Source organism: Neomonachus schauinslandi, chromosome X (assembly GCF_002201575.2).
Source record: "Neomonachus schauinslandi chromosome X, ASM220157v2, whole genome shotgun sequence".
Classification (NCBI taxonomy): domain Eukaryota; kingdom Metazoa; phylum Chordata; class Mammalia; order Carnivora; family Phocidae; genus Neomonachus; species Neomonachus schauinslandi.
The window spans coordinates 102,612,260-102,756,438 of NC_058419.1; positions in this window are offsets into that span (position 1 = coordinate 102,612,260).

Here is a 144,179-nt window from a genome sequence, read left to right on the forward strand (position 1 = left end):
TCTTTAAACTCAAATACATTGAAAAATCTCCACCGTTCACATAAATCCACTCTTATATTTTACATAGCAAATGAATAAAAAAGACAATGAAATAAATTCTGTAAGAAATGATCAATACCTAATTTATTTTTAACTTCAGAGAGTGACTTAGACTCATTCGATTATTTAATACTTAATTCATTCATCAATTTTTATGAAGGACAAATACATGACATTATAAGATATAACAGAATCCAGCAACCATCAAATAGAAGGTCATTTATAAATACTTCAGATTTAAAGTCATGCATTAATGCATTTCACTACTGTACCTCAAGCACCTACAACAGTACCAGGCATGTAACAGGCACTCCAAAAACATTTATTGAGCAAATTAAAGCCAGGAATGATTTCTCATTCTCCTTTTTGGCATTTTTGACTGGGTATTCTATTTCTAAAGAAAGAGTACTGTAGCGACTAAATTTATTTAGTGATTTTCTCACACAAAGTTTTTAATATATTTTTAAAGAAATAATGTCCTTAACACTGACTTGTCATATTAGTTAATTAACATTGTCAAAAAACACCAGCATTTCAGGGAGGTCTTTTTGGAAAACGTTGCATGAGATTATTTTACCTCTAAGATGTAATGAAACACAGCTTGAAAATTCTTGAGAGAAAGTACTTTGAAGATCAGTGAGTTCCCAGGTATCACCAAAGAAGTGGAGGGAGAAAATATGTACTTTCTTTTACAGTTCTGGCTGGTTCCTTATCAACTCAGGGAGAAAAAAGCCCTCCACCCACCCACCACCTTCAGTCTTCAATCCTGAGGCTGAGGTATCAAGATTTTGCAAAACTCCATGAATAATTTTACTAAGATCTAATGTTTGCAGCTGGCAAATACATGGTGATAACCATGGGCAGGACAATGAAGATATGAAGCACATTTGCAAAATATCCCCTTCTTTCCTAAAAATCTTTACCACTAATCATTTCTCACAGCTTATTGTACCAGTGTGCATAAGATATTGCTGATTTTCAGTAGGTTTGACTCTCAATATATTAATCCTAATTTTTCTACTTGCAAAATTGTTCATGGCAGGGAAGAGTCTTTCTTTACATAAGGTTATTTCTCAGTAAATTAAACTCCCATCAAAATTCACTATATAGATATTTGCACAGTTTAGTGTGTGTTTGGGCTGCTGTCCTGGCCTGAATATCTGATTTTTAAAAGAAAAATTATAAAGATATGAGTCACTGGTTTCATTCAGATTTAGAGGTATAATTTCCTCTCTTCCTTTCCTCTCCTCCCACCCCCACCTTTTTTTAAATTTTATAAATCTATATTTTGCCCAGATGTCCGCATGTACCTGGGGCACAAAGACATGTGAGACTAAGTCTATTCTTCAGTTTCACAATTAAATAATCAAATGTGGAAGAAAGATAATAGGCAAAATGTTAGGGAGAAGGGAATGGCCCAGCAAGGTGTCTGGGCTAAAAAAAAAAAAAAAAAAAAAAAGAAAAAAAAAAAAAGGCCAAAAAAGAAAAAAAAAAAAAAAAAAAAAAAAAAAAAAAGGAAGATAATGATGCAGGGTCTAAGATGGAAAAAAGAGACAGGTTTTAAGGCAGTTAAGTAGGGACAGAAAGTGAGGACCTCTCAAGCAAAACAAGACTAAGAGAGAATATAAAATCACTGAGAAATTTCAGTACATCTTTAGTGAAGCGTTTGTAAGATAATCATAAAAATATAGCACTAAAGCAATAAAATTATGTATAAATGATAACACTGACCTACTTAAAATGTGTGAGAATACTGTTCAGAGAGCAGTGAAAGCTCTTTGAAATTCACCTTTACAAGATATGTCTATTAAAACAACACTGGTAGGGGCGCCTGGGTGGCTCAGATGGTTAAGCGTCTGCCTTCAGCTCAGATCATGATCTCAGGGTCCTGGGATCGAGTCCCGCATCGGGCTCCCTGCTCCTTGGGAGCCTGCTTCTCCCTCTGCCTCTCTCTCTCTCTCATGAATAAATAAATAAAATCTTTAAAAAAAAAAAAAAAAAACCACTGGTAATTCCTGCTGAGTATGTTACTCAGCTTCTTGGAAGTTGAAATTTTACATCTCAATCAAGGTTCATCTTCTAGTCAACAGAAATTTCTAGGGAACAGTCAGAACTTGACACTCTCACAGACATCTTTTTTTTTTTTTTTTTTAAGAGGAGGGGGTCATATTTAATCTATTATTTGAGGCAGCTGATTGCCTTCCTTCTACTTTTCATTTATATGTGAACTTGTCCTTCAGAGTCTGTGTTTCTTAACTGAAGTATTAGGTATAAATTTGGGAACAGAATGCCTTTGACTCATAACTATCCTCACACACAACTCGTGAAAAAAGGGCTTTTGTTAGAAAATGAAAAATCTGAGGCAAGATAAATTCTAGATCCAATCTTTCTTGCTCTAGGTTGCCATGATTCACAACGCAACATATGTAGCATTTCAGGGCTTTAGGTTATTTTCTCCCACAGGCAAAAGAAATATTAGACACAATATTACATGGCTTTTTCAAAGACATAAAGAGCATGCAGCAAAATATTTCTAAAGCTAAGATACTTTTTTTATAAGGTAAAATCTCTAGATCCTTATTTAAAGGCAATTAAGATTAGATATACATTAAATAGACTATTTTTAAAGGCATTATGAAATAAGCAATTTTTACTATGGATAACAGCCAATAATAGAAAACTATACTCTTACATACACTTTTTAATAATATTTAATTATAAAAATGGATGGAATTACTCAATATGAATATTTTCATGTTACATTGTTAGAAATTATATAAAAGCATTAAGATACTCTTAAAATTCTAACTTATAAATATGCCTTTAAGGGGCGCCTGGGTGGCTCAGTTGGTTAAGCATCTGCCTTCGGCTCAGGTCATGATCCCAGGGCCCCCTGAAGTGTGGAGTCTGCTTGTCCCTCTGCCCCATTCCCCCACCCTGCTGCTTGTGCTTTCTCTCTCAAATAAATAAAATCTTTAAAAAAAATAAAATAAAATAAATATGCCTTTAAAAATAGTCTCAAATAACACACAGCTAATTCTATTATCTAATACTATGAACAAAATTCTTGTAGTTATCATTTGGTTGTGGTTCTTATTATTGTTCCTATTAAGGAACTTCAGACACATGTTGGAGCCACGGCTACTAGGACAATAGACAAAGAGTATGGTTTCAATGGGTAAATCAAATCACTCCACTTCCCAAAAACATCCAATAGTTTTCTAACCTCTATGTAGCATAAAATATATTTCATTATGCTGGCTTTCAAGAACTGCCATGATTACACCACTAATCTCTGTTTGTTTTTGGAAATAAAACACAGCTTAGGGGCACCTGGGTGGCTCAGTCGGTTAAGAGTCTGCCTTCAGCTCAGGTCATGATCTTGGGTCCTGAGATTGAGTCCCACATCGGGTTCCCTGCTTAGCAGAGAGTCCGCTTCTCCCTCTGCCTCTCCAACCCCCTCATTTGTGTGCACACTCACTCTTTCTCTCTCATAAATAAAATATTAAAGATTTTATTTATTTATTTGAGAGAGAGAGAGAGGGATAGAGAGAGAGAGCACAAGCAGGCAGAGGGGCAGAGGGAGAGGGAGAAACAGACTCACTGCTGAGCAGGGAGCCCAATGCAGGGCTAGATCCCAGGACCCTGGGATCATGACCTGAGCCGAAAGCAGACACCCAACCAAATGAATCACCCAGGCACCCCTAAATAAAATCTTTAAAAAACACACAGAACTTACTTCTTGCATGTCCATCACAAGTTGCCATGGGACTCTGCCCTTCGTAGTCACTCAGGATTCCACTCAGGGTGGAATAAATTTTTTTAAAAACCTGCCAACTCAGAATACGTTATCCAGAAAAAATACCCTTTAACAACTTCTGCAATCACTAGGGCAGAGATAAGGGGGTGGTTAGCTTTCTCTGAACTATCCCCAATCTTCCTAGTTGAGAATCTAGTGGGGTTCCTGGAGGAAAAGCCTGAAAACATGTGAGCCTCCTTCCCCAACTATGACTGCAGCCCCAAGGAGCACCACTCACTCATGCTAACCCACACTGAGCCTTCAGCAATTCATGAGAATCGCCTTGCAGGCATGTATGGCCTCTGGAGGCTTCTGCGTCAGACAAGCAACTGCTTCGGTCTGTGTCTCCCTGAAGGCACCTGTCTCTCCACGTTTTAGGAGAGAAGTTTGACCTTCAAACTCGGTTCATGGATGGGTCCCATAAAGTCACTGATACTCAGTTTGTCAAGCTTTTTCTTGTTGTAAGGGCAAAAGTGATGTCTCCTCAGGTTCTTTACATGTCTGATTTGAAACTGAAAGATTCTCTGGACTGCTGGTATATTTTTGGATCAAAAAACTATTAAACCTCTATTATAAAAACAATACAGTTAGGGGCGCCTGGGTGGCTCAGTCGTTAAGCGTCTGCCTTCAGCTCAGGTCATGATCCCAGAGTCCTGGGATCGAGCCCCGCATTGGGCTCCCTGCTCAGCGGGAAGCCTGCTTCTCTCTCTCCCACTCCCCCTGCTTGTGTTCCCTCTCTCGCTGTGTCTCTCTCTCTGTCAAATAAATAAATAAATAAATAATCTTTAAAAACAATACAGTTAGATATTAAAACTCTCCCTTTACCAGGCCCTTGAAATGCCCCCACCTAGTTGTTATCAATATGGTGTAAATCCATCCGAACTGGACTTGGATCTTGTACTACTGGAGAATGTCAAGGCTCAGTCTTCAGACCTCTTCCCTCTCCATCTACCCTCGCTCCCTCAATGATCTCATTCAGGCCTACAGTCTTAAATATTTTTATTTATGCTGACACCTTTCATATTTATATCCCCAGTCTAGACTTCTCTCTCAAATTCAGACTCATATATCCAACTGCCAACTTGCCTCTCCACTTGGGTGTCTAAATAGAATTCTCACACTTTAAGTTTTACCATCCAATCATGCCCTACCTGCAGAATCACCATTTCAAATGAAACTCCCAACTTTCCAGTTACTAAGGATAAATGCCGTGGTATTACCCTTAACAATTCCCTTTGCTTTACATCCTACATTCAATCTGTAAGAAAATCAGGTTGGCTCTACCTTCGAAAGAAATGTAGAATCTGACCCCTCCTCCCAATTTCCACTGCTAACATCCAAGGCTAAGTTACCATCATCTCCTGCCTGGATTGCTCCAACAGCCTCTTTTTTTAAATATTTTATTTATTTATTTGACAGAGAGAGAGCACAAACAGAGAGCGGCAGGCAGAAGGAGAGGGAGAAGCAGGCCCTCCACAGAGCTGGGAGCCCGATGCGGGGCTCGATCCCAGGACCCTGGGATCATGACCTGAGCCGAAGGCAGGTGCTTAACGACTGAGCCACCCAGGCGCCCCCGCAACAGCCTCTTAATTGGTCTCTTTGCTTCTATTCCTGTTTTCTCTCTCCCTCCCCAACTTGAATGTTCCTTAACACACCAATCAGGGTGATACACTTAAAATATAAGATTGATCAAGTTACTCTTCAGCTCAAATTTCTGCAATGACTATTTTACTGCATGTACAAGCCAAATCCTATCTCTCGGCTGTTCAATAAAATGGCCACTAGTTACCTGTGGGCCTAAGACTTAAAATGTGGCTAGTCCAAATTGAGATGTGCTATAGGTAAGAAATATGCATCACACTGCAAAGCTTTAGTACAAAAATATTAAATATCACATTAATATTTTGTAGAGATTACATGTTAAAATATTTTGAAAATACTGTCCTAAATAAAATAAATTGATATCAATATCAATTTCATGTGTTTCTTTTCCTTTTTTTTTTTCAATGTGGCCACTGAAAATTTTAAATTACACACAAGGTTTCCATTGTATTTGTTTTATACAGTCCTACTCTCTATAATCCAGACCGCAAGTTAATTTCCCAACCTCCTTTCATCTATTTTTCCCCTCACTTCCCCCACACTGGCCATACCAGGTTTCTGGGTGTTCTTTGAACACCAGGCATGTTCCCACCTTAAGGCATGTGTTTTAGTTGCTGCTCTTCACTCTACACAGAGCACACATTCCTTTTAGTGTTTTCAGCTTTTCACGTTTGTTCATTTCCCACCTCCTCCATGAGGCTAACCCAGACTATTGCATTCAAAATTGCCTCTACTACCCCCATCAGCACACCCAATCTCATTTATTGCTTTCTTTTTTATCCCCATGTATTTATCACCTCCTAAAATATTAAATGATTTACTTATTCATGATATGTAATTTTTTGTTGTCTGTCTCCCCTCCAAAATGCAAGCCTCACAAGGGCAGGGATCTTTGTTTCCCTGCTGTATCCCTTGTACAGGAACCAGGGCCCAGCCCATAATGAAGGTCCCATAAATGTTTCTTGACTACACATACTTTTTAAATAAAGTCATATTATACATATTATTCACCAAGTCACTTTTCTTTCTACCGCACAAGCTCTCAGTGTCAATAAAAATAGATGAGCCTCAATCTTTTCAAATATTCCAGAGTATGATAAAATACAATTTAACAATTCTTCTGGATGTCTTTAATGTCACTGTCATTTTTTCACTTTTATGAACAATACAGTTTTTTTTTTAAAGATTTTATTTTTTTTATTTATTCATGAGAGACAGAGAGAGAGACAGAGGCAGAGGGAGAAGCAGGCTCTCCGCGGAGCAGGGAGCCCGATGCGGGACTCGATCCCAGGGCCCTGGGATCATGACCTGAGCCGAAGGCAGACGCTTAACCGACTGAGCCACCCAGGCATCCCAACAATACAGTTTAAGTCATTTGTAGAATACATTCCTAGATGTGGAAAGGCTGGATCAAAGATCATGTAGATTTTAAATTTTAAGGTGTTGCAAAACTGCTTGCCTAGAAACTTATACCAATCTCTGTTCCTATATACCATCAAACTAATCTCTTACCCAAAATTGCCTAGATTAGAATTGCTACTCACTCTTCCATCCACGTATACACCTAATATGCCATTTTAATTTCTACCTTCAAGCTGCTGCTTCAAGTATTATCTCTTTTCACCAACTCCCCACAACCCCACCCCCAGATCTACACACTCCCAAGACCCCACCCCATTCTTTTTCATTCATATACATCACATCCCTCATTTAAGACTAGGAAAATTCCATCCTGTTCTGAGAAAACTGGAAAATCTCTTCTTCATCAGTTAGCCAAACTATGGAGTCACATTACCTAGGTTCAAATTCCAGCTCTACTGTTAAACTCAGCGATCTTGTACTTTTTAATCTCTCTATGCCCCCATCTTTCTCATTAGTAAAACAGTAACCAACAGTATTTTCCAGTAAATTTGTAATGATGATTAACTGAATTACCACATATGAAACATTTAGGGCTGTGTATTTACTGTATGTGAATCCTAAATGCACTCATTTTTAATACAACACACTTGACAAATATTATCACTTTCATTTGCACATTTTTAAAGTGCTCAAACAGTAAATTGTCAAGGATAAGCATTATTCCTTTTAATTAAATGCCTCATAGCACCTAACACTGTTCAGTATACAAAGAATGGAATTAATGCATATCTGTTGATCAAGCGACTGACTTATGCTGTCTTTATTTTTGAGTCTTGCCATAGGATATGCTAAGGACAATGCCTTAAGAACATTTGTTAGGTGGGAAATATTGACACCTTTTACACCTGATCAAGTTCCTAAGTAATCAGCAAGGCCTTTTCCTATGGAAATATAGGAATTCTGAGGTTTCACCCAGCAAAAAAGCAACACAATATAAAATTCTTCATTGCTGCGATATCCCTCCCATCATTCTCTTTCACTGTAATTACCCTTGCAGTTGTTTGTCAATGCCCACAACTCCACAGCATCTTGTCTTAGTTCCTCAATATTTGGGGATGATCCCACTCCTAATGAAAATGGTAGGGACCTTGTGTTCCCCTGGGGTCAATGGGCTTTCTGAATACCACTGTTTTGTTTTGTTTTGTTTTTAATTCTAACTCCACTTCAAATATTCACTGAGACTTTAGGCTAAAACTTGATGCTTTGAAAAAAGACACTCTGCCAACTGCACTAACACATTTAGCCACACACATCTCATTAAAGTCAATGAAAAATGTGCTACAAAAATCTCTATTCATGGCACATTCTCCCCTCACTATATGCATGTCATTCCTATTTATACTGAGTCAATGGAGAGAAGGAAAGACCTTTAAATATTTCTCTTTTAGTCATCAACTCAGATTAGTAGTTTTATAAAAAGCCTTCTCTGCGACTTTGGACTAAATATGTGGCAATATACTGCAGTTAACATCATCTGGGTTGAGCTCACACACAGTAATGTCACCATTTCTTCTTGGCAGTATTGCCACCAAAGTGGATTTTCAGCCAACTGCCCTTTGAAATTATAACAGTTGAAAAAGGCTAGTCATTGGTATGGTCTGTTCTATATAATCTGGGAAAGTCTATGTAAGTTTGAAGAGCTCCCCTAAAACTGGTAAAAGATGTTTCTCAAGTATTAACTCATGTAGCAGCCATGTGAGGTGACGCACAGGCTTATTAAGCAACTATATAACGTGTACAATTTGAACGGGGCTGAGACACACAACATCACACAGGCCTTAGATTATGCTGTTTATCATTTAAGTGGGGGACAAAAGGATATACATGTTAGAAAATAAAACACTATGGAAAATTGTCTTAATTGCCAAAAAAAAGCAACATGTGCTTTGAGAGTCCTCAGGAAGAAGCAGCCAATTTGGCCTGAAGTGTTTGGGCAAAGTATCAGAAAGGAAGGGGAAGGTCATCTTGCTGGGCACTGAGGACTGGAGGAGACAAAAATAATTAAGAAGACAAAGGCCACAACTGAAGTAATAGTAGCACATCTATATAAAAGAGATGGTAAAATAAAAATGGAAAAATGACATTTGTTGTTTGGATGTGGAGACAAAATCAATAATTTTGGAAGTGATTAAGAAGAAAACTGATTGTCCAGTTGACCCAGATTAGGAAGCAGGGAGGTGGAGGTACTCTGGAGGGTCAGAAAAGTTTAGTGTGAAATACAATGAACCATAAAACAGATGGAACTTATTTTCATGATGTTCCATTTTTCAATCTACTTCCAATTAAGGACAAATTTGATACTAACCAAAAAGCCCTTCCCTCCCCCCCCCCCCTCTGTTTTTAGCAGAGACTTTGAAGTGAAACCTTTTAAGTGTCTATCCTTTACATGTTCACTGAAATCACCTTAGTTCAGGAGTTCTTAATCAGGGCAATTTTGTTGCCAAAGGGACATTCATCAATGCCTGGTAACATTCTAGGTGGTCACAGCTGGAGAGGGCAATGCTACCTGCATATAGTGTGCAGAGGCCAGGGATACTGTTTAACATCCTACAATGCACAGGACAACCCCCCACAGCAAAGAAATTATCTGGCCCAATATGTTAATAATGCCACCGTTGAGAAATCCTATACGAGTACAAGCTACCATCATCTCTTTCATCAGTGCAACTGATTCCTCCTCCTGGGGTTGCCCTCCTTGTCCCACTAAAATCTTCTCTCCATTAAGACACCCAGAGTAATCTTTTAAAAGGTAAATCTGACTATGTCTCTCCTTTGCTTAATTTTTTTTTTTTTTTTTTTGGTTTGCCACTGGTCTTTGGATAAAGGCCAAGTTTTTCAACATGGTCTACAAGACTGAACCGGACCCGGCCTATATGTACAGCCTCATCTATTGCCACCAGTTTTCTTATACTCTTCAGTGTCACTCCTTTTTCAAAATTGCTGCACTCTTTCCTACTCACAGAGCCTTTACACTGCTATTTCCTTCAGCCTGGTATGTCTTCACCTAGTTAACTCCTTCTCAACCTTCAAATGACACTTTAGAGTAGCCTTCACTAAATCCACTAAACCCACAGACTTGACTTACTGTTACAAATTTTTATAGCAACCTTCACTTTTCCTCCACAGAATTTACCAAAATGTGTTAACATGTGTCTTAGTTTGGATTTCCCAGGACACATGCTGAGACAATTTCAGTTTAAGCATTTGATTTGGGAAGTGATCACAGGAAACACTGTTCGGGACTGAAAGTCAATAAAGCGTATCCTATCAAGTAAGTTACCACCATGGGACAAGTGGAGCCTCATGTCTCTAGAGATTTCTGACAGAAAATGAAGAACACATCTCAAAACTATCCCAAATGAGGGGCAAGGAAGCTAGGGTATTTATCTACCACTCCCCATCCATCACTGCTTGAGGATTGCTCCCACCGGGGTGAATGCCTCAGCATGTAGGGCTTCCCTTGTAAATGGACGAAGTATGCTCTCATTTCCAGAAACAAAAGCCCTCAGGCAGATATATACAGTCATTAAATGCAAACAGCATTTGTTCACAAAGTACCAAGCATGTGGATGGGCACTGAAAGGATCTGCCACACTGTATATTTAGTAATTATTTAATGAATGTCCATCTTACCAACTGGACTTCACAAGATATGTCTGTTTTTGCTAACCAATTATATACATTGAGGCTAGCACAATGCTTTGAACAAAGATAACACTTCATTAATATTTGTAGATGACTACATTATTTTATGAAGGGAATTAACTTTTACTTGTATTATCGATCCTGGCTCAGAACTCAGAATTTGGCTTCCAAAATCTTACAACCACATTTTTTAATATGATGCACTGTTTAAAGCACTTGACACTTTATACACATTATGATGACTATTATCAAAATGAAAGAAAATATCAAGTGCTGGCAAGGATTTAGAAGAACTGGAATCCTTGAGCACTGCTGGTGATAATGTAAAATGGTCCAGCCACTACAAAAAAAAAAAAAAAAACAGCATGGCATGTTGCAGAACCAAATACACTGAAAATGTTTATCATAGAAGCTGTCCTTTTCAAGATCTTTGCTGATTACAAAGAAACCCATGTCTCATGATTTCATTTTTTTTGCAACAACATGGATATCCATTATGAGAGGTAAATAGAAAACTTTAGACTCATCCTTTAAATTAGAAGACACAGATAATGTAAACGTGAACCACCTGCTATGAGAAAATGTACAGTCTACGACTGCCATGGTTATATAGTGAAGTGTTAAAACATTTCTGCCATGTGGTACTTGAATGCACTAAACATAGGCAACCCTGAAATATACCGCAGTTAAAGGACAAAATAAAAATAGGAAATAAACTTGAAAACTAATTGTATAAAAAGAGTACTGAGATTAACAACTCAACAACCCACAGGATTAAATTTACTAATATTTTTTAATTCTATTCAGAAAGCAGGATATCATTTAAATATTTAAGAGAAATGTTGGTCATAGATATATGTTCAGAATTTAAGAATGACTGACATTCAAGCAGTAACAATCTACACTATAATCTGGAATAGGGTTTCCACTTTTTTTAATCTTTTGACCCCTTCACCAATTTTTCCCAACCCCAACCCCTAACTCTAGCAACCACCAATCTGTTTTCTGTAACCATCAGCTTTTTGTGAGGTTTTAGGTGGAATTTTGTGTTTTAGATTCCACACATAAAAGAAATCATACAATATTTGTCTTTCTCTGTATGACACTTAGCACAATGTCCTTGAAGTCCAACCATGTTGCTGGAAATGGTGAGATTTCATTCTTTATAACTGAAAAATATTCCATTGTATACATCAACTGCAATTTCCTCATCCATTAATCCACAGATGGACATTTAGGTTGTTTCCCTATCTTGACTACTGTAAATGATGTTGTAATGAACATGGAGTGCATTTATCTTTTCAACTTAGTGCTTTCATTTTCTCCAAATACCAAGTGGAATTTATGATCATATAGCAGTTCTATTTTTAACCCTCTGAGGAACTTCCACACTGTTTTCCACAGTGGCTGCACCAATTTACATCCCCACTAATGGTACACAATGGTTCCTTCTTCTCCACATCCTAGCCAACACTTATTATTTGTCTTTTTTATAACAGCCATTGTAACAAGTGTGAAGTAAACTCACTGTGGTTTTGATGTTCACTTCCCTGATGATTAATGATGCTGAGCATCTTCTCATGTATCTACTGGCCATCTGTATGTCTTCTTTGGAAAAATATCTATTCTGATCATCTGCTCATTTTTCTAAAAGATTTTATTTTTAAGTAATCTCTACACCCAACAGGGGATTCAAACTCAAAACTCTAAGACCAAGAGTCACATGTTCTACCAACTGAGCCAGTCAGTCACCCCATCCTGCCCATTTTTTATTGGACTGTGGAGTTTTGTATTTTTTTTTTTTTTGCTGAGTCATATGAGTTCCTTATATATTTTGACTATTAGCCCCTTATCAGATTTATTATTTATAAATATTTTTCTCCCATCCAGTAGGTTGCCTTTTCATATTGCTGATGGTTTCCCTTGATGTGTAGAGGCTTTTTAGTATGATGGAGCCTTTAACTAGACTCAACAAGAAGAGAGAGGATTCAAAATCAGAAATGGAAGAGGAGGTGTTAGAACTGATACCACAAAAACACAAAGGATGAAAAGAGACTGCTATGAACAATTATACACCAAAAAATTGGAAAACCTACAAGAAGCAGACACATTCCTAGAAACATATACCTACTAAGACTGAAACATAATGAAATAGAAAATCTAAACACAGCAACTACTAGTAAGGAGATTGAAGCAGTAATCAAAAACTTCCCACTAGGGTGCCTGGGTGGCTCAGTTGTTAAGCATCTGCCTTCGGCTCAGGTCATGATCCCAGGGTCCTGGGATCAAGTCCCACATCGGGCTCCCTCGGGCTCCCTGCTTGGCGGGAAGCCTGCTTCTCCCTCTCCCACTCTCCCTCCTTTGTTCCTGCTCTTGCTATTGCTGTCTCTGTCAAATAAATAAATAAAATCTTAAAAAAAAAAAAAAGTTTCACTGGTGAATTCTACCAAACACCCAAACAAGAACTAATACCTATCATTCTCAAACTCTTCCAAAAACAGAAGAGGAGGGAACTTTTCCAAACTGATTTTATGAGGCCAACATTACCCTGATACCAAAGCCAGACAAGGACGCCACAAGAAAAGAAAATGTCCCAGATGAACACAGATGCAAAAATCCCTAACATATTAGCAAACCCAATTCAACGATGCATTAAAGGATCATATACCATGATCAAGCAGGATTTATTCCGGGGAGCAAGCAAAGTATGATATCCACACATTAGTCAATGTGATACACCACATTAATAAAACAAAGGACAAAAATGATAATGATCATCTCAGTAGATGAGGAAAAACCATTTGACAAAATTTAACATCCACTCATGGTACAAACTCTCAACAAACTGGGTACAAAGGGAGGATACCTCAACATCATAAAGGCAAGGCCATATATATGACAAGTTCACAGCTAACATCATACTCAATGGTGAAAAGTTCAAAGTCTTTCCTCTTCAATCAGGAATAAGACAAGGATGTCCACTCTCAACACTTTCATTCAACATAGTACGGGAAGTCCTAGCCAAGCAAGTAGGCAAGAAAAAAGAAATAAAGGGCATCCAAATTGGAAAGGAAAAAGTAAAACTGTCACTATACGCAGATGACATGATACTATACATAGGAAATCCTCAAAACCCCATCAAAAACTGTTAGAACAAACGAATTCAGTAAAATTGTGGAATACTAAATCAATACGCAAAAATCTGTTGCATTTCTATATGCTAATACTGAAGTAGCAGGAAGAAATGAAGAAAATCCCACTTATAATTGCATCCAAGAAAAATAAAGTACTTAGAAATGAATTTAGTCAAGCGGGTGAAAGACCTATATATCAAAATTTTAATGTAAAACTTTAATGAAAGAAACTGAAGAAGATATAAACTAATGGAAAGATATTCCATGCTCATGGATTAGAAGGATCAATACTGTTAAAATGTCCATACTACCCAAAGCAATCTAGACATTCGATGCAATCCCTATCAAAATGCAAACAGCATTTTTCAAAGTAACAGAACAAATAATCCTAAAATCTGTATGGAACCACATAAAACCTTGAATAGCCAAAGCAATCTTGAGAAAGAAGAACAAAGCTGGAGGTATCACACTCTAAGTTCAAACTATATTGCAATGCTACAGTAATTAAAACAGTATGGTATTTCTGTTACTCAGCCAGAAAGAATAATGAAATCTTGCCATTTGCAACAACATGGATGGACCCAGAGGGTAAAATGCTAAGGGAAATAAGTCAGAGAAAAACACCATATGATTTCCCTCATATGTGGAATTTAAGAAACAAATGAACAAAGAAATAAACAAAAAACCAGACTGGGGCGCCTGGGTGGCTCAGTCATTAAGTGGCTGCCTTCGGCTCAGGTCATGATCCCAGGGTCCTGGGATCAAGCCCTGCATCGGGCTCCCTGCTCAGCGGGAAGCCTGCTTCTCCCTCTCCCACTCCCCCTGCCTGTGTTCCCTCTCTCGCTGTGTCTCTCTGTCAAATAAGTAAATCAGATCTTTAAAAAGAAAGAAAGAAAGAAAGAAAATCAGACCCTTAGAGAACCAACTGGCAGCTACCAGAGGGGAGGTAGACAGGGGTTTAGGTGAAATAGGTGAAGGAGATTAGGAGTATACTTATCGTGATTAACGCTGAGTAATGCATAGAATTGTTGAATAATTATCTACCTGAAAGTAGTATCACACTGAATGTTAATTATACTTGAATTTAAAGAACATATAGTATTGCCATAAAAACAGACACACAGATTAATGCAACAAGATAGAGAGCCCAGAAATAAACCCAGACATACATGGTCAATTAATTTACAACAAAGGAGCCAAGAATATACAAAGGGGGAAAGGACAGTCTCTGAATAAGTAATGACAGGAAAACTGGACAGCCACATGCCAAAGAATAAAATTCAACCACTATCTTACACCATTCACAAAAATTAACTCACAATGTATGAACCTTATCTGGATCCCATTTCAATAAACTATAAATTAAAAAAGAAATTTTAAGACATTTGGGGAAATGTGAACATTGATAGAATACCTAATGATATTAAGGAATTACTAATTTTTAGATATGAGAATATCAGAGTTAATTTTTTTGTATCCTTATCTTTTAGAGGTACATACCAAAATACATATAAAATGATCTGTTAGTAACGATTTGTTAAAAAGTGATCTGTTGATGGGGTAGAGGTTTAATGAAATAAGCCTGGCAGAGAACTGATAAATGCTGAAGCTGGTTACAGTACACAAGAGCTCATTATACTATTCTACTTTTGTATATTTCCATAAAAAAGATTTTGAAAGAGTCAAGAGAAGGGGAGGATGTAACATATTTAACAAACTGCACTGTATGGACCTTATGTGCAACCTGATTCAGCCAAACCATTAGAAAAAGAATGGTATAATGGACTACTACTGAGCCATCAAAAAGAATGAAATCTTGCTATTTGCAATGATGTGGATGGAGCTAGAGTGTATTATGCTAAGTGAAATAAGTCAGAGAAAGGCAAATACCATATGATTTCACTCATGTGGAATTTAAGAAACAGATGAACACATGGTGAGGGAGAGAGAGAGAAATGGGGAAGCAAGCCATAAGAGACTTTTTTTTAAATTTTATTTATTTGACAGAGAGAGACACGGCGAGAGAGGGAAAACAAGCAGGGGTAGTGGGAGAAGGAGAAGCAGGCCCTCCTGCCGAGCAGGGAGCTCGATGCAGGGCTCGGCTCGATCCCATCACCTTGGGATGATGACCTGAGGTGAAGGCAGACGCTTAACAACTGAGCCACCCAGGCGCCCCACCATAAGAGACTCTTAAGGACAGAGAACAAATTGAGGGTTGCTGGAGGGAAATGGGTGGGGGATGGGCTAAATGGGTGATAGGCATTAAGAAGGGAACTTGTTATGATGAGCGCTGAGTGTTGTATGTAAGTGATGAACCACTAAATTCTACTCCTGAAACTAGTATTACACTCTATCTTAACTAACTAGAATTTAAATGAAAACTTGAAAAATCAGTAAAATAAAAAATTTTAAAACTGTAAGAGTTAAAAAAAAACAAAACAGAACAAAATGCATTAGTCTTGAAGGTAATACCTCAAGCCATAAAACTCCTAGAAGAAAACATTGGCAATGATTTTTTCAACCTGACACCAAATACAAAAGCAACAAAAGCAAAAGCAAAAGCAAGTAGGACTACTTCACTCATTTATTTATCAAAATTCTCTGAGTTGTAGCTACTAGATCATTATAATCTGCACAGGCCTCTGTGCAATGGTCCCCACTGGTCTTTTTCTCTGGAATTCCTATGCCCACCAGTATAACTAATAAATTTCTATTTCTAGAAATACATCATTGGCCAGGACCCCTCAGTAATTATCTCTGCCCTCTGAGATACACTGGAATGTCTATACTATTGTTTTATGTTGGCCACCATATTGGAATACAGATCCTTGAGTACAGGGAATGTACATTATTCATATTTATATCAGAGTCTTTTATAGTGCCTAATTCACATGTCTATTATGTTACTTTCTTTATCCATTCTGTAACTAATAGTGTCTTTTTAAAATTATATAAAAAAATAAAAATAATTAAGATTTCTTTTTTTCAAAAATACCAATAATTTGTCTCACAGAAAGCCCTATTTAATCAAAAGATGCTGGTCAGTTTGACAGAAAATCTTGCAGACATTTTAAAGGGGATTCATAATTTCAAATGTTTTGGAGGTTGATTGCACTGTTTCTTTTGTTTTGTTTTTGTATGGTTAAGAATTTCCATCCAATAGTTAGGTTCCATTCCCTGATTCAAATTTGTCATTGGAACTGTGATTAGATCAAATATAATTAGGGTAACTCTACTGGATTATAAACAGAAAACATCATCAGCTAGTCCCATTGGCTCTATCACCAAAATATATCCTAGATATGTCAATTTCTAATTACAATGTCATCTTACACCAACCCAAGGTAATTAAAACTCTCCATCACATCTAACTATACCCACTCTAAATTGCTACAAAATACTTTCAATAAGAAATCAAAGTGACCTTTTAAGTGACAAATCAAATTATGCCACACATGCTACTTATAATCTTCCAATGGACTCCTATTGTAGTTAGAACAAAAAGCTAGCTCATTGCCAATGCCCAAAAGGACCTACCTTACAACTACAGCTGTTGCACTACTGTTATACTCTGAATACCCAGCATTCTTAATCTTACCTTCGATGCTCGAGTCACAGTCTTCTTTCTATTATTCAAACCTGCTAAGCAGCCCCTACCACAAGGCCTTTGCATTTCATTCCCTGTATCTTACCTTGTCTGGCTATTTCTTATTTAAGTCTGGGCTCAAATTTAACCTCCCCAAAGAAAGCCTGCCCATCTAACCACCCTCCATTACACTGCCACATTGAATGTTAGGCTCCTTGTATATCACTATTTTACCTTCGTATGAACCACTTCCCCATTTGAAAGCAAGTTCCATGAAAGAAATGACCTTTTTGTAGGATTTGCCACTGGATCCCCAGGACCTACAACAGTTCCCTAATAAATGAAAAATTAAGAGGCTGCATGTGTGTGAATGAAGGTATAAACCAAAGTGGAAATACTACTACTCTGAGATTTGAAACATAAAGAGGGGTAAGAAAGGGAACTAAAATTGCTTAAGGTTTCATTAACTGGAAGGGGGAAAATGAACAGCAGAAAAAAAGGAGGATGTAAGTAGGCATATAATCCCCTGAAGGAAAAAAATGTAGAGGTAATATTATTTTCCACAGCTTCATAGATTAGAGAAGGCTTAGAGCCATCTCAAGGTGTAAGTATAGGTTAAACAATACTCAAGAATCTTTATGTATAAAATATTTGTGACTAAGTCGCTTTTCACTTGAGTGGTGCCTATTATTTCATGGAAAGAGAGTTAGTTACAACAAGCATTTTAGGATACCCCATTACAGACTCTATTTCCTACTTCTACTATTAGATAAGGCTTTACAACCACCACTACTCACTACTAATAGTCCCTGAAGCAAAATGGAAACTTGAATGGACAGAAAAGCAAGCAAGCTAAGTAGGGAAGATGGGATGTACAGAGGGAGGTTATAAGGAAAATAAAAATTGGAGAAAAGCTAGTGGAAGTGACATGTATGGATAGTAGTAGACAGAAAACTTCAGAAGTCCCCCACCTTTTCTTATGAAAAGAGTAGCTAAGTGGTTTACTTTAGAACAGACAGATAAGGTGATTTTGTTTACTCTAATTCATGGGGAAGCTATGGTTGGCTAATAACAGAAAACAGAGTACTGACAAAGGCATTTTAATTTACCAGCCACAGTTATAACTCATTTTGGAGTATAGCTGCTCTGATAGTTAAACATCATATATTCTTGTGAGGAGTAGGTACTGAGAAAAGAACTGCATATCCCCTATAAAAGCCTCTACTATCAGTCTACTATCCCAGGATCTATATTTGTACAGTGGAACCTTTTCAAGAGAAGTTAACAACAATCCCACAAATATTGCAAAACTAAGATTTTCTCTGAAATTATCATCTTTACCAACAGCAACACCATTATCATTATCATCATCATAGCTAACATTTATTGAACACTTACTATATGTCATTTTCACATAGATTAGCTCCTGAAATATTTATATCAACTTTGCGAGGTAAGTACTATCATTAACCCCTGAGGACGTGTTCTTAAAATGTGTTAACATGCTCAAGGGCATATAGGTAGAAAGTGTGACTCTTTAGGTTGCTTTCCTCATTAGGAAATACCTTGGAAAGTTAACCAGCTAAACTGAACCTAGCTGTGTACAAATACCCAAAGCTCAGTGTATCTGACACATGGGCAAGAGAATTAGGCATAAAGAGGAGACTCCAGGCTGATGAATTAAAATCTGCACTCTTACGGTAAGAATGGAGAAAGTTATTAAGACAATTCAGATCAAATAAATAATAGCTTGGAGTCTTCATTAGGTATAATATTGTTCAGGTCTCAATCCCATTTTACAGAAAAAGAACTGCTTCCTGGGGCCTCTATCAAAGCAAAACCAATGCCTCCTTTACACACAGATTTCATACATTCATATTTCAATCATTTTTATATTGAGTAACAATGTTTCAAGCATATACTATGTTCTATGGATGTCAGTTGAATAGCTAGTCCAACCACTGGAAACAGGTTCTAAATTAGGCAAAATCAATTCACTTTTAAATTAATCATACCCAGTTTAGAGCACAGCTTAGGAGCCAGACTGGAATTAAAACCAGAGCTTTTTAACCTTCAGCAAATTATTCAATTTCTTTGGGCTTCAGTTTCCTTGTTTATAAAATAAGAATAATGAGAGTACCCATTTCATAGTAATAATGAGAGGATAAAACAAGTAACATCCAAAGTGCCTGTTAACTATACTATTACCATTGTTACATTACTTTTTGACAATGTAGGTTAGATATAAGCTTTAAACACCTCTCCTTAAATTAAGTAGCTACTTCTTCACCGTCTCAACTTGCAGAACATTATATTCTTATTAGTAGTAAGTAAAAGGCATCCCACAGAGTCAAACAGTATTTTTTTTTAAATCTTCCCATACTCTTCTCAATTTTAGTGTATGTGCTGCTGAACAAGCACTATACTCTTCCTATTTTTTTCTACCTATGCAACTGAATTCAGAAACCCACCATATTTAAAAAATACTTTTAATTTTTCAAAATAGTTGGGTGTGGAAATTAATTTGTTATTATTAATTGCTTTTTCATTAATGAAATAGAAGAAGCAGGTCTCATGGGATATACAGCCTTCCATGTCAGGTTTCTTAAGATCTCAGGAAGCAGAGTTTCTATTGGCACAGCTGTTTCAGACGCCTAAAATGACTGACAACAGGTGATGGGAGTTAAGGTATGATGACTATGACATAGTTTCAACAATCTATTTTTAACTACCCTTTCTTAAAATCATTTTAAGGTTCTGACTCCCAGTCCAGCAATGAAGGTCTTTTGTTGCCTTCTAAATATTCATCTGTCTGTCACTCTGTTCACCATTTACATATGGTTCATCGACAGTTGATGGCAACTTTACCCATCATTGCATATGGTCCATTAACAGTCGACAGCTGTCAGTAAGACAAGACTACTCAAGCCCTTCTCCAACCATGAAGCTTTGACTAACAGAGAGAAGAAAGAGTCTGAACCAACCACCTACTGAGGCCATCTTAATCTTGCACTAATTAACTTTGTTGGCTGGAGTCCTCCTCTGCTACTAGAGAGAGGATACAGTTGAAAGGAAATGTTTGGATGAAATGTCTGTCGGAGTAAATCTAGTTATGCTTTTAAGAAATATCACCCACATCCATATGTATCAGCTCATTCATTTCAAAATATGTTTTCACCATTCTGTAGACATGCTCTTCTCAGGGTAACAATTTAGAAACAACCTCTCATTTTGGTGAAGCTTAGAAAACCTAATGCCCGAATTTAAAATGGCAGCCAGCACATATACTGAACACCTACTTTGTATGTAACACTCTGCTGAGTGTGTTGAATGTTTATTTTACACAACCAGAAAAACAAAAGGTATACTTTTTAAAAGATTAAATAGAGTACAGAGTATACTACACCAAGTTAGTTTTCAGTTAGCTATGAGATAGGTAATTTCTAATAGAACTCAAGCAGGAACCCCTTCTCTGGCTCAAGGTATTACATGATCTATCTAACATGGACTATCTGTAGCCTGTGTATTTATGAATAAAATCTTAAGACAGGAAAATAACACAATAGATTATACTCAAGAGACATCAGACCATAAAAATGGGAGTGAAACAAAGAATTTGGTCAATGTTTTAAAGCTGGTAAACTCAATACAAAAGGGTGACGATAAAATTTGCATTTTGAGATTCTCAATGACCTGTAATTTTTTTTGTGCTTTAGTTTACTTCTGTACAGTATTCTATGGCTTTGCATGACAGGGAAGCCTTTCCTTTATCTACATGGCTGTTGCTGGTTTTGTAATTCAAATATATGAGATTCCCACACTGTAATTTACACAAACTTGAACTTATTTCTGTGTGTGTGTTTTTTTTTAAAGATTTTATTTATTTATTTGACAGAGAGAGAGATAGCGAGAGCAGGAACACAAGCAAGGGAAGTGGGAGAGGGAGAAGCAGGCTTCCCGCTGAGCAGGGAGCCCGACGCGGGGCTTGATCCCAGGACCCTGGGATCATGACCTGAGCCGAAGGCAGACGCTTAACGACTGAGCCACCCAGGCGCCCTCTGTGTGGTATTTTAATAGTTTCTTTTTCTTTATAGAGCAGTTTGACTCAATTTTCTATTCGTATTTCAATTTTGTCAATAACTCTAAGTCCTCTATGACATTTTCCCCTCCTATACAGGATCCAGTCTACAATCAGATATTGCATTTAATGACAAAATCCTCATCTCGTATTTATCATATTAAAAATAGGTACAGGTAGGGTGCCTGGGTGGCTCAGTCATTAAGCGTCTGCCTTCGGCTCAGGTCATGATCCCAGGGTCCTGGGATCGAGTCCCACATCGGGCTCCCTGCTCTGCGGGAAGCCTGCTTCTCCCTCTCCTACTCCCCCTGCTTGTGTTCCTGCTCTCGCTATGTCTCTGTCAAAAAAATAAATAAAATCTTTAAAAAATAAAATAAAATAAAATAAATAAATAAAAATAGGTACAGGTAGGAATCATGAACAGATCCAGGAGGGAATTTTGACAAGTCACAGGATGTATGCATGTTTTTTTTTTAATATGTTCAGTTAGACACTGTATAGTACATCATTAGTTTTTAATAGTTTTGCATGACAGTTATTTCTTTATCTCAATGGCTAAATCTGCTTCAAATATATGTCTATACCAGACACATGTGCCTATAAAGTATTATACACCTAATTTATGACCTTAAAAGAGGCAGAATATCTTCTAAATTGTTTTCCAAGGGTAAATAATTTTTCATAGGTTTTTTGCATGATGCAAAAAAGCACTAAAATGAATCCTCTAATCATACTGGTTGTGTTTATTAAAATGATTTCATCACAAATAATCTAGCAAATTACTATTACATAAAAATGGTGGTTTTAACACTTAAGCTACATGTGTTGTATTTATTGTGAATAAACCCTGAATACCTCTTGTGAGGTCAACGTAAGAGCTCAGGGGAGATGTTTGTCTACTTGCAAAATGTCACGGTATCCACTTTAAGTAATTTGGTAGGTTTTCAGCTATGAAGTGATTCACCTTTTCCATCAAAATGAGTTTTCCAATCCCTGTCCCACTGCCATAATTCAGAGAAGAAAGATGTTGGTAAGAAGCTCAGAGCAGGGATGCCAATCACAGCAAGAAATACACAACTCAGAGCCTTCAATTAGTGAGAGAGATGAGGATATGATTACCATATTGAGGTTAGCACCAACTCTCCGTTGCCTTTATTCAAAATTGGCTAAATTCAGTCTACACAATTATTCCTACTCATATTCTTTCTCTTTCTCTTTCCCACTCCCTTGCTCCTTCCCTCTCCATAAGCTATGGGCTTTTGTTCTGGCAGAAGCTAACCAAAACAGCTGGACTGTACAAGAAACTGGACAACCTGCTGTCATGTTTAAGAACTAGAAAAGGCTTTGGCAATCACTGGGTTCAACTTTCTTATTCTGTATCAGAGGAAACTAAGCCATAGCACTGTTTAGTTGTTAAGTGCCAGAAACCCATCATACTATTAGTGACAGAGTCATCAGCAGACTTCAGCTTTTGTGCTTTATGGGCCTGTTGCCATCATCACAAATGAATGCTTCATCCCTAAAAAGCAGTGATCATGTCAAAATTATGCTGCTGTCACTATCACTACTGCTGCTCCCACCACCACCCCATACACACACTCCTTTAATAACTCCAAGAAAATAGGAGTGTACTTAATACTTGCTAATATGACAACTTCTCCACATCTTTATATGGAGATAGTTTTATCTATAAACCAAAGACCACCTTTAATAAATACCCTCAGTTTAATTCTGGGTGAAAACAATGAATTATGTTTTAAATTGATCTACCACTGGGGCGCCTGGGTAGCTCAGTTGGTCAAGCATATGACTCTTGATTTCAGCTCAGGTCATGATCTCAGGGTCGTGAGATTGAGCCCCTCATCAGGCTCCATGCTCAGAGTGGAGTCAGCTTGAGATTCTCTCTCTCTCTCTGCCCTTCCCTCCCTTTGCCCCTCTCTAAATAGATAGATAATATAGATAGATAAATCTACCACAACTGTCCCTCCATCTAGAGGAAACCCAAAAGGTACCTCCATTTTAACTCATTTTTTGAAAATCCTAAACTATCCAATACCTATAAATCTTTTTAAATATTAAAAGATATCTCATAAAAACTCTATAAGATATAAAATCTAAGGGACAAAACCTTCTTAAATGAGACTATCGATCTAGAAAACAGATATATTTACTAAACAAAAAAAATTTTAATGTTATTTATTGAGAAAAGATCTAAACAAATTCAAAACAAATGACAGATTTGAAAAATCATTTCAAATGCAGAAGACAAAGCTAAATCTACAGTATATAAAGTGCACTGACAAACTGACAAAACAGGGACAAGAGATTTAAATTGGTAATTTACAAAAGACCGACAAATTTGTAAAAAAGAAGTTCAAATGCCAAGTCATTAGGCCAATTCAAAGTAACAATGACTAATCACTCTATAACTATCTCACTAGCATAAATATAAACAAGTCTCTCACACCTCTTGCTATGGAAATAAAAGCAAATGCTCACTCATACATACTGACAGTAACAGAAAATATACTTTTCTTTTTAAAAGCAATCTGGTTAAACAGGTGATGAGGATTAAGGAGTGTACTTTTGATGAGCACTGGGTGTTATATGTTAAGTGTTGAAGCACTAAATTATACACCTGAAACTAATATTACACTGTATGTTAACTGGAATTTAAATAAAAACTTTTAAAAAATTAAAAAAGCAATCTGTCAACATCTATTTAAAATTTTTAAAGACTTATATCCTTTAACCAATCATTTTCACATTTTGGAATCTACTGCATTCATACAGAATTACTTAAGGACATATATTCAAGGATATTTACTGCAGCAATATTTGTGGTGTCAAAGCCTGGAAATAATGTGCTTAAAATAGGGCACAAACTGTGTTGCTTCACCATGGAATATTATGAGCCTATTAGCAAGACAAAAACATTAGGGTTAAGTCTGTTAACTTAGAGTCCCATGAGTTATTAGTGAGTGAGAAAAACAAGACGAAGAAAAGCCAATATTGTGTAATCCAATTTTTCTAAAAAGCAGTAAAACTGTATTCCTAAATAAAAATATAAGAGCACAGAGGAGAAAAAATAGAGGGATACACACTTGGTTATGAATATGTTCTGACTTTGTTGGGAGTGGGACACTGCAAGGGGTGGCTAATCTGCATGGGAGGGGAAAGGAATGGAGAGGGAGGAGCCCAGGAGGAAACAAGGAAAAGGAAAAAGGATGTAATTAAAGTGCTTCATTTATGGAAAATTATATACCTATAAAGAAATTAAACAAAATATTTAGGTTAAATTTTAAAATACCTTCCAGGGAAAATCATACTATCATTTTTGTCTTAGACACTGTTTTATTTTATTGTTAAACTCGTTAGAATATTTAATCAAATTATTTGTAACACAATCATTTATTGAGGGCCACAGAATGCATTAAACACTATACATATATACTGCTAGTTTTTTTATTTTTTTAATTTAATTTTATAATATTATATTAGTCACCATACATCATCAGTTTTTGATGTAGTGATCCACAATTCAGTGTTTTCCTATAACACCCAATGCTTCAGGCAGTACATGGACTCCTTAATACCCATCACTGGGCTAACCCATCCCCCGACCCCCTCCCTTCTAAAACCCTCAGTTTGTTTCTCAGAGTCCATAGTCTCTCGTGGTTCATCTCCCCCTCCAACATCCCCTGTTCATTTTTCCCTTCCTTCCCCTAATGTCCTCCATGCTATCCCTTATGTTCCACAAATAAGTGAAACCAAAGATAATTCATTTTCTCTGCTTGACTTATTTCACTTAGCATAATCTCCTCCAGTGCCATCCATGTTGATGTAAAAGTTGGGTATTTATCCTTTCTGATGGCTGAGTAATATTCCATTCTTTATATATGGACCACATCTTCTTTATCCATTCATCTGTTGAAGGGCATTTCGGCTCTTTCCACAGTTTGGCTATTGCAGACATTGCTGCTATGAACATTAGGGTGTATATGGCCCTTCTTTTCGCTACATCTATGTCTTTGGGGTAAATACCCAGGAGTGCAATTGCTGGGTCATAGGGTAACTCTATTTTTAATTTTTTGAGGAACCTCCACAGTGTTTTCCAAAGTGGCTGTACCAACTTGCATTCCCACCAACAGTGTAAGAGGGTTCCCCTTTCTCCACAACCTCTCCAACATTTGTTGTTTCTCTCCCTGTCCATTTTTGCCATTCTAACTGGTGTAAGGTGGTATGTCAATGTGGTTTTGATTTGAATTTCCCTGATGAATGATGATGATGAACATTTTTTCATGGGTCTGTTAGCCATTTGTATGTCTTCTTTGGAGAAGTGTCTTTTCATATCTTCTGCCCACTTTTTGACTTGATTATGTCTTTTGGGTGTTGAGTTTGAGAAGTTCTTTATAGATCTTGGAAATCAGTGCTTTGTCTGTAGTGTCATTTGCAAATATCTTCTCCCATTCCGTGGGTTGCCTCTTTGTTTTGTTGACTGTTTCCTTTGCTGTGCAGAAGCTTTTATCTTGAAGTCCCAAAAGTTCATTTCTGCTTTTGCTTCACTAGCCTTTGGAGATGTATCTGGAAAGAAGTTGCTGTGGGCGATGTCTAAGAGGTTACTGCCTATGTTCTCCTCTAGGATTTTGATGGATTCCTGTCTCACATTGAGGTCTTTCATCCATTTTGAGTTTATCTTTGTGTATGGTGTTAGAGAATGGTCGAGTTTCATTCTTCTGTATATAGCGTCCAATTTTCCCAGCACTGTTTATTGAAGAGACTGTCTTTTTTCCATTGCATATTTTTTCCTGTTTTGTCAAAGATTATTTCACCACAGAGTTGAGGGTCCATATCTGGGCTCTCTATTCTGTTCCATTGGTCTCTATGTCTGTTTTTGTGCCAGTACCATGCTGTCTTGGTGATCACAGCTTTGTAATATAGCTTGAAATCAAGCAACATGATGCCCCCGGCTTTGTTTTTCTTTTTCAACATTTCCTTAGCGATTTGGGGTCTTTTCTGATTCCATACAAATTTTAGGACTGTTTGTTCCAGCACCTTGAAAAAGGTCATTGGAATTTTGATCAGGATGACGTTGGAGGTATAGATTGCTCTGGGTAGCATAGACATTTTAAAAATGTTTATTCTCCCGATCCATGAGCATGGAAAGTTTTTCCATCTTTTTGTGTCTTCTTCAATTTCTTTAATGAGTGTCCTGTAGTTCCTAGAGTATAGATCCTTTACGTCTTTGGTTAGGTTTATTCTGAGGTATCTTATGGTTTTTGGTGCTATTATAAATGGAATCGTTTCTCTAATTTCTCTTTCTACAGTTGCGTTGTTAGTGTATAAGAAAGCAACTGATTTCTGTGCATTGATTTTGTATCCTGCCACATTACTGAATTGCTGGATGAGTTTTAGTAATTTGGGGGTGGAGTCTTTTGGGTTTTCCACATAAAGTATCATGTCATCTGCAAAGAGAGAGAGTTTGACAACTTCTTTGCCAATTTGAATACCTTTGATTTCTTTTTGTTGTCTGATTGCTATTGTTAGAACTTCTAGTACTATGTTGAACAATAGTAGCGAGAGTGGGCATCCTTGACGTGTTCTTAATCTTTTTTTTTTTTTTTAAAGATTTTATTTATTTGACAGAGAGAGACACAGCGAGAGAGGGAACACAAGCAGAGGGAGTGGGAAAGAGAGAAGCAGGCTTCCCGCCGAGCAGGGAGCCCGATGCGGGGCTCGATCCCAGGACCCTGGGATCATGACCTGAGCTGAAGGCAGACACTTAATGACTGAGCCACCCAGGCGCCCCACGTGTTCTTAATCTTAAGGGAAAGGCTCTCAGCTTTTCCCCATTGAGAATGATATTTGCTGTGGGTTTTTCATAGATCGATTTTATGAACTTGAGGAATATTCCCTCTATCCCTATACTCTGAAGAGTTTTAATCAGGAAAGGATGCTATATTTTGTCAAATGCTTTTTCTGCATCAATTGAGAGGACTATATGTTCTTCTCTCTCCTCTTATTAATGTGTTCTATCACATTGATTGATTTGCGAATGTTGAACCACCCTTGCATCCCGGGGATAAATCCCACTGGGTCCTGGTGGATGATCCTTTTAATGTATTGCTGGATCCTATTAGCTAGGATTTTGTTGAGGATTTTGGAATCCATCTTCATCAGGGATACCGGTCTGAAATTCTCCTTTTTGATGGGGTCTTTCCCTGGTTTGGGGATTAAGGTAATGCTGGCCTCCTAGAATGAGTCTGGGAGCTTTCCTTCTGTTTCTATTTTTTGAAACAGCTTCAGGAGAATAGGTATTATTTCTTCTTTGAATGTTTGGTAGAATTCCCCAGGGAATCCATGAGGCCCTGGACTCTTGTTTTTTTGGGGAGGTTTTTGATCACTGCTTCAATCTCATTACTGTTATTGGCCTATTCAGGTTGTCAGTTTCTTCCTGATTCAGTCTTGGGAGTTTATAGGTTTCCAGGAAGGCATCCATTTCTTCTAGGTTGCTCAATTTATTGGCATATCGTTGTTGATAATAATTTCTAATAATTGTTTGTATTTCCTTGGTGTTAGTCGTGATCTCTGCCCTTTCATTCATAATTTTATTAATTTGGGTCCTTTCTCTTTTCTTTTGGATAAGTCTGGCCAGTGGTTTATCGATCTTATTAATTCTTTCAAAGAACCAGCTTCTAGTTTCATTGATCTGATCTACTGTGTTTCTGGTTTCTAATTGACTGATTTCTTCTCTAATCTTAATTATTTCTCTTCTAATGCATGGCTTAGGCATCATTTGTCGCTTTTTCTCCAGTTCTTTAAGGTGTAGAGTTAGTTGGTGAATTCGGGATTTTTCTATTTTTTTTGAGTGAGGCTTGGATGGCTATGTAATTCCCCCTTAGGACCGCCTTTGCAGTATCCCCTAGGTTTTGGACCAATGTGTTTTCATTCTCATTGGTTTCCATGAATTGTTTAAGTTCTTCTTTGATTTCCTGGTTGACCCAAACATTCTTGAGCAGAGTGGTCTTTAGCTTCCAAGTGTTTGAATTTCTTCCAAATTTTTTCTTGTGATTGAGTTCCAGTTTTAAAGCATTATGGTCTGAGAATATGCAGGGAATAATCTCAGTCTTTTGGTATCGGTTGAGACCTGATTTGTGACCCAGTATGTGGTCTATTCTGGAGAAAGTTCCATGTACGTTCAAGAAGAATGAGTATTCTGTTGTTTTAGGGTGGAATGTTCTGTATAGATCTATGAGGTCCATCTGGTCCAGTGTGTCATTCAAAGCTCTTGCTTCTTTGTTGATTTTCTGCTTAGATGATCTGTCTATTGCTGAGAGTGGAGTATTGAGGTCTCCTACAATTAACGTATTATCATCAATATGATTCTTTATTTTGGTTAACAGTTGGCTTATGTAGTTGACTGCTCCATGTTGGGGGCATAGATATTTACAATTGTTAGATCATCTTGTTGGAAAGACCCTTTAAGAATGATATAGTGTCCTTCTGTGTCTCTAACTACAGTCTTTAGCTTAAAACCTAATTTGTCTGATACAAGAATTGTTACCCCAGCTTTCTTTTGAGATCCGCTGGCATGGAAGATGGATCTCCATCTCTTCACTTTCAGTCTGGATGTATCTTTAGGTTCAGAATGAGTCTCTTGTAGACAGCATATGGATGGGTCCTGTCTTTTTATCCAATGTGCAACCCTGTGCTGTTTTATGGGAGCGTTTAGGCCATTCATGTTCAGAGTGATTATTGAAAGATATGAATTTATAGTCATCATATTGCCTGTGAAGTTCCTTGTTTCTATAGATTGTCTCTGTAAATTTCTGTTCTATATCACTCTTGGGGTCTTTTTCCTTTTATAGAAACCCCTTAATATTTCTTGCAGGGCTGGCTTAGTGGTCACATATTCTTTCAGTTTCTGCCAGTCTTGGAAGTTCTGCATCTCTCCATCCATTCTAAATGATAGCCTTTCTGGATAAAGTATTCTTGGCTGCATGTTCTTCTCGTTTAGTACCCTGAATATGTCTTGCCAGCCCTTTCTGGCTTGCCACATCTCTGTGGATAGGTCTGACGTTATTCTGATGTTCCTCCATCTGTATGTAAGGAATCTCTTCCCCCTAACTGCCCTTAAGATGGTTTCCTTGGTTCTAAGATTTGCAAGTTTTACTATTACATGTCGGGGCATTGGTCTGTTTTCCTTGATGTTGGGAGGGGTCCTCTCTGCCTCTACGACTCGAATGTTTGTTTCATTCCCCAGATTAGGGAAGTTCTCAGCAACAAGTTGCTCAGATACATCTTCTAGTCCTCTCTCTCTCCACCCCCTCAGGGATCCCAATAATTCTGACAGTGGAACATTTCATGGAGTCACTTATTTCTCTGATTCGGTTTTCATGGATTTTAAGCGGTTCCTTCCAGGCCTCCTCGTGTTCCTTCTTTTCTATCAGTTTGTCTTCTAGATCACTAATTCGTTCTTCTGCCTGGTTTACCCTAGCTGTTAGAGTATCTAGATTAGATTGGATCTCATTGACAGCATTTTAAGTTCTGCCAGTTCAGCTTTCATTTGAGACTCTATGTTGCCATTAATTGATTTCTCCATTCTAGCTATGGTCTTCATAACTGTTACCCTGAAGTCAAATTTCCGACATCTTGGTTATATCTGTATCCATTTGTAAATCTGTGGCAGAAGTTACAGTCTCTGAGTCTTTCCTATTTTGGGGGTTCTTCCTCCTAGTCATTCTGTTGAGCGGTGGTTGAGGGAATGTACAGAGGCCAAATTATTGACCACAACCCAAGCAAGATGCACCTGTTTTATAGGGACCTTAGGGTTGTCGGCCTCTTGTTCTCCCAGCCTGTCTTCTGAGGGAGGGGCCTGCCACGCTGTTACTCAGGCAACCCTGTTTGGGCAGAGTTGCCCTGCCCCCCTGTGTGGGGGATGGGCTCAGTGAAAACTATTTTTGGGGGGCTTCTGTTCTCTGGCGGCTCTCCCTGGCAGCTTTTCGCATCTCTTCGGAGAGTCAGAGCAGAAGAGACCGTTTCCAACCCTCTGCCTCAGAACAGAGAGATCGCAGTCTGTTCTTCAGTGAGCTCTCCAGGCCACACTACCTCTGTTTCTGTCCGTGCTGCTAAAAACTGCAGTGTCCTGGGTTGTGCCCCCCTCAGCAGCAGTCCCAGTCCTCGCCTCCAGGTCAGGGCAGGTCTCTGCCCTTTGTGCTTCTAAAACCAGCCGCCCCCAGTTCACATGCAGGGCCCTGCCGCTCTGGGTTTCAGTCCGGGGGGCTGCCCTAAAGTCCTTTCCCCCCTGCTACCGGTCTGCAAGTCTGTGCCCCGTCCCCAGTGCGGGCGGCTCTCATGCACCAGCAGTGCAGAATCCCGAATGCTCCCTCCCCCTTCCATTTATCTTTTGCTATCTGACCGCGGAATCACAGCTCCCCACTTCATACCTCGAAACCAACCGCCTGCAATATTCTGTTTGTAGAGATCCAGATATATCTTCTTATATCTCAGGTTGATTTCATGACTATTCAGAGTGGTCTGGTAGATATCCAGCTCAATTCAGGGGACCGGTTGGAATAGGGTCCCCTACTCCTCTGCCATCTTTTCCTCACAAATTTTTTTTTTTTATTTGACAGAGAGAGAGAGATAGCAAGAGCAGGAACACAAGCAGGGGGAGTGGGAGAGGGAGAAGCAGGCCTCCTGCCGAGCAGGGAGCCCGATGCGGGGCTCGATCCCAGGACTCTGGGATCATGACCTGAGCCGAAGGCAGACACTTAACGATTGAGCCACCCAGGCACCCCTCAAAGTTATTTTTTTAATTAAAACTCAGTGTTTCTGGAATAGTCTCACAGGGTGGCTGGGCACAGCTCAGGAGAAGTGAAGGACATTTGCAGGTGGTGGCTCCAGAAACTCAGGAACTCAAGCTCAAGCACCCATCTCCTGAGCAGGAGATGTCAGCCGCAGGGTGAGGTGTATACCTCCCCAACCCAGGAAGCTGCTAGTTTGTTTTTAACAATGTTTAATTTGAAGATCACTAAATTCCCTAAGTTATACCTTAGTTAATGGCTGGGTCAATGTCCAACTTATATATGTAAATGCCATCAAAGGAGGGTCCTTTTTGTTCACTCTTGAGTCCTCAGAACCTTCCATCATTGCTTGCACAGAGTAAATAGGAAAGAGTTGCTGTATTTGTAGAATGAATGACTATATGTGATTATTCTTATGTATCAGTAAAATTAGAGTTTTAAGGATGATTAAGTTACATATGGTTTAGTTCAAATTTTCATTATCCTATTTTTTTACACCCCTAAACCAAAAATGACAAGTAGAAACCAAAAACCTAGAGAATTCTAAAAATTTCCAGATTCCAACTTGCAGGGCAAAGTTAACACCCTACAAGTCTAACAGTTTAAGAGTTTTATATATTTAAAAACAGAGCCATGTGGTATACTTAATGTGGACTACTGTCAAGGATAAAAATATGGGTTAGGCTGACTGCCAGGATTCTAATTCTTGTCCCTTCACTTAATAACTATGATGTTGGGGAAGTTCTCTGTGCCTCCTCTGTAAAATACTCTAAGACTCATATGAGGCATTACAGACATACAGAACTCCCAACAAAGGGTCTAGCATGTGGCAAAAGCTTAATAAAGTGTTTCCCAATACTACTAATAGTGAAGCAAAAAGTAAAAGTAGTAACGATAGAGTCCTTACCATCCATTTTCCAATTGACAATGGCTTTTATGTTATGGGAAAGAACATTGTGCTAAGGTCCATATGGAATACCTCAGTTAATCAATACACATTTCAGTAGCAGAGCTGAAGACTGGGGCCAGGACTGAGCCCAAATTAGAACTGGCCGAAGAAGTCAAGAGACACATAATTATAAGTCAAGTTAAAAAACCCTAACAGGAATGGATAGACAAGCAGACACCAAAGGTCAGGATGAAATAGTGGTTTTAAACCAGGCAGATCAAAAGTAGAATCCAGTAAGCAGGACACCCAGAGAACTGAGAACTGAGGAAAAACACAACAGTGCCCTCCAACACCTAGGGGAACTGCCTCTTGATGGAAATTCTGGATTAGTCAGAAAGTTCCTTGCCTTTCACCTTCTAGCCAGCAAGACTGTCTTAATCGGCCAATTAAACCAGGATATGAGTATTCCTGAATTAGGTAAGAAGTATAGGAATGAAATGAAGTGTACTAAATAGTCCCATAATATGAGTAACAACATATTTAGTCATTGCATACCATTTTATGTTAATTTTTTTGTTTTTTGAATTGTCCAAAGGTACACCTGCCCCCTCCATTAATCTTAGATAATAAGCACAATTTTCATCAACTGCAGTGAATTCTTCATACCCCAGTTAATAAGCTAAAAGCTCCCCAGTTCACACTGCCTATTTCACAGGTGAAATCTTCATTTTTTTTTTAATTAGAAGGTGGCTCAGGAAGCAATAACCTCATGCTTGCCTAGTAGATTGGGCCAGAGTGAGTAATACGTTAAGACAATTTTCAGCAGAACAAAACAAGAGTGGTGCTTAATTTATGAAATTAAAATACCTAGTCAATCTCACTGAAAAGGATAGTGATCAAAACTCCTGAGGCTTGGGAAGAAAGGACAAAGACCAATATAAGCATATACTGTAGGACTGAAACAAAGCAGCTGTTTGGTGGTGGCCTATATGAGAAGGCAGGAAAGCAAAGTGCAGCTAGGGAGAATACTCTCTGGTTTCCTGGGTAACAGGAGACAGACTGTAAGGAATGGAGCTGAGGAAGGTGCTTCCAGAAGAAAAGCAAGAAAAATGCCACCACACGAGATTCTCTGCAGGAAGATAACAGGACATGTTCAGTAAGTGTAGCTAGGCAGGTTTTCAACCCGATGTTGGAAAGATGAACTAACCCAAAGTCCTGATGAATTATTTTTGGAAATCCATTTCCTCGGTAGGTACACACAGTTATTTAACCAGCATTCCTTGTCTTACATAATTGAAAACTGATTGAGAAAATGCATTTAGTGCCTTCAAAGAGAAATAGATGGGTGCTATACATAGGAAAGGACTCAACAGTTGAATCACAGAGCAGGACTTCCTGCTGACAAATGAAGGATCTGAAGCATCTCTGGGTCAGTAACACCGACCCTGCTGGTTCTTTCTGTAAGTCATCATTGTTATTCCAGACACAAGCTGCCCTAATAATCCTATCAAATTCACTTGAACTCAATTCAGTAGAAGAAAATTAAAAAGATTCATCCAATTTGATACTTGAAATACCCGCAAATGGGCAAAATGTGTTTTATTGCCATTCTAAAGCAGGGCTTCGTCAAAATGCTAGGATCAGTTTGTGCCTTGAGACGACACTCCCTGCAGTTAATTGCTACATGAAACAGAGACATTTTATAACAAAAGCATAATGAGATAATCACAATAATTTCTAAAATTCGACAATTTAACCCTGGCAATTTGGATGGACAGCACATCTGCAGATGGCTTAAAGAATAGCACATCACTTAAGGCATATATATATATATATTTTTTTTTTCCCCTAAAGTGAAGAGAAAAGGACTGTCCTGTTGATTTCCTGTTGGATGGCAAAGCATAGTTTTGGCAGTGCTGCCTTGTGAAGGGTTGTTTACCACTTGGAAAAGGGTTTCCTATTAGACATGTACTGAATATGTTTCAATGTCACAGAACAGTGTCAGCTGTGTAGCTGCCAAAAATGACATCAATTCTCACCCCCACAAAGACAGACATTGTTAGGGGTACCATTAGTGAGGCACACACTTATTCTTTCCTCTACTTTTCCTCTATGGAGTAAGAGATCAAGGCGTTCTAGTGGAATTATCTTTCCAGAGAATAACAAACACTTAAAAGAACTGAACCACAAAGGTTTTAAATAATATACAAGTTAATGGAAAAAATGACAGCAATGGATGCAATGACAAAATTTTCACATAAGAATAGACATAAGTAGAAATACATGCGGACACATACGTGTGTATATATATACACACACACACACTGTTTTCAGAAAGTATTTACTACATGACCTGTATTTTAATCCTCTCAAACTATATGGTGCATTCATTATCTATTTTTTATGTTACACTGTCTGATTTAAATGTTACATACAAACGATGAAAACTCAGTAAAGGTTTTCCTATCCTCTATGCTGCATAAAAGTAATAAAATCTACAATTACTTAAATTATTTTTGAAGAAATGCTATATGCCTATAATTTTTTAAGTAGCTTCTATCTGCCAGGTTCTTTCATTACATATATAAATTACTATAATGTAATATCTACAAGCTAGTTATGATTATCCTCTTAGGTTACTGAGGAAGAAACTGAGCTCAGAAAGATCACTGGAAGAGACCAGAGTCACCTAACAAGCAAATGGTAAAGCTGGGATTCAAAACCTATTCTTTCTAATTTCAAAACCTGTACTCACTCTCTACTATGAGTGGCTGCCCATTACTACTAATATCCTATCTGAATAATTCCAACACCAAAAAAAAAATACTAAGGAGGCATTAATAATTACACCCTAGGAATTAACTGTTAAATGAGTATCTGACCTGCAATTCCCCAACAGTAGATACACAATGGAAAAGGCTGGAATGAAAGGAGGGAGGGAATAAGAGAAACAAAATGTTTTCACTAATTTATCAAATATTTACTGAGTGACAATGATTTCCCAGACTCTGATAGGAGATACAATGGTTGGGAAAATGATTCAGTCTCTCACCTCACAAAATTTATAGACAAGTGTGGAAAATTTTCATTAATCAAATAATCACACAGCAATATATAAAATTTTCTCTCTGTTAATGCTGCCCGGCAGAGGTACATGGCATTACATAAAGTGTGTAAAAGGGTATGTGATGTAGTCAGGGTGGTCAAGGAAGGCTTGCCTGAGGATGTAACAACAAAGAAAAACCCTTACTTAACAGATGTTAACATGGTAACAGACATAAGTAGAAATACATGCGGACACATACGTGTGTATATATACACACACACACTGTTTTCAGAAAGTATTTACTACATGACCTGTATTTTAATCCTCTCAAACTATATGGTGCATTCATTATCTATTTTTTATGTTATACTGTCTGATTTAAATGTTACACACAAACGATGAAAACTCAGTAAAGTTGTTATCTGGAATGTTACTGGTTTTTAAGACAAAAGGAAGAGCACCTAGAATGTGGTTCACATCCCAGATCATGGGAACTACATGTTCAAAAGCCTGAGGCTGTATTAGGGATTGAGAAGGATTGAAAACAGCTAGTGAAGCTGGAGTGCAGCGAGTGAGATGGAGGATGGGGGGAGATAAAGATGAAGAGGAAGCTGGTGCTAGGTCTTCTAAGATTATGTTAAGGAGTACTGTATTTCCCCTAAGAGCAATTGGAAGCTATTGAAGGTCACTGACTATTTGAAGGTCTTTGAAAATGATTGACTTTAATTGTGAGGCTGTGACACTGAGAGCAAGGTTAGGAGGCTATTGTAATCATCCAATCAAGGGCAGGAGGGAGCTTTGGATTAGGGTGACAGCAGTAGAAACTTAAAGAAGTGAAGAAAATTGAGAGATATTTAGGGCATTGCAGCCATGGTTATTGTTATAGTTATTGGCTGTGGTTATAATTCTGGTTATGGTTACAATTACGGTTATAGTGTGGTTATGCAGGCAGAGGGAGTAAGGATTAAAAAAATGACTCAGGTCTCTTGCTTGACTAACAACACACAAAGCGGTTACTCATTGAAGGAAGCAACAGAAGAGACTTGCTGGAGTTGATCATGTGTTATGGCCTTCACATGTAGAGTTCACTGTACCTTTGAAATATTCAAAAGGAGATATAGGTTAGGTAGCTGTTCAGCTGTAATGGTCTTGGAGCTGGAAGGAGAGGCCTGCCTAGCAAGAGGAAGATAGCAAGTCAAATGTAAATCGGTAGTATGGCAGTCATGAGAGCTATTCACCAAATCTTTCCAGCTCTCTGTCCTCTGGGTACATGGTAGGGTTGAACAACCTAACCCAAATTTATCACTCAGGGGATCATCAAAAAAAGAACCCACTTTAACATTTCAACACAGGGAATTTAATGAAGGGAATTTTTTTTACAAAGGAGTTGAAAGAGTTGAGAGGTCAAATAAAGGATGGAAAGCAACAGAGGACAACTCTACAACATCCTCAGAAGAGAGCCAAAGAAAGTAGTATTATCAGACCCCAGGAGGCACTTGTTGGAGCTGGAACCACATCAGCTCTGTCTGTTAGGAGCTGAAATCATAGAGAGGCTTCTGCTGCTGCAGATGCCCTCCAAAACTGAGAGGAGGACAGGATGAAATCATCTAGTTTCTCCACTCCTCCTGCCTCCCATTCTCCCAACTCTATCTCCCAATGGCCAAAGCACCTGGAAGCCAAATAGCAAGACAACTTGGGAAACAGGTCCCTTAGCAAACCAAAGCAAGGTTGAGAAGGGTTAAGAATGGACTCAGAGCAAACAGGCAAAAGACTGGCACAGTGTGGTCATTCACTAGTTCTGGTCAATGAGTTGAGAGCACAAGTAAGAGGACAGTTTTAGAAAATTCAATTACCTATGGGAGACTCTCTAATGCTCTTCCTTTTGTCTTAAAAACCAGTAACATTCCAGATAACAACTTCTCCATGAACCGGGGTCCAAGAGTTGGAGGAGAGTATGGAGGAGAGGCCCCAGCCAACCCACAAAGGAAGTATAGCATATAACCTGTGTGAAAAACAAATCTTTCTCTAGTAAGCCACTGAAGTTTGGGGACATGAAAATTGTTTGCTACTCACAGTATGAACTAGCCTATACTGGGAGATACAAAAATTACAAGTGAGGTCATGTCTCCTTTAACTTTAAAGAGAAGGTGCACAAGACAAGGAGGGGAGGGGAAGGAGGAGAGTGGGGGGGGAACATGCAGACTTTTGGTGCTAAGTACAGAGCCACAAGCGGGGTTCAATCCCACAACCCTGAGATCATGACCTGAGCTAAAATCAAGAGTCTGATGCTTAACCAACTGAGCCACCCTGGCGCCCCACAGTAAAAATAATTTTAGACAATTTTTAGTGAGGTAAATTAATGGGAGTGGAAAATCCTTTCTCATTCTCCCATTAATATTTATTGTTCTCTATTAAATGCTTTCAAATTTACCATTTGCTGAATCAACTTAAATGTGAGACAATTGGTCTTATGTTTGTATACAGGACATATTCATAATTAAAGGCTATTTTCGTCCCCATCCCAACTAATATAAAATGATAACTTAATTTAAAAGTAGATCACACCTAGAATGTGGTTCACATCCCAGCTTTGTCAATAACTTTCACACCGTGGGCAAGACAATCAAACATTTATAGATGTTATTTTTCTAAAGCCAGCTAGCTTCCTTTGAAATGCCAAAATTTGAAGTGCCTTCAGAATGTCTTTGCAAGGCTACTCTTACATGGATAATATCAATTATCATTCATTCTGCACAGATCATATTTAGTTAAAAGTCACAACTCCAAGCACCAACCAAATAAGCAGCTTAATGCAGCATAAACAGAACTTTTAAAATCAGAAAATGCGGGTTAAAGTACTGATAACGTACAACTACAATTGTTTCTGACAAGCCATGGAGCACCACTAAAGCCCTATTTCCCTATTTTCACAAATTAAAAAAGGATGCCTAATTTAAAGATTCATGATGAGAATAAAACGGAAAAGCACCTTGCAAGCTATAATGTCAACTTCAATAAAGATGTGATGCATTATAACATGATAGATACTGTGTAAATGAAGGGTAGCTCCTACAACAGATAGCTGTTACTGTATTTTGTTGAAGTCGTTGTTTGCTAGCCGAAGAGAACATTAATTTTTTTGTCCATGCTAAAGCTGGTGTCATTCTACCAAATACAAAGAAAAGGTACAATAAAATTTCAACTTTTCAAAGAAAGGGAACTCAAAACAGAAATCCAGAGTTTAAATTTACTTTTGACATATCCTAAATTTGTAATTCAGCAGATACACTTACCTAATAAGACTTTAATACTGTCACTGTGACTGTTTCTCTAAATAAACACTGAATAAGGGTGGTCTTGGAGGATTTGGGGAATGATCCTGGGAAGAAAAATAAAAGGCTGCACGGTATTTGTAGGTACTAGAACAGTAATTATGCTGGAATGTAGAGGCATTAGAGGTTGATTTCACTGAAGGGCATATGTGACCTTACATTCTTTGAAATACATGCCAATAAAACCTAACAAGGAGTATTGATAATTACCAAAAAGCCCATAGGCAAAACTGTTTTCTTACAAAATCTAAAAATTCTTTCGAAGAAAATCATTTTATTATTTGAGAATATGGGATTCCAGCCTATAAATAGCTGTTTTACATTTCTCAGACTTTCCTAAATTATACAAATATAAATGCATGATGTAAATAAAAATAAGCATTATTTACTCTAGTATTGTCCACAATCTCTTTTATTGTCCCCTGGAAGGCCATTCAGATGACAGAGATGCAAAAGGGAGGGGGAATAAACATGCAGAGAAATTCCTCAGAGTCAAAAAACTTCCTTAACATTTAAAATTACTAACTCCATTTTCATTAGATAATTAAGACAACATAATTATATTTTTTAAATGACAAAGTAGTATGTCCAATTTCCCTAAAGCTACTGAGGTGTTTATGAAGAGCTGAAAATAAATTTGATCATCTTGTACTATAATAAACAGCATTGATTTTGATGTTGTCTGGAAAGGTAAAGTATGTGGGTGTCGTCTGGCACAAGAGGAAAGGTTCTGCAGCTAGCCAAATGTCCAGACGCATTTTCTTTTTTTTTTTTAAGGTTTTATTTTATTTATTTATTTGAGAGAGAGAGAGTGAAAGAGAGAGCACAAGAGGGGGTAGGGTCAGAGGGAGAAGCAGACTCCCCGCTGAGCAGGGAGCCCGATGCGGGACTCCGGGATCATGACCTGAGCCAAAGGCAGTAGCTTAACCAACTGAGCCACCCAGGCGCCCAGACGCATTTTCTCTTTCAAGTGTTCTCCTCATACTCTTAGTGTGGCAATCACAAATGACCACCAATATTGTCAGTTTAGCTTGGTTTAGAAATCTCTCTAGAGAGAATTAGAATGGCTTAGAGAAAACAGCTGCCTCTTTGGGGGTCTAGAAGGAAGCTACAACAATAGGACAGAAATCAATTCTAATGATTTTCCTTCACTGTTTATCTTTAATTAAAATAAAAATTATTTATGATTTAAATACGTTCAAAACACACAAAAATGTGTTTTGTTTACTTCAACATGCTATAGACTTATTGAGAATGTATAATCGAGGCAGAGTTGATAGATAGAAACAACAGCCCTGATCCATAGAACTTTCAGGCCATGCAGAGTCTGTTAATTTGGTCAATTCAGTCCGAAAAACCAACTGCTGTAGGATAAGGGAGGTTCACCAAGGAAAATGCAAACTATATAAGAGAAATCCCCATTACTGTTACTGTCAAGATTCCACTGCATCTATTCAACTCTGTCTAATGCATTCTTTGAACTATGTCACATCAGCTGGTTCATTTGCATCTCAGTTTTATTCATAAATTGCCATACTTTAAAAATAAAATTACATCAATGAAGAAAATCTTAAGTAGGAAGAAGTTCTAAATCCCACTTTGTAAACATTCCTTAAAAATTATGGAAATCAGAATGGAAAATGCTTCTGCTTAGAGTCACCTAAATGACCACATTTCATTAAAAATAACTTGCCAATGAATGTAAGACAAACCACCATCTTCTCTGTACCAGTAAGACAAAAAAATGAAAGGCTGCTGATTAAAAGAAGACACACCATAGACTTTTTCCTAGTTTCAGAGATGCTAAATGTATCCTTAGAATCAATGAAATATGGTAGTTTTTTGTTTAGTTACCTTCTTCATATAAAACATCTAAAAGTTGACCCAATGGAAGTTCACAGGTAGGCTCATTCAATATAAACTCAGCCTAGTTTCATAAATCGGGAACTACTTTGTTAAGTATAACCTGCTGGTACACTGTTGGTAAGTATAACTAAAACTCTGTTACAATTTCTAAATTCTAAGTAAATATCAGCCTAAATAACTAAATGCAACATGGGGATTGATGGGATTGACTGGATACTGAGGGTTTTTCACCAACAAAGTAAAGAAGTGTATGTTATAAATTAAAGGGTGGAAGATTGTTGATCCAGTCATAAAAGCTGTTGTGTGTGGTTTTTTTGTTTTTTTGGGTTTTTTTGTCAACTAGTTACAGTACCATAAAAGGCAATACACTGTTTAGTACATGGTTCAGTTGGTAAAGTTAACTAGTTTGATCTTTAAAATAACATTCTTTATTCTCAACAATTCCCCAAATTTCCCAAGGTAAAAAGCACTGCCATTACCTACTATTTTATTTAGTTTAGTTTTGTTCCCCATTTTAGAGAGAAGGGAAGAGCCTTTGGGAACTCATAATACGTCCCATTTAAAAATAACACAGTTGGGGCGCCTGGGTGGCTCAGTGGTTAAGCGTCTGCCTTCGGCTCAGGTCATGATCCCAGAGTCCTGGGATTGAATCCTGCATTGGGCTCCAGCCCCACATCGGGCTCCCTGCTGGGTGGGAAGCCTGCTTCTCCCTCTCCCACTCCCCCTGCTTGTGTTCCCTCTCTGTGTCTCTCTCTGTCAAATAAACAAATAAAGTCTTTAAATAAATAAAAATAACACAGTTAATAACAATGTACTAATCAATGAGATTAATTTATAAGTTAAAACCACAAATTTATTTTTTAAAGATTTTATTTATTTATTTTTTTGAGAGGGAGGGAGGGAGAGAGAGAACAAGCAAGAGTGCAAGAGCAGGGTGAGGGAGAAGCAGACTCCCCACTGAGCAGGGAGCCCAACGCGGGGTGGGGCTCGATCCCAGGATGCTGTGAACAACACCTGAGCCAAAGGCAGATGCCCAACCAACTGAACCACCCAGGCGCCCCTAAAACCACAAATTTAAAACTTTCAGTTCTTTTCAAAGTTTAATATTTGTCCAGTATTCAATAACTAAAATCATCACAAATTTATTAAAACCCTACTAAAATCCGTTAGAGTGTTAGGTACTTAGCTCATAGCTAAGGACCATAAAGTGAATAAAAGATGATTCCTACCATCAAGAATAATCCTAAATTTACTGACTGTTCAACAATCACATATGACATTACATACCATTTACACCAATAATTTGGCTTCTATATGCAGAAAAAGAAATCCATTTCCTTGCTGTCTTCCAAAGTGTTAGAATTCAATTTAGTTTGTATCATAACAGTAAAGGTACAGCTAAAATTCAATGCAATCCCTATCAAAATACCACCAGCATTTTTTCACAGAGCTGGGACAAACAATTCTAAAATCTATATGGAACCAGAAAAGACTCCGAATAGCCAGAGGAATGTTGAAAAAGAAAACCAAAGCCAGTGGCATCACAATGCCGGACTCCAAGCTCTATTACAAAGCTGTCATCATCAAGACAGCATGGTAGTGGCACAAAGACAGACACATAGATCAATGGAACAGAACACAGTCTCCGGAAATGGACCCTGAACTCTATGGTCAACTAATATTTGACAAAGCAGGAAAGAATATCCAGTGGAAAAAAGTCTCTTCAACAAATGGTGTTGAGAAAATTGGACAGCCACATGCAGAAGAATGAAACTGGACCATTCTCTTACACCATACACAAAGATAAACTCAAAATGGATGAAAGACCTAACTGTGTGACAGGAATCCATCAAAATCCTTGAGGAGAACACAGGCAGCAACCTCTTTGACCTTGGCCACAGCACTTCTTGCCAGACACGTCTCTGGAGGCAAGGGAAACAAAAGCAAAAATGAACTATTGGGACTTCATCAGGATAAAAAGCTTTTGCACAGCAAAGGAAACTATCAAAAGAACTAAAAGGCAACCTATGGAATGGGAGAAGATATTCACAAATGACGTATCAGATAAAGGGCTAGCATCCAAAATCAATAAAGAATTTATCAAACAACACCCAAAAGACAAGTAATCCAGTCAAGAAATGGGCAGAAGACATGAACAGACATTTTTCCAAAGAAGACATACGAATGGTCAACAGACACATGAAAAGATGCTCAACATCACTAGCCATCAGGGAAATACAAATCAAAACCACAATGAGATACAACCTCACACACGTCAGATTGACTAAAATGAACAACTCAAGAAACAACAGATGTTGGTGAGGATGTGCAGAAAGGGAACCCTCTTACACTGTTGGTGGGAATGTACCACTCTGGAAACCAGTATGGAGATTCCTCGAAAAGTTAAAAATAGAACAACCCAATAACCCAGCAATTGCACTACTGGGTATTTATCCAAAGGATACAAAAATAGTGATTCAAAGGGGCACAAGCACCCCACTGTTTATAGCAGCAATGTCCATAATAGCCAAAAATATGCAAAGAGCCCAGATATCCATCTACAGATAATCCAGAAGAGACTCAACTCTAGGAAACAAACTGCAGCTTGCTGGAGGGGAAGTGGGTGGGGTATGGGGTAATTAGTGGATGGGCATTAAGGAGGGCACTTAATGTAATGAGTACAGGGTGTTATACGCAACTGATGAATCACTAAATTCTACTCTTGAAACTAACAATACACTATATGTTAATTAAATTGAATTTAAATTTAAAAAATAATAAAGGTCAGTTGTAACACAGTAAAACAGAGTTTTATGGTATTTTTTCACACAAAAGCAGAAGAAGCAGTGCTACTTTTGTGTTTTCTGAAAGGCACTAGGTATGTTTAACATGATGAAAAATGTCCACAATTCAACTATATATGACACCTTATCCTTCCACTTCTTCAGTCTGAAGGAATTAAGAAACCGCTGAAAATTATTTTCATCAAATAGTGGGCAGAATGTTGCAAACACTGAATTTGCACTTAAATATGTGGGATTCATATCCCAGAACTACCACTTATTCTGAAAATTCACTTAATTTTTGGGGTCATATTTATCCCTATGAAAAAGGTGACAATGAAATATTATATGCAAAAGTAGTTTGTAAATATAACAGACTTAAGGTACCATTTTTCATGAGTGAAAATACTTGTTAATAAAGAAATCCACAACCCTCAGGAGAGGAATGTACTCAGCTTTTTTCCCCCTTAATTTAAAGAAGATAATCATGCTGTGGTAGAGAGAACAGTGGCCTCCAAAGATGTTCATGTCCAAATCCCCAGAGCCTGTGAACATGTTACACTGTACATGGCAAAAAAGGACTCTGCAACGTGATTAAGGACCTTGAGATTATCACAGATTTTCTATATGACCCCACAAGGATCCTTGTAAGTAAAAAAGGGAGGTAGGAGAATCAGAGAAGTAGATAGGAAGGTAGAAGCAGAGGTCAAGATGATGTGATTACTGGCTTTGAAGATGAAAGGTAGGCTACAAGCCTAGGAATGTGGGAAGCCTCTAGAAGCTGGAAAAGGAAACAGATTCCTCCCTAGAGCCCTTGGAAAAGAATGCAGCACCACCAACACCTTGATTTCAGCCCAGGCAGACCTGTGTCAGACTTCCGACCTCCAGAAGAGTAAAATAATACATTTGTGTTGTTTTAACTCACTAACCATGTGATCATTTGTTATAGCAGCTTTAGGAAACTAATACAAAGGGCATCAGAGAGCATAAGTTGGATTCTAGTCCACTTGGCTTATTATAAACACAAGCACAGGGCTGTGTGACTTTAAGCTCATCCCTCCTTGTTTCAAGTAGGGAAGCTGAATGAAGGGGATCTCTCAGATCTCCTCCATCTCAAAAATAGAATAATTAAACACTTTAACTTCTCCTTGGTTTCTTTTCCCCCCAGCTTCTGTATCTCTTCCCCTCCATGAATTAAAAGAACTATTTCCTCTCTGTTGTATTTTATGCTTCAGGAAGAAAGTAATTCCCTGTGCTAGCTGGTCTGGTAGAAACTGCTGAGGGATAATGAGGCCCACTTACCCTGATGAGCCATGTCAGCTGCTTTCCTTCACTGACAATAAGTACGGAAGTTCTCTTGCCCACTCCAATTTTCCCTCAGTCTATTTTCCAGGTCTCAAAATACACAGGCAGAAGTTACATAGGAATCCAATATGAACTCAAGGTCTCTAGAGAGTAGTTAGTTTCCTGGGCAATTATATGTAAAAATGTTCTCATCAAGATGATTCCCTTTAAAGACTGTCTTCAGCTCTAAGATTTTAAAAATTCATGATTTGTCATCCCCAATTATATGCAGGGAATTTATAAAAATCTGTGGGGGGGGGAAAAACAATCTGTGGTTTCTCTGGATAAAGCCACTAATAACACAGTCAACCTTGAACCAAAAGAGTACACTAAACCACATACAATAGCCAGCAGCTTTCTTCAATCCTAAATTTTAACAGTTTTAACAGAACTCTTAAATCCAGGAATAAGACGACTGGAGTGTTAAGACTTTAATTCTTTAAACTTCAAACTTTGTCACAATATTGAACTGGATGATTATTCAATATTTAAAAATAAGAACTTGAAGTTTTTATTTTTGAAGAGTAAGGAAACATTCTATTACAAGTACTCATACCCTTATGAAAGAAGGCTGCAAAGTTCTATGGTTAAGATGACCCAGAAACTGCACTCCTAGCTATTTACCCAAAAGATTCAAATACTTGTACATGAATGTTTACAGCATCACTATTCACAATTGCCAAAAAGTGGAAACAACTTAAATGTCCATCAACAGATGAATGGATCAACAAAACGTGGTACACCCAATGAAATATTATTCAGCCATAAAAATTAAGAAGTACTGATAGATGCTACAACATGGATGAACCTCAAAAACATGCTAAGTGAAAGAATCCAGACACCAACGGTCATGTATTGTATGATTCCATTTATACAAAATCCAGAGTAGGTAAATCCAGAGACAGAAAGCAGATTAGTGGTTGCCAGGGACCGGTGGAAAGGAATAGGGAATGACTGAATGCATGCAGGTTTTCATGTTGGGCTGATGAAAATGTTTTGGAACTAGATAACGTAGATGCTTACAGAACATTGTAAAGGTTCTAAATTACACTAAATCGTAAATTTTTAAATGGTTTTATGTTATGTGTATTTCGCTTCAATTTTAAAACAACATTCTATTGTTAGACAGAACTCAATTGCCTTTTGGCCCTGCCACTTATAATGTACCCTTTGGCAAGTTACTTAAACTCTCCATGCAACTTTCAGGGTTAACATGAAGATTAAATGAAATACTCTATTTACAGTAGCTGATGCATTGCAGATTATCAGAAAATTGAAACTTCCCTTCTCTATACATTTTTTTTCCTCTACATACTGGGACTTTAGAATACCAATTTATAAACATAAATCAGCAGTAATCAAAAAAGGAAGAGGAAGGAAGAAAGGGAAGTGCCATTGCTATGCAATTTCCAGAAATTTATCCTGAGGAATTAAACAGATGAAAGGATGATCTTTGAATCTTTAAACGTATGTATCACACATACTCACAGACATTATATACATCCCAGTGTGGTTCGTACTACAGAGAAAATGTGAAAACCAAGTGCGCATCAAGAAGAGATTGGTCAAGTAAATGAAGACTCGTCAGTTCAACAGACTACTACACAGCCATTCTAATCACAATGTAGATACATGTTTAATGACATTGAAAGTTATCCATGCCATATATGGGTTGGGGGTAGAAAACAGGTGCAAAATTGTCTACATCACATGATCCTTTTTATACCACATATAAACACAGAAAAAAGACTATAAGAATATATGCATAAAATGTAAACATCTTTAAACACTGGTATTAAGGATGGCATTTTTAAGTTTCATAATAATAAAGTCATAAAAACATCTATTCTATAAAAAGGATGTAATGAAGACATTTTATTAACATACCTTTCTCATTAATATAATAAAAAATTAGTTGACTTATAAATGTATTCCCCTCTATTTCTGATGTACAAGATTTTATAACTCTCTTTTATAGCAGAATTTTCCTTTGTAAGAAATATACCATTTATTAGCTGTGTGGCTTCTGAAAAAAATCACTTAACCTCTGTTCATCAAAATGTTAAAAAGTTGAGTTATATAATAGGAACATGAGTATCAGTCTTGTCACTATGTGTAAGACAAAAAGAACCAGGGTCAGAATCCAAGTCCTTAGACCTAGAGAATGTGAGTAAAATCCTGTAAAAACAATACTAGCCCCTCAAAAAAAGTCAAAATCTTAAAGTAAGTGTTCTTGATATGCACACAGAAGATAAAAAGATCTTGCAGAGTGCAGCACATCCAATGTGAACTTTTACACCCTCTCCTTCCTGGGGTGTTTAATTTGGTTGGGTATGAAGCTGACATCCTCTACAAAACCAGAAAAGCATACAGGGATAAATGCAGATGCACATTCTTCCTAATGTCAAATCCTGAGTTTTAGATTTTTTTAAAGAATTTAAGGATGGCTTGCAATCATTTTAGCAGCTAAATTTAGAGGATGGAGCAATGAAATGAAAATGTGGTGGATTAAAAAATTAAATGTGGTGTGGCCATTATCACTTAAGGCATTTCAGTCAAAAACTGCATTAACAATCACAGAGGTGAGTTGTAATTGACCCCTTCTATCAAAGTACTGTGTTTAACAGTGATGATTAATAATTCAAAAAGTAGTAGGACATTAAAAGTCAGCTTCACTCACACAATTGATGAATGGACTGTAGTTACCATAATGCACCCCCCCAACCAATTAAATTTCTACAAAGCTTTGGGACTTGGAGGTGTCCATATACATATCCTGCATCATGAAGAGTTTAATCAGAACAACCTAAATACCACTGTCTATCTGTCCTTATAGGATTTCTAGTTATTTTTGTACATGGCTGTTAACCTCAACAACAGGTCCCCCTCCTTATACTTCTCCTTACTACCCTCCTATCTGATGTTGCCTCGCCTATTCCATGCCCATAATTCTCCACAGTACTAAGCAAAACCCTGGACATTTGGTAGATGCTCCAATATATACATACTGCCTCAGTTAAAAGAATGACACAATATAAGCAGCAAATAGGTCTTGTGATGCAGCTTGTTTCTCAGCCCAACAGCAATGTCTATTTACACCAACCCACTGGGGCTTGGCAAACACACGTAGAACTGACATGCTCAAGCAACCATTACATGACACGTTAGAGAAGCAGCGAGGGTTACTAAAGATGCTTTGAGGATGCCCTCAAATATATCTTTGAACACTACTATAGAACTTGGAAAGACAAGCTGCCACAAATATTCAGTGTAGGCTAAAGAAAGGAGAAATAGGGGGAGGACACATTTTCACCACCTGAAGCCCAAAAGTGTAAAAAAGGAAGAAATACCAAGAAAACAACTGTTCATTGCTGCTACTATAGCTCAAGAATTATCTTTCCCAAATGACGGCATATATTATGGTCAGATATCTAGTTATTTCAGCCACACCCCAGGCATACCCACCACACACACGTGCAAAAATATGTCCATCTTCCCATCATTTTCAATCGTTATGAATTTCCCTATATATACCAACCAGGCTATTTTTTAAAAAAATATACGTATTGTGCATTAAAATTAAAAAGAGGATACTATATATGTGTTCCTTAATTTAAACCCATATTGCCAAGCACATTGACCTAGAGATATAAGTGTATAAAATCTGTATAGATGATGCAAAAATAGAGCAGTCTATTTTTTAACTTCAATGAGTTCATTTTGGTCTAAAAATCAAATGCTTAATAAATCATGCATACCCCATAAACTTGTATTCTCCAACTTTAAAAAATATTGAGTTCTGAATTTTTTCTTTTTTAAGCTATCAAAACATAAATTTAGGGGCACCTGGGTGGCTCAGTTGGTTAAGCGACTGCCTTCGGCTCAGGTCATGATCCTGGAGTCCCAGAATCGAGTCCCGCATCGGGCTCCCTGCTCAGCAGGGAGTCTGCTTCTCCCTCTGACCCTCCTCCCTCTCATGCTCTCTCTCTTTCTCTCTCTCTCAAATAAATAAATAAAATCTTTAAAAAAAAAACATAAATTTACTTTGATCCAAGAAAAAAAATAAAATTCTACGGTGGTAATTTTTTTCAAAATAAATATATCTCTCATAGGACCATAGTTTCCCAAGCCAAAATTAGGACACATCACTCAAAATGTAGATAGATAATTCAGACTATCTGAAAATCAGGACAGTTAAAACAAAGCTGGGATAAATGACCATTGTACCTATTTTAATTCAGACAATGAAAACAATTGATGTATAAAATTTTCCTCCCTCAAAATATTTTGTTGGCACAAGTCAATAAAAAAGGAACCATGATAGTCGTTTTCATCACCACAGAGTCTATCTTCATAACTGACAGATAATAAACATTTAATTTATACCCTTTCTTTGAGTGAAAGTGGGGGAAGGGGAGATTGTGTGTGTGTGGAGGGGGAGGGAGAGAGAGAGAGAGAGACTGACTGATTTTGCCACAAAACCAAAAACGTACCTTGGCCAAGAGGAGGCATTAAAATGTCTTTTTTTTTCTTACTGAGCTCCAAACTAATAAAGCAATTACAGTCATTAGAAGAGAAGAATAAATGTGACTAGAACAAAAGGACATTAGTCAACTATTATAAGCTAAATAAGCTTCTATTTAGAGTAAAATATAAATTTTAAGTAATTATTTAAAAAAACTACATTAAGTGATTTCAAAATGAAATTCAAAGGACAATGATTTGGTTCAGTATTAACTTAATACAATGCACCTTCAATACCTTGAAAGAAAACCTGGGCTTCTCTATTATGTCTCCCAGAAAATTCATGATTCTTATCTGATTATACAGGCCCAGCTAAAGGTACAGATTTTTCACAATTTCAAAAATTGTGACCATACCCAGAGCTTTCATAGTTTAAGACTGAAGCTAGCAAGTGAAATAAGTAACATCCATCCTTATAGCCAATGTCAGTCCTAGACAATTTAAGAAATAGATACATTCATTTACTCTTTCATGTATTCAACACTGCAGATCCATAATGTCGGAGACACCTGCAAGTGTGAGGAAGATAATGATCAACATGAGTCATGGATCATGCCCTCAAATACCTCACAATCCAGTTTATCTTGTCCTACCTCACCTCTTCCCCTACTAGCAGGGGCCCAGCGCTCACATGGTGCTCAGCTCTCTCTAGCCCCAGAAGACAGTGATCAGGGAAATGCCCTTTTACACTAAGATTTATGCCATAGAATGTGCTATCCACACAGAGAGTACTAGCCTTTTAAGAGAGGACGCTGGAAATGAGCAAGTAGAAAGCACACAAGCATGAATAATTTTTCAAAGGATTAAAATGAGGTGGTCCCAGAAGGACATTGGAATTAAGGGATTCCTATCAAATGGGATGGCAAAACCGGCAGGTAGCTGTAACTGTTGTACTACCACTAGAAAGTGGGGTATAAATATTAAAAGCATAATCCAGAGTGAGGAAATAAAAGCTAGGGTGCCAAAGCCCAGTTCCAGGATGAAAATTGGACAGAAGTGACGTGAAAGTAGGGGTGAGCATCAGTGGTAGACTCAGCTGTTAAAGACATGGGGAGAAAGAGGAACTGGGGTAGGCCATGCATCACTGCTCCTCATAGGTGCTCATTAAATCTCTGTTAGAGCCAAACGTTTCCTCAAGAGAAAAGACATCAGCCCTCTTCAGCTTTTATCACTCATTCGGCAGCTTTTAACTGAGCAATCAATAATCTCTCTCATGGTAATAGCACTCCCTTCATTTATGATGTTTAGTATTCATATAAAAAATTATAATTTTATTTTTTTTACATTTCTTACTTGCTGCACTACATAAAACTCGTAGGAATGTCTCTGGTTTACAAAGTTCAATTATAAGGTCTGAGGGATAAATTCAGTATCATGAACATTTAAGAGTGTAATTTGTCTTTAGAACTGTTCTTAATACCATCATACCCATACAGCTACAAATGTTGATATTTAAGCCTGTGGAGATTATGCTCTGTGCAGGCACAAAACCACTACTGAATATAAATTATTTTCAGTAAGAAAAAAGGGCTATAATTTTTCTTAGTTATAAGAGAACATGTCAGAAGATGAAAACAGAGAAAAGCTAATCAAATTACTTAACAATTCTCATCCTGAGAAAGGTGAATCAATTTAACACTATGTTCTGAATACTATAAAACTCGTTTAAGAAAGCACTGGAAAATAAATAAATACCAGTGCAGACCTACTGGTTTCAATCATATTTCATATTAAATTGGCTAGGCAGAGCAAACAGTTCAGTAACTCCAATGCTCTTTCTACTGAAAAAGGCCCACATGTAGGATGGCCTCAGATTCTGTCTCAGTCTAGTGCTCTGGCAGAATAAGTTATTGAAAAAATAAGGGTTTTTTTTTAAAGATTTTTTACTTATTCATTTGAGACAGAGAGATACAGAGAGAGAGAGAGCACACACGCATGACCAGGGGGAGGGGCAGAGGGAGAAGCAGGCTCTCTGCTGAGCAGGAAGCCCGATGTGGGACTTGATCCCAGGACCCTGGGATCATGACCTGAGCCGAAGGCAGAGGCTTAACCGTCTGAGCCACCCAGGAGTCCCGGAAAAATAAGTTTTTAATTTCTCTGGCCCAAATAAATTTCTTTGCTGACCAGATGCATTGATTCTATGGTTTATTCTTGCAGATTCCCCTCCTGTTCAATAAATGTAGCCCAGACAGTGGTTTTGAATGATTATTATTCTGCTGCCCGGCTGGACTGGAAACCCAGACTTCTTTGTCATAATTTCTTGGTAGACATCACAGACACTTAGGGAAAACTCTAGTAACTTTAATGTAGCTCGTGAGTAACACATGAGCACTGGGCTACCAATTCAGTCTATGTCCACAATAGAAAGACTGCAAAGTACAAAATTATTACAATCAGTAGTATTTTTTTTACTATTAAATATGCTTATATTCCTTTGGCTAGCAAGTGTGTTAGAACGAATTTTATAATTTTTGTTCAACTTAGACACCAAAGTATAACTTGGATACTCCATTTAGCAACGAGCAAATAGGCAGGGTCCCTGAGATTAAATTGTCATTAAAATTTAAAGGCATACCTTGAAATGACCATGTCCCTTTGTCCTTTTACCTGTTAATGCCTTTTTTGGTTTTCAAAAGAGCCCTTTTGAAGGACTTGAGGGGAAAAAAAAGTAACTGTAATTCAGGAGCAATTAAGCCCCAGTGTGAGCATTTTAGAAGGCCAGAGATTTAAACTTTAGGACAATTACACGATTTTTTAATCAATGCTATTCGTTGGGAATTTTGACCACAGGTGTACTGTTTATATTTATAAATATATATACGACAGGGCCTTTAAGTGTGCCCCTGGAAAAATCTAACTTGTAGTGTATTTCTTCTCAGCATCACACCTTGGTATAATGATTTGAATCATCTCTGTCAGCATATCACGATTATTACTGCATGACCAGTATTTAGATTAGAATTTAACTCATCCTTTAGTGGGTCTTAATCTATTTTATAAGTTATCGTATGAAACTGTTTACTGTAAGGAAGTTATTATTATTACACAAAGATTTGGGTTAAGGGCAATAAAGCTTTGAAAACTTAAGTGTTTACTCAAGTTTATATTATTAGAGGGTGGTAGAGTTGTGACTAGGAGGCAGTCATTCTGATTACAACCCCTGTTCTCTTTTCATTACACTGGACGCTTCTCCCTGAGTGCAAGGGGCAATTTTGCTATACTGTGAAAATATCAGGGTCCAAATAAACCCTTAACTTAAAATTATAGAGGAAGATTAGGGACAGAATACATTTTCTTCCCCAATATAACAGGTGAGGCTGTTGTGGTTTTTTTCTTCTTAGCTCTACTTTCAACTAAATAGCTGTTTTCCCTAAATTTTCAGCCTTAAGGGACCAAAGTCTCTTCTAGTTGACTACCAAGACAAAAACCAAAGGCTCTGGCTAAAACTGAGGGATCACCACAGTATTAACTGAGCCTTGAAGGGGAGAAAATGACACCATCAGAAAATATGCCTCTCTGGCATAAGGGTTATACTGAAGCTGGTTATTTTTTTTAAGTTTTATTTATTTAAGTAACCTCTACACCTAACGTGGGGCTCAAACTCATGACCCCAGTCAAGAGTCTCATGCTCTTCACTGAGTCAGCCAGGCACCCCACTAAGCAGGTTATTTTTAAGAAACTGCAGACACCGGGCGCCTGGGTGGCTCAGTCGTTGAGCATCTGCCTTTGGCTCAGGTCATGATCCCGGGGTCCTGGGATCGAGCCCCGCATCGAGCCCCGCATCAGGTTCCCTGCCGCGCAGGAGGCCTGCTTCTCCCTCTCCCACTCCCCCTGCTTGTGTTCCCTCTCTCGCTGTGTCTCACTGTCAAATAAAATCTTTAAAAAAAAAAAAAAAAAAGGAAAGAAAAGAAAAGAAACTGCAGACACAGGAGCAGCTCTGAAAGCAGAGTAGAAGTCACCCTTTATCATGAGAAATTTACATTTATAAAGGAAATCTCCATTTGTTCCGGTGTCTCCCTCTCCACCAGGAAGAGGAGGAAATCTCTAGAAACTTTACCAATAGAGAAAGCAAGGACTTAACACCTGCATAACAACCACACTCTTGCTTTTTGTGCTTTTCCTGGTAACCTCCCATAACTGGCTCCCCCACTCCCAACATATTGCTTTGTCTTTAGCTGGAGATGGTATTTAAGGTGGTGGCTGTAGCCACTTTGGGGAGTTACTCAGTTTTATTGAGTTTCTCCCATGTATGCAGGAGGTATACATGTCATTAATGTTTGCTTTTCTCTTAATCTGTCCTTTCATTACAGGGTTTCCATGGGGAGGCATCTCAGCCAAGAATCTGGAAGGGTACTGGGATGATTTCTCATCCCCTATAACCTCTCTGATGCACAAGAAACTGTACAAGATTCTGGGATACATGAAGACTAAGACACAACCTTACTGCTATTTTAATAAGTAGGGTGATCAATTTGTCCCTATTTGCCTGAAATATTCCCAGTTTTAGCAATGAAAGCTCCACTTTTGGATCCTTCTCAGGTTTGGGCAAACAGGGTAGTTGGTCACCTACTTTCAAGGAGTTTTTGGTCTAGACTGGAGTTGTGCATGTAAATATGCAATGAGATAGCATCAAAGTGTTTAATGGTGAAATACTAGAAGTACAGTAGAAACAAATCACAAAACCTTTCACATTTATCCATCAGGTCCATATTAGTGTAGATCTCTTAAAATCATGCCCTTTCTAGCCTCGACAATGTCTCCAAGCTCTCCTTTTAATCTCCTGCACTAAAATTAACTCATTACTCCATTTTCTTTAACACTTTGGGCTGCATTTCCTTAACTCTACAGGTCATACTCACTATTATTGTTTCTGATAAATTTCTGGGCCAGCTCACTGTGGCAGAGGCCTGGAACAATGTAGCACTTAAGAGAGAGTTTGTTGAATGAATGACTCCGCATTTCGAATACCTGTTTATCTACAACATAAAGTATGTTGGACGAAGTCCATCTTTGTTCAACATAATACAGGAGGGCAATTTTTATGAGTGTTTCCTGATTGTGAAGTATGTGTCAAGCACTTGTTTCCTCACTTAATCTCCTTAACCACTGTGAAAGAGAATGAATATTATGATTATCTTCATTTTATAAAAATGCAAAGCAGGCAAAGAGAAGTAACAAGATCACTGGTCTAACACCAAGAAATTCAGCTCCAGGTCTGTTTTACAACAAATCTTATGACTGTACCACGATGTCCCTGGCCCTCAGTATATTGAAAACCTTGGTAGCTAGAGGTTATCATGATAGGCAATAAGCAGTTTCCAAAAAGCAAACATTTGCCAACAGAAACCCACTACTAGGAGAAACTGGGTACCCCAAGAGTTGGATGGACATGGCTATTTGGAATCTAGGACTAGGAATTTTTGACATTAAGTCAATTATCCACGACCCCCTCATTGGCTATAGCTATTACAATTCACATACAAACCTGTGGACACAAACTGAGTAAGAAAACATTTCTTTTGGAGACCCAGCCTGGAATCCAGTAGCACTGCCAAGGAATGGGTAGAAAGAACCCACTATAAGAATTTCCGTAACTGCCCTCAAGCCCTCCCAAATAAATATGCACTTTTTTTTTTAAAGATTTATTTATTTGACAGAGAGTGAGAGAGCACAAGCAGTGGGGAGTGACACGCAGACAGAGAGGTAGAAGCAGGCTCCCCACCGAGCAAGGAGCCCGATGCGGGGTTCGATCCCAGGACCCTGGGATCATGACCCGAGCCGAAGGCAGATGCTTAACTGACTGAGCCACCCAGGCGCCCCTAAATATGCACTTTAAGTAGAAGAATGGCTACAGTGCAAGCAAGGCTTCAAGGCAAATTGCTTTTCCCCCAGATCCAAACAGCAACCCAAGCATCACCTACATACAAAGAAATTCTAAGGCTGTCACTGCTTAAGGCTGAGACGATAGTATAATCGCCAGGAGAGAAAGGGTCAGATACGCAGTCACCAAAAAGATGTTCAGATTCAAGCAAATGGGAGAACCAGAACAGGAAGGAGTCACTAGCATGGGAGAGAACAAAGACTTGTTCTCAGTAAAAAGAGGGAAGTACACTTATTAGGATTAAGGCACAAGGTCCAAGTCAAGCAAGCAGCTGTGGATGAGGACCTAAGCAAAAGACACTCATGAGGCAATGTAGCCCTCCAAAGTGGTCTATGCTGTATTAGTTTTCTTTGACAATAGTTTTTAGAGTTGCAGTACAAACCCATGATATATGAAATCCATACTTAAGATTCAGGCAGACCCAGTTTGTGACCTATTTTACAAAGATTACAGAGTAACAGCATTATAAATCTAGGTAAGAAGCTAATTAGTCACCATAACTATCTTGGGTAGTAGGCACTGTGTATTTCCCAAATGTCTATTTTTAAAAGTTAATTCAGTAGACACCATAGCTCAAGAATGATTCCATTCACTTGCTCAGAATTAAAAAAAATCATGACCATCTTGAAAGTAGGTACACATTTCTTCAATAGAAATCGTTTTCTTCAGTGAATTTAAAACTATGCCTAAAAGTAGAATCAACATGTCCTTAAAAATAATATCTTTATACTACAATAAAACTGTCTAATTCGAGATGCAAATTGTTAACATATAGCACACTTAGAAAACCACTGCTAGCTAAGTAAGTAGTAGTGGTAAAATTTAGCCCCCAATACATGGTGGGATTAATCTACTTTTTTTGGTAAAGGTATCTTGACTGAAGAAAGTCAAACATATTCACCGACATCAATTAGCAATCCCTTATAGTTATATAGCAAAGAAAGCCAGGTGGCAGCAAAAATAAATCAATGCCACCTGCTTGATTGAAAGTTTTCATTCACAACAGCTGATTTTTTTTCAACTGGCTACCTTTTTACAGCAAACCTAAAGCAACAGGACCAAAAGAAATAAAATTCTAATTAGAAAAGTTTAATATGTGCGTGTATTCATTTATACTTTACAACTCTTTTTGACCTTAATATGGTCCTAAGTACGTAACAGCAGATTGCATTTGTAAAACAAAACAATAGGCTTCATTTTAACACTACCCACTAATAAACTTTCTTTTGTACTTTGGAAGTAATGGATTAATTACCTTCTTCGAAATCCAATTCATCTCTCTTCTTTTCTTCTTAGGTCTCCCTTGACAGGCTCATAAAATCCAAGAGAAGCTCTTCACCACCAGCTTCTCCGTATCCATTCTATTAAGCAGAATGTTTGTGAAATTCTTTCCATTAACCCAATTCACAAATAGGTGGGGTCCGCGGTTTCTTTTTTAGCAAGTTCAAAATGCACACAGCCCAGAACTGGCAATTTGGAGGTAATTTTACAGAACTTTTCACGGGATATCCCGTAGCATCATAAAGGAAGCCTTTCCTTGTGTGTAAAGCCACCCTCCAACCTCTGAAGTACCAGAGCCGCGTTGCAAGCAGGAACCCGGGTCCGCACTAAGACGCTCTGTTGCACAGAGCCCACAGAACCCAACCAGCCCCAGGGTGAGCTCCCTAATCCGGTGGGCCTGGGCCTGCGCGGGCGGCCATGATTCTGCGCGGGGCGAGTGTGAGCCTGCGCAGTGAGCATGGGCTCGCGCAGTGAGCGTGGGCTCACTCACGCGGTTGAGCGCGCAAACAAACGTGGGCAAGCAGCAGAGAGCGCGTGCTGTTCTCCACAGCTGAGAGTGCTGTGAGTCTCTCATTTTTCACCTTTCCTCCCAATTCTATGATATTTGGGAGTATGGGAATAATCTTATTAGTCACTCACCTCAAGAAATGTACTTTTTCGAATGATCTTTGTTGCTCCTAAAGTATCAGTTATAAGTTGGGGTGCCGGATTTAGTAAATAACAATATAGGAATGCCAGTGTAATTAGTATCTCAGGTAATCAAAGAATAATTTTAGTATAAGCATACTCTGTGTAATATTTGAGGCATACTCAGATCAAAAATTATTCCTTGTTTTTCATCCGGGCGTCCTGTATTTCATCTGGCGAAGCTACTTATCAAGTTGACGGTCTTGTTAAAAAGTACTGCTCTCACAACCAAAAAATTTTGCTTGGAAACAGTGACTCGGGGTCCTGGTTGACGGCATTGCCTTGCATTCTCAGTGGTCTGATTGTCAATTAGTGGTGCCCAGCCGCAAGACTGCATTTGTAGTACAGGCTTGTGCAGTGAAATAATGATTTGTGTGCTTTATCACAGTATATGCATTTTTAAAAATTTATTCTAATAAATGTTTAACCCTGTCTTGTTCAATGGATCCAACATACTTTGTCCCCAAATGTAATGTCTCCCTCTAAAAAGCAAATGGAAATAGGTATGGACATATTTATGCCATATGGCTTTACCTACGTGAATGAAACCATCTGAACACCAGATTTAGAATTTAGCAAGTGGCCTGTAGCTGGGCTCTTCCCTTCTACGCGGAGTCCCCTGGGAGTTGCCTAGTTCACCATCCAATAGCTACAACTTTGTGTCATGGCAATAAGCCTGACAAGTATAGTTCTCTGAGTTCTGAGCAAAAGTTAGTTTAATCTTCCTGGTTCAGTACTGAATCAGGGCAGAACATAGCTTGCAGGTGATGAGCATGGGGAGGAAAGAGGATTTTGAGGTGGGGATAGTACACAGTCTTGGATGAACTCCACAGGAAAGGGTAGAAAAAACAAGGAAAGACAAACTGTACCATTGTTCACACATAAAAAATTAAGCCTTTGGAATGACTGGACAAAGCAGCAGTATAGAATCACCTTGGGGGAGATCAAAAGGGAAATTCAGTAGAGCTAAAAGAGACATGCAACCGCATGTCACCATGCAAGCCAAGGATGGTTAGACCGAAATAGCTCCCTGGAGATATTTTGTCACAGCCACTCCAAATAAAATCTTATTCTTTGAATCCACAATGCAGTCTTTATGTTCATCATATTTTCTGAAATCAAAGTACCCACGTCAATATAAATATAGAAATTGAAAGTGTTTTCCTTCACGTTCCAAAATTTTGAGAAGATAACACTTTTAGATCGATGACGGTTAGCTCAAAGCACAAGTGAATTGGGGGGGAGGAGGGACAGTTAAAACGTAAAAATCAAGGTGTTCTCTATGGTTTTATACTTCTGTTTAAAAAGTTAGTTACTTCAAGGCGTTTGATTTGTTGTCTTCTACTGGTATAGAAGAAACAGGAAAGACATCTATAATTACGCATACTTTGCAACGATTAGACATTTAATATGCAATAAGATATTTGCTAGAGAAGTATGTCTCTGGTTAGAACAGAAAACAGGCTCCAGGGTTATGTCAAGCTGCAAAGTGATATGTATGCGAATGAATTCTCAGGCTCATTAATCATTTTTATACTTGAAGTACTAAATTGCTAATGTTACACTGAGAGTGAAAATGAAGTAATTAAGGAGTTTAATAGCTACAGTCTTCTGAGGAGAAAACAAGTTGATAATGCTTCTTTTAATATGTTACATAAATTGGATTTTTTGTTAAATTACAAAAACCAGGTTCATCTCTTATGCAGCTTTAAATGGCACAAATCATTTGATTATATTTGTATATGAGGTCAATAGATGGCTATGTAAAGGCAAGGCAGTTCACTAAACCATCGCATTTATAAGAGAAAGTCTGGGTTCCAAGAGCACACAAACACCTATCAGGTTCTCACCCTTTTCCCTTTTGATGTTGTAAAGCACTATTTCTCACATTATCTGTGGTGAAGGGCCAGTTTTTGTTCCTTTGTTCTCAACTCATCACAGATAAATTCTTTTGCAAAATACAATACCAATTACTTGAAAAATGAAACAAAAAGACCTAGAAAATACTAGCCTGTTTTTAAATTACTGGAGTCAATGGACATAACAGTAATCAGTCACATTTCTATAAAAATCTCTAACCTCAATTACCCCACAGACCAAAAATAGTGTGAGGACTCACAGCAGCCCACACTGAGATGAACTACTCTAAAAGCAGAAGTCTGGGGAGCAGTGGATTGGTCATAAACGGACAACCAATTCACATAAGGGCTGCATGCTCAGGTCGCCTACAGGCCAGGGATGCCAGTGACGAGCTAATACGCCATGTTAGCCTCCTACTGCCTTTACCAAGGTCTGTGAATTTGTCTAGGTAAGGGTAAGAACAGTCATGGTTAAGTGTCGCTGCTAGGTTCCTTTCATGGGGATTTGCTTCTTACTTCTTTAATAACTCTAAATACATTTTCCCCCCATTCATTCCCCTTCCTTTTCTTCCATTCTTTTCTCTTCTTCCCATTTGGGGAGCATTTCCATGCAGTTAAAAAAAACCTTGACCTTGGTGATGGGCAGAACTGGGTTTGAACTGGGGCACTGCTACATTCTGAGTGTGAGAAGGCAGTCCTGGAACTCAATCCTGCTAAGTCAGGGTTTCTCATCTGTAAAATGGCCACTTTCGCACAGTATGAATGGGATTCTAAAATTAGATAAAAGGAAAGAATATGTAATCGTCAATTGTTGCTCCCTTCTTCAATCCCTTCCTTTTTGGAGGAACAACAAATCCCATTTGTTGCTTTTTCTTTTCTTTTTCTTTCCTTTTCTTTCTTTCTTTTCTTTTTTTTTTTTTTTTTTTTTTTGGTGGTATGGGGGGATGTCTAAGAGAGAAAGCTGTATTTGTGTATGTCTAAGTTAATGTATTAGCAGTTACACTTGCACCTTATAAACATGACTCTTCTCAGAAAATTAAGTACATCAAGCCAATCACCCAACAAACCAGATAAACACCAGATAATACTTTTTTCCTTCCCCAGGTAATAGTACTCTCTCCACAGTGGCGCAAGCCAGAATCTCAGGAGTCATACAGATATCCCAATTTCAAATGTCACCAACCCCATAAATTTTTCCCCCTAAATGGTTCTCACATCTATTTCTAGACTTTTAACCTCCTTGCCACCGCTTCAGCTCTTTTCTGAGGTTTTGAAATTGATGCTCCATGGGGCACCTGGGTGGCTCAGTCGGTTAAACGTCTGCCTTCAACTCAGGTCATGATCTCAGGGTCCTGGGAAGAGCGCCGCATCGGGCTCCTTGCTCAGTGGGGAGTCTGCTTCTCCTTCTGTCCCTTCCCCCCACTCGTGTTCTCTCTCTCTCAAATAAATAAATAAAATTTTTAAAAAAATAAAATCCTCCTGAAAAATAAAATAAAATCCTCCTCAAGTCAATCTCTTGCTTGAAACCTTCCCGAGGCTCATTCACTATGACCTATGGAGAAAAGTTCAGAAGCCTGAAAGTTTAGAAGCTGTCACAGATCTTAAATAGTTAAACTCTTTAAAAATTAGTTGGTAAATAAGAGCTTCCCTATACCCAAGCCGTGCAGGCCAAGCCCAATGCACCTCTCTGTAACCGTGCCATCATCCAGCATCTAAACAGTTAATTCTTGGTAGTGTAAAGGAAAGCACCTCCCACTCTCCAGCACAGCTGTCCTGATAGGTGGTATCCCAGCCTTACCAGATGCAAAATATTTTGAATATCTCTCCTGCTTACAAGTCCTTCCCTCTCTAGTCTTGGACTACTTTTCCCTTTTCCAAGCAGAGAAAGTAGTGTACGTATGGTCCCTTCCCTGTTCTTTGGGCACATGCTGCACTAAGGCTGGGACAAGCATGCAGCACAATTTGACTCTAATATGAAGCAGATATTTGAAGATAAGGTCAGGCTTGTCATTTACCACACTCAGAAGGGCACAGGTATAACAGATAACAACATTATAGAATATAGAATGTTCTTTGATCATCAGAAAGGTTTATTCTGATATATCCAAAGGGTATCACATGTAAATTGATTTTCCTTATTATCAACTCATGTTCTATTTTGCATATTAACATTTTTATTAATTATTATAGTTTCATGGTAGAAATAATTGTTCATTTTATATTCCATCTCCTGAAGCTAGTGTTTTTACATATATAAATAATATAATTATAGAAACCTAGCCCACTTAAAATATTTTTTCCCTGTGATTAATTTAGTTTAAAATATATTACTAAGCCTTCTCAGTGATCCATTTAATTTCAAGATTACTTAGTATAACAAATCCCTGCCAGGCACAAATATTTGGAATCAAACTTGACCACAATCAGTTCATAAATTCTTCAGCATTTACTTGTTAATGTCCACATATATGAACTTTTATATCACCTAGCCGTTGTTATAGAAATGCTAATTTTCTCTTTTCTTTTTAATGACACAGTAGTTATCCTCAACTAAATTTTATTTTCATGCATCAATTGTGTATTAATTTTGAACAGATGTATGGCACTCCATGGAATTAGAGAGACTTTGTTAAAGAAATGCTAGTATTTTTAATTTTGTTTTAGAGACAAACTTGCCTTCCTCAATTGAATTTTATTTTTATACATCAATTCCGTATTTGATTTGAAATCTAGAGGGCTGGTTTTCCTGTAAGAAAGAAGCAGTCTTAAACACAGGAAACCTAAAGCTGACTAGACTTGGAGCTGAGTATAAATCATAGCACCTTTTTTGGTAATATACAACATTTGAGAATGGAAAGAGGCCAAGGTGTACATTTAGGTCTGGCCCATCTTTGAGTTATAAATACTATTATAGCCTACTCTGCTTTCTCCCCAACCTCTTCTTGCCAAAACTATTTTTAAATTAGACTTGTAATACTTTCTTCTTTTGCTGGCCTTTGCTGACTTATTCTATGTTATCCATTCCCAGTGTGATGAATCTCTTTATATTTCTTTGTGACTTTTCTTTGATATAAGCTGGTGGTGTCTGCTGGCAGTTGACATTTGCTCAAATAGTTAGGATCACCGTCCTATCTATTCCCTAAGAACTGTGCAGATATGAAATAATCCCTTCTTAATCTCTTCATTCTCAAAGCACATAGTTTTGAAATTTCCTATTTCTTCTGTATAACAATGCTCTTGAATATACATACTTCTAGTTACTCAATGTCCTGTCATTTCTTAAATAACAAGTTTATATCAGAACAATTTGATTTTGAGTGTTCCATATTTAATATTTCATATCTCACTTCACCCTTTATCTCTTGCATCTAATATAAATCTTGGCTTTTCTACTTAAGGGAAAAACCACAAGATCTTCAGGAATAAAATCTTAATTCTTATCTAAAACATCTATTATTTAATGACTAATTTTTTTAGAAGATTAGGGGAGGAAAACACATAGAAAATAGCCATTAACTCCATTATAAACCAAGATGCTACTATATTTTTTAAGAAATCAAAAATACCTAATGCACTACAGTTCACTATTTATCCTGGGCATGACATGAGAAAACAGAAAAATTTTGTCAATTGAACTTAGTTGCAACCTCATAATTCCCACCACAAGTGCATATGTATGCACACACACACATGTATACAAATAATCATCCCTACTCTGCTTTGGAATAGGAGAGGTTTCACAGATAAGGAGTAACAGGGTTTTCCCTTATACAGGTATGAGAAAGCCAAACAAAAATAATGCAGGTAGGAATGTTTCCCCTCCTCCCCATCTCTCCATCATCTAAAACTCAAAGCACTGGTCCTCAAAATTAATTTTTTTTTCTGTTTGTTTCTAGGCAGATTCTTCAGCACCATCAATGAGGCCCTGGAATCCTCATTTTAAACCAAGCATTCCAGATAATTCTGACCTGAGATACAATGATTAATCTCTTCATTTTTTTCCTACCACAGTTTTTTCCCTTCTCTGGTTACTAAATAGTAAAATCGCTTGCCATACCTTAAAATATCTCTACAAAGCCATAATGTAAGCTAGGTAATTAAGAAAATATACTTAAAGCTAATTGAGGAAAGTGAGATAAATTTGGGAGACAGAAATTCATTCATTCAACCAATGTTTCTGGGGCATCTACTAAATGTCAGGTATTAAGCTCAGTGCTGGACATCCCTTCTCAGCAGGGAGTCTGCTTCTTCCTCTCCTTCTTCCACTACCCCGTTTGTGCCCGTGCTGTCTCAAATAAATAAATAAAATCTTTTTTAAAAATTAAAAAAAACACACACAGTACTGTTGACTATAACAAAAATTTAGACAAATATCTTTTGGCCTAGTATACAAGAGGTGGATAAATGTTACTTCCCCAAATCTTATTCATATAGGTTCTCTTCCCCAGAGTGCCAGAAATTATAAAATCTCCAGTCAGCCTCTCACCCATTTGTATTTGTGAACACCAGCCATCAGCTTCTAGTTCAGGATGACTCACGACCCTGAACTCCAATTCTCCAATTTCTCAGCTCTCTTAGATGTGTTTATTCTGCTCTTTACTTGTATGCACAAAGTTCTAGCACAAGCAAGGACAAAATTAGAGGAGTGGTATTTAGATGTATATCAAAATTGTAGCTTTCAAATTTCCAACTGCCCCAATCCATCAAGCCAGAATTCTCAGCCTTTTCCATGCCTCTACACAGGTCAGACAGTCAATATTTATAAGCATTTGACTATTTTATCAAAGAAAAAGTCTTTGAAATTTGAATGTGAAATATAGAACTGTCCATGTATTTAATACTTCTTTAATCAGGTTCCTTTAGAACCTCATTTCGGAAGGATAGTTAAGTCCCTTATACTGGGAATCTCTTTTCCTCTCCCTCAGTTTATTTTCTTCTCTTCTATTATCAGCCTATCTGCTCGAGTGTTCCTACAATAATTTGGGAGAAGAGATAATGTAGACCAGGGTCACAAATCAGAATTTCATTAGAGTCTGACAAAATGGGGGGGGGGGGGGGGGGCAAAAGTGAAATTTCAAAATCTATATTTGTTACAGTGAAAATATCCTGAACTCTGAACCACTAATAATTAACTTCTACGTTTAGAAGTTACATAGATTCAAACATACAAATACTATACATCCAATTTATCTGTGTATTTAACAAATATTTATTGAACATCTACTACATGCAAAGCCCTATGCAATAGACTAAGGACATAATGATGGCAAATATGGACAGAGTATCTGTCCTCATGGGATTTATAGTCTGTTAGGGATGGAAGACTCTAATAAACAAATTTAAAATTGCAACTGTGCCAAATGCTGGGTATACAACAGGATGAATGTAAGGAGATTTGACCTATTTGGGGAGGTCATGGAAGGCCTCCGAGATGGAATATGAAAGACAAGTAGGAAATACTTTAGGTAAAGAGGAGAAATAAGAACAGACCAGGCAGAAGGCAAAGGCTCTGTGATAGGACTGGTTGTGACAAGGATAGGGACAGAAAAAAAGCTTATGAGTCTGGAATTCAGAGAGGGGTGAGCCATAAGAGTTGAATCTGGAGGATGGGTGAGGTGAACCACTGGGAGAGGCACTGAGAATGTAAGTGAAAAAAGTGAACAGTATGTGGTTCCTACCCTCCTGAACTCAAAAGGGGAGATCCAACCTCGAACGGAAATGCAAATTCATTAGGTACGGTGGCAGGACAAGTGACAGCAGAATGGTGCAATGCAGTCAGAAGAGTAGCATAGAAGACCCTACCTGCATGGACAATGTCTGAGTTGGGTGCCAGAGGATGAAAGGTTAAGGGAGGAAGGGAAAGCAACAGCAAGAGTCTGAGCCAGAAGGCAGAAAATGCTTGACATTAGAAGAAACTAGATTACTAACTAGCTTGACATCTTATCCTGCAAGTTGCTTTTTTCAATTCTTAATTTTTTCCCTCTTTTTAACAAAACCCTAATTCCACATCATGGCCATGTGTTTCAAAGAAATATGGAAGTTTTTACATCATTATTAATCTATTCTAGGCTTATGTCTGGCCTTCATCTTCAAACGCCCAGTCTTTGTTTCCAATTTGCTTTTTAGTTATTTTTCTTTTTCTCTATAAGTGTTCAGCAGTCATTGGGCCTCCGGAAGATTCATCCCAATGAAATTCACCGAAGAATGTTAAAATTCTGTTTTTTCTTTCATTTCCTTTCATATATAAAATATGCATGTGACTTTGCTGCTCAGGAAGAATAATTAAAGTCTTCTCCTTAGTTACCTCCTTCACTTGGGGGCTAATTGAGTACTTTCACCCCTCAACTCATGTTACAAATAAACACATACAGTGTTAGCCTTTGGTTGAATTTCAATTTCCATTAGAAATTCTATTTCCAAACCTTTGCTTATATGCTGTAATTAAGAGAAAAAAGTACTTTTAATGATCTGTTACCATCACAAATGATCAGGAAGCAATTATTTGCTTGGTGTTCTTTTTGCTGCTGGTGGGTGCATCAAAAGGCTTTCTTTTTTTAGAGCTTGGAACAGGAAATGTAATAGCAAGAAATATTAGCATGCTTTGTCAATGATATTATTCTAGGATCAATTTGGGGGCTATTTTTTATTCTTTTCCTTTATAATGTTGATAGCATTATAATAGGGTGCACCAAAGTACCTTGCTAGTAAGTATTTTTGCCACCTGAACCTTTCTTACAGGCAATATGATTCCCTAGTTTCGTCTGCTATTCCTTTTCAAGGATTTCTTATATAAGAGTGTATGTCAGGTTAATTTATCTGGCTTCATTTCATGTAGACCAAGGTCATGAGTTTAATTTCTTTGGAGGCAGCTCAGTGTCTTAAAAGGGAACTAAATTTGGTCCCAAACAGACCTGATTTTCTATCACAACTCTTCCACCCCCATCCCTACCCTACCCCACCCCTTTCCCAGGTCGCAGGACAAAGAGTGCCCTATTCTGTCTGGACCCAAGACCCTTCCAAAACAGCTTTACTCTAAAACACAGTTCTTCCTATAAACCCCTAAAAACTAAGATTTAGCCAGTATTATGGGTTTACTTGTGCCTTTTTCTGGGTCAAGTTAAGGTATTTAGACAGCTTTCTTAGTGTCTATGAGCCTCAGTTGCTTATCTTTAAAGATTTGTTTTAAAAAGGTTCTCAAAGGGTCCTTGTGACTCCTAAGTGTGTCAAGCACCAAGTGCAGTGTGTGGCACTTAGTAATTGCTGAATAAATGTTAACACTTTCCTTCCCTGTGCTTGATATTTTTTTTCATCTATGGAACAGATAGATTGGTAAAGCATACATTGCTAGAATAATATTGGCAATAATCAAGTTCCATTCAGAATTATCTTACTCCCTCATGTATCCCAAATAGCTTTTGTATCCCAAGTGTATTATTACCTATGAGTCAAAATTTTTAAAATATATATATATTTGAAATGATGTATGGGTATTTAAAGCCAAACATTTAATCTGCCCCATAAGCTTTATATGACTATAATAAAAGACATTGGAGGGTTTTTTTTTTCTTAAAGTATTTTATAAATGAGGATAATAACTCCTACCTTGTAGATTTATTGCTAAAAATATGTAGGTTAATAAATGTAAAGCATTTAGTATAGTGCAGTGCACAAAGTTAAGTCCTCAATAATAGGTAATTATTATTCTTGTTATTTTACAAGGGGGCTTTTATTTAGGAAGTACACTAAATTATAGAGTGCTGGAACAGTTTAAAAAAAGAGAGAGAGAGAGAGATACCACAAGCACAGGAGAGAAACAGACAGAGGGAGATGGAGAGTGAGAGTGTAGAAAGTTTTCATTTTATCTATCTGGAATAGGAAACTTTCACTCCTGCCTTTGCCCCATATTAGCTGAATGACCTTGCGCAAGTCAACCTCTGAGCCTCAATTCTTCCCCTTAACTCCTAGGATGATTCATTTCAGCATTGAACAAATGTTTACTGAGCACCTACCATAAGCCAGACACGATGAACTTTACTATGATGGCAGATATAAAAGTGATCTGTACATTATAAAACACCATTCAAACAAATGCAGCTTCCTGTGTTCTGGTGACTGGTTATAAAAGGAACTAACACTTTAGCTGCCTGACAGAGGAGTTTCGATTTAATGTTCTACTTATCAAGATGTCATTCCTGTGAAGCCTCATGACACTAAAACACAGGTCTTCACTTAGTGCCTAGCACAGGACCAGGCAAAAAAGTGTGCTCAGGTGGATGTAGGATAATTGATGGGTTGCTATCATCAGTTTCCTTCACTTTTATACACTTACTAAATCCCAGGTCATGGCCAGAGCCCAGCCATTTATTTATACATATGTACATTAAAGCCTGGTATCTAAGATACAAAGACTTTGGTGGTAAAAATGGAGTTACAAAGGGCAGCCTGACCCATAGAAGGCTTTATAGAAAGGAATGTGATGTTAAAATATGTTCCAGTCTTTATTGTGCTATATTGGACAAATATTTTATTTTTATGCTATATTGAAAAAATATCTGGATCAAGCTTCCTTGAGCTGAGATAAAATACAAGTGCAGAAACTCATGTGACACAATTAGGTTGGCACAAGCGAAAGAAAAGATTGACTCTCCTTGTTTTTATTGTTCTCTTTCCCTAAATGTGATATACTTCTTTACTCGGGACTAATTTATTAAGTTGGTTTTCTATCTGGAACAAAAACCCATTCAAGTTAGTTTTACTTTAAAATATAGTCCCAAGCCCCACTGTGAATGACTAATCCCCAGATTCAGCCAGTATGGTGAGTTGACATATATTTTATTCTGTGGTTTTTTTTCTGTGCTGAAGGAAATTCACGTCATAGTTATGCAGCTGTTTCACAAAGGCTGAACCTTGTTACTGATACAGTATCATTTCCTTGGTCAAAATGCATTTTCACATTTACTTGCCCCCCAGAATGTAGCATGAAACTATTCTCAGAGATTCATTAACTGGACTTCCCTTTAGCAATTAGATGATTGTGGTCCCCCCCCACCCCAGCATTGCCCTTGAGGTAGAACATAATTAGCACTCCATCAAAAACCGCTTTGGAGAATACAAATACTAGTTGGCTTCCAGATCAGACTTCTGAAAAGAACTGATTTATATGCTATAAATAAAATGCTAAATTATTATCGATCATATGGGGAAATGCATGTACAGAGAGAGATCATTGCTTTCCAATATAAAGTATTCGATTAGATCCACCTTCTCTTCATCTTTTGAAATAAAGATGCTTGCAAGGAGGTTAGACAGAAGGGTGCTTGGGTGGCTCAGTTAGTTAAGCAACTGCCTTCAGCTCAGGTCATGATCCTGGAGTCCCAGGATCGAGTCCCACATCGGGCTCCCTGCTCGGCAGGGAGTCTGCTTCTCCCTCTGACCCTCTCCCCTCTCATGCTCTCTCTCACTCTCTCTCTCTCTCTCAAATAAATAAATAAAATCTTTAAAAAAAAAAGAGGTTAGACAGAACATTCTTCAATAAACTCTGTACTGTGGAAGTTTAGAAATAATGGAATCCTGCTCCTATCCATGGAAATTTCACATCATGGAGGCAAGAATAGAGCATGTGACAACAGTAGTATCCCAGCCACCACCCCTTAATCACCACCCTTAGAAGATGCCATAGAACAGGGGAAGGGAAGGGAAAATAAAATAAGATGAAATCAGAGAGGGAGGCAAACCATAAGAGACTCTTAGCTCCAGGAAACAAACTAAGGGTTGCTGGAGGGGAAGTTGGGGGAGGGGATGGGGTAATTGGGTGATGGGCATTAAGGAGGGCACTAGATGGAATGAGCACTTGGTGTTGTATGCAACTGATGAATCACTAAATTCTACCCTTAAACTAGTAAGAAAAAAAGAAGATGCCATATCTGAAAAACTATGGTTTCCCAGATTTAAGACCCCAGATTTTAAGAAAAAAAAAACAACCATGAATTGAGTAGCTGGAAGCACTGCCCCATTAATAAAGTATTTTGAAGTCTTAAAATGGAACAACTCTAAATATCCATTTGGTCAGAAATAGGAACCCAAGGTACAAATCATTTGACAGCTGATGCACTAAAAGTGTTTGGAAATGCTCTTCTCTGGGAATTTTAAAGACTGTGGTAAACCAAAACCTTTCAAGGATGCTTTAAATGCAATTCTGTCCAAAAGAAGTAGGAGAGATTAGATGGCATATCAAGCTTCCTTATAACCCTGTAACTGTCATGCTAAAATACTTATAGTGCAGAGGAGTCGTGCTATTTTATGTAACTCAGTTTAAACACGATTGAAAAAAAAATTTTCAACATAAGAGAAAGTAGAAAATACCAAACACCATTTCGAGTGAAGGTGAGGGCAGATAACAAGACTTGGATTACTTAGGTAGTGTATGTTCTCAAATGATAAGTATTTTTGTAACCAAAAAAAAAAGGGGGGGGGGATTTCATAACACAGTGAGAGTCCTGGCTTGGTTCGGTTTGCTTTGAGTGGGCTCTTATACAGCTGGCCAATTCCACAGAGATGAACAAAAATCACATGTTGGTGGTAAAAAGGGGTCTTAGTGATCATCTAGGTAAGAAGTCAGCAAACTTTTCCTGTCAGTGTCCAGATAGTAAACATTTTAGGCCTCGTAGACCACACAGTCACTGTGGCCGAGACTCAGTAATGCTGTTTAAGCGCATGAGCACAGAAGAGCTGTAGACAATACCATAAACAAATGGGGCGGGGGGGTGGCTGTGTTCCAATAACACTTTATTTATGGATGTTGAAATTGGGCTTTCATATAATTTTCATACAAAATAATGCAAATACTATGAAATATTTTTAACCATTAAAAATGTCAAAACCATTTGCATTGCAGGCCGTACTAAAACAGGCGGTGGGCTTCACTTTTCTTTGGCCATGGTTTCCTAACTACCTTTTTTGTAGTAGATTCTTCTCTTCAAAAGAGAGCAGGTTTGCATTAACTGAAGGGCACTGACCTAGACTACCTGTTGCTCCCAGAGGCCTCCCTAGGCCTAATTTCCCACCTTGGCCCAGAGTTAAGACTAAAGTTCCTCAGAGCGCAATTCAGAATCCATGACCATCATAAGCCACTCAAATTCCTCCTGAAGAATCAGAGGCCCACAAAATTGAAATAACTGTTCTACAGCATGCAAGTCATTTTAAGTGGACAGGTTTCAGAACATGAGCTCCTTCTTGTGTCCTGGTTTTAGCTTTCCAACAACACAACTGCACAAAGTTTTAGGATAAAACCCAAGTTGAAGTTATGTGTGACGGCCAAATAAAAGAACAAAATGCTTGGTTATCTGAGAGAAAACTCACTGCCAGTGAGTCCCATTTTGTTTCCAATGATGGCATCCCCAACTCTGGGGATAAAACTGCTTAATATACCATTTCCCAAAGCACATCCCAAATAACAATAATGTCATGTTCCCAGAGATGCAAAAAAAAATTGTTTCCAGAGCAAAAAAAAACAACAAAAGTTTCCCTGATGAAACAAGTATACACTCTATTCCCGTCTTAGTAATTCACAATGCATATTAGCATATTAAAGGATCTGAGAAGCCTTACAGGAAAGAATTCTATTTAACTTTATTTAACTAGCATTTTCCCAATGCATATTAAAATGGAACTGATTTTATTCTTCCTGTGTTTTTTATTTTGTGCTCTTTTTCTGGATCTATGCCTTTTAGTGGAGGTAAAAGAAACTAGAAACTGGTTTTATGCTCAAGGTAGTTTTGTAACACTCAAAAGTTTATTAATATAGTCAACAAATACAAGTTGTGTGCTTACTGTATGCCTGGTATTGCTCCAAGCTCGTGGAATAATGTGGTGAACAAGATAGATGTGTTTTCTGCTCTCACTGAGTTTGTATCATAGTTAAGGAGACAGATAATTAAACGGGAAAATAAATTCATCCATTCCTCAATGATTTCTTGAGTACCTACTTTGTGCCAGGCACTGTTCTCGCACCTAGGGAGTCAGACAAATGCAGACCTTGTGGCTTACCTGAAGATAATAAGTGGATGATAAAACTTCCCTTTTCTTAAGCTCTTATATGCCAGGCATTGTTCTATCTGCTTTGCATGCTGAGAACCCAAACCATCTTCTCCCATATCAGACGTTAAGGATTAAAGCTACCTACTGTTATATAGCCACAATGTGACTTTGCTATTCCACCCTCATTATTTTATTTTCCCGAGTCTCTTGTCAAGGAAAATGGCTTGATTGATCATTACAGGGACTTTCCAAAAGACCCACCAACTCTTCAGTAGAAAGAATTAACAGAGCGCTTACATCCTAAGATTCTTTGAAACCCTCTCTTAAAACTCCCATTTTCCTGATTCTGGCAATCCAGACTGTTATGTCCTGATTCTTATCCAATCCTAGTAAATCCACCACTTTAAAAAACCCCTGTTAAATCAAGCTTCCAATTCTCAATAAATTCTGACCTGGCCTTCCCAAATTAGAGACACAGCCAAAGTTCTACTAAATTCTAGTAAGTTCTCCTTTACCACTGTTATTTTACAACGGGTTGTGTTGTTGATATTTAGGGAGTCAGCATTCCACAAAGCTGAACTCATTTATGACCCACAAGAGCCCTGTGAGGTAGGTACCAGCACCTTCTTATTTTATGCATGGGGAAACTAAGGCACAGATAGTCAAAGTAATATGCCCAAGGTCCTGTTCTTGGTAAGTAGCAGAGCAAGGATTTGAACCCAGGCTATCTGACTGTAGAGGCCATAATTTTGTATAGGGATGAGTGCCATCAGGAAGTGATGTTGAATTCACGGGCTGATGTAAATAGGAGGAGGTGATATTTGAGGGAGACATGAATGAGAAAGAGGAAAGGCAGACTCACTCCAGGGAGAAGCAACCAGCAAGGGCGGGAATGATCTTGGCTTACTCAAGGAGGAGAAGGCTAGTGTGGCTGGAATATAACGAGAGAAAGAGAGAGCAGTATTAATTGAAGTCAGCAAGGAGGCAAGGGAGAGCATATCTAGGATCTTTTCATCTGGGTTTGGATTTTATTCTGATTATAATGGGAGGCTTTCCAAGGATTATAAGCAGGGATGTGAGGAGTTAAGTTTAAAGACTTATGAAACATAATTCTTTCTGCCTATGAAATTAGAACCAGGAATACTTTTCTGCCTCTTATTTTAAATGATACTTATTCCAAGCAAAAATAACCTAGATGATTGATCTAAAAAACACTTGTTTCTAAAAGCACCAACTCAGCAACATCTTTGTCAATATTCACTTCAAGACCCTGTTCTCAAGGTACCCACCAATCCAGAGCTACTCTGTAATAGACTGTCCAATCTCAACCAGTCTTGGCCTAGCAAGACCCACCTTCAATTCACCCAGCCCAAGCCCTGAACTACAATAATTAAGTACCTTACCCTAATTTCCCCATTTTGAGCTCCTAGTAAGACTCTGTTAAGTTATGTTCTCCCATACTGTAACAGATTCAAAATCTTGAATTTGCATGATCAACAGATTTTTCTGGTGTTTTTATGGGGAGTCGACAGCTGACACTACAAACCGCACACAGCGAGGAGACTCCCGAAGGGGTGCTGGAGGGGGATGGGGACAAACTAAAGTGGAAACAGCAGAAAAGGAGAGAAGTGATTAGACTTGGATATATTTTGCAGTTATAACTTTCTGGAGACTTCTATACCTGTGTAGAGGTTTAGGGAATGAGAAGAACAAAAAAAAAAATGTAGATTTTTATTGTTATTTTTTAAATTATCAGGATTAATTTTAACCTGGGCACCCACATAATGGTAGTGCCATATACTAAGTAGAGAAGCTGGAGAAAGATCAAGTCTGGGAGTGGAGGGATAAAAAAGAATTCCTTTTCAGGCATGTTTAATTTGAAGAGCCTATTAACCATCAATTGGAGCTATCCAATAGGCACTTGGGATTCTGCTACTGTGGAGATTTCACAGTCATTCAGTTTACAATTCAGCTAACTTGGATGTTTTTCAAGGCTACTGAGGAACTAAGGGAAACAAGAAGTGAGAGATAAATTTGCAAGGGCCATGCAAAGGCAGGTAAATGTTATTTTTATGTTTGAGCAAATATTATCTCTGGGATATGAAATGGAAAGATCTGAGAATAAAAATTATGGAATGAAAGGAGTAACAATTGGGAATACACATAGTGCTAGAGACAAATTGAAATTGCTACTAAGAAGTGCTTAAAAGTATGACTTGTAGGATTTTCTCTTTATATCCATCTGACTGTTTCTGTCCCACAGAGGAGGAAATCACCAGTTTTTCGCTTTCAGCAAGCACATGTATATTCAGAATTGCCACATTGCTTTACTCTTTAGAAAGGTAAAAGATACAACATTGTGTGGAACAAACCTGCAACTGGAATGACTTTATTTTTTTTTAAAGATTTTATTTATTTACTTGACAGAGAGAGCACAAGTAGACAGAGCGGCAGGCAGAGGGAAAGGGAGAAGCAGGCTCTCTGCTGAGCAAGGCGCCTGATGCGGGGCTGGATCCCAGGACCCTGGGATCATGACCTGAGCCGAAGGCAGCTGCTTAACTGACTGAGCCACCCAGGCACCCCTGGAATGACTTTAGAAAGGATAAATATTGTGCTATGATTGTGCTATCATTTGAAATTAACTAAACCATAACATCATATTAGTTAGGATTTTTACTCATATTAGTTTGTCTAATTAGTTTGTCTAAGTGAATTTTTAAAGTCATTTTTGCAGTAATTTCAAGCACAGTACACTCACAGGTTATATGCATTCACTGAGGCCATTTTTAAAAGCTTCAGTGTTTTATAACCTTATAAAGACAGACACAGCATTTAGTGAAATTATCAAAATGTGACTTACAGGGCGCCTGGGTGGCTCAGTCGTTAAGCGTCTGCCTTCGGCTCAGGTCATGATCCCGGGGTCCTGGGATCGAGTCCCACATCGGGCTCCCTGCTCGGCAAGAAGCCTGCTTCTCCCTCTCCCATTCCCCCTGCTTGTGTTACTACTCTCGCTGTCTCTCTCTCTGTCAAATAAATAAATAAAATCTTTAAAAAAAAAATGTGACTTACAAACACCAGTGAGGTAGAAGAGGAATCAGAGATTCTACAAATCAATATCGTTATCATATTTTCAACACATACTGCACAAAGCCTAGATTTAAGAGCTGCAAAGAAAAAAATAGAACATTAATTTGCATCAGAATATTCATGGGCTCAATTCTTTCCTCTCATTTCCAAATTTCTGAGATTTTTCTAAGTTACTCTTCCTGTAGTTTCTCCTTGCTTTAATCTATCATATACATGGTGACTGCGGCTAATCTTCCCGATAGCACTATTTTCATTATGATTCTTTGAGTCCTCAGTGGCTCACTCACTGCCTATAGCATCAAATCCAGAGTTTGACCTGCAGTTCAAGACCTTCTGCAATCCAGGGGAATCTCCTTTCTAGCCTTCCTTCTCATCATATGTCCTTCTATTCAGATTTAGCTCTGCAACTGCCTCTGAATAGATCTCCCCATACCTACCTCCCCCTTTTACTCATCATTTTCCCCTAAAGAGATTACACCACCCTCAAAACTGAATTCCTTGTCATTCTTTTTAGCTCCTAATAGCCCTTTGTTTTCAGCCTTTCATACTACATAATCAATAAATATATCTTGTATCTTATGGCTTTGTACGAAAATGGAGTATAAAAGATGCTGAATTAAACCTATCCCATTAAAACCTGTATCAACAGTCTATAGTCATAACTCAATGGTCTCCAAATTAAAGTGTGAGCGGTGATAGGGCAAAGAAGTCACTGATTTATTTTGTTAATGCCCACAAACTTACAGCTTGAACTTAGCAAGGTTCAATGATGATCTCCCTTGGAATTTGCCTAAAGTTTTTCAGTTTAAGAAAATTGAGGTGAACATCAAAGTATAAAGTAGAGTACATTAATAGAGATTATACAGCAAACAAGCCTCCACTCCCATGGCTTCCCTTATCCAGGGAACCTCAGTCAATTCGAGTCAATTAACAGACAGTCATGTGAATCATCTCTGCTGAGCACAAGGTACTGAATGGGCTGTGCCTCAATGAGTGCAACAAAGCTAGAACCCTTAAGTAGCATCCACTCATAACTGCTTGTGTTCTTCAAGGGCAAAGATTTCATCTCCCTTATAGAATCAGGTAAATTGAAAAACAGAGATCATGAGAATATTTCTAAATAAGATAGGATGTTAAGGTGGTTAAGAATTAGGTAGTTAAGAATTCAGTGACAAGATAAGAAAGGATGAGGGGCGCCTGTGTGGCTCAGTCAGTTAGGTGTCTGACTCTTGATCTCAGCTCAGGTCTTGATCTCATGGTTGTGAGTTCAAGCCCCGAGCTGAGCTCCATGCTGGGAATGGAGGCTACAAAAAAAAAAAAAAAGGATGCAACAAACTCAACAGCAAAAACTTAAAAGCTGTGACTTCTAACAGATATAGCTACTAGTCCACAAGAGACTCAAGGACCACTGTCCTCCCTGAATCTGGATAACATAAGAGCATAATATATTTTTAAAAAATTAGGACAAAAACCTTATTTTCTGGACAAAAGAACATATTTATCTCTCTCCTTTCACCCCAGGAAATAGGCCTTTTGTTGAATAAATAGCAATAAGCCACTTTGACCTCCATTTTCCATGATAGGGCAGAAACCCCTGCATTTTAAATGGCTGTCAGAATTTTGTTTAGCCAAGAATATGTTTGTAAGCTCATGATCAGAGCTGAATTATTTGGCACAACAGAGGAAATTTTGAATGCTATGTGGGAAAGAGATAAAGAGAAATCAGATAGCTGGCAGCTGAAGAGAGGGACTTTAGGAAAGGAGAGCAAGCAGATGTAAAGGAAAATTTGTTTCTATTGACTGGCATGTGATATAAGTCCTCTTCTCAATCTCCTTTCTAAATATTCTGTAGTATCTATATTTACCTCCAAGGTGTTTAAGACTTTTTTTAATTTGCTACTTTTAATTTTTTCATGGGTGAGTGCAACAAAGTACTTAGCAGATTCTCAGTGGAGACAGCAGGAAGGCCACAGTTATGTTAAAGAAGAAAGGAATGGTAGTGTGGTAAACAGCCTCCCAGATGGCCCCAAGTGATTCTCACCTCATGGTATTCATACCCTTGTGAAGTCTCCTCACACAATAAATAGGATTGATCTTGTGACCAATAGGATGTCATGAACATGATGGCATATGTGACATGTGACTTCCAAGGCTAAGTCACAAAAGATATTGCAGCTTCCAACTTGCCCTGTCTTGAACCACTCATATTGCGAGAAACCAACTGGCCTTTAGTGAGTACACTCCAACAGTCCTCTGAGGGGGTCCATGTGGCAAGAAATTGAGGCTTCCTGCCAAGAGCCAGTGCTTATTTGCCAATGATGTGGGTGAGCCACCTTGGTAGTAGATCCTCCAGTTCTAGTCAAGCCTTCAGGTGACTACAGCCCTAGCCAAAATCTTTATGACAACGTCCTTAGAGAAAGCAAGCCAGAACTACCCTGATATGCTTTTCTTTTTTTTTTTTTTTAAAGATTTTATTTATTTATTTGAGAGAGAATGAGAGAGCACATGAGAGGGGGGAGGGTCAGAGGGAGAAGCAGGCTCCCCGCTGAGCAGGGAGCCCGATGCGGGACTCGATCCCGGGACTCCAGAATCGTGACCTGAGCCGAAGGCAGTCGCTTAACCAACTGAGCCACCCAGGCGCCCCTGATATGCTTTTCTGAATCGCTGACCCGCCAAAATTGTGAGGATGATAAATGCTCTTGTTTTAAATTTGGGAATACTCTGTTATGCAGCAATACATAACCAATACTGGTAGCTTTCTTTATCTCACAGATTCCATTACTGTGATCAAAGGGTAAAAATTAGCTCATTGGAAGGAGCAAAGGTTTTGGATTTACATCATGAATTCAGGTCTAGTTTAGCCATTTACTAGCTACAGACATCTATCTATCTATCTATCTATCTATCTATCTATCTATCTATCTATCTATCTATTTATAGCTACAGGCTTTTAAAATGTTTTCTGATACTCAGTTTCCTCATAACTAAAATGAACCTTGTGATATTTTATAAGATATTAACGTATATAAACCACCTAGTACATAGTTTCGCACACTATATTTATGTTTATTAAATACTGACTAGTAAAACAATACTAGTTGTTAATATATTTGTATTGTTACTGAAAATCCTTAAGGTACAATGAAATTGCCTACGCATACTATGCAACATTCAATTCAGGTAATTCCTACAATATTTGGGCACTGTCTACTTACTAAAACAACCAACCTTACTGAAACCTAATAATACTCTGATGGCCCATATATGCTCCTGATTCAGAAGATGCAAGAGGCCTTGAAGATTGTTTTGGACACATTGAGTGATCTGCCCTGATCCTCTTCATCCCCTTTACCGGGGGATGTGTCCCATTGCACACTGTGCTTTGTGGTAAGGCCTTACAACTGCAGCTTCTGGTGAGAGCTGACCTTGGGGACTGCAGCTGTCTCACCCTCACCTAGAACTAGAAGTTCCTGAGAGTTTACTTTCCTTGAGGCAGCCTATAGTCCATGGCTGACTGGTCCTGGATTACAAAAGGACAGCTCCTATGCCCTGAGACAGGACAAAGTCAGAGGCAAAATTGATGCTCCGGGGTTCCTCATAGGATCAACCCAAGTATGGGACTTCACTGAAATTGAACCCCTGCTTACCTTCTTCTCCTTTCTTCTTCTGCTTTCCTGATCCCTCGCTGGCGGTTCCTGGAAGCCCTTCCTCAATCTCCTGCACTGGAATCCTTGGATCAAGATGTGTTTCTGAGAGAGTCCAGGCTAAGACACAGAACTTAAGGTGGGCTTGCCCTCTCACAGACACTTTTCTTTTCTGTCTTTAGGAATAAATGTGACTGATCAACCCTGAGTCAATTCAATTATTGATCTGATTGTTTGGAAATTAGTACAGATTAAGGGAATTATTTACTTTTTTTGCAAGTTCAAATTTCCTAGAAATACCACTGCTTCCAACCTAGCTGACAGTACGGTAATTGAGTTACAAGCAACATTGGTGAGAGGAATATTATTTCTAGTTAAATCCACATTATGCACACCATGTCTAAACTATGTAATGCAAATAACATAGTCAGTGATAATAAGGGGACTAATGAATGAGTATATAAGCAATACTGCATTTTATACAATTCTGAAATTTCTTCTCAATAAAATTACAAACTCAGAATCACTCATTGCTCCCAGGAGGAGAATGGGAAAGAGATTAATACATAATGAGCACTGCTGCCATGCCAGGCAATATCTTAAAAAGTTTTATGTGTCTTTCAATTTTCATACTCATAAAGAAGGGAGCCCCACTTTATGAAGGAACAATCTGAGGGTCAGAGTGTTTGATTAACTTGTCCGTGGTTACAGAACCAGTATTAATAGACTCAAGCTATGTCTGTGTGTACACCAAAACTAGGCTCTTTCTATTCACAGTTATCTGTCATCAATAATAAAATGCTGTTGTAATCACATTGTTGTTACACAGCTCCTATAAAATAGACACAGTTTTGAGTGAGTCTGATTCCTAGAGGACTCTTCTTAGGATGCATATTAAAGAAGGTTTTAAATCCTGTCCATGTATTTCAGGTCATATGGGTTCACTCTGATGAATCAGTCAATACAACAGAAGGACTCTGTGTGCTATGCCTATATACAGATCAGTCCTATGCTTAAACATGTAACATAAATATATTAATATTTTCAGCTCTCCTTCACAAGAATGTCATTTTCCCATCTGTACTGATTATCTAATAGGTCTGAAATGAAATTGAGTGAGAAAGCAAACACACAATCATCCATATATTTGTCTTATTGCCCAAATTGTTTGGATTAAGTTTATTAGTAGATGTATTTCCAGAGCAGTGAATATTCAGTCAATAGATTTACAGGGAAACCTAACAAGGACATAAGTAATGTGGAAAGATTGAGATAAGACAGGGTAGATATTTCTTTTTTTTTTTTAAAGATTTTATTTATTTATTTGACAGAGAGATAGCGAGAGCAGGAACACAAGCAGGGGGAGTGGGAGAGGGAGAAGCGGGCTTCCCGCCAAGCAGGGAGCCCGATGCGGGACTCGATCCCAGGACCCTGGGATCATGACCTGAGCCGAAGGCAGACGCTTAACGACTAGGCCACCCAGGCGCCCAAGACAGGGTAGATATTTCACTTGAGCAATGAAACATGAAAATGCTCTTGGGAAGCTAGGGCAATTTTGAATTCTGTTGATGGAGGACTCTTTTCAATTCACTTGACCACTCTTCGAGGCCTGCTCCATTCTCTGACTTGTCATTTCAGATCACTGTTTCTGGACAGGGCATATAATTTTACAACATATACCAAAAAGTCTTCAATGATGGGTAAAGGGTTGTGGAAAATTCTTTTCTCCAAAAATTCCACATCCCCTGTAGGAATTTGGTTAAGAATTATCAAATCACTGACCCAGGAATTTCTTATCCCCATGAAATTGATTATTGTATGCCTGCTTAAATAGAGCATCTTCCAGTCCTACTCTAAAAAATATTCTAAGGTACATGCAAAAATAACTGTTCTGAGCTAAATCCTTGAGCTAAACATTTTCATAGAATCTACATGGCCTTAATATACATTTTTAAAAATATTATTTGAGAAGACAGAATTGAAAGATTGTGTCTTATAAAATTAATGATTGAACAAAATGTGATAAAATGTTCTCACAACCTAATTGTCTACCATTCATCATCTGACATTCTGCAAAAGACTTCAAAAATACAGGTGCATAGCAAAAAGAGGAAGTAAGCACAATGATTCAACAAGCGTTATATTGATTTTCAATCAGAATAGTCTTTGTGGCTTTTGTTCTCTAAAAATATCCAATATCCTATTGACTTGATATTCTTAGACATGATGTTCTAAGAGAGGATGGTTCAGATATTAAATTTCAAGCATGCTATAAGTATCTTGTTAAAAATCTAACATTCTGTATCCAATACCTCTTGTGCCCCATTTCATACACTTTCAGCCCACCTTTTCCTCCACCCTTTGCCGTGGTAACCAGAACCTAACCTCACTTGCTTGCATGGAACTTCCATTCTCTTGGAATTGGGATGGAGAGCACACAATGAAAATTGGGATGGGTACTGATAAAAACTAAATTGAAAATATTATTGTTTAATGCTACACAGAGTGACTGGGAAGCTATTTTATATCTAGTTAGATAGGAAAGGTCTCTCTGAGGATTTCATTTTTAATTTAAAGTTGAGATCTGCTTATCCATTTAAGATTTAGGGGAAGAGTTTCTTGGCAGAGGAATCAGAGAGTGGAAAGGGCTATGACTGGAATAGTAAAAGAAAGAGACCAGTGTGGTGGTAGCACAGGAAAAAGAGGGGGAATAGGGTAGAAGATGAGATTTTTTTTGATGTTGCCTATTTTCAACCTTAAATATCCAATTCTTATCTGTATTCTATCCTGAACTTGTTTCACATAGAATTTTTTCTTCAAATTTTCTAATGAAAGGAAGGTCCAAGAAGATAGTCTATATTTATCTTGGGGTTTCAGGAACCTCTGTCCCACAGTTGACTATCTAAGTACAGCAAACGTGGCTAGTTTTTAGCCAATATCTCTTACCCTCTTCTTAACAACAATCCTCAGATTTTGTGTAGAGTGTTCATATGCTTGGTTAAATTTATTCATGTTCTCAGATTTCCTTGCAACTAGCTAGAAGTAGTGACTGACCCAGTTCTGATCAAAGAGATGCATATAGATGTTGTTATATAGAATTTTTGGAAAGCTGTTGAAATTGACAAAGATCAAGTGGAACATATTTTGACCATTAACAATTTCCCTTGTTCTCTCCGGTATCCTTTCTTCCTGCCTTGAACATGGCCACGATGCCCAAGGAGGATCAGGCCACCTACAATTGTGAGAATGAACACTATGCACCACCATGGTGGAGCAGAAAACCAGATGGTTCCTGAGTCCCTGATGTAATTATTACACGCTGGACTGCTTGCCCTGTCTTCTTCATGCCTGAAGAGAGAGAAAAGCCTTTATATGCTTAAACTATTATTAGCTGAGGAAATAAAAAAACACAGCTGCCTGCCTTGGAAGAATTTACAATGCAATTAGGAGGCAATGTAAAAAAAAAAATAAAAGGCGATATATCTTCAAATCCAAATACACATATATCAACTAAAGTATATGTTAAGTTAGAAAATGTAACTCCCATTATGATATTCAGGGTCTGTGCTGATTTGCTCACCATGCCTAGAATTTATAGTAGGCACTCAATAAATTTAGTAAACTAATAAAATATATAAATGCTTGATGACTAACATATTTGGGATTACTCACAAAAGCCTTTGTAGAGAAAGTAAGTTTTTTTTTTTTAGATTTTATTTTTTAACAGAGAGAGAGACAGCAAGAGAGGGAACACAAGCAAGGGGAGTGGGAGAGGGAGAAGCAGGCTTCCCGCTGAGCAGGGAGCCCGATGTGGGACTCGATCCCAGGACCCTGGGATCATGACCTGAGCCGAAGGCAGATGCTTAACGACTCAGCCACCCAGGCCCCCGAGAAAGTAAGTTTTGAAAGAAATGAAGGTGATATATAGACAGATGATAGAGATGGCATTCCAGATAGGACAAGAATGGCACATTCAAAAGTCAGTTGATGAACATCACTTTGTGGGTAAGAATGACCAGGCTAATGCTTTTAGAGTTAAGAACGAATATGGATAGACTGACTAGATTAGATAAATATACTAAAAATAATATAATTTCTTTTTTAATGGACGTTCTAAACCTTACAATGAGATCTGACAATGAGCGGAGAATAAAACGTCCTTGGACAACAAGAAGATGCTGTACCTGAGAAGGAAACTTGCCTGTGTGATATGAAAAGCAAATACAATTATAATTCAAGACATAGGATCAGTGGATAACCATCCCTGCCAGGCCACACACACACACATGCACACACACGCACGTGTGTACACGCACCCGTGCACACACACGGACACACACACATACACACACAGAAATGATAAAATGTCTGTAGGATAAAAGCAATCCAGAAGATTTATCTGCAAATTTCAATCCATATGTATGTATAACAGATAAGCATACAAAATCATTGTCAAGAACTGTCACCGAACTTAGATTTTACTATAGTTGCAAGCTCACAAGTTAGCCTGCTGCAGTTTCACGGATGCTAACAGAAGACATGAGGTTCCTGGGTTAGAGATAAAGAATGGTTTATTAAATATAGCAAAAGATGGGCACCTGGGTGGCTCAGTTGGTTAAGCGACTGCCTTCGGCTCAGGTCATGATCCTGGAGTCCCGGGATCGAGTCCCACATCGGGCTCCCTGCTCAGCAGGGAGTCTGCTTCTCCCTCTGACCCTACCCCCTCTTGTGTTCTCTCTCTCATTCTCTCTCTCGCTCGCTCTCAAATAAATAAATAAATAAAATCTTTAAAAAATATATATAGCAAAAGAAGAAGCACATTTTGTGCTAGTTCCCTGAACCTTAATTACTACAGACGGACATGAAAAGGACCAGATGGTATCTATGTATGCAGTAAGGTACATTATAAGAAAGGAACTTTAATCTTAGGGAACTTAAATCTTTTATAGTTGGTAATAAGCATGCCTGCCCTTTGCTCCAAAGGGAGATACTATTTCTATCTTCCAAAATACTCCAGAGAAGATAGCTCAGAAAAAAAGCAGTCAGCACCTCTTCTCACAAGAAATGCAGCAAAGTCAAGGCACATGGAGATCTGTCTCCCAACAATCATTTGGAAATATCTGGAGAAAAGTAGAAAGGCCATAATACGATAAAAAGAATTTTAAAATCGGGAACAAAAATATTAATTAAAAAATAAAGACAGTGACCAAGACAAGATGACTTCAAAAGTGATGAGGAAAAAATAGAAGGGATAAAGATGAGAGAAAAAGCAGAACAAAGAACTCAAGAATGAGAAAGGTTGGAAATCTTTACCATGTAAAATAATAGTTTCATTACCATGTAAAATGATAGTTTATGTATATTCTTTACCATGTAAAATAATAGTTACGTATATTCTATTAAATTCAATTCTAAAATCATTTATTGAGCACCAACTCTGTGAAATTCAACCTGGCAGGAGTTGGGGAAATTAAAACCCAATAGACATAACTGATTTCTGTCCTTGAGGAATACACATACTCATACACCTGTAACCAAAAGTCCCCGTAGTAAAGTTGATCTTTAAATATTTGGTATTTTTAGTGAAAACAATGAAATGTTGGGGACCTTTTATTAGCTACTAAAACTTGGCTCGATGCGGTCATTAAAAATTAAGTTGCCATCAACAAAAGAGTAAATGAATGGTCTGTTTCACATGACAGTAGAGGATAACTTCTCAATGCAGCCGTCCTAAGCTGCAAATGGCACCCAAACTTTTGAACATTAGGATGAAGTTCACTTAAAAGATGGAATATATTCATAGGCTAAGTTTCTTTAGCAGTAAAACAGGTCTGCTACAGCAAGACATTTCAGAAAAACATTTTTTTGAACTAGTCCACTGAAGAATGGCCCAGTAGATTTCATGCAAATAGTTCTGCCTCATCTTCATTGTGAACGTTCTGCTTGGAAAGTGCAATTATCTTTCTGAAAATTATGTTTATTTGTTATGGAAGGTATTACTGATATTTTCACATTAATAAATATTTTATAGTTTCTCAGTTTTAATGTTTCATGTGATAAAATCAATAGATATAACCCACATAAGCAGGAGCTCTTTGGTGTCCTCAGTAATTTTAAAGAGTGTTAAAGGAATCCTGGAACCAAAAAGTTTAAAAACTTTGTTCCAAGGAATGACATTTTCTTGTAAAAATTAGAACACTTGCTATTATAGACTGAATTGCATCCCCCATAAAATCATGTGTGGAAGTCCTAAATCCCAATGTGACTGTATTTGGAGATAGGGCCTTTAAAGGGGTAATTAAATGAGGTCCTAAGAGTAGGGTCCTACTGCAATATGACCTGTGTCTTTTTAAGAAGAAGAAGAGACAACAGGGATGTGTGCAGAGAAAAGGCTACATGAGGACATAGTGATAAGGCAGCCATCTGCAAGCCAGGGAGAAAGGCCTCAGGAGAAACCAACCCTATTAGCACCTTGATCTTGGACTTCCCACCTCCAACTGTGAGAAAATAAATTTCTATTGTTTAAGCCACCCATTCTATGGTATTTTGTTATGGGCAGCCCTAGCAAACTAATACCTTTGCTAATAATTAATTGAGTGCTTACCATATCCCTAGCATTGTTCTAAACATTTTTATCTGTGTTTCCTTACTTAATCATCACCCCACCCAACCCTGGGCAGACAAGTACTAATGTTATTCCCATTTCACAAATAATAAACTAAGGCACAGTGTGGTAAATGTCATAAGCAGCACCAATATTAGATCAATTTTTTGTGTACTTTCTCTTGACTTCTAACCTATACTGTCTCTCTTGCCACTCGAAACAAACCCATGAGTACTTTGGCCTCCTGATAAAGCTTTTGGTATAGTAGTTTGGGGAGGTATTAGGCCTAAGGCAGTCAGAAGTCCCTTATCTGAAATAGTGTTGTGACATGCGTTGTTTTCGGAAAAAAATCTACTTTGGCAAAAAGCCTAAAGATTTGGGGGATTCAATATCTATGCAGGAGCCACATAATTAACTGGTAAACCAAAAAAAAAAAAAAAATTGGCTTTAATCTTCAACATCTTTTGCTTTAGTAGCACTACAAACATTTGACCATGTCAAGGAACCATGACGGTTTGAAAGAGTTTTTCGCCCCATGGTCTGTACTACTATTTGGAATATGTTGTGCACCATTTACTCTTCAGCACTTATCACAGTTTGCAACTGTATATTTATTTATTTGTTTTATTTTATTACTCTCTGTACCAGCTATGGCTTGAGCTCTGTCTGTATCTTTTTGGCTCACCTTTTTACTCTAGCTGTTGATGCAGCAACCAGCTATGTGCAGGTGTGGCCTACAAGTGCCTCTCCTCACATGCACTATTTATCTAGTGCTTTCTCTACCACCACTTAGTGGGACGATTTTAGGGACCAGCTGACCCATTCCAAAAAGTGGAACTACAAATGAGTGAACAACAGGTAGAACAGCCTATGACCCCTAGGGGACAGCCAGTGGGTGTCTGAGGCAACAAGCCTGAAGTACATTCTAGATGGTTTCTCAGGAGGTTCCCACTGGGACTGAGTCCAGTTCAATGACATACTCTTCCTTCCTTCTATTTCTTTCACTCAAGTGCATCCCCTACTCCTGATCCTTGGATTTTTGCTCCCCAAATAAACCTGTACCTAAACCTTTGTCTCAGCCTTGTTAATGAGGCAATCCAGGCTAAGGCACTACCTATTTTGTCCTCTCACCTGTGAGCTCCATAAGAGGGAATATTTTTTGCTTCCTCACCATTAGTAGAAAGAAGGCATTTAATAAGCATTTGTGAATTAATTAATTCATAGAAGCACCTATGATCCCACATAATATGTCCATGTATAATTCCACTAGGAATTTCTTTATGTTTAGTAAATCAATGTATTTATTTTTTTAATTTTATTTTATTATGTTATGTTAATCACCATACATTACATCATTAGTTTTTGATGTAGTGTTCCATGATTCATTGTTTGCATATATTCAATATGTGCCCTCTTTAATACCCATCACCAGGCTAACCCATCCCTCCACCCCCCTCCCCTCTAGAACCCTCAGTTTGTTTCTCAGAGTCCATAGTCTTATAAAGTACCTCCCAAAGATCTGAAATCATTCACTCTTGGCCTAGTATGAATTTTTTCAATCAGGAATTATTTTTATCACCCTTAAAATTCCTAGAATAGATCAGTTGCAGTAGAAGAATGGGAAACCTGAATTGGGAAAGGGTAAAGAATGAGAAAAGAGGGATAAATTAGGACCAGGGTGCTGGAGGTCATGAAGGGGATGTGACCACCAGTGGACCCAGGAGCTGCACCCAGGCAATCAGAGGCTCCTAAACCCCTCCCTTGTCCTTGGAATGTACATTCTGCCTACCATTACCACAGCTGGAGCCCTTTTCAAGGACACAGCCTTGAGAGAGCAATGTGTTGTTGAGACCCAGTTAGGCTTCTATATAAACTTTTAAGATTCTGGCAGGTGGGTGTGGAGATCTACTTATCTTACAGTGCCCGAGATGAGCCCTGTAGGGAAGTTCCCAAGCCTACTAAACTTGCCAGCTACTAACCTGGAGTGGTCTGCCTTTTTCTTTGGTCTCTACTTGATCTCTGTGTATTGGGACCAGTTTTTGAACCCCCAGGGCCACTCTGAGGAAGGGCAACCAGGGTGGCCTATAGGGGTTGAAGGCAGAGGGGATGCACATGGGTATATCTGGAAGCCTAAGGGTGCAAGATGAAGGAAAGGCCTGAATGTGTGCACAGCCTGATTTGCCCCATCTCTAAGGTTAAACAATTATCTTCTTGAAGGTGAACAAGTAAACCCTAGGATGAAACTGATCAGAAGTGTCCTGATTGGATTGTGAAAGCTACACGGTAGGAGAATAGTAGAATGAAGTGAATTAGGGCTTGGGAAAAGGAAATAGATATTATCTGGAAAGAAAGCTAGGGGAAATTGAAACAAAAATAAAACCAAGATTAGTTTGGGGGGGAGGTGGAGAGGACAAATGAAACAAAAGAGCAGAGCTATCACTGACTGCAAATCAGCAATGAAAAGAAAGATAGAAAAGTGTCCCTGGAAATTTATTTTTTATGACTTTTTTCCCCTCAAGTTTCTAGTATTGTTGTCATTGCTTTTTTAGACTTCCTTGGTATGGCTCCTTGCTGTGACAATAATTTCCCTAGAATTAACAAATTGAGTTTTTTCTATCTTTAACACATCAGATAACTGAAAAAATTTAGGAGGCAATTTGCTAAGGAGGAGAATAAAGTTTATGTGTAATGTTAAAATAATACTTCATCGTGCTGTTCAAACCTGCCACAAGCTGGATAGGATGACTGCAGAGGAAGCACTTTGGCCAATTTAAAGCCTCCTTTTGCCATCCATGCCTATCGTTAAAGGGCTTCTTGGCACTCATTCATTGAGGTCCAGGTGGTGTTTCCATAATGGGCCAAGGAGGGAATTTGATCTCAGAAAATGTATGTGGCTTTAGTCTTGGAAAACTGTAGATACACAGAGTGTTCTGGCATGCTCCCAGTAACCCTGATTATTAGATATTCCCAAATTCAACTGATAGCAACTATCTTTAGCTTCTCCACCTCCACTGTTCCACCTATGTACACAATCACCAAGTTCTGCCCGTTAAACTGGATAATAAAATTCACTTTATTCTGTGTCTCCAAGGTATGTGTGTATTATATTTTAACACATATCTTATTGTGTTGTGATTGACATGTCCATGTCTTTAATATACCGTATTTTTCATGAAGAATGGCGGCACACAGTAAGCTCCCCCATAGTCTATCAGCTTTTGCTCAAACACTTCTAATCATGACTAGCCAATAAGCCACTTAGAAATGGATTTAGCTTCCTTCGATACAATAAGTTATTCATTATTGGAGGTTTCAGGCAGGACAAGACTGGGAAATCCCTTAGGTTCCTTCAAGTCACAAACTTTATGTTTCTATAATAAAGCAAAGCCAAAAAACAAGGGCACATTCTCTTTGTATACATTTCCCTTGTCCACACTATTAAATCTGCTACTCTCCCACTCAGTGTGCGATGCAAGATGTAATAAACCTGCTCATGGTATACATTCCATAAATTTGTCTTCTGAAAGATAATCTCTCAAAGATAATGTGCTTGATACTTAGTAATCTCATGCAAAGCATTTTGATTTTGCAAAACAAGAATGAGTACTATTTAAAATCCACATTTATTTGCTGGTCTTCTTTCTGTGATGAAATGGCACCAGAAAGAGAATTGGCTAGCAATAATCTCCAAACATCTTAATGAATTAGAGAATAAGAATAAAAATGAAAGGTTAAGGGTTTAAGGATTTTTTGACCAGATAATACAAAGCTAAAGGTCAACTTCAAGTTTATAAAAAACAAAACTCATCGAGCAGAGATCTGTTTGCATAGCGCTGAATTCAGAAGGCTCTATATGATCTGTACTCCACATCAAGGTATTGATTGTGTCCATGTGTGATAAAGAATAAGCAAATGCATCACATTCTTCATGCAATTTCATGCATCTGACTTGGCATTGCTTTAATCTGATGAAAATAGAACTTTGGTTGATTCTTGGAAGGGTAAAAACACTTCACTTAAGAACTGAACGGGCTCATCTGATGAAGGCTTCAGTGTTTCTCATTCTTGTGAACACTTACAATGCCTAAATAATCCTTTCTGTGGTGTAATTTTCTTCATAAATATGATGGATCAATATTCTTTGTAGATCAAAATAGCTGCTCTAAGAAAGAAAATTATTAGAGACAGCTACATCACGGGAAGAGCTAAGTACATGCAGTAGATGGGGGGAAAAACATAATTCTTTGCCCTTTCCTGTATCCATACCCCTTGCAATGTGATTTTGCTATTCCTCTCCCTAAAGACGCAGCGTCTACTTCCCCTCCTCTTGAATCTGGACTGGCCTTGTGACATTTTGACCAATAGACTGCAATGGAAGTCACAATACACCAGTTCTGAGACTCAAGAGACCTCGCATGCTCATTTCTGTTCTTTCTCAGAACTTTGTGACCATAGGGAAGATAAGCCCAGGCTAGCCTGCTGGATATTGACAGACACGTGACCTAGCCTATAGCCAGCCAACGCCCAGACATGTGAGTGAAACCATCCTAGATTAGCCAGCCCCCAAGCCACCTGCAAATGACCATGACACATGCTCAAGCCCCAGAGAGATCAGTTTAGACTAGCCCAAACAAGAAGAACTGGCCAGCTAGTGAGCTCATTGTTTTTTTCCACTACATTTTGTGGTGGTTTGTTACACAGCATGAGATAACCTATAAATGACAGTTGTCTGAAAAAGTGTCGCTTAACAGAAGCAACAAAAGAAAATGACCCAATCAATGGTACAAGTAAGGGAGTGCTGGAGGATTCTTTTTTAAGTGCCGAAATTCAATAACAAATCCCAATTTTCCAATGTGCTACTGATCTTAGAAATCAGATACAATTGATGTGGCTATTTGTAAAAGGAAAAGGAGTTAGCCTAGAAATTTTCATAGGCAGGCAAGTGTTTGAAACTCTGAAGTACCAACAACAGAAAGATCGTTAGAAAACAGAAGCCACCGAAGCTGTGACTGTCACCTGGTAAATATTGATTAAGGAAAATGGAAACTAAAAGTGTAAAAAGCACAGACTTGAGCATAGGTGTTGACTGTGGGCCCCGCTCCCACCCCAGAGATAACTGCTCATTTCTTAGCACCGTATTTAGGATGAAACGACAGATTCTGTGAAGCTGTTAAAACAATGTCTTAATGTTTTTGCTTCCCTAGCAATGAGAGCTTTCTATTTAAATTGCTATCCCTCAGAAGAACTGTGTTAGTGAGCAGCAAAGGAGACCTGGGTAAACCTGCCATCTTGGATTTACTACCTACCTTCTCATTTTGTCCTTTAAAATCGAGGTTTTCATCACTCAAGAGTATAAGCCTTAAACCTACCTGAGTTAAACTTTTTACCTTTAAAACTAGATTGAACAGTCAAGGCCATTTTCTTTAACATTTTCCTCACCCTCCCTTCCTGGTTTTTCAAATCAGTTAAAGAGAGCCATGAACTGAGAGCTGTTTAAAATGCACAGTTCACAAATCTTTTGATGTGGGAACAATTCAATACCCAAACCACATAGCTGCCAACTTCCACTTCTTCACCTTTGCTCTATATTTTGATTTGGGAAGACACAAAGCTAAGAGAACATGAGGTATCCCAGGGAGTGCGAGAGTATAAGCATCCATTACAAAGTAGGGATACTCTGAAGTGTGATATTAAACCTGTTATTCATCTACCTTACTTCCTTTTATTAGATTATTCTGTAGATCCTTAGGCCAAGAGATGAGAAAAGTTAATCAAGGTATTGATGGCAAAGTAGTAAACAAAAACAAAAACAGGTATAGTGCAAAATGATCATGACTGATCAGGGCATCTCAAGACCAAAATGCTAAAGATTGAAGGACAGCGGTGTATGGTTTGGGGTAGTACATAAATGACTCTTCCACACTTCAAAGCTGTTAGGCTAGAAATCACTCTTTCAGAGTAGTCAACCTGAGGTGTCCTTCCCAAGGTGGAAGGTATTTGGATACCAGTGAGACCAGATTAAGGCGGTGGCGGGGGGGGGGGGGTTGAAGTTTAACACCTGTTATGGTTAGTACTATTCTGAACTGTCCCTTTGCAGACTACCTAAGGAAGTCAGGAGATGGTCCTGGAGTTAAGGAATAAATTAGCTTCTGAAAGGATTATAAACCCTGCATGTAAAAAGTATATAAGAAATCAAGTGGCAAAGAGAGGGGCTGAAAAGGAAGGCTTTAGCTGTATCTCTAACTTTCATTCCCTTAAAAAAAAAAAAAGAAAGAAAGAGGAAGTTGGAGAAGATTCAACAACACATAAAAAAATCTAAATGTTGAGATTTTTTTCTTATTTTTCTATCTTTTCTTTGTGTTTAAAATAGTTCATAAGATTATATGTTTAACAAAAAAGAAACAAAATGGAGTGGAATAATCTGTCGGCCCACAATAGAACTAGCTGCCTCCTAGGCGATGTTTAATGATAATACAAAAAGAGATGTCTGAGTGAATAGGTAGGCCTATTTTCTGGCCTACTTCTGAATGCCAGGTTTCAATGAGATTTAGAAAAAGACCTTTATCCAGCAGGGTGATGAGTCTCCTACCTATAACTCATATTTTCTGTATCTTCTTTGGTATAGGTCTATTTTCCATGGTATGGTCACAAGAACAGTAAATTATAACAACAATGGTAGAGCATGAGTAATTCTCTGGATGTAATAAAGTTCTTATGTGCTTAAAAGCATGAGAAATGATCCCAATTTCTTCCTCTGGTATAGTTGATTCCCTTATCAAAATGATAAACTTGGTAGTTTGACTAATTGGAATTTGAATGAATCCTCTTAGTAAAGTTGTAAAAAAGCCTCTATATAGATTCTTGGTGAAAAAACAGACATTCTGATTACTTCCTTTGGTTTCTTAGTCTATTGACATTTTAATATTTGTCACGTGGAAGATAAGCACATGCTAAATCTGGATAATTGGTCTCCTTGCCCCCTGAAGGATCTTTTTCTATGCTGACATCCCCCAAGTGCCAGCAGTACGCCTGGATCTCTGCCCACTTGGCTGTGTGGTGTTGCTTATCTAGAACGAGAGGCAAGTTAGAAAGCAGCGAAGAGCTGCCCTTCCCATGTGTTTGCTAAACACAAAAAGGCAGGTGAGAAGCATACAGTTCGGTGCGCAAGAGGCCGTCGTGGGTCTTACAAATACGTGGTTTGAAGCATTCGAAGGAACAAGGGCCCAGTAGGTGGCTGATCTGCTGCCTCTCTACTCTGTGTGGGCCCTTAAATCCTTTCCTTTGAGCTCCCTAATATAGCTCTTCTAAGGGATAACTATTTAAATAGAAAGCTCCCACTGTTTGGCAAGTCAAAAAGCATCAGTTCACTGTTCTAACAGCTCTACAGCAGCTCTGAAAACACAGAGGAGATGGGTGAGCAGGAATCCCCAAAATAGTCTATTTGATCTACCAGAAGTCACTTAGTCACAGTGCTGCCATGGAGAAGGGAAAAGTCTTTCCTCTGGCCACTCCTTTTCATCATTAATATCCTCAGAGATATTCAAGTAATAAGTTAACTTGTAGGGACTCTGCTTCTTGCTCACCTGCAAGTGGGACTTCCCAGTGATTACAGACTACAGCAGGGCGTTTATTTATGTGCTGGCTTTAGTACTGTGTAATGCTCCACGGCCATGATGAGGAACCGTCTTTCATTCATGGTGACGGAATTATTCTAAAGAAACCTTGCAAAGTATGCAAGGTTCGATCTTTAACTGCTGTTAGTTAATAATGAAAAACTAAATGCAGACCATTGGGTTAGATGCATTGGGAACTACAAAAGAAGTGTATGGAATTGAGGGGAAGATCAAAACGTAAAACATCAACTACGCAAATAATAAAAACAAGTACAGAGGTTGGTACTCTGTGCTAGGTTACAGATGAATAATTCAGTGTTCAGATAAGGGAGATTATTACTTAGGAGCAAATAGATAAAAGTTTCATGGAGTTGATGCCAAAAGATTTGAGGTTTGATGTGAGTACCAAGAAAGGGTTTCGTAAGATCGATAAGTCTAATGGTGGAAAGAAAACAGACTATACCAAGAAAGGGGTAACCAGTGGGCACAGAAGGTGAAATGACCTTGGTGTGCGTGTGTGTGTGTGTGTGTGTGTGTGTGTGTGTGTGAGGTAGTTGTGGGTAGTAGAAAAGGGAGGAGTGAGAGCCGGCAAGACTCAGTCACAGTTTGTCTAAGGAAGTTTTAGCTAAAAACACAGTGGACTTTCAAGAAAAGTAATGCTGTAGGATATAAGGAGACATAAGTTTTGGAAATGTCTTCACCCCCTGATAGATGGATAAGTTAAAAAGAGCAGAAATTAAACATGCAATACCATGTAAAAAATACCATGCAATGGATTTTTTTCCATTTGTCTCGGGTGTGGTAATGGAAGAAAGAAGAGAGCCGTTTTCTCTAATTCCTCTGCAAATATTCACAATTAACTGACAAATACTAAAGGAGAGCAAAATTGAGGCTAGAGAAAAGCATGGATGAGGAGCAAGTGACATGTACAAATTTGAAAAATTTGACCCTATTATTTAAACTCTTCCTAAAATATATGAAGCATTCAAATGATTTTTTTTTCCCCTTACACAGTTGAAGGGAAACAGTTTAAGCCTGTGTCTTTGTGGTAACAGGACATCACAGCAAGAAATGAAAGAAGTACCAAATGTCCCCAGTGCTAGTTGACACTAAAGAATTTCTAAATGCAGCCTCAAAGGTATTTTTTTTTTCTTTTTGGTACTGCTTGTTAACTTAAAGGATATGTAAAATCATTCCAGCAACTGTTAAATGATCCATGGCAAAGAAATAGATACATATCCAGGACTTGTTTGAACACAGGACTGCACAACTGCTGTTCTGCTGTGTCATTTACACACAGGGGCACAATCCCCCAGAGCCAGACTTTTCACATTTTGAGATAAGAAAATATGAAGGGAAGAGTAAAAAGCCATTCCTTAACCAGTAATCCAATCTTCTCTTTCTCTTCCATTCTCATTTCTACCAACAGAGTGCAATGTATGCAGGGGATAAAGCCACACTTTAAATGTCACTACCGTTTGAGAAGGTTTTAGCCTTCTCGAAGTCTCCTGTCTGATGCTGTCTGTCTTGCTGGAAGAGACACACTGAGTAACATCAATCGATTTACTGAAAACAGCCTTGACCTAGTGCCAGGCCAATATAGAATACCCTTGTGATAAATTCCTAGAGTTTGGTAGCTGGTACAACACAATCTGTAACTTTAGCCATACTTAACAATTCTCTCCTTGATCTTTACAAGAAGAATGAATGAAAACATCATAATTTGACAAGGACAAAGGATGCATAGGCAGTATAATGGCTCTCTCAGAGATTCTGAACTCACTAGCCCTGAAATGGATATTTCTATGGCATGACCCATATAAGGAAACCCAAGGGATAAGTTTAGCATAAGGGCCACAACCCAAAAGCAAAGATGTTTTATATATACATACATATATATGTATATCCCCTGGGTAACTAATGAAGTTAGATATGTGTTTGTTTCTGAAATAGGAAAGGAATGAAAGCTGATAATTTGGCTAGTCTTTCTATTTTTTCATGGAGTGAGAAGTCTAACCATTTTATAGCCCATTTTTTTCCTACACATATGTTTTTAATTTTCACTGTTAAGTTTAAGCCCACTATACACTAGATATTCGCTTACAAGGATACTAAATCTTTGTATATTAAAGTGACAGGCTTTTCAAAATATGACTTAATTATTCTTTAAGATACCCAGAGTCAGAGTCAAAAATTAAATGTGAAAAAAACGAATATCTACTAGCACTCTCAAATTTGATCTTCAACCACAGATGGAATTTTATCCTTTAAAAGTCTTTGGATAGTGATTGTGTTTTGTTGGTGATTTAATTCACAGAAAACAACTGTGATTAGAATCAATTCACTTCACTACACAATAGCATTTTACCCCTGGAGTAACAGTCACTAAAAATACACACACAAAATTTATAGGTTCTATGGTTCCTTTTATAAACTCTGTGATGACGATATATTTCTACTTTTGCAGACAGGATTACTTTTCTGACTGATTAATAAAAAGCGTAAGTGAATGTTATGATTAAATAGATAAAATTTTAGTGAGAAATATATATTGCTGCTATTGGATTTCATTTGTCTTCTTTCTATTTTTAAACAAATAAAATCTTTGTAGTTTAGAAGCCTAAATGTGTTATGCATTTGCTATAACCAGGAAAGATCATTTTATTTTTTTTATTTGCTGCAATTTGGTATTGTTTGAATTTCTCACCACAAACAGAAATTTTTTAGGTAATAATAATTTTAAATGATTGTTGTATCTGAAAAAAAGGCCAGAACAGAATACTATATCCAAGATGTGTTAGGAAGATTGTTTTTTTCCTAGATCATCAAAAAAATACATCCTCATTTCAAAACACTAAAGGAAGAAAAATATTTAAGAAGACAATTAACCCATGGATTATATTTTCTCATCTGTTTATTTTCTCAACTTGGTTTGGTATTCTAATAGTAATTTTATATATTAAAGAGATATATTTAAATGTTTTAATTGTGGGGAAAACCATAATAGGAAACAGCCCTGTCAAAAGAAAGCACATTAAAGGCAAGAAGGGGGCATCGTATAGAGATTTGCCACTAATTCTTCCTTCTTAATTTTAGGAATATGAGTAAATAATATAAGGGGCTCATCTAAGATCATTAATTAATACTGATGCTGTGTTTTTCAGCATATACTTGTCTACTTTTGGACATGCATGTATTCACTGAACCTCATTGAAATATGGTAAATTCAAGAAATGTCTTGGGTGCTGTTAAATAAATAAATCAATCAATAAAGGATATGGTATAGTTTCTGCCCTAAAATGTTCCCAGTCTGCCTAATGACATAATATTAACACACATTGAACAATAGGAAAACAAGATTTAGCTGGCAGTTTTTGCTAGCACTGCAACAGCAAAGCAGAGAAGTGAGCGGTGGGATTAAGCTATAGGTGTCAAAGAAGACAATATAGAAGAGTTTTTGCCGTAGACGTAATTTTAAGTATAAGCAAGAATGGAGTCTCCAAGGTAGTTTAATATAAAGAGACATGAAAGATTAACTCAGACCCTCAGAGGAACTGTATACTTAGAGATAAGAAAGGAAGGTGGCCTATTTTATGGAATGGCATGAGAGTGTTCAGAGTGGAGGGGGAGGTGGATAAAACAATGCAGAGAATGGCTGCAAAGGGTGGCTGAAATTTCTAGTAAAAAAAAGACCAAGAAATAAGCAAGAAAATAAAAGACGTGAAAAGGCAAAAATTCATTCATTCATTCATTCATTCAGCAATTATCTGTGGAGTCTAGACTATTTTCCTGGCACTGTATTAGGAAATGGGGAAGCAGTGGAGATTAAGATAGATAACTTCCCAGCTTTCATGGAGCTTTGATTCTGGTTGGGAGAAACAAAAAGATAAATAACCAAACAATAAAACATCAAATAATAATGGGTACTATGCAGAGAATTAAGATAGGGTGTTGTTATATAGTGAGGGACTAGGTAAATACGCTGGTCTGGTTGTTGAGGAAGACTTCTCTAAGGAGGTGACATTTAATCTGAGAGCCTTGATTTCAAGGAACGGTGAGTGGGAAGAGCAGGAAAGATGCTGGAAGAGGGAGCAGCAAGGGCAAACACCCAAAGGCAGAAAGTGAATCCAAGGCCTGGCTATCTGGAGCTTAGTGGGCAAGGTGGAGAGTGCTATGACATGCAAGAGAGAGTCAAGGGCCAGGATAGAATCATGTAAAAGCCAAAGATAAATGAAAGTGATGGATGGGGCGCTTGGGTGGCTCAGTCGTTAAGCGTCTGCCTTCGGCTCAGGTCATGATCCCAGGGTCCTGGGATCGAGCCCCGCATCGGGCTCCCTGCTCCGCGGGAAGCCTGCTTCTCCCTTTCCCACTCCCCCTGCTTGTGGTCCCTCTCTCACTGTCTCTCTCTCTCTGTCAAATAAATAAAATCTTTAATTAAAAAAAAATGAAAGTGATGGCTTTTCAATTACGTAAGGGTCTAAATGGTTTCAGACTCTTGTAATATGGAAACTTGATGTTTGTTTTTCTTTCCCTCTGTGAAACTGGAAATGGGGAATGGAAATCTGTCCTCTCACCTACCTGGAACTCTGGAGGAATAAGCCCTCTTTGAACACACAGCAAGGGGGAGTGAATTAAACTTTGAGTTACATGAACCATCAGGATGTATGGTAAAAGAATGAAGGTTTGGTAAGATAACTTATTGGTAAGGTTTGGTAAGGTTTGGTAAGGTAATCAGAGTGTAAGGTAAAAGAATGAGAAAAATAGGGGCACCTGGGTGGCTCAGTCATTAGGTGTCTGCCTTCGGCTCAGATCAAGCCCTGCATCCGGCTCCCTGCTCCACAGGAAGCCTGCTTCTCCTTCTCCCACTCCCCCTGCTTGTGTTCCCTCTCTTGCTGTGTCTCTCTCTGTCAAATAAATAAATAAAATCTTAAAAAAAAAAGAATGAGAAAAATAGAATGAAGGTTTGAGGGAAGAGTCAGAGTAGCTTAGAAAGGAAGAATTCCAATAGGCTAGAGGCCCACAGAGCCCATTGTGTCCAGACTCCTCCTCACCATTCTCTCAGAGGAGAAGGAGATTGACCTTTAGGTGATGGACTTGAGGTGAGGCACAAAGTCTGGAAAACCAGAGATGTGGGCCTATTCCTTCAAAAGAAACCAGGACTCCAGAGAGGAAGGCCATCTGATGACTGTAATGGCAGACAGTAGGTTTTCCCAAGTGAGATGGTGAGATGGAATGAACTCTATTTAAGAAAACAGAAATGCAGTATACTTTTTGCAAACCTTACTTTATGTACTTTTTTTTTAAAAGATTTTATTTATTTATTTGACAGAGAGGGAACACAAGCAGGGGGAGTGAGAGGGAAAGCAGACTTCCCGCAGAGCAGGGAGCCCAATGCAGGGCTCGATCCCAGCACCCTGGGATCATGACCTGAGCTGAAGGCAGACGCTCAACAACTGAGCCACCCAGATGCCCCCTTACTTTATGTACTTAGGTTCATTTCAGTAAAAATACACAGGCAAATTTAAATCTATGTGATTGCGTTAGATGTCTAAATTGGCGTTTCCCAAAATTCTGTGGGATATAATAAGACATTATGGAAAAAAAGCATGCCCCATGGTCCAATACATCCAGGAAACACTGGGTTAAACACCCTTTAGTGTTTTTTACCTGTGGGACTTCTCAGAGCCTTTAGTTATACTTATGTCTATTATGAATATCCAAGTAGAAGATACAGAATTTAGCATTTTCCAAACTTATTTGATCAAAGAACCGTTTTCTTTTTCCCTCAGAATATTTCATAGAACTAATCTTCTAGGGGTGCCTGGGTGGCTCAGTTGGTTAAGCGTCTGCCTTCAGCTCAAGTTATGATCCCAGGGTCCTGGGATGGAGCCCTGCATTGGGCTCTCTGCTCAGCAGGGAGTCTGTTTCTCCCTCTCCCTCTGCCTGCTGCTCTGCCTACCTGTGCTCTCTCTCTCTCTCTCTAGCAAAAATATAAATAAAATCCTAAAAAATACTAATCTTCTAAAAAATAAATTGGTATGTAAGTGTGGGACTAGACTATATTATCAATGAAAATGTGAAAAGAGACATGGACAGTGGAGATAAGTTAAACACAATACAAGTTAACTCATAGAGTCAGGTAACCACAGCATAAAAACACTTCAAGAATATTAAACCTTATTTAGCTCAACATGATAGTCCTTACTGTAAATTATGCATAACTCTTATGAAGAGAAGCAAAGCTTTACAACCAGGGTTATTCCATAAATATTGTATGCCAGGCTCAGCTATTGGTATTTACGTCGCACAACTCAGTTAAACAAAACCATCTTCTACTCTAACCTGTTGAAAAGAGATAAGAGTTGACATTTTACATCATGTTCTCTATTTACCACCACCATTTTTATAGATTTAAAAATGTATGAAATGATATAAAGGATAAGAAAGCCATATGGTAAAGAGTAATTTAAATAATTTTATTGCATCTGTTAAAATCAGATAAATAAAACCTTTATCTTAGTGTAACTATTGAGTCTCTGATGTGTAGATCAAGATCTACAAATGGACCTGCAAACTTCTTTCAGTAGATCCTGGAGTCACATACCACTGGCACTGGCCCTTCTCAGCCACTTCACCCCTTCTTGCTCTGCTGGGATTCCCTGTGGGGAAAAGAAGGTGCAGCCAGCAGGGTTACATTCTTGCTAAGTCCGTGACTCTACACACTGTAAGTACCCTCCCCTTCACCACCCACAATATAATCTCAAACTATCTTCAGAAACACGGGAGCCCTCCCCACATGGTAGTCTACCCACAGAGCCTTTCATTGACTTCATTGGAATCTGGCTTCCAAATACTCTATTAAGAATCAGTTGAAAGGTTAACTTTGTAATCTCAGAATAAGAAATACAAAGACCTTATAAAATATTTTTACAGTTTAGTTTCTTGGTAATTTTGCTGAAAATGAAATTTGCTCTTGATCAAATATTCATTTGGCCCAATCCAATTAGAGTAACTTTTGTTACCCAGATCACCAGAAAGTGCCATTAAACCAGAGTAATGTTGGAGTACTGTGTAATGGTCACTGTTATAAAGATAACTTCCCTACACCTGACTCTCCTAAGAGCTTTTTTGTTAAAATATATAATTGTACTATAATACATTAAAAAAGCAATAATTTTAGTAATCCATGTAGTGTGTCTATTAACCTACCCCAAATATCCAATCCTTATTCTTTTACTATTCAAGATAAAGTCTGGAGGCAACAGTACTCTCTTACTTCAATTTAGAATCATTGTGTATCAGAGTAGCATGGAAAAATCAGATAGTTCTATGTTTCACACCTTGAACAAGTAAGATGTAACTATCCCCAAAGAAGTTTCCTTTCAAGTCTAAAGCATAGAGCAAAGTCCTGATAAAATCATGTTAGTAGAAACTAAACCATTGAAATGTCTCAAAGAGATAAGTAGAATCACACACTAGAAGAGACAGGTGTGGAAAAAAAAGATATCTATTCTTGGAGTACTGGCATAGAGTGCTCACCTATCTTTGTAGGTTCCAGAAAAATGGAGATGTCAAAGACATGGGAGGGTGACATAAACCATTTTGTAATCTAACATCTTTTAAGTAGCCTCCCAAGTGGACTGGATGGTTGAATGGGATAAAAAATGCTAGCAATACAGTGATGTGTATTGAGAATTGATAAACATGAGTCTAACGGGCCTTCTCATTTTGAGAATTCTGTTAAAATGCTTTGCAAAATTTCAAAAGTGGAACATAAAGGTAATTTATCTACTGTTACTTTTCCATGCAAATTGCTTGAATCTTTTAACATATGAAATTTCAAAATATTAGCTCAGTTCTATAACTATTCTAGACATAGCAGAGGAAAGGCTCTGCCTATTGTCATTTCTATTTCCTAAGTTCAATTTGATAGTAAAGCCCCTACAGTTTAAAAATAAGGGATGCCATTGAAAGAGCTCCCTCAACAACACTTATCGAGCACTTTCTATGAGCTAGCCTCTGCTGAAGGGCCTTTACTTGAGCCAACTATTTTAATTCTTTTTTTAAGTTTTTGTTTTTATTTTTAAGTAATCTCTACACCCAACATGGGGCTCAAACTCACAACCTCGAGATCAAGAGTCGCACGCTCTACTGACTGAACCAGCCAGGCGTCCCCCAACTCTTTTAATTCCTAAAGCAAGCCTTTGATATAAGTACTTCTATTATCCTCATTTTAAAGATAAGGACATATTGATAATATATGGCAGAGCTGAAATATTTCAAGAATAAGAATATTAACAGAATTATCATATATTCATGTATTCAATAGAATATGGAAAGTAACTACAAATAACAGTATGGTGAATAGTAGGGATTTGGTATTGACAGCCTCTTGTCCAAAATGAGTGTATGATTAGTGTTGGGGTGGAATGAGGGTGGGAAGTGGTATTATGGGGCTTACTTCCAAATCCACATAAAATTTTACAAAAGCAGACTACAGATGAATCAGCCACTAAAGCACCTGAGGATGTTACCTTTTTGTCCAGTCACCTTTGTTTTTCCTTTTGCTCCTATTCTCTGTTCCTTTCCACTGCCTCCTCCTCCAACATTATTACTCTCGGTTTTTGTTTTTACTCCCCAGGTATTTAAAACATTAATGAAAGTTTTAAAGTTCTCTCAAGCATCTCTTGAAATCCCCGGGAGGAAAGCAATGCAAATTTCAAGTGAAGAAAAGGAAGAAAATTGTAAAGTTTCACAGTTCATGAGCACTTCCCTATGGCCAATGCAGTTCTATATTCTTTAGCTCTATGCATTCTCGTAATTACCTTCCAATGTGATTTATAGATATCTCGTTTTTATAGTACAACAGTTTCAACTACTTTACATTGAAATCCATTCCAATTTAAGTTAGATATTTTTCTAAAGTGACAAAAGAGTAAGGGCTTATGAAAAATGCTCAACTACGAAGAGAAAAATGCTTTTATTACAAATAGAAAACCGTGGAGCTTTTTAATGTAAATTCTAGGAAATAACAAATCATCAGATTGCTTTGATCTGTACAAAGATCTAAGAACAAATCATCCATTTGTAAACACCTACAAAAAAATGGAGGTGATAACCAATAGAGCCTGTGAGAAGTCTACCTTATCAGAACCTTCTAATTTCATTTTATGAAAAAATGATAGGGCTGAGAGACATCAGGAGAACCTAAATGTAATCTGTTCAAGAGTCCATAGATATTTGTATGTGACATGAAGATCAACCCTCTCAAACTCCATATGTAAATCTGTCAAATCCCCTGGGGATGCTCCTTTCTCAAATAGTAAAAACAAGGGATTGGAGGGCGAAATGCACTCAGGAGTTGCATTTCCATGAAGATTTAAATCAGTAAAGGACCACTGATAAATATGACTTTAAACAGAATCCTTGCCATTATTACTATGATTATGATTTTAAGCAATTTGAGATACTTGAAGCATAATCCACCTTGATGGCTGTTGGAGGAAGGGACCTGGCTGGGGCCTCATGGTCAGATTTCTATCACTTAGAGGTGATGTTTGTGTGACCCTGTTTTCTGTCTTTAATTTAGTAGATCTAAGTATGATTACAGGGTGTGATTACTACCTTTCTCATATTGTCAATGTTTCAAATGTAGAAGATGTCTCATATCTTGCAGAGATGGATGCAGCTACAAATCTGAGTGACCTGCATTTAAGAGATAAATCTGGAGATCCCCGCTGTACATACAGTGTCTGACCTTCAAGCTTCCGTGGCCTTTGAGAGGCCGGCTGAGCTGTTGACTTCAGAGGGAAACTCAGCAGGGCAAGGGCCTGTTGATAGCTTTTATCATTCTGTTGAGAACTTGGAAGCATGTTTATTATTTATAGGGTGGTTTCAAAAATGAAGTTATACTTATTTTTTATTAATTGACTTTAGCAAATTAATGCGTATGTTTATATGCACAATGGAGATAAGATATTAAAGGAATATATCTATTAAGCACTGGTTTTTAGAAAAAAATCATGAAAGTATGGTTAAGTATTGCGAATATCTACCATTTACTCACCATTTACTGTTTACTACACTATACTAAGCCCTTTATGTAAATTATCTCTTTTAACGCTGGTATCAACCCTATGAGTAGTTTCACTCATTTTTAGGTGAAAAAACAGAGTTTATGTAAGGTGCCCAAGTTCACAGAGCTGGAATGAGATCTCAAGCAATGGCCTCCAGGGTCTTCACCTTTAACTACAACTAGTGTCATAATGTAGCTTAAAGAGGCCAATATTCCAAACAATAAAAATTTCTTACTCAGATTTATAAGTATTTGTAATTTATTACTAATAACTTGTCAATATTTTTGAAACATTAATGCATATTGACATATGGGTCATTCAAAGTTCATTATCGCCAGTCTTACATTTCATCTTCTATTTCCCAATATTATTGTAGAACCCACTTAAACTGACACGATTTTACCACTGAAAGTCATTAACTTTTAAAAAAACCCATATTCTAATCAAAAGTACCAAATGTTACTAATGGCAACTAGTAGTATTATAATGAAAGACAATAAGGTATCACTGTAATTTCTCTGTTTGAAAAAGTCTCATCAACATTTACATTGAGTAGTATCTTAATGAAATATCTGCTAAAAGTGGGAGTTGTGTGTACGTATGTGTACTCTCTTTAGTTCCAGGAAAAATAAAAACTATTACAGATGGAACTGTGCAGTATGTTTCCCTCCAAATTTTTCCATTTGGTCAAGTTTCAGAGCATTTATTTTGTGGAAATTTATTTCAAAATGTATCTGATATTTCTTTAAGGTAAGTATCTTCATCTAAGAAAACAAACAACAAGCACAGAAGCTTAGGGTCTACCTTAGAACCTCAGATGTGCGGCCTGTTCTTTCCATTAACTTTCAATGTCATCTTCTAGGAGAAACTTGCTCACCGGTGCCCTTTGTGTTTCCTGCTGGTGAAGTTCTGCCTTCTCTATTTCAGTGATCATGGGAAGAAGAAAAGGTGAAAATGACCAAGAGAAAGTATGAGGAGCATACATTAGTAGCTGCTCAAAGTTTAGGAGCTAAAAAAATTTCTGAGGACCTAACGCTTCTGTAATGTTCTGTGCCAGCCTATATTTAACTTGTGTTGAAAAGCCCATGTTCTCTGAGTTAAAATTAATCTGTCTCCATGGTGAGTTCCAATAGAACTGTGGCTGGTTAGCTCAGCGAGTTAGAGTATGGCAATGATAAAATCAGAGAAGGTCAGAAAACTGCCTTTTGTTTCTTGGCCTGAGGTGACTCCCTAACTCCAGTCTCATATATGGGTACTCCATAGACCTCACAGGAACAGGGCAGATAAGATAATGTGGATGGGTCAGCACAAGTCAGTCATCTTCCCTGGAGGAAGAACTCAGATCTTCGACATACTAAAGGCACTGAGAGAGCTACCGTCCAAAAGCAAAGAAAGTACAGTACATTCTAACCCACTGCTTTTCTAAGTGAATCCAAGGACCACCTTTATCCAAATTTCCACTGGTACTTTCTAAATGCATGAATGCAGGTTCTCAGGCCTCACACAGACCCGCAGAATCAGAATCCCTCATATTTGGAATCAGCATTTTAGAATGATCACGAGGGAATTATTTTGTCACCAAGATTTGAAAACCACTGGTCTTCACTGATATGAGGAATTCTTAATCGCAGGAAACAAACTGAGGGTTGCTGGAATGGGGGGTGGGGTGGGAGGGATGGGGTGACTGGGTGATAGACACTGGGGAGGGTATGTGCTCTGGTAAGCACTGTGAATTGTGCAAGACTATTGAATCTCAGATCTGTACCTCTGAAACAAATAATGCAATATATGTTAAGAAAAAAAAAAAAGAAGAAGAAGAAGAAGGTAGCAGGAGGGGAAGAATGAAGGGGGGGAAATCGGAGGGGTAGATGAACCATGAGAGACGATGGACTCTGAAAAACAAACTGAGGGTTCTAGAGGGGAGGGGGCTGGGAGGACGGGTTAGCCTGGTGATGGGTATTGAGGAGGACACGTTCTGCATGGAGCACTGGGTGTTATGCACAAACAATGAATCATGGAACACTACATCTAAAACTAATGATGTAATGTATGGGGATTAACATAAGAATAAAAAAAAAAAAAGAAAACCACTGGTCTAATACATCCCTTATTTCCCACTGGTGCCATGTTGCTGATTATCGAATTTAGTATAGAGGACAAGAAACACAGGTCCCAAATTCATGAGGATTATTTTCTAATTGCAGCTCAGACACTAATTAACTATGTCATTTTATTTAAGTCTAACCTTAAAATAAAAGCAACTTGAGCCATTTTCTAGACTGAATACTGGTTCTCTACTAAGAGCTGGCTCTTCTTTCCCTTCTCTCCCAAATTCTACTCCAACACATCTAAAGCATACAATAAATTCCTATTATTAACAGTGATACTCTCCATATACTTAAGAATCATAGATCTAGACTAAAACAGCCCCTGATCTTCCAAAATGATGGTAGAAATATTAAGAAATCTGCCCCAGGTGTAGTTGATAGTGTAGGGGTTCAGAATGAGTCACCCTAAGATGTGCCACTTTGGCATGTAGATTATTTTGCACTGAAAGCAATCAAGGTCCAAAAGACTAGGGAAGAAACTTTGACCTCCCCCCTAATTACCTCAAATGATTTGGATGGAGGGCCTTCTCCAGGAAGGAAGCTACCACCATAGATAAATACATGATATTATGAACTAAGTGTGGTAACAGGGAGGAATTTGGCAAAGGCTGTTTGTTAAAATTCCTCTCTGTGTCTCATTGTTTCTGTATAGCCCAGCAAACATTTGTTTACCAAACATTTACTCTTTTTCATCTTCTTGTGAATTGCTTTCCTTCCCTTTGAAGTCCCAGGCCCCTATTCCCTTCTCCTTAGTTCTAGATGGCCCATATACCTTGTTTTGCCTGACTGTCTTTGGAATCTCCTGTTTAGGTGAATTCCCTGTACCAATGCTATTAAATTTGATTTTCTCCTGTTAATCTGTCTCATGTCAATTTAATTCTTAGACCAGCCAGAAGAATCTTGAAGGGTATAAGAACATTTTTCTTCTCCCACAATAGTATTGGCATTGAAACAATTATTCCAGTTTCCAGTTTCTGATTTTAACTAATATAGGATTCAATTTCTCACTCACTGAAGAGAATAATGTCTATACTACTGACCATAAGATGTGGCTGTGAGATAATATGTATTTTCAGAGGGAAAAATATCCAACTTTGCTAGCTACTCCCTACCAGTGTTTAAAGCTTTTTCATCTCTGAATTTGCTCCAAAGTTTTTCTCTCCTTGGAATACCTCTCTTCCCCATCTGTGCACAACAAAATTCCCACAACCATCAAGACCTAATCTTTGGGTTCTGCACACCCAATTACAATGTGGGGAGGGGGATTTCCCACACACCACCAAGCAATTATCCCCTGGGTGTCCTGCAATTCAACTTAGTTCTGACACTGCCTACCTGGAGATAGTATCAGATTTCACGGGTTAAAGGCTCAGTCTTACAAGACTGCCCCTCCTCCCATTTCAGACACAGGTCACAAGCCCAGCTTGTCACATGTGCTTCTGACCAACTGGCTATAAATCAGAGGTTCCAACAACTTCCTCTTTGGGTCCATTTAATTTGCTAGAGCAGCTCACAGAGCTCAGAGAAACATTTTACTCACTAGATCATCTGTTTATTATAAAAGGATATAATTTAGGGGGTACCTGGGCGGCTCAGTCCATTAAGCGTCTGACTTCAGCTCAGGTCATGATCTCAGGGTCTTGGGATGGCACCCCCTGTCAGGCTCCCTGCTCAGCGGAGGGGGGTCTGCTTGTTCCTTTCCCTCTCCCTCTGCCTCTCCCTTGCTCATGCTCTCTCTCTCGTATAAATAAATAAAATCTTCAAAAAAAATTTAAAAAAGGATATAACTTCAGAACAGCTGGATGGAAGAGATGTGTAGAACATGGTGTGGGAAAAGGGTGCAGAACTTCCATGCCCTCTCCAGGAACACCACTCTTCCCAAATCTCCATGTACTCACCAATCTGGAAGCTCTCCAAACCCTGTCATTTTGGGTATTTATGGAGGCTTCATTACATAATTGTGATTGACTAAAGCATTGGCCAATGGCAAGTGGTTCAATCTCCAACCCCACTCCCCTCTCTGGAGGTGGGTCAGGGGTGGGAACTGAAAGTTCTAACCCTCTAATTACAGGTCTGGGTCTCCTGATGACCAGCCCCCATCTTTAGGTGCCTTATAAAAGTCATCTCATGAACATAACAAAAGATACCTTTATCACTCTCAACACTTAGGAAATTCCAAGATTTTAGGAGCTCTGTGCCAGAAACAGGGAGGAAAACAATATATATATATATATTTCTTATTATAAATTACAGTATCACACCTAACTAAAAGACTTTCCTAATATTTCCCTTGTCCAGCTTCCAATTTAAATGAGACTTCTTAGTGGTATTACCCTTAGACCCAGGGATAGAGGCCCCTGCCCTATCCCTCCCTTTAGAGGATCTACTCTGGCCCTGTTCCTGCCAAGCCATTGCCAATGGGCCAAAGAATATAAGAGACCCCTGTGGATCTCTTCTTTTGGTTGGCTCCCTGAAGACAGACCCCACAGTGCTTGTGTGTGTAACCCTACCCTTGAAGGAAGGTCAAGGTACAGGTGTTTTTGAGGCAGGGCTCTGGGGAATGTAAATGGAACTTGGATATGAACAAGATGTATATGAAGTCCATCAAAGTGCAGGAGAGAGCCAGGACTGGGAATAGCAGTGGTGGACCACAGTTGGAAGGCTTCCTTTTGTTCCCTGGGCCTGACCCCACTTATATCAGTATACCTTAAACTTACACAATGTTATAATCCAATTTATAATTAAGAAAAAAGAAATGAGCCTACTTCTTACACTCTAGGGGTCAGCAAAATTTTTCTTACAGGGATAGATTTTAGGTTCTGCAAGCCATACAATTTCTGTTAACACCTCCTCAACTCTGTGGTTGTAAGCTGCAAGCAACCACAGATAACAGAAATGGGTTCCACTAAAACTGTATTTACAAAAACCGGTGGTGGGCTGGATTTGCTCCCTGCACTGGTTACCAACTACAACCTTATCTATGTTTCACTTCTCTGATGTTTACTGCGGTCTATCTCATGGTCTATAGTTATCTGCTCCCCTCTCTCACCTCTACTTGGAGAAGTATGGTGGTGTGGCCTAATTTAGTAGCTATCCAAAGAGTATATAATTTTACACATAGAAACAAAATTAAAACTCTGGGATGCCCTTTGTGGTTTAACAAGAAGAGTACTCTTTGTGCTATGACAGCACGTGGCCCATGGTCACATTTGTTTTTAAAGCAGAGCTAGGAAACTATGATTTACAGGCTGGAGGTGGCATGCAATTGTCACTCACAATTCTACTAACCATACTGTAAATGTGTGTCATGATTTAGCCTTCAAAATATAATATATTCTCCTTATGTTAGTGTCCTAGCAACATTTTTGTTAATAAGCAGTAAGTAAATGTGTACTTTTAAAGACAAATATAGGTCAAAAAGGTAAGCCTTTAATGGAGTAAATCGTAAGCTCTTTTAGGGAAGAGACTATGCTTTATGCCTCTGTATCTCCACCACCTAAAACACAGTGCCCACATGTGGCAGGAGGTCGATAAATGAGAGTCCTCTGCTCTCTTGGCAAGTTAGGAGAAAAAGCTGACCTGGTGGCAATTCGCCGGACTCCCTAAATTCTTGGCAACTGAACTTCACTTCCTCTGTAGCTAAGATAGTCAAACCCTAAGAGAAAGATTTGTTCTTTTAATGTACTAAATCATTCTGACCAAAGATTGGGGAGGGGGAGTAGCCAAGATCTTCTCTTCTCCACAAAGAACCTGAAGAGGCCTTCCTGTGTGAGGGAGACCACTGACTCAGGCAGGTTTCCACCATGAGTAACAAGCTGCACTAACGTGAAGTGGTGACGGGGGAAGGGATTTATTTTGTGTTAGGGCATGTTCTTGTTGTCCTGTGGCATTGTTGAAGCACCGAGATAGACAAGGCACGCCCATTAGCCAGCATTGCTTTTTTTTTTTTTTTTTAAGATTTTTATTTATTTATTTGAGAGAAAGATCACAGAGGGAGAGGGAGAAGAAGCAGACTCGCCACTGAGCATGGAGCCCAACGCGGGGCTCAATCCCAAGGCCCTGAGACCATGACCTGAGCCAAAGGCAGATGCTCAACCCACTGAGCCACCCAGGTGCCCCCAGCCAGCATTGCTTTTTGAGGAGCTCACTCTTCCCTCTACATCCTTGCGGTTCAATGTGAGGCCCTCAGAGCAGCAATACTGGCATCGTGGTACCACCTGGGAGTTTGTTAGGAATGCAGAACTTTGGCTGTCTCCCAGATCTACTGAATCAAAATCCCCTGGGTGATTCATAAGCAATTCAAGTTGGGGAAGCATTGAGCTGTAGGACTATGTATCATTCACTTCTCCATCCCTGAGCAGAGCAAGGCAACACATGCAACAAGGTATGGTACTTTCCATTAACATCAGCTTCTTGCTAAAACACCAATTAAGGTGAAGAACACTGGTGTCCTCTCATCTAGAATTACAAGTAACAAAATAATGCCTACTGCTACCAGTGCACTTTGCATGGATAATCTCCTTTACTAGAAAGCACTGACAATGTCAATTCTGCATGGATTTACTTTCATGCCTTAGTCCTTATTGGCACTGGAATGTATTCACCTTCACTGCTGGTTATGGCAACACGCCCAGGTTCACCACTCAAATGCCGACTGTAATACAGGATCGCCAGCAACAAGATGCTGGAAGCTGGCCAGGCTCCTAGGCTTTCTTGTCACAAAGTCACCTGGATGGGCAAGGCAGAGGAGGGGAATGGGTAACAACAGGATGTCCCAGCAGCCTGCTGTACAGAAACTGAGAGAACGAAGTTGAGCAGGGCGGGAAAAAACAGACACAGTAAAGAACAATTTTGAACACTTTAACCAAGCCAAGTACTGTTGGAAAAAATCCTATCAGTGAGGAGTGTACAACAACCAAGGATGTGTTGGCAGACCATAAAACTGCAAACAGCTTCCAACTCTGCACACTGAATTGGCACCCTCAACTGTAGGTTGTGCGAAAGCCCCAAGTAAAGATCCGTTCATTCAATCAATCAAGTATTCACTGTGATCTGTTATGATGAGCCCTACGTGCTGGGCTAATTTTTTCACAGATGTATCAGGTCTTTATGAAGCTTCTATTCTGACAAGAGAGAGAGACAAACTAATTACAATAAAGTAAGTACTTTAGCACCAATTTGTATTCTTATCATTGGGGATGATGGAGAGTGGTGTTGGATAACACACTCTACCAGAGAAGTTGAGACAGGCTTAACAGAGGAGACACCTGAGATGGGTATTGAAGGATGAGTAAGAGTTTTCCAGGCAGAAATTAGTGGGAAGCATATACTAACTAGAGAGGAGTGTGTATATGTGTGCGTGGGTGTGTGTGTGGGGGGTAGGTATACGTGTGTGTGTGTGTGTGTGTGTGTTTGTATTCAGCACTGTAAAAGGATATGCATGCTGAGAAGTCATTTTGACCAGAGTGTGAAATAAAGCTGAAAAAGAATTCTTCAACTAGATAGTAAAAAAATGCCTGTCAGGCTAACCCGTTTACAGTTAATCCTCTAAGCATCAAGGAGGGATTGGAGGATTTTAAACAAAGGAACATCAGGATAAGGTATAAAGTTAAAGATTGATAAGATCATTTTACATAGATAACAGTCGTCTGTTGTATCACCTACGGGTCAAAAAACAAAACCATGGATAACAACAACAGTGGTCATGGGAACTTTTTGTGGAACTTGGAGAGCTAGAAAGAAACAAGAGGGTAAAGGGAAAATGTATAATCAAATAAGTCTCTCAAAGGGATATTGGATATTCCCGCATTCAAGCAGCTACTTTGTGCTAGCCACTCAATAGCTTTTCTTGAAGCAATAATAAAGGAAGCCTTGTTCATCACTGCAGCTGGCTAGATCTGCCCAATTTACAATTTCCCCAAACTCAATCACTACATTTTTCCCCTTTTCTACATTAAGGACTATTGCAATTTGCATGTTATATTAGACTTGAAACCTCAAATTAAAATATGTCACTTATTTGAAACATTCACATCTTCATGTCAGTCTGACTTTGGTACCGTCCATCACACGTAACTATTTCATTCTTTAAGGAACAGGAAAAAAATCAGCAGTGATAGAAGTTGTATCACTTATAGAAGTTTTAAAAGATATAAATATCCTTTTTTCCCCCCAAATCATTTAGCATTTTCTCTACTTTCCTCATTAAAATGCACATCCTAAATTATGTCCATTTTTGGGCTTTTTAAATTCTGGTCTTAAAACTTGCCAATAAAATGAAAGTAAAATGTTCTTTTAAATGGGCTCTCTATCTCAAATCATTTAGACACTTAATTGTCCTAGTATGTTGAGTTTTGGAATGATAATTACAACACAGTATATGTAATTTGATTACCCGCTCTCTGCTTACAAAAGTTATGATTCAGCTGTAAACATTACTATAGCTACCCAAATCCCATGCTTTGATAGTAGTATTGTTTCAATGAAGTAGGTCATGAAAAGCAATGATTACTCAATCTCTGAAGATTAAGGTAAGTGGTAAAGATTAAGTTAAGACATTTTCTCAGATACAGAAAAGACAAGAAATGAGAATATAATGATACCTACTTAGAATTTATTGTAATTTATATATCACTTAAGTGAGGTGGTCTTTCCAGAACAACCAGCAAAAATCTTCTATATTTTGAGAGCCTCGTTATTTTTGGTGGCCTGGTCACACAGAAAGTGTTTGCTAAATTTAGTGGTGCTTTTGATATATACACAGCATCACTGGTCTCTACCAGCTCTGAATTTCAAAATATAAAAGAATCAGACTTCAAATCAAAGAAGAGAATGCACTCGCTTGGCATCTAAGCAGATCATGGGACTACCACAGGTACCCACAATATAAAGCCAATCAACATAAATGTATTACATTTAGAGTCAAAGTGATGTATACAAGGCCCTAATGCTGTGTACTTTGATCTGCTGCGGTGGGAAAGCGAAGTCTTGACAGATCCATACCATTTTGTACTTGTACAGACTCGTAGGCATTCCGGCCCGTGTCATGCCTTCAGGAGAGAAACTTTGTCTACCAAGTAAAAGAATCAAATTTTAGAGATTAGAGCCCCTGCACACAAAGCCTTTACAGGAATACCAAGACCCCATGGAATTCTCTTCAGATACTGTCAGTTCCTGTACAGATGGACTCTGCTATGTGCGTGGTGAACATAGCCATTAAATATTACTCACTCTCAGGATTTTAATAGAAGGATCACTATCTATATAAACATGGCTTTTTTCTCAACCCACTAGAGATTCTTGAACCCACCCACCAGTAACTATTCTGAAATAGTCAAACTCCATCCACCCACAACCAGCAGAGGAGTAACAAAGTGAAGTAGGCATGAGTGGCAATAAAAATGCTAGAAAAAGTGGTTCTTCTAAAATAGTTGGAAGAAAACTTACAATGTTTAGATCAAAGTAGCATCCAGACAATAATGTGAAGTTTGCCACTCTTCTTTTTCCCCTCTTTCTTCCATTTTTCACCCGTTTTCTGGTGGTAAGAAAAATAATGAACTTTGGCAGGAGGAGGTGAATATCTGAACATATCAAGCTTGGAGAAAGGAAATGAAGTTGTATGAAGAATACCCAAAAGAATGAAAGAATAAGAAAAACTGGCAATAGATTTATTCACAAATTGCCTGTTTAGTGAATTCCAGAGTCAACATCCTTAAAGTATTTTTAGTGGAAGAAGAAATATATACAAATGTATCATTTACCCCTGACTTAATGTAAATCTCTGCATCTATAGTCAGAAATCCACAGAATAAACTATGGGCACATTCTGTCATCTAGTTTAATTACACAAGGCTTGGCAGGCAGTAAAACATTTGTAAATTTTCTGGAAAAGACTAAGCTATATGAATGAAATATAGAAGAATGAATGTATTTTATTAGAATAGGCAACTGATGATTGGGAAAGAGACAAAATGAGAACATCCATTCAATAGCTGGAAATAATACTTTTTGTTTTGACTTACAAAGGCTTCCAGTTATAACTATTATTCAATGTTTTCACAAATAAAGAGAAAAATAAAGTATTTATTTTCTATTGGATTCCACACACTAAGACCTGCATTTGTGATACACATAAGACTATCTCATTTCAATTATTATTTTTTTCTATTTATGAAATGTGGGAAAGAACCACAAATATTAAATATGTTCAACAATTCAAACTGTCATTGGATTCTACAAAAAGAAATTGGTTAGTCATTAAAATGTACAGTGGGAATATCATTTTTGTCAGCTCCTTAACTCTTGGGGAGTTCTCAGTAATCTTGTAAACCATCTTATTGCAGTATTTTAAAAATTTTCCCGTGTTAGAGAATATTTAGTTGTCACCAACTTTTTAAATTATATGTTTAATCTGTATAAAGTAAAAAGAACAGTGTTATTTGAATTTACTGATATATCTGAGCTATCGACTATTGCTGAATATTTGTATACCTTTCTTTGTCCTTTACTAGATGAACCTAATAATAATAGGGTCTGCTCATCTATACCTAGAGCAGACATTCTCTTCTCGTGGTGCTAATTAGTAAAATTTCAATTTGGAGGAAAGGGTTCAAAAGCTGTAATACTTTTGATTTTTGGAGTACGTCATGTGAATTAACTTCCGTGAGACACTTAATAATAGCCACCTTTTACTGAGCCCCTAATATGTGCCAGGCCTCGTGATAAAATACTTTAACTGCACCATCTTACTTAAATCTTCCCAACAGTATCATTAGGTATGGAGGATTATTATCTCTATTTTATAACAATATTTATTCATTTTATAAATTTTCACCAAATTTACACTGTTCTTGGTGCTTGGGACACCACAGTGAACTAAATGGATGAGGATCCCTGCTCTTGTCGAGCTAAAATTGTAGTGATAACCAATAAGTATAATAAAGAAGTAACTTATAAAATATGTTACAGGCTAGGAAATGCCTAAAAAAATTTAAACTGAAAGCTGACAAGGAGATCAGGAGTGTGTGGAGGTGGGTGTGTTACAATTTTCGAGGGTGTGATCAGGGTGGGTCTCATGGAGATGACACATAAAAGCCAAAAATGATGGAGGTGAGAAAGTGAGCCTTGAGACCTCTGGGGAATATTGTATCAGATAAAGAGAACAGCCAGTGCAAAGGTCCTAAGGCAAGAGTTTATCTGTCACGTTCAAAGAACATCAAGTTGAGGATAGAGAGAAATAAAGTTGGAAAAGCCTCGATGAGTAGGGGACATAAAGTCAAAGAATTAATGTAGGCCATGTCTCTAGGCCATCACAAGTATTTTGCTTTGACTCAGTAAAACCAGCAAGCTTCACATGATCTGCATTCCATTTTCCAAGACAACTGTAGCTGCTGTATGGAGAGCATATTGTAGAGGGCAATGGCAGAGACAGAGTCAGTTTGGACGGTCACTGCAGCAATTTAGGAAAGAGATGATGGAGGCTCCAACAAAGGTGATAGCGGTAGACATGGTGAGAAGTGGTTAAATTCTGGATATGTGTGAAGATAGTACCAACAGGGCTTGATGACACATTGGATGTGGTATGTCAGAGAAGGAGAGGAATGATGAATGATGCCAAGATTTTTGGCCAGAACAAATAGAGGGATAAAACTGACATCAGTTGAGATGGGAGCACGGAGTAGAGTAGTGAGAAAAGACAAGTCAGTTTTGGACAAGGTAACTGACAATGTCAAGTAGGTGATGATGTCAGATAAGCAGTTGGACGCACGTGTTTGGAGTTTAGAAGAGAGACCAAGGTGAGGGTATAAATGTAGGAAGTGGCGACAAAAATGGTATTTATAGCCATGCAAATGGCTGATGAACTCACTAATGGGGTGAGTGTAGACTGAGAAGACCACTGAGAGCTAAGCCATAGGTCATTCCAACACAAAGAAGAGGAAAGGGAAGAGACCAGCAAAGGAGACTGAAAAGAAGCAACCAGTGAAATAGAACTTAAACCAAGAGATTGTGTTATCCTGAAAGCCAAGTGAAGAAAATGTACCAAGGAGAAGGAATGATCCATTGTGCAAATGCTGCTCACAGATCAACTGAGATGAGGATGGAAAAATGACCATTGGGTATGGTGACAAAACTATGTAATGTTCTTAACTGCTATATTTTCACAACATAACACATGTGAAAATATTAAAATAATAAGGATTACCATTTATTGTATAGCTACTATTTATAAAGCACTACACTATATGTTTTACAAATATTATTTTTACTTCTCCCAGTAATCCTAAAGGTAGGCATTTTTTCTCTTAGAGATCTGGAAACCAAAACTCTGAAACAGTAAGTGACCTGTCAAAATTTACAGAGCTAGTAAATGTTAACGCCAAAATTGGAACTCAGACTTGTCTTGATCCTAATGTCAATTCTAGTATACCATGAGATCTTCTGCAATTAGGAGAGGATATATTAATACCAAGAAGAGTGAAGATGAAAATTCATTTTTTTTTAAATTGAGGCACCCTTGGTTTTTTTTTTTTTTAAGATTTTATTTATTTATTTGAGAGAGAGAGAGAGAGAGAGAGCACATGCGCACATACATGAGCAGGGGGAGGAGGAGAGGGAGAGGGACAAGCAGACTCCCCACTGAGCAGGGAGCCCAACAACGTGGGGCTTGATCCCAGGACCCTGAGATCATAAAAAGCCCAAGGCAGACACCTAACTGACTGCGCCACCCAGGCGCCCCTCAATGATTTCTTAAAAGCTTCCTCTTAACAAATACTTACATGCTGGGGAAAAATTATAGAGAAAGAAGTCACAAAGCTAAAAAAAAATGAGGAGTTTTATTACCTTGTAATTTATAAAAATGCAGTAGCTACCTAAGTATAGGCTCCAGTCCATTTCTCTTTCACTCACCTTCAAAATTATTGTCAGGTTAATGGTCCTAAAACACCGTTTTCTGGGGCGCCTGGGTGGCTCAGTCGGTTAAGCGACTGCCTTCGGCTCAGGTCATGATCCCATGGTCCTGGGATCGAGTCCCACATCGGGCTCCCAGCTCAGCGGGGAGCCTGCTTCTCCCTCTGACCCTCTCCTCTCTCATGCTGTTTCTCTCTCGCTCGCTCTCCAATAAATAAATAAATAAAATCTTTAAAAAAATAATAAATAAGTAAAACACCGTTTTCTGCATTATTGATGTAACCAAAGTTTTGGCTAGAGGTTCTAAGCTCTCAGCCTGGCTTTTAGTGTGTCTTATCAACTGACCTGGCATTTTAAAGCCTGTGGTGGAGCCTGTGTTCTGACCTGAGGGATGGAATAGACACTCCCTTTACTATATAAATCCCACTGCATCATGAATGCCATTATATGTGCTAAGCTGGGCTTACTGTGTTAGTTCAACAAACTCCTCTTCCTTTTTGTATCTTGCTGAGACCAGGATACCTCTGGAGAACTTTCCTTCTTTCTTCGTTTCCTCCCTCCCTTCCTCCCTCTCTTTGATCATTACTGAGTGATACTAGGGGCCAGGCACTGTCCCAGGCACCAAAGATATGTGGTGACCCAGAGAGCTGAGGTCCTACCCTCTCAGACTTACGTTCAAGTCAGGGAGACACACAGAAGTAAAATTTTTAAATGGTAAATTTGATGAGAAAAAGACACAGCTAGCAGTGACTTGGGAGCACATAATATTCTCAGGAGAACAGTGTTCTCCATGGTGGGGAACTCTCAGCATTCAGAAATCAAAGTTATTTCAGTTAGCGCATGGTGGTCAAAAGAGATAGAGAGCTGCTTAAGTTGAGGCAGAAGAATATCACAGGCAAAGTCTGTACACTTCATGGTATTGTCAGGGGCCAGGTAACTACCTGGTTTAAGCTTATTATATTCAATGGCTGGTGTCTTGGTCTACGTAGCTCTTTCTTTGTTTGGACAGTGACTTGGAATTCAATATATTTTGTGCATTGCCCTAAGCTATCCCACACTTTAATATTCCAAACATAAAATTAGAACAGGTCTCATACAAATAAGTTTTCCGAGAGACTATCCTTTGGTATTAAACAATTTCCACTTATCTTTTGAGATTCTCAAAAAGAAAATTTGTGCAAATACAAATATAAGCTTTGGGGGCTGTAATTCTTTCTTAGAATGGTACTAAATTGTAATAGCTAGGTCTATTTAACATCCGTGATTTAACTAATGATTCCAGTGAAGTTAAACTGAACCCTCAATTTGTTAATATCCTTCAGATCCAAAAATCTGGACTGAAGCCACACAATGAGATTTTATCATATGTATTCTTTTTATACTTTTGTAATCGTAGCCATAGTAACATTAAAACGAATAACACAACTAGTAAGATTGGGCTACCAGGAGTACCAAAACCAATATAAGATGAGTTTAGACCTACCAGGATTTGAATCTTTGGTTTCAAGAAATTGGGTAAGGCCAAGGAAGATGCTAAGAGCAATAACCCACACCTTCTCTGATTATGATCTTAAGAAATTAAAGCTAATTTTAATATTGGGAACAGGAAATAGTAATTCTATTTTTTTAACTTACAAATATAGATGAGGTTTAAAGAGCTTCTGATGCACAGTCTGTTCCACCAGGCATCACTCCTCTCCCATACCACCTACATAGCTCCTGAGTAGGAAATTTAAAATCACATGACTTACTACTTTAAGAACTGTGATACTTTGTGTGGCAAAGCTAAAATCAATTGACTCAACTCTAGGAGGATAAAAGAAAAGTGTGCTGTGCACAAATAGCATGATAAAAACAGTAAAAATGGAATAACTTATGAGCCTGGAGCCTTGAAGTTATAGTGAGTTAAAAAAATACAGTCAATATATAGAGATGCTGAATCCCCTTAATAAGCTTAATAATATGTATTTAAAAAATAAAACATTTACATCCATAAACACAAGGGGAGTATTGTAATAGAAAAGGAGTATCATCTTCATTGAATTCTTGGTCTTTGAAAAATACCATAAACTTTTCTAATTACCAAAGACATACCAGGACCAGAGAAGAAATGGATCCAGTATTTGAAGAGTAGACTTGGTGGTGGTGAGAACTACTTGTTTCTTTTAAGACAAGTCTTTAAAAATACTTAGCAATCTACACCTTTACTTACTTTGGCAATGAGTGAATTGCCCATTCTAACCTAGTGCTTGCATTTAGTGTGGAGAAGGTACATAATCTGGGAGTATTGGTTGAACTGAATTGAATGTCGAATGTCAGGTCAACTGAGGAGAAAAATAGTCAACGTGGTTGTTGATTAAAGTGAATACAAGGTAACAGATAATTATTTGAGTTGTAGTAAAGAGATTTTATATATCTGCAAGGAGGTGTACTAAGTTCATTCTTATTCAGATTTTCTATGATTTAATGAGTGGGTGCCCATTTAGACACAGCCACTACTTTTAAAAATTACTGGCACAATGGGCTCAGTGAATTCAACTTGACTAAATATCTTTACAGGAAATAAAAACATGAAGATGGCTTCTACCACCTCACTAGGGCCGAAGAAAGCATTTTAAAATATAAAGTAATAGCACTTCCCTTGCATTAAGGAAAGAAATTAGTATGTCATTTAATATAAAAGTGAATAGTGTCATGTGACTCTCTTTTTTTCAGTAAATATGGAACTCTAGGATATATTATTTCTATAATTTCAAATTCATTATATTCAAAACTAGTCTCCCCCTACCCCCGCCACTAGTCCAAATCACAGATTGGCTAACACTAATGAAACACTGCTTTCATTATGTTTGTTCTGTACCAGTAAATCTTCAGGTGCAACCACACCGCAATCGCTTTCTTCCTCTGCCTCAGAAGCAACTAAACCATCTGTTTCTAGGGAACCCAACTGAACACAGATGTTTTCCCCACTAGCCCATAAACTTGAGCCCATAAACATGGCAAGAACTTTCTTTAACATCTTCAGCCCATGTTAAGCACAATCCTTATAACAGACAGGACCCTCAAATAGTTCTCATTCACATGAAGGAGTTAATCAATTAAATGGCATATTGGAAGGAGCGATTTTGCTAATTTAATAGGATCAAAGAACAGTGGTGACCAAGGGCCAGCATAAGCCATACTGGCTTTCTTTCCTAGAATTTCAAAGTGTTATAATTATTAGGAATTAACAAAATGGTTCATACTTGCTACGAATAAATCCTATTTTCTTTTTTTTAAGATTTTATTTATTTATTTAGAGAGAGAGCACAAGCAGGGGGAGTGGCAGAGGGAGAAGGAGAAGCAGACTCCCTGCTGAGCAAGGAGCCTGATGCAGGGCTCGATCTCATGACCCTAGGATCAAGACCAGAGCCAAAGGCAGAAGCTTAACGGACTGAGCCACCCAGGCACCCAAATCCTATTTTCTTGTTACCGAATATATATTATACTCTAAAGCAATACTCCTTTTCCATATGATCTTAATAAAAAACCATTTTGGAATTTATATTTCGAACTTGTCATTACATTACATAAAGCACTTTCCTTTTTCTTTTTCTCCCCAGCTGCCTTTTCCAACTTCCCCTTCTTCCCAAATGAATTGCCAAACATTCTCACTGAAGTTACATATAAACCACAGCATTTTTGCTAGGGTGGGTGGTAACTTTCTAACTAAGCAAAGAGAGTTTGAATGGATACATTCCATTATAGAATGTTGCCTTCTGCTTAAAAAAAAAAAAAAAAAAAAAAGTTAATTTTAAACTTTGGCTCTGTAATTACCTAGCACTGGTAACGGTAGTTTAGTCTTAGAAAAGAGGCAAGAGAAAAGGAAATGAAGAGAGCCCATGATGGCTGTTGGAGAACAGGGGTTCAACAGTAAGAAAGTTGCAGTAGAGATGGAATTTGGGAGCCCTTGGGAAATTCACAAAACTGGGAATCAAAGGTACCTTGGAGATACAGAATCTTAATTTGTTCCTCTTCTTCCTAAAGCATAAATCTGAGTAGGTCAAAAAATGTTCTGTTTTCCTTATGCCCATGAAACCCCATTCCATTTGTTCCTGGCTGCCAGACCTGGAGACTTGGGGCTCCAGCCTTACCTTCTTACATTCTGCATCATGTACCCTATAATATTATGATATCACTGTTCTTGATTCTCCTCTGTCTGGAATGTTTTTCCTTTCCACACCAGTGTGAGCTCCTTCAAAGTCTAGTTAAACCTCATTTCCTTTAACGAGCCTCTCCTAACCCCTCCAAGTGCATGTGTTCTGACCCTTTCCCAAGCCTGTACCATACTTGACACCTCTCTTGGAAGTACACATAGTAGACTATCATGAATTACAACTATATATGATTTTGTTTATCACCCCTACTCCTGACCATCTTTGGGCTCAGATATATGCTATCACTCATCTCAATATCTCTTGAACACACTCTTATAGCTCCTTGTACACTGAAGGCACACAAATATTTATGGTGGGAGTAGAAAGAAGGAAGAGGAAGGAAGGAAGGAAGGAAAGGAGGGAGGGAAGGAGGAAGGAAGGAAAGAAGGAAGGAAGGAAGGAAGGAAGGAAGGAAGAAGGAAGGAAGGAAGGAAGGAAGGGAGGAAGGAAATGAGGAAAGAAGGGTCAGCTATTTTTTCTATTTGTAGATTACAAACTACTAATACTAATCCTTTCTCCTTTATTACTCAATTTTCCTTTATGGCTTTCCTAAATCAGCAGTTTTTTTCCTCACTTTACCATGCTTCATGGGGTTGGGAGAACTCTGACCTCAAACTGATCTGTTGTCACCAAATGCTTCAGCATTTGTTCATGTCACAATGATGTACTGGTGACCTACTCTAAGCCATGCACAATGCTGGGCCCTGGAAATACAAAACAGACAGGCACCGGCCTCCTGGAGCTAAGCTAAACTGTTCACTCACTGCGATGAGCACACCCACTGATGGAGCGGCTTGCTCTGTGACTGTGTTATTATGGGCCTGGAGGAGAACCCCGACAAGGGAAAGCAGCAGAGTCCAAACCCCCTAGAAACCCCTTGAATGCATTTACTCTACACACTGTGGCACTGGAAACCTCTTGAGTACCATTCAGGAGTTCAGTCATGGTGAGAACAATTAGGGGCTTTAACAGGGGTATTCAAAAGCCTAGCACTGCGAGCCACCAGATTCATTTGTTACATTCAAATTTTCTCCCTTGGCCACATGAAGCTTTGTTTACACAAAATAGCTGATACCATTTTAAGCCTCTTGGCTTTCCATTTTTACTGCTGTGTTTAGCTCTTCTGACTGTGTTCCTTCTGAAATAAAGTTGGCAAGAGGTTGGGAACATTGTGGTACCCATAGCCAGTGTCATTTCTTCAAACAGGTATGTTTGGCAGCTGCCTACTCAGGAGGACGAGAGGGCTCTGCAAGATCCAACCAGAATAAGAGGATGTTCTCCACAGCCCCCTCTCCACCTTATCAGCTACAATGCAATCTACTGAAGCCATTTTTATCTGGGTCAGAAAAAAAAAATAACGGCATATTTTCTCCAAATGTCACTATCCTAATATGAAGGGGCAAAACCTATTATTCCCAATGTTTTCCTTTAGCATATTACCAGTGGTTCATATGTTACACATCTTAACAAAAATCAGAGATCCTTATGGTCGTATCTCCTTCACTTAGTAGCTGTGTGGTGGTAGCTCGGCAAATCAGATATAAATAATATTGCCATCATTATTCCCAAATTGGTTCATTATTATGGTCTATGTAAGCAGAGTGAACCTGTTGGTGAAGAAATGAAATATGGAATTCCATCTCTTCAAAGAGGGGTCAAATGTGGCTAAAATATATTTTGATAAGACCTCTAGGGGGATGACTTTGGAAGCAAGAAGGCAGCACACAATCCTAAAAGCCAGAGACGTCCATTGTGGGATGTGTGGGAAAGTCAAGAAAAAGGAGGGGCTCCAAAGAAGAGCAATTCCTTGCACGTGGGGAGAGAGAAAGCTAATGGGAAAGAGGACAGTATGGAAAAGCAAGGATGCCCCACCAGTGACCTATTTTCCCAACTTTCCCTGTCTTGTGTCTCCAGAGAGCAAATGAGGTCAAGAGTATATGGTGTGCATAAAGGAAAAATAAAGTCCACAGATTCCGAGAGGGGTGCCATGTGAATGATCGCGAATCAATTAAGTGAGTGAGAGGCCAAAAGATGAGATGCACTAAAATTAGCTTCAACGAGAACAATTACTTTTCTTATGCTTCACACTACTACAAAAATATCTTATGGCAGGACATATTGCTACGTAACTAAAATACTCAGCTGAGGGCTTGTATCGTATCAGAAAAGTGGAATCACACATCATGGGAGAGAGAGCAAATGAACTGTGAGATCTTGGAACTTAATTTCATTCCTCTGGGTCAAAATTTCCTTGTTGGCTAAAATGACATAATGGGGCATCTGTATACTTCTACACTTTATATAATTTCATTAGATTTGTGTGAGGCTACCATAATCAGCTCTGGCTACATTTATAATAATTCATTTCCATTTGACTGTGATAAAAATAGTGTTTATTTTATATTTTAAAATGCAAGTATTCCATAACATCAGACAATTCTATGTTATAATAGTTCAATCTTAAAGTTTGAAAGTGAATTTACCTGTGTTGGAATTTTAAATATATTCTTAGGAAACTAGGTACTCCAACTCTACACATCCAAAAATCTAATTCCTTTGATCCACATTTCACCATCATATGCACTTGCTTTTTATTTTGTATGTAAGATAACATGTTGCATGTGCATATGTAATGCAAGTATTTTGAGTGTAGACATATATGCCTTTTATTTACCAGGGCTGCAGGAGTTACTCCAAGAGGTCTAGAATCTAGAATATACACCAAATTTTTTATATAGATAAATAATATATTTCAAAGATATGAATAGACCCTGTTGTGACTATACACAGTCAAATTCATTTTTAAAAGACTGATCATATGCATAATTATCATTATTATTATTATGCATTTGCTCAATCAACTGATACTGAAAGTACAACTATGATCAAGTGGCCTCCCAATTTTTTTAATTATAAAGGAGAACTTTATAGCAGAAAATGATGAATATCACTATACTAATTCACAGTTGTATTACACGGAAATGTTGATAGGGCAAGAAACTACCAATTAGATCACTTCGATCAGGCCATGACAAAATAAACTGCTATGAATAATTTTATGATTGTTCATACAGTGATTTATTTATAATTATAATTCACATAAAGTGTAAGTTACATAATTAACAAACATATTGGAAGAGTGATAGTCTATAATTATATGATCGCAATTCACAGTCCATTGCATTTTTTTTTTTTTTTTTGCTGAGTCGAAACTCCACACACAGTATTTCCTGACTTAGGAAATATTACAAAATACAATCTAATTTTACTGTTAAATATGTATTCTTAGATATGTGACTCTTGTATGAACAAAACAGCTCAGTGCCATTTGTTGCATTTTATATGTATGAACATAGTAACTACAACACACTCTTTGAATAGCTTGTCATGAGAAAAATTACTTTGAATGTTTTAATATGAAAAGAGGAAAGAGCAGATTTTCAGAAGAAAAATAGTAAAAGTGTTTTCCTTTCTCCCTCTGCTTTATTCACAGTTCACTGGCAATTTCAGATCTTGTGATAGGCAAGCAACATCGGGCCGGTCAGTCATCCCTTCTCCAAAGCTAAAAGCCTGAGGAGTCTTAAGAGTTTTGACACCTGCGTATTGTTTCTACACAGGGGAACCAAAAAGTCCTGTCAATTAAGGCTCTTTCATTGTAAGCCAATGGTCAGGGTAAGCAGCAAGGGAATGTCCATTGAGCCATGTGGTTGGCCTGTAATGGGATGCTGTCTGCAGTATAAGATATTCCAGGGTGGCATTCTCTGGGTGGAAATTAAAAAGCATAGTTGTAAGGTGATTAGCAGAATTTGTCAAATAAATAAGGCTGTCTACATCCCTATAATATTCCTTTGTAAATATGCCTGAGCAAATCTAAAGCAGTTCCATAAGTCATAAGGGAATATGCATTTTAAAAATATAGGAAACCAAGAAAATGCTGGCTATTTACAGGCATCAGTGAAGTCAGATAAACACGCATGATCAAATTCATCTGAAACAGAGAAATATCGGGGATACTTAACATAAAAAGTAAGACACTGGGAATTTAGAAAGAGAAGGTTGCTCTTTAGCAGGAAAGTTGTTTAAGTCCATGTACATTTACTTTTATTTATAGGGTTAATTTTCCATTTTCCAATTTTACCTTCACCAATATATAAAAACTTACTTTTTCACCTGACTCTCCAGTCACTTAAAAACATCTATGGAAGGTCCCTTCACCACCTATGCCCTTCTTATATGTGTAAATATATTTATGCCAAGATACAAGAACACTAAAGAAATGCAGTGTTAGTGGTGACACACGGGGGATTGCCTCCCCCTAAAGAACGTTCGTAATTATTGCAATGAGCAAATTCCAAAACAGAACCGTTATCTTTATATTCTTATGCTCTCTGTTACACTTAGTATTCAAATGCATTGTGCTTTTGGTAATAAAGTGACAAAAGAGGGTAGCTTTTTGGTCAGTTGACCCAATTTAAAGTAGTAGCATCAAGTTTGTGAACATTTGTTTGTGGACTCTTGGTGCCAAAAACAGAAACACCTGAGTACTCAGGAGCATTAAAAAAAAAAAGAAACACCAAGTAATCAGCTGAAAACACTCTCACACACAAAACCCTTAGTTACCATTCTTTGAATGTTATTCAAAAGCAATTGTTTTTTTTAGTTACTTAAGGCAACTATATTCCCATATGAGTACTGCTGAAAAAATGGAGTACTGAGTGAAAGTTAGCAACCAAAGCCTTCAATTCGTCTGTTACTTACTCACTGAACAATATTACCTACCAGTTAACTGTAATTGGGACCAGAGAGAACCTACAAAGATTTACAATAAGAGTATGAGGAAAAAATGCACTGCTAAATTCATACAACTTTGGGGAACCCTTAATAATAATTGCATATATTTCTAAGGCATGGCTGGATAGTGAGCCCTTAGACATACGTCTTCTTTCTTGAGTGCAAAATGTTAACTATCCTATTTTAAAGGATTCTTGATTTCAAAGGATTATCTTGAATCCTGAGAGGTGAAACACAGGGTCAGAAGTCACAAGGCACTGACAGAGCCTGGAGTGCAACAGGGGCCCTCTGACTCAGCCCCAAATTCCACAATACCTGGATGTCTCTTAGAGCTGGGCTCCTTCCTCTTTGACATTCCTGATACAACTAATGGAAATAGGATTGGAACTTAATAATAAAAATGCTGACACGGTCTTATCTATAGCTGCCCAAATGGTGCTATTACAATGATGCTTTGTAAGTTGAGCATGACCAGAAAACTTGCTTTTAAATCTTATTAATCAACACTTGGCTGCTTTGGGTGCCACACATTTTATAGTCTGCTTTATAAAAACATGAGATTTACCAAACAGCAAAGATCATATCTGTTGTGAGACAAAGTAGATCCCAAACACTTCAGTTTGTAACAGACTAAAAGAATCTGAAATATAAATCTTAAATTAATCCTAAAAGTTCAGTTGTTCTTAAATGTCATTTTAACAATAACATGATTTGTTCACATACACTGCAAACATAATAAACATCTCTTTTAAATTTTTTCCTAGTTTGAGGAATATTGTGATTACTTATCAGCTAGACATCCTGACTTTGCTGAAGCAAATAGTCAGGAAATAAAATGAGTACTTTCCATATTTATAAATGGTATTTCTTCTGCTATCTTCCCCAAATATTTTCTAATCTAACTACATAACTTGGGCTGATAAAAGGGCAATGAAATAGAGAAATAGATATTTTAAATTATTCCCTGCCTTCATGTTTAAGTGCTTTCCTATTAAGCAAAGCCTTTTATTACTGATTTGTAGGATACTGAAGAAAAATGCTATAACCTGCCTTGGTTACATAATCGTCTACAAAAAGAAAGTAACAGGTTACAAAGTGCCATTAAAATGACCCAAACTATCTTTCCTAATGTGAATATATGCAGTCTTCAAGTTAAAAGGACAGCAATTACATGGGTCCGTATGTTTGATGATCAGTATCTTTTTTCAGAGACTTCTTTTTCTTTCTAGCATTATTTCTATCCCCTACCGAGCTTATAAAGCCTCCAGAATATGCCCTGTTTGGTAACATATGTGTGGCATATGTCAGAAAACAAATGAGGAAGTCATTTATAAAATATTACAATAAGGAATACATGAAATATCATCACAGACTGTATTTCTGTACGTAGTTGGAGACTAACAGCCTGGAAGCAGCCGTAGTGTTACCCTGACCCCTGAAGGAAGGAATCAGGAGTTAACTTCACATCCAATTTTCTCCACAATATGAACACCAAACCTCCAAATCCACTGGCACAATACATCAATATTTAGGCACGTCCTGCAGAAATATTAAAGTGGTCTCAAATATCGGAGCTCAAAATTTCATTCCACCATTCCACCATTCTGATTTGGGGTAAGCAGATCTTCGCAAAGTTACTTAGTAGATGTCTAGATCCTGCACCTGACTCCACAGGAAAAACAGAATCATCTCATCTCCATGCTAGAAAAGTCCCTTAGCCTTCTTGGGAAAATAAATGTAAAGGGAAATAGGAAATAGCACAACTAGATGAAAAGACAATTTAATTCCACAGGGTTAGGATTTCAGCAGAGTTGCATTTTGAGGGAATTTAGAATCTATTGAGGGAAAACCAGATCCCGAAACATTAGAAGGCCCAAAAGGAGCTGATGTGTATCCTCTTTTTTAAAAAAAAAAAATCGCAAGTCCAAATAAAACATCAGGGTAAATGACATTTTGTTCTGCAGTATTTCCCCCCTCTGTACATTGATCTCATCTCATGGTAAAAGTCACAGGCGACTGCAACATGTCCCTTAAGCCATTCAAGAAGTAAAACTTGAAAATTGATTGCTCTTTATTTTTGAGATTTGTATTAATAATGAACTCATTGCCATTTATTTTCTAATTTAACAAGGTATTATTACCTTGGAAGGTTTTTACTTCTCTTTTCTCTGAGGGTTAAAATGGCCCAGAAAGAGGTCTGTCAAGGCAAAGATAAAGGTACACAACACTCACTTCTGACACACTGTGGAAGCAATCGTTTTTTATGAGGGAAACACCAGGCTGAAATCTGCATTAAGCTCCACCAGGCAAAATGCAAGAGGACCCTGAATAGTCATTCTGCTCACTGTCTTCATTTCAACCAATTTAACTTTCTGCTCAGTTGGGGTCATGTATGTCAATCATAGGGTACAGAACTATGACCTTGGCTGGGATCATCAGCCCCAATTACTCAACGGGGCACTTGTGAAACATTGCGGACTCATTTTGACTCTCCACGGGTGTGGCTAAAATTGGTCCTGTCCAGCTCTAAAGGTTACATAGATCTGCTGTCCCTCACAAACTCACTATGAGAAAACTCATGCTAAATTTGCCACAGAGATCAGGGTTTACAGGACCCTCGGAGCTAATCTCTGTCTGCCCTCCTCCTCCTCTGTTAGCTGTTACAAGCCTTCAAAAGTTAACAGGGTGATGGAGCCTCCCTCTATACAATCATTTCATCTCACTATCGTTGACTGAAGCTCGCTGATGTAATGAAGTTACATAATCACCGATTATGCACGACTTCCATCCATCTTCCTACATATCCACATATCTTCTCCCCTCCCCTTCAGATCAATCTACCAGGTGAGATTTATAACACATGTAAATGCTCCATTCTCTCATCATAGGTACTGAATATGGGACTTTAGCATTGCAGTACAGTGCACTGAACCACGTCATCAATATTGATTTTTTTATCCCATTTCCCAGGCAGAATATGCTTAAACATCCTTCGTGGTCTAGTCTCTAACTTTTTACTGAAAGGGTAGAATAGATGTAGCAGATAGGACACATCCTCAACTTAAGGTTAAGGGAAGTGTGTAATTGCCTGCATTTCCAAAGCTGGCTGCATTGCAATAGAAGGATGGTCTCTGCTTCCAGACCTTCAGCTCTCCTGCACGTGGGTCGCAGCTTCAGCTATTTAGGGTATTAGGTAAATAATTATATTATTGGGCTATTGAACTTGAGAAAGAAAGCATTCGGTGATATTTAAAATAATATTGCACGATTCTCTATTTTGCTCATCATTTTCAGCTTTCTCTTTTCTTTTCTTTTCATTCCAAACGATAATCCAGTGGATAAAAAAGTAGCCCAGGGTACTTAATAATCTCCCATAATCACAACCTAGAGAATAATTAACAACGATTATCACCTTAAAGTTTAAGAACTTGACAAGTGGGATGTCCCTGGTCCCATTGCGGCTGTGAAATGCAGCAGAATGCTGCACTGAGTTGAAAACATATTTCTTTTAATGAATAAAGAGTAGCTCTTTTCATTTTAAATAGGGCTCTTCAGTAAGTGTTCCTTTCACTGCTGCTACCCCTTCCAGAACACAGGAGCCACAAATATTGCATCGAAACAATAGAGTGTCTACCCGGAATTAATTCAAGACACTCTTCCATATCAAAATAATTGGAGGGGGAAGTGATGCTTTGATTTATTTTCAATTACACTCAGAATACAGACCTACATACACACACACACACACACGCACACGCACACACACCAACACACCCAACTGCAGTTATTCCATTCAGTGCCAATAACGGCCACATCACAGCCATCAGTGCGATGCAGCAATCATCCAAGTCACCCATTCCCATTACAAACGCCCAAGTTTGCTCACGCCACTGATGGGTTTGCATATAGAAAATGACCTTACCCACAACAGTCTTCCAAATTATTCTCCTCTGGATATCAGTCGGCAAGGTAATTGCTGGTCATCACAATGCGTATTCAGAAAAATCCACGTTTTACTCCTGTGTTCTTTTTCTTGTTTTTGCTAGCAATTAATATCGTGAACAAGATGCCCATTCACAAATGCCAAGTTCACCATAAAAGCAGATAATTCCATACAGCTCTTCCCTACAAGACTGCCTCCAGTTAGTTCTCAAAGTGCCCGATTGTTTGGTGAAGATACAATCCAGGTGCAGAGCAGGGGGGGGGGGGAAGACGACTAGGAGAAAAAAGAAGAGGCAGATAGAAAAGGGGACACTGAGAGAGGAGAGAGCAGAAAAAGAGGGAAGAAATTTTTTTAAAAAGGAGGAAGGAAAAAGGCCGGTAAGTGAGGAAGTCTGCGAGCTCTATAACAAGAATCGGAGTCTTGCTTGTAAATCTTCTGTATACATGTAGCCCTTCAGATCCTCTTGGTCCCCAAGTAAAATTTCCAGATCCGGGATGCAGCCATAAGAAAGAATCCTATGTATATTTCACAAGTATCCCGCAATAACAGATCCGACGGGGTTTTCCTTGTACAGTACTGCTGTGTGAAAGCACACAACCCCTGCTGTTTGGGAAGGTGTCTCCTGGGTCCTAGCTCTCTTCAGCAGCCCCCAAAAATGATTTTTCAGAAAAGAGTGGGGGGGAAAAAAGCAGGTTTGCGTTTGCCTTGAATGATGCTAATCCTGAGCGAAAACGACAAGCAAACCACGAATAGCTCGAGATCTTGATTAATAGCCACAATCCACTCAAAATATCCCAGGAAAGAAGGAGCGAAAACAAGAAAGAGAAACTGCAATGCATAAATGATTCCAGTGTTTCTACAAGATCGGTTCATTTGATTGAATGCATTCTCTGGGTTTGCTGCAAGTCATAAAGAGGATAGTGTTACTGCCACCCAATGGATATTTTAGTACTAGCCAATCCACAGAACGCCACCGCTTTGAGAGTTTTAGTTTTCCGAGGACTAAAGAGAAAGGAGGGTAGCTTGGAAATCTTTTGGAAAAGACCCCGAGAGGCCTCAAATAACGGGAATCTGTCTTTCCAGGCAAAACTGGACGGCAAATGGGGACGCTTATCCATTCCTGCGGAAGCCACCTTAGATTTAGGGTTCCATTTCTCTAGGAGGCAGAAAGGTACAGAAAGCGATGCCTAAACTGACACGCTCACAATAACCTCCTTTTCGTCTCTTCTCTTTAAAGCACATTTGTTATAGCGCGCGATCGCCCTCTGTCCTTGCACCCCTGCCCCCACAGAACCATTCTCAATATCACTTTGAGCGGGGTGCGGGAGGGGAGGGGACTGCTCCGAACCTCAGGGGGCAAGGTGATAATTGTTTCTAAAGGGCAGTTTTGCAAAGTGCTTCAGCCTGTATTGATATGTAAACTGTAAATCCTTCAGGCGGTAACCCTTCAGGCCGCCGCTCTTTCAGTTTGGGGAGGAGCGTTATTTTCCCTAAGGGAGAGGGGTTTGGGAGGTGGGTGCTGGTGGAAGGCTCTCTGGCAGCGTGGGGGTGGGGGCGGGGCTCAGAGAGGAGGAGACTGAAGAGGATCCTCCTCCCCTCCACCCCGTAACCGAGTTCGCCGCAGGATTCTGAGATGGAGTCCTAACGGGAAAAGAAGGACCAAGTAGGTTCCGGTCAATTAAACTGGGAAATTTGCGCAGTTTAAGATCCTTGCCCTTTATACTACCTTGGGGTAGTATAATACCCACCTTGGATTCTGTACTACTCAAACTTGAACGTAGGCATGATCACCTGGGTGTCTTGTTAAAATGCAGATTCTGATTCAGTTAAGTCTGGAGCGAGTTCTCAGAGTCCGCATTTCTAATAAACTGGTCCTTGAGCCATCATAATGCTGCTGGTGTATGGACCACACTTGGAGAAGCAAGACTCTAGGGCAGGGTTAATGCTTACGCGGCAACCACAGTGTCAGTTTCTGACAGTGGGGTGGGCAGGGCATTTAAAGGACTGAGAAACACTTTTGCAGTCACCACCCCTCCCTCGCCCCACTCTTCGACCTTTCCCAGACACCACCTGTAGCCCCCATTCTAGAAAACCTTAACCCACTCCCACAAGCTTTTGTAATGTAAAGTTTAAGAGGATGAGCCCCACATAAAACAATAAATAGGTAAAGCAGCCTGGGCCCTGGAGAACTGGGTCTTCATTTAATTTGGAGAGTAAGACACAATTGAAGATCAAGGAAACGCGTGCACGGATTCGGTGAAACGCGAGCTAAACGAATGCAAGCCAAACTCGGTCAGGGCACAGGTGAGGCTGATGGGGACTGGGAGACGAAAGGGCGGTCAATTTGTATTTTTAAGGAGGGAGCATTATATTGAAATTTTCAATCCAAGGTGAGGGAAGATCCGGTTAAAGTGTGCGGTCAAGGCTGACATACACCGTTTCCCTGGTGGTAACTCACCCAGATTAACCTCCTGTGTGCCAGTCCTTCTCTTCTTCCTGCTCCTTCCCCACATGCTCTAATCCAGAGTAAACCGAGGACCTGAGGTGAAGGGGAGGTATATTCTCCTCTTCTCACAGCCGGTGAGCTGTATTTTCAACACCTATCACAGTCCTTCAGCTGACCCATTTAAGTGAAGAACTAGACCTCAAGCGGACTGGGAGGGGCACAATTAACAAATTTAATTGCTTCAAGCAAGTGTAGAAGTAAAAGTTCTGGACTGTAGGCTCAAATCCTAGATTTGAGTCTAATTTCTACTCCTAAGTAGCCATAATTTCCCGAGGGAATCACTTAAATTTCTCTTGGCCTCAGTTTCCTTGTCTGTAAAAACACAGGTTGCCAAGGTCCATTCCAGCTCCATATGGTACAAAAATCAAGTCCTTTATTTGCAAGGCTTTGGCCAGTTTGTGACTTTGCACAGAGCATGAGTCCTGATTATTACCTTGACATGGGCTCTATGCAGAGACTCTCCAGATGCTTTGAAAAGTGTATTAAAGACACAGGTGAACATTTGACCATTTAAATCTTATTGCAAGAGATGATTTAAAATGCTTTCTCTTCAGATCCAGGAAGGAAAGTATTTGTTTGAATCCAAGGTGAAGCATTGTCTATTCCTGGATCTCTCAGAGCCAACTGCGGGCCTCGCTGTTTGTTGCCATGGGATCCTCTTTGTGCGAACTATCTTGAACTGTGTGGGAACATTTTCCTCTTGCCTCCCTTCAGTTCTCTCTCTAACTCTTCTGAAGATATGTGTCAGAACAAAATGTAGCTGCATTATTGCCAATTAAGACTAACAGCAGCTGCAAGGTGCATCTAATTAAGAATTTTAATTACTTCACCAAATTTTCATTTGCAGATGTTTAGAGCATTAAACAATGTATTGTGATTTTATTTTAAAATCTGAAAAAAGCTGACCTCCCTCCAAAGTTGGGGGGGGACTAAAAAACTACACAACTCAATGCTGGGTGTAAAAGAGGCTTTGACAAGGGGAGTCGATACCTGGGCACATTGTTTGAGAATAAATGACCTTACGTTCAGGATGAAAAAATAGTGCACGTATTCATAAATACGACTTTTTTAGTAAAGAAAAAGGCCAACAAATCTGAAAACACTGCCAAAATTAATAATTTACTATTCGAGCAGAATCTTTGCATGTTACAAAGTTCTTCTCAAATGTTCTGTTCTTTTTCTTTTCCAGTATCGGGATGGTTAACAGTAAGTTTGGTGCTGCAGTGTGGGGATTGTAGGCTATAATCCAAAGCATTATGGGGTTTGTAGTAAAAACTGGCTGCAGATCAATTCCATGCTTCTAGCTTCTCTCAACTGAAGGAACTGCTGTTTTATTTTCTCATAATAAAAAAGAAGAATGTCAAGATATTTTAAATAAGAAATTCATTTTAATGAAACAAAGCTGGTATTACTGGGAGTATGAAATTAGAGTTTAGCTACAATAATATTCTGACTGAGGAGATGGAGAACGCAATAACATCTCCTTTATAAGCCACAAATAACCTGAGCGAGCTATTTCCCAACATTACTACCCTATAGCTAGGGTTTCAAAAATCACTTTCATTGTTTTAGCAGTAAAAAGTGAGAAAATACCAGGTTTTGCATGTATGAGAGAGAATTGTGAACACAGGAAATGAACTCAAATTCTTACTGAGTCTGCCTTTAACCATTGGTAGCCTACATTTAATTGTCCACATTTCACATCATCCCTCAGTGAGCAAGAGTTTTATTTAATCTACCTTTTTGGATGTTTTGTTATGCAAAAAATACTCTGAATATTCACAGTAGCTCCTCTTTTTAATGAAATTAAATCTAATGAAATTAAGGCTAGACTATCTGGAAAATAGGTCTAACGTGGGATATTTCACTCTGTTTAGACTTAATTAATTATGGAAATGTATAAATTAAGGAGTTATAATTCCGTTCATCTTTTGCATGCAGATGATTTTGTGTAGGTAAGTACATAATTTATCGAGGTTTTGATTTAACTCTGTTGGCAACTTATTCCAAAAGTTCATTAAACATTTTCTGTATGAGATAAATTCAAAGTCTAGCTCTCCAGTAATGTTCTATGGAATCAGCCCCCCTTTTGTTATAAAGGCTAAAATATGTCTCTTCAAAGTCTCTTTTCTCTGTGCAAGTCCCCATTATCATGCTAAGTTACTTAGAAAGTATGTTTTATACCTAAAGTTGCTTACTGTTCTCTTTCTCCCCTTACAGAGGACTCCATGCACAAAAAGGCAACACTAAAGCAAACTATTATTACAGATATGAATAAATGCAAAATCAAGCACCCTCCATTTTCAGACCTTTTGCCAGCAACATTCATTTGAACGCACCACCACATATTCTCAAATGATGTGCAAAGACTTGAGCATTTCAGCAAAATTCTACCATAAAGTTCAGAAATAATAAAGAATGCTATGAAAAAGCAAACAGCAATGGGAAAGAAAAATGCCATGTCTGCTTTTCTTTCAGATATCTAAGTTTCAAATCATAAAAATATACAAATATATATCCTCTTGAATGCACTTTACATTATTGTTCATACTGTGAATATTTCCTTTATGGTCATAAAAATAAAAGCAATGCCCCAAATGAAACACTATGTACATAAGTGATGTAAATGCATCCCCGGTAGAAAGCCGGCTGGCTGCCGGTGGGAGGGTATATTTATACAGTGTCTTTCATTTGGAAGGTTCCCAAAATGATTTGCAAACTGTATGTAGAGGAATTGCTCACCATGGAAATTCACCCACTTTCAGAAGGGAGTGCAGAAGTCATTCCATGCTGACAACTAGTTTAAATAAAACCACAGAACAATATTTCAGGTGGGTAAAATTGTAATTGATTCAGGGAATGTGCCCTGAAATCCCACTACGTGCCAGGCACGGTTGGAGGTCCTGAGATATCACTGTGGGTCTATCTAGGCAAGCTTGCTGCTCTCCTAAAGCTTGTTTTATTGGAATCTGATGAGAACTCAGGAGTTAAAAGCCCTATTTCTTGGTGAATTTCTGATCTCTGCATATGGTTCTACTGAAACAAACCACTTGCTACTTTTTATATGTATTTCCATCAGGCTTCATGATATCCAGGACGCATGACCTGTGGTGGTGTATTCGACTTCAAATTGATCACATACCCACACAAATGGCTTCAGATATTATGGTCAAAGCAGGTAAAATGACAATAACTTTTCCAGCCTTGAATGATTTGGAAGAGGTAGGGCAGAATTAAAAGTCTTCTGGGTTTGGGAAATTAAATGAAATGGTATTACTATATATACATGGAGGACCACTTCCACTGAAATGATTCGGGGCACTTCATGGTAATTAAGGCATATGAAATAGTTTAGTGAAGGAGGAGAGTGGTATGAGCTAATGTTTCAGAGCATAAAATATGGAATCAAATACCAGTGTATCCTAAATATACTAGATTTATAATATTTTTCAGATGGAAACAGAATGGGAGAAAAGGGTAAAGCAGGCACTGTCAAAAGTTCAGCCCAGACCCTCTTTCGTATGCTCACAGCCATCACTCTCTTCTCTGTGCCTTGCATTTAAGGCCAGCAGTGGGAACCTCTTGAACCACTGTTCTTGGGCTACTGGTGCTGCTCGACTTGCCTGTAATGAGAGTTGGAAGGGCCGGGTGTTTACAACCCTCCTCCACCTTAGCCAGTGACTGACTGATACGGGAGTATGAACCCCTTGCTCTTTTGACTATAGTTCGGAGGGACTCTGAGGCATAAGTTACATTCTAGAGGTCTCTTGTGAAATCAAGGCCAAACCGGGACTTTGCCTGTAATCACACCTGTGCTTGGTGTCTGGGAACCTAAGACAGAGGGTAACAAGAAGTAATCATAGAGGTCTCATCTCTAGCTTTTAAAGATTTTATTTATTTGAGAGAGCGAGAGAGAGAGAGCACAAGCATGAAGCGGGTGGGGGTGGGGGGAAGAGGGGCAGAGGGAGAAGCAGATTCTCCCTGAGCAGGGCCCGAGATCATGACCTGAGCCGAAGGCAGATGTTTAACAAACTGAGCCACCCAGGCGCACCCCTCCCCATCTCTAGCTTTTAAATTGTCAACCTGTATAAGCTGAAATAGATAATATGTTCATTTCTCCATTTCTCTATGTCATGCCACATGCCAGACAGCACTGACAGCACCAGGTGTTGGGGCTGTAGGGATGACTGAGGCACAGTGTCTGTCCTTAAGGACCTCAAGTCTAGCAGTAGAGAGAGACATATCAACAACACATGTGCTACACAATGTGGTGAGTACGAGAGGAGAGATCAGAATTCAGCCTCAAAGAGTCAGGCAAGATCAAACAGGTATGTGTCATTTCACTGACCTTGAGGGATGAGCAAAATGAAAATCAGAAAATGAGTGAAGACTGGGAATGAAGAGTAACATCTGAGTAGACCAATTTTCTTTTTTAAATGTTTTATTTATTTATTCATGAGAGTCAGAGAGGCAGAGGCAGAGGGAGAAGCAGGCTCCCCGCCCAGCAGGGAGCCCAATGCGGGACTCGATCCCAGGACCCCGGGATCATGACCCGAGCCGAAGGCAGACTCTTAACCATCTGAGCCACCCAGGCGCCCCAATTTTCTTCTACTTGGAAGGAAACAGCACTGGTCCTGGTAGTAGAAATCGAAAAGCGCTTAAAATCATAGAATCCGTTTTTGAAGGGGGCTCTAGAGATAACCTTGAATAATTTCTTTATTTCAGTCAGACGAAATTGAGTCTCACACGGCCAAATGACATAGTTATTTAAACTCACAAAACAAGGAAGTGGTAGGAGTTCTCTTCTGGCACGACTCAGCCATATTGCCTGTCAGCCTTTTCTTTAAAAAGATAAATTGAGGACATAATAGAGATAGCTGATATAATCAGATCTGGTTTGAATCCTGACCTATCACTGCCTAGCCTTGAGAAAATTCTTTGCCTTCTCTGTGTCTCGATGTTCTCCTGTAAAACCTGAAGTTAATAGGGTAACCTTCTCCTGGGGATCTTGTAGCATATGCACATAGTACGTGTTTGAGAGAAGCATGCTTTGTTTCATTTCACCTTTAATTTGTTTTCATTTCTTTTCTTTCCCAGAGAATGTTATAGTGGTGTAAATGGAGACAAGGATGTTTTTATTTTTGTTTCCTTCTCTTTTTTTTAAGTTTATGTAAGTTATCGCTACACCCAATGTGGGGCTCAAACTCATGACCCCAAGATCAAGAGTCGCATAATCTTCTGACTGAGCCAGCCGGGTGCACCCCCCGATGTTTTTATTTTTGTTAGTGTTTTGTTTTTGTTATATTAGCTGTAGAGTTGAAGGGAACCAGCCCTTCAAGTAATATTGCTTGCTTGCATTTTTTTTTCTTTTTAGTAAACTGGTGTTGTTTTTGATTAGGACTAGCCCTATCTCTGACTAGAATATGGGAGTATTCTTTACTCATGGTCTCGGGACCAGTCCAACTTTGTTCATTGCAAGCCAAGTAGGTGATTCTACGTCTTCTAAGCAGCTAGTTATAATAATAATGAACATAATACTGAAACACATTCGCCAATTGAGGAAGTCTGTTTTACACACATTGTAAAAGAGGATACCCAAATGGTAAACGAATGTATAAAAAGGTAACGGACTTCACTAGACATGATATGATGTAAATTTAAACCACAAGGCAATATTATGACACAGTCACCAGAATGTTCAAAATGAAATAATGGACAATAGAAATTGTGGGCAAAGAATTGGAGGAGCTACAACCTTGTATCTACTCATGATCAAGTAAAAACGGCTTCAACAACCATGGAAAACTTTTCAAAAGTGCCTACCTATTAAATCTAAACATACGTATAACCGATGATGCCATCCATTCTATTTCTAGGTATCTATCCAACAGAAATGCATACATGTGTTTACCAAAAACATGCACTAGAAAGTTCACAGCAACTTCATTGAAAAAAATTCCAAGCTGAAAACTGCTGGAATGCTCATCAGCAGTAGAATGGGGGAATACATTATGGTAGATTCATACTGCAGGCTACCATACAGGAATGAAAACTAACAATCTACAGCTTTTTGCAAAAATATATTTGTATCTCAGGAATATAATGTCGAATAAAAGAAGGTAGACACGAAAGAGTACATCCTGTAAGGTTGCATTTATAGAAAGGACAAAACTAATCTAATCTAGGATGCACAAGGGAAGCTTTGGGGGTGCTGGTAATGTTCTGGGTTTTTTTGGATCCTGATATTCGTTACTTGGATGTATTTATACCATGAAAATTCATTGAGCTGTATGCATATAATGTGTGGACTTTTGTATATATTTCATATCTCATTAACAAGTTTTAAAAAAAAGTTTGTTTTAAAACCAGAAGAAAGAGAAAGCCTAACTCCCACACCAATGCTACATTACTAAAAATAATCAATAAAATTAATAAACTGTTGGCAGATACTTGTGAAAGCTAAATATTTTATATTAAAATATGGGGGTCTTCCTGTGAAATGGATATGAAAAGGCAACGTTTGTTTATTTTAAAAGATGTTTTCAGGAAATAAATGGGGTTCTCTTTTTGAAACATAATTAATTTAGTATAATTTAACATAGAATAGGAACTCAATAATTAAGATAATCATGCCTTTGACTTTTTAGTGTCAATCAAAGCTTTGTTTAATTCTTTTGTGAAATGATAATAGCTAGCATTTATTCAGTACTTATTATGTGCCAGGTACCTTTGGAGGCATTTTATGAGTGTTAATTCACTTAATCCTCAAAAGAAATGGGTACTTTTGTGATGGCCGATTTACAGATGAGGAAACCAAGGCACAGAGACTATTAATGGCTTGCTCAGTGTCTCAGAGTGGCGAAGTTGGAAATTGTACCTCCTCTTAATCACTACTCTTATCTGCCACTGTAACATCTGATTATCTCCTTTATGCCACATTTAGCCAAAATGATCACTTTCATGTTTGGCTCGTATGTTGCCTTTATTGACTTAATATTCTTAATAATGGCCATCTGTAAACGAAAGAGTTAGTAGCAGTTCAGCAAAAATGGTGAGTGCAATTTTCCCCAGCAGAGTGTGTTATTCTTGGTTCTGTGCATCGCTCTGCTCTGTTTATCTTTTTCCCACAGGAGATCTAAGGGAATTATTATGTTTCTGTTAAATGAAGAGAGAAGTGATGAAATTATACCTTTCAAGGAAAAACGTTAATATTTCAATTTTTCCAACACTTAAGAATAGTACGATGAAGGATGTGTTAACATTATGTAAATACCTGTATGGCCTTCTGAACTAATTTTTAAACTGAGAAAAACAACTCTTTAAGTAAATCATACAGGAGACTAGAAGGATATTATAGATGTTGTTAATAACTAGATGCCCATACTCAGTTTGTGTTAGTGTCTTTGTGTGGTGTGTATGTGTGTAGCAGCTATTAGAAGGATATTAAAATAAACCAGAATAAGTGATAGTAGAGCTGGTCCTGGAGGGGGCTTATTGCATTTCCTTCTTAAATACTTAAAAACAAGATGTTTCCTAGTCCTTTTGCATCTAGCTGGGGCCCTAATGGATTGTGGACAGATGTGTTGCACACATCTTCCAGAATAGATGGCTAAAATCTCCAGAGCGGTCTTTTCCCTCTGTCTTTGTTTTCATGTAGGCCTTCTTCATATGCATGGCTTGAGGGAGGAGCCTTCAGGATGGTGGAATCATAAGACGGAGGGATCCACGCTCCCTAGTCATTGCTAAGGAAGGGTCCTAGTCATCGCGGCATAACCAGGAGCATCAGCCCTGGGCTTTGTGTGAATAAGAAGCAAGCTTTCATTGTAAGCCACAGAGCTTTCAGGTTCATTTGTTAGTAGCTTAGTCTACCCTGATCTATAGCTTCTGACCCATTCAAAGGCAAGAAAAAAATGTTTTTCTTCTTTTGTTCCTCCCTTTTCATTCTTTTTTGCCTCTCAGGTGTACAAAATCGTATTGTTTATGAATCTTGGTTAATAATCATTTTTATTGGTCTTTGTGCAGCCCAGTTTCATTTATGCACTTATTTGGTTAGTTGTCTCTCATGAGGTTAGACATGCTTGAGAAAGCACCATCCAAAACAAAAGTAAGCAACTTGATATTAACTTATATAAAGCATATGGTACGGTACCCCAGTCAACTTATCCATCTTCCACCCCCCACTTACAAAAACCATCATCCTGAATCCCATGTGCATTATTCCTTTGATTTTTTTGTCATATAGTTTTATTGCATCTATAGGTACTCTCTAAGAATACAGATTTTACATTTCAATTATTTTAACTTTATGAAAGGATATTCATTCCAGTTCTGGATAAAATGCAATAAGGACACTTTACTCTTGCTCTTCCACTGAACACAATTTTAAAACCTGGACAGAATGCGTGGGACAACTACTTGAAACCCTGGAAAGGAAATAGTTGTAGGCAGATCAGGAATGAACACCAGAATCTGAAGTACAACTGAATTTGTATTGAGTTGATCATTTTTTCCCCCTTTGCTATCTCCCAAACTGAGGTCAACACAACCAGGACATGGAAATGAGGCCAGAGAGGGAGCTCCAGGACTGGGAAGAGGAACCAATGCTCCTTGGAAATCTGCCCCCATGATCCCGCAACTTTTCTCTCCCTTTCTCCATTCTGTTGTGCCCCAGTCCCCAATTCATCCAGTGGTGGTGGTGGCGGTGGGCATGGTAGCTGCAGTTGCTGGAACCAGTGAGACTTGAAAACTTGGGAGGAAATCTCTGTTCTGCAGTTCCAAGAGGAGAGGACAAACCATTGTTGTTTTGTTTTGTTTTGTTAGTTTTGTTTTCGCTCTGTCCCCTGTCTGCTCATGCCAGACCATGGTCTAATCACAAAAGTCCACAGAAGAGCATGCCAGGGTTGGGTAATTAGAACCCCAGGTTTCTGGCCAGGGAAACAAAAAGGGTGGGAACTGAGAACAGAGAAGTACCAGAAAGATTGCAAGGAGCAGGAATTCAGAAGAGAGAGCCCATAAAGTTGTTAATGAACTCTAGGGCTCACCCTGGAGTTACACATGTGAGGACTGGATTCTAGCTAATATTTTCTTTATCTGTGATTATATCCCCCATTGCAATCATTATATATTTTGTTGACCTTCTAATTGTATTTTCGTCTTTTATTTTTATTTCTGCTATTCTTTTTTTAAAATCAGATTTAATTGTTCCAGCTTTGCAATATAATTGACACATAACATTGTATAAGTTTAAGGTGTACAATGTCTTGATTTGATACATGTATATATTGCACACTGATTACCACTATAGCATTAGCTAATCTCTCCATCCCGTCACATAATTATCCTTTCTTTTCTGTATATTACTGAGAATTTATGAATCTTCTAATTGGAAGTTTGTACCCTTTGACCAATATCTCACCATTTTCCCCACCCCCAACCCCTGGTAACCACCCCTCTACTCTCTGTTTCTCTGAGTTTGGCGTTTTTAGACCCCAAATACAAATGAGATCACACAGTAATTGTCTTTTTCTGTCTGACTAACTTTACTTAGCGTAAAGCCCTCAAGGCCCATCCATGTTGTCTCAAAGAGCAGTTTCCTTGTTTCTTATGGCTGAATAATATTCCATTGTAAATATATACCACATCTTCTTTATCTATTCGTTTGTTGACAGACACTTAGATTTTTCCATATCTTGGCTATTCTAATAATGCTGCAGATAACATGGGACTGCAGATATCTCTTTGAGATCCTGTTTTCTGTTATCTGTTGTCTCCTACTTACTTTGGATTTATTCTATCAATCTAACATCTTTCTTTTTTTTTTTTTTTTTAAAGATTTTATTTATTTATTTGACGGAGAGACACAGGGAGAGCAGGAACACAAGCGGGGGGAGTGGGAGAAGGAGAAGCAGGCTTCCCGCGGAGCAGGGAGCCCGACGTGGGGCTCGATCCCAGGACCTTGGGATCATGACCTGAGCCGAAGGCAGACGCTTAACGACTGAGCCACCCAGGCGCCCCCAATCTAACATCTTAAGATAGATACACAAGTCATTCTTTTTCTTTTTTATATTAGTGTTTGAAGCTATAAGTCTGCCTCAAAGCACTTTTATCATATCTCATAAGTTCTGATATGTAGTGTTTCTCTCATTCATTTTTTTTAATTTTCAAATTTCACTGTGATTTTTTCTTGAAGAGTTAGTCTTGTGTGTGTTTTAAATTTCCATATATGTTCAGAGATACTTTTAATTTTAAAATCATCTAACATAATTGTATTATGGTTCGATATGAGATGTGAAATTTTTTGAGGATTTCTTTATATGATCAACTTTTTATACATATTTCACATGTGCAAGTAAAACTGTATATTCCCTAAGGGACACAGAAATAACTACCTGAGTTTCTCTGTCTGTCTCTCTCTATATATATCTCCATTAAATTAATCTTGTTAATTGTGTTACTTATTTTTTCTGTATCTTTGCTGAATTGTTTATTGTGTAACCTGTGAATAGTCAAGAGAGGTGTATTGAAATTCTCCACTATAATAGCAAGTTTATTAATACAGTACTATCAATTTTTAAAAATTCTTTATTTAAATTCAATTTTGTTAACATATACTGTATTATTAGTTTTGGGGTAGAATTTAGTGATTCACCAGTTGCAAGGATAAGGATATATATATTTTGAGCTAATTTTTTGGTGTATACATGTGTAAAATTATTATATTTCCTTGGTGGATTGAACCTTTCTGTTGTGGCACGACGCAGACAGTCCTGACATTTTTTTTTGTCTTAAAGTATATTTTATTTAGTATGATATAGCTATCAACATTGTTTTTTTAAATTAATTTATTTATTTGAGAGAGAGAGCACAAGTGGGGGGAGCGGCAGAGGGAGAGGGACAAGCAGGCTCCCCTGGTTCGATATGAGATGTGAAATTTTGGTTTCATGATCCCAGGGTCTTGGGATTGAGGGACTAAAACCTAAGTGTCTGTCAACAAATGAATAGATAAAGAAGATGTGGTATATATTTACAATGGAATATTATTCAGCCATAAGAAACAAGGAAACTGCTCCCTGAGCAGGGAGCCCAAGGTGGGGCTCAATCCCAAGACCCTGGAATCATGACCCGAGCTGAAGGCAGATACTTAATCGACTGAGCCACCCAGGCACCCCTATCAATATTGTTTTGATTGGGGTTTTCCTGATAGGTCTTGTTCTCCCCATTCTTTTACTTTGAACTTTTGCATGTCCTAATGCTTTAAATGTTTCTCACATAAATCCTTTAAATTTAAATCTGGGCTTTTTACCTAATTCACTTATCTGTATCTTTGAATTGGTAGTTTTCTTCTATTTATAGTTATTGTCATTATTGATATCTTTGTTATTATTGCTACCATTTAATTTGTTATTTCAATGTGCCCATCTTTTCCTACATTTCTTTTTACTCCTGTCTTATTTTCTTAATTGAAGCTATGTCTTACCCTGAATAAAGCAAGTGTTCTCTCCTTCCTTGTCTCCCACTCCTTCCAACACCCATCTTGTTGATCCTAGTCCCTAGCTTTTACGTAAAATGTCATCAAAGGACTAGCAGCATAGCAGCATCAGAACGCCTGGGAACTTAACTAGAATTATAGAATTTTGGGCCCCATTGCAGACCTATTGAATCAGAATCCACAAGTAAACTAGAGCTCCAGGTGTTCATATGCATGATAAACTTAGTCACTAAACTAGAGTCTAAGCAATTGGCTATTATGGATATATTTTCCTGGGTTTTTTTTTTATCTTTATTATTTAAACAACACCATTACTAAGATATTTATTTGATAACCTTTACTTCATATATCTCTTGCAACATCTCCAGACTTTTCTTTCCTTTTCTTTTAAGCACTTACCTAAAAGTGTTTTAAATGCGTCTTTGTGTGGCAAAGCTTTTGAAATATTGTATGCCTGAGAATGTTTTTATCATGTACTCTTATTTAAATGACATTTTGTTGGATATAAAATACTATGTTCAAAGTAATTTTCCTTCAATTCTTTGAAAACACCCATTTGCATCTAGTGTTGTTGAAAAATCTGACATCAATCTGATTCTTCCTCCTTTGTGTGGCATCTGCTCTTTTTTTCTGTGTTTAGAATTTTGTCTTTGTCTTTGTCTTTTTTAAATTTCACTATAATATGTCCAGGTGTGGTTTTAAAAGAGATTTTCCTTCTCCTCTTTGGCACTTTCTGGGCCCTTTCAATCTGAAGTCTTTGAGAATTGTTAATTCATTCTCCATATGTCCTCATATATTTTTCTCATCTTCATTTCTTTCTTTCTGTGTCCTATTATTCTGGGTGTTAGCACTTTTGTGTCCATCTTTCATTTCTTTTGATTTATTTTTATAGTCTCCTTTCCTATCCTTCTGGAGGATTTCCTCAGTCTGGTCTTCAATTTTATTCCTAAATTCAGTATTCTGCTCTTCAACCCTCTATTTCAACCTTTTTTTTTACACACGATATTTTTCAGAAAATTAAAAATTCTTGCTTTGTCATTCTAGCACTTTTTGCTTCCACTGGAATCTGTAATCCCAGGGTATGTTTTCCTTTTGAACTAACTGTGCTGCTCAGAATGTCTTGTTATTTTTGGCTTGTGCCCTACCCCCGCCCTGCCCCCCCAACCCCCCCAGGCCGGGCCCTTCCAGAGTACTCACTGCCCCGTTAGGCAGTACATCAGGAGAAAGCCAGCACCCAATTCACTCAGCCCCAGTGCGCTTAGTGGAGAGAAGTAGATAAGCCCTAAGGTGAATACCAACAGGTATCCCAGAACCACAGCCAGTCACTGTGCTCCCTCAGGTGGCAGCTTCCATCTGCATCCCTTCTACCCTAGCAGGAAAACATTAGGAGACACTCCTGAGGTTGTAAACTCCCAGCTTGGGTGTTTAGACAGGGAGAGGTGGAAAAATGAACACCAGAAGTTCAGTTCTCTCCTCTTATTTTCTCAATGCTCCAAGAGCACAGGGCTTCCAGGCAGACTTGATTTTATTCCTGTGGACACTGAGAACTGCAAAAACTCTCAACAGGAATGGCTCCAGCTCAAGCCCTGCACTAAGAGACTTGACTGAACTTGAGCATAGTGTCTAGCAGTGCATGGCCACATCTGTGGGACAACCTGGTCTCCCCCCCACCCCCATTCCTATTTGGAAAAACTAAAGGCTACCAAAAGAATCTACCATTTGTTCTAGCCAACACCTGATGATAGGCCCCTGACTTCCCTTTCAGAGTGCATTTGTTTAAAAAAAAAAAAAGCATACGATTGTAAATCCTTTCTCCGTCCCTTTGAGATGTGTATGTATCTCCTAGAACCCTGGAGTGTCTTTCTCAAGGAACTAAAAGCCATTCCTTTGAAATGTAGTCATCAGGAAGGATGGAGCCTCAGCCTCAGTTTCTATGGGAATGTAGAAGCCAAACTTTGATAAATGCCAGTGGTGACCTAGTTACATTCACATTGACCAACCTTCTTACCTGCTTTTGGTAATCTTTCTCTTCCCAGATTTCTCCACCAGCTCCCTGCTTCCATATTCCCCATTTAAAACACCTGCTCTCTTCTGAGCAAATCAGAATTGAGCTCACCTCTTCCCTCTACTGCAGTAGTTACTGAATAAAATCTGTTTTGACTGCTTTAACTAATTCCAGTTTTGTTTATCTTTGATTACACTTCAACCCAAGCTCTGAATTGCTAAACATGTAGAGAAGACACAAGGCAAGTCCAAAGAAGAGTCCAGAGTAGTATTCCTTAAGCACTACCCCGCCCCCCTCAAATGCCATCATGTAAGAAGTCTGGTAACTTCCAGCCAGGCCAAACTCCAAATCCCTGTGCTTACACAGCAGTTCAGAAAAGCCTATTCCCCCATCTATCACCACAAGTGGTTCTCACACTTTTCTTCTCTTTTTGATGATTTCCCCTAAGTTTCTTCCCTAGGGTAACTCTTTGAGGAACCAGCAGGAGGGCCTCTTCAGCATCTTGCTAGAAACAGAAACTAGAATAAAGAAAAACTTTTACCTGCCCCTCTTCTCTCTCAAGTCCTAGGCTGTC